The sequence below is a fragment of the Notamacropus eugenii genome, chromosome 6 (genome assembly GCF_028372415.1).
Source record: "Notamacropus eugenii isolate mMacEug1 chromosome 6, mMacEug1.pri_v2, whole genome shotgun sequence".
Classification (NCBI taxonomy): domain Eukaryota; kingdom Metazoa; phylum Chordata; class Mammalia; order Diprotodontia; family Macropodidae; genus Notamacropus; species Notamacropus eugenii.
In genome coordinates this window covers 6,482,989-6,627,167 of record NC_092877.1, presented here as the reverse complement: position 1 = coordinate 6,627,167, position 144,179 = coordinate 6,482,989, and the positions used below count along the sequence as shown (strand labels likewise).

General features: G+C 44.9%; 1 protein-coding gene across 1 annotated transcript; it reads left to right on the top strand.

Moving 5' to 3' along the window:
* Nucleotides 1-35,398: 35,398 nt before the first annotated feature.
* CD82 (CD82 molecule) lies at nt 35,399-112,842 on the top strand. Its single transcript, XM_072618223.1, has 9 exons — nt 35,399-35,662; nt 78,264-78,345; nt 87,126-87,198; nt 96,210-96,331; nt 96,747-96,821; nt 105,332-105,439; nt 109,227-109,430; nt 109,588-109,671; nt 111,512-112,842. Exons 2-9 carry the CDS (start codon nt 78,283-78,285, stop codon nt 111,587-111,589), a joined length of 807 nt encoding a protein of 268 aa, XP_072474324.1. The 5' UTR covers nt 35,399-35,662; nt 78,264-78,282; the 3' UTR covers nt 111,590-112,842.
* The last annotated feature ends 31,337 nt before the right edge of the window (nt 112,843-144,179 follow it).

The window sequence follows — 144,179 nt, the reverse complement described above, 5'->3', positions numbered from 1 at the left end:
TGCTCCTCTGCCCCCCGGACCGAGCAAAGTCAAGAAGAAGCAGAAAGGATGGGGGAGGGGGCAGGGAGGCTTGGGGGAAGGGGCTGCACCATCATCTGTCATGTCACTCAAGGGGACTTTGGTCCAAAGCCCAACCTGAGCCCCCAGAAATGGAGGGGGCTGATTCCAGGAGTGGGGGTGGGAGAGGGGACCGAAGTGGGTATGGAGGCAGCTGCTTCAGTTTTCCTAAGGGAGGGGGGAGGAGTGGGAAAGAGACAGAGGGAGGAGTGGAGCAAAATGAGAGAGACAGACAGAGAGACAGAGACAGACACAGACACAGATGGAGAGACAGAAAGAGAGAGACAGAGGCAGAGACAAGGAGACAGAGGCAGAGACAGGGAGACAGAGAGGAGAGGGGAGGGGAGGGAGGGGAGGAGAAAGCCTGTTAATCTTTCCCGAAGCTTTTTGGAGGGCATGGCTTTATAGAGAAAGAGAGTGTTGGGGATTTGGAGGGTGTCTGTGCACACCCAGGAGTCATGCAGGGAGACAGAAATGGTTGCAGCAGGACCCTGTCTGAAGGAGGTCTGTTCAACTGCCATGATTTCTGGTCCCTGGGAGGTGCCCTCACATACATGTCACTGGACTCTGCTGGTGCATCAGCCCATAGTCAGGGAGTAGGGCAGCTTAGCGAGTCAACGGTATCAGTGCCTGCCAGATGGCAGAAGGATAGGCAAGGGAGTTGGGGGGAAGTTGGTAAGTTGATCCATAGTGAAAGTACAGGTAACCCAATTGACCTTAAGATTCACTGGCCACTGCATCCCAGTGAAGACTCAACTGAGCTGTGTCCAGCTCTTAGGACACATCGTATAGAGACTCCTGAGTGAGGGAAAGAAGGCAAGGCAGTGACTGTCAATTCAACTGACCAGACTAAGGTTCAGGATGAACCATCACACCCAACGGGCATGCCAGATGGGAGGTGTGTTCTGTATATGCCAATAAAGTCTCACTGTCACCATTCTCAGGAACTTAAACACTTTAAAAGAAGATCAGATGACCTTAAAGCCTGAACGGTCCAAAGGAATAAATCTTGAATGGTAGAATTTCAGGTGTGATAAGAACCAGTGCTAGAGATGTGTTTGGCACTCTTGGGTTCTGCCTGGTGACAGCTCCCATTCCACACTGGCAGCATGCTGCTGTACCTGTAGAATATGGTGCAACCAAAGAAACCAGAGGAGAACCATGGATGATCTGAATTGTAAAGACAGAAGAGTCTTGAAGAGGAGGGGGAGGGAGAGAGAGGGACTCTAGCTGCCTGAAGGGACTAGGACTTCCTCTTCATCACACAGGGTCAGACAGCTGGAGTAGCTCTTCCTAGTTTTGTGGTTAATGGGTCTCAGTCAGGAAACCTTTAACGAATATGAAAGTGAGATGTGAATATGGTTTCACTGTTTACACATCTTCCCTCAATGGTGCTGGTTTGTTTTTTGTCTTTTTTTTTTTTAACAGAGATATCCTCCTTGTGAATATTCCTGGAAGTGAGGACCTAGGGCAGATTCCGGGGATGCCAGTTCCCAGGGACTGAGAGGGGCTTAAAGGTTTTAATTGCCTATTTCTTTTTAATCCCCGTTATCCTGTTCTGTTTTGTTTTGGTTTTTTTGCCAGTTTTGGGCTCTGAACAGGAAGCTGGTTTAGTCTCTCAGGTCTAGAATGTTGGTGGGTCAAGAGGTGAGAATCTCTTGAACTGAGAATGTCCAATACAGAGAACACATTATGAGCCTTTAGAAATGATGTAGAAAGCGGGACATGGTCTGGACCCATAAAGATCTTGAAAACTGCAAATCTTGATCCATTCATTTTCTCTGTGCCCTTCTTTCTTCTCCTTCCACCCTCACACTGCCAGGAATCACTCTGTTCTCTAACGCCTAGAGAAAAGGACATGATCAGCCAGTTAAGTGTCCACTATGTGCCAGGCATTGTACTAAACCAGACCCTATTTCAAGTTCAGCTATTACATTACGGTGTGAACTACTTCATCACTTTAGGCTTGGATCTCTCTGCACAATTAGATGCTACTTTTCTCAAAACACCCTTTAGGCATTTTATGATCTCTTCAAGATTCCATATGTGGTATGGGGGTCAGAAGATCCGAGTTTAAACCTTGCTTTTAATAGTCCTTAGATGAGTGGTCCTGAGTAAGTCACTGACTTTCTCAGAGCCTTAGTTTCCTTCTTAGTAAAATGAGCTGCATTTCTCACAGGGTTGTGATGAGGAGACCACATTGTAACATTAAAAAAAAATGAGACTTACTGATGGCTCAAGTAATAGTAGCTATGAGAATGGAGAAGTGGAGAAGGAGGAGAAGAAGGAAGAGGAAGAGATGATGGTGGCAGAGGAGAAAGAGGACTTTGACTCCATTGACTGACCTCCCCCTTTTTCTTTATTCTCCAATGACAATGACATAAGCATGAGGCAGACGTCCCCTATCACTTCTTGAGAATGGATGGACAGCCTATTTCTCACACATGGCATTCATCTCCCACCTCCGGGTCTTTGCATAAATATATCCCTCCCTCCTTTCTTTACCTTGGTCTCACAGAATCTTTAGTTTTTCCCCAAAACGCAGCTCTGGGGTCATATTTTATATCATTATTTTCTGCTTCCCACCCCACCTGACCTCAGTTATTGGCATTCATCGTATTTCTTGGCATGACTTTCTATATATCTGGTATTTGTGTGTATGTATTGCATCCCTCCAATACAAGCTTCCAAGGGGAGGAATTTTTTCATGTTTGTCTTTGTATATGCATTACTTAATAGTCTTCTTCTCCTTCTTCATTTTCACCTTCTCCTTCTCCTCCTCCTCCTTCCCATTCTTATAGTTACTTCTAGCACACTGTAGATGCTAGTAAATGTCTGTTGAATTATGATGATTACTATCATTATTTCCCACCCCCATAGAAAACACGCTGAAAGGAGGGTAGAGATGCAGGGAATGGGGGTGGGAAGGATCCCTACAGTGGGAGCAGCTGTCTCTGGTAGATTTTCCTCCTGCTAATTTTTACCTGATGCCTGGCAGGGCCCACACACTGTACTGCATGGGATGCCCACATCTGGAGTAGCTGAGCCCCACCCTGCACACATGGCCTGTCCACCAGACCTTCTATATACTCTTCTCCCCAGCTCCTCCAACACTGGTGCTTCATGGCTCTCTTTACTCCCTACCCCCGAATTTTTGCCCATATTCTGAATATTTAACAGCTTGCCACTTTTCCAAGCCAAAGCTGAAGACCTGCTCCAGCAAGAGTCCTGGGAATATTTCCCTGACTTGTGTCCAAAGCCCTGAAGACAGGCTTTCCATGGAGTCAGGCTGGAAGGGCACACAAAGAGACAAGGCTTTCAGACACTAATAATATTTATATTAATGCATATAATACTGATAATGTCTGGGTGGTACAGGGAATAGAATTTTGACCTTGGAGTTGAGAAGACCTGAGTTTGAATCCTGCCTCAGACACTTGCTAGCTGTAAAGTTATAATTACCTAACCAATCTGAGCCTCTGTCCTCATTCGTAAAATGGGGATGTATGTGCTTTATAGGGTTGTTTTGAGGACCAAATGAGATGACATGGAAAGTTCTTCATAAATTTTAAATCACTATGTGAATACATGAGAATGATGATGATGGTGATGAAGATGACAATGGTGATGGAGAGAATGATGAAGATAATGGTGGTGATCATAAGGAAGAAGGTGATGATGGTGATAGTGGTAGTGATGCTAGCAACAATCAGATCTTACATTTACAAAGCATTTATAGTCTTTTCAGAAGATTTTCTTTTTTAGATGATGCCATGAAAAGAACATGGGATTTGGAGTCAGACGACACGGGTTCAAGTTCAGACACATTGGATCATAGCTCTAGAGGTGGAGGGAAGTTGAGAGGCCATCTAGTCCAATCTCCTTATTTTAAAGTTGAGAAAATCAAGGTCCAGGGTTCTGGCTCTATAGGAGTCAATTCACTTTCCCTCTTGGGGCATCAGTTTCCTTATCTGTGACGTGATGCAATAGGATTAAATGATCATCAAAGGTCCATCCAACTCTCAGTTTTCTGTGCTCTAAATTTCTTTCACCCTCAGTTTCTTCATCTGTAAAACTGGATTACAATACTTGCACCAACTCCAAGGGTTGTCACAAGGAAACCTCTTTATAAATGCTGACATATTAGAGAAATGGCATGTTATGATCTTGTCCATCCACACAACAGCTCAGTCACCATCATCTCCATTTGTCATAGGAGACATCTGACCCTGAAGAGCATAGAAGACCCTGTCACAGGGATTAAGAGTGTTGGAGTTGGAGCCAGGCAGGTCTGAGTTGGAGCCCCACCTCAGACACTTACTAGCTACGTGATTCTGACTAAGTCATTTAAGTTTGTCTTCTAACAGCTTCTCCCGGGGTTGTCCTGAAGGTCAGATGTAATGACATTTGTAACGCTATTAGCACAGTGCCTAGCACATTGTGGGTGTTTAATAAATATTTATTCCCTCCACTCATCTAGTGGATTTTCACTTCAATTCAGTGGGTTCAGGTTGAAACTAGTTGGTCGAGAAATCTGCTTAGACAAGTTCCCACAGTGACAACCAGTACCATCCAGGTTAGTCCCAAAGATGACTGATGGTACATGCCTTTTTTAGGAGAACTAACATCCCATAGTATCGTCTGGGTGACCTCAGATAAATTGGCTTCAATTTCTGCATCTGTAAAATAAGATAGTTGTACTAAGTAATCTCGGATGTCTGCTGCACTTCTAACTCTGTGGCACAACTATGAGCCAAATATGTCCCATGTTCTTCACGATCTTCACATTCATGTTCTTCATGATCAATATGCCTGCATGCTCCAGAATTCAATTTAATTCAATAAGCATTTACTATGCACCTACTGTATGCCAGGAGCTGTCCTAGGTACAAAAACAAAACTCTGCCCGCAAAGAACTTACATTCTACTGAGGGTGAGGATGGATAACACGTACACTGGTGAAGAAATACCAAAGTTTATCCAAAGTCTCCAAGGTCTGCTCAGAAGAAATCTGTGACTTCATCCGTTTGGGAGTTCCCTCCCTCATGCAGATCGCAGTCTGCCCATCCTGCATGACTGTGGTTCATGTTCTCTCACCCAATGTGCTGGAAGCCTCCCTCACTTTCTTAGGATGTTACGAGGGCACTAGCAGAGTGCTCCGGCTAGCCTCTCACTCTTGTCACCGGATTGATGTGAGAAGTGCAGTAATAACATTAACAGTTGATAATTATTAATAAACATGATTGACAAGGATGTTAATATAGTAGTCAATATTATTATATTATTATATGTTATTATTGCAATTACAATATTATTATAATATAGTAGTCAATAGCATGTTTCATATTTATACAATATAATATAGTAATTAATGTTGATAAATTAATGATATTTACACTTATGCGTGTATATGGATGTATGCGTATATCTTTCTGTGTATCTCTCTCTCTCTCTCTCTCTCTCTCTCTCTCTCTCTCTCTCTCTCTCTCTCTCTCTCTCTCTCTCTCTCTCTCCCTCTCTCTCCCTCTCTCTCTCTCTAACCCGAAACTTCCCAAAGTGCTTTCATCACAACAACTCAGTGAGATAACAGTACAAGTATTATTACCCTGTTTTGCAAATGAGAAAACTGAGGCTCAGAATTGTTAAGAGACCTGTTCAAGTTCACATAACAAGTAAGCGGCAAAGCCAAGCTGCAAACTATGAGAGACAGCTTTTGCAGCAGATAGGATGCTGAACATAGAGTCAGGAAAATTGGAGTTCAAATCCTCCTACCTCAGATGCTTCCTAGCTGTGCAAGTAATTTGTCTTCTCCTTGTTTCAGTTTCCTTACATGTTAAACAAGGGACTTAAAGACCTCTAAGGTCCCTTCCAGCTCAGAATCTGTGATTCTGTGATCCTATGACTGCACCCCAAGTGCAGATTCCTTTTGGTTAAACTATGCCCTCCCCAGTCACAGCCTGGTCTCAGCAGAGGTGCAGAGGAAAATTGCCCACATGGCCCATCTTACAGCGTTTTGTAACCTCTTCTCAAATGCCTAACAGAATGCTTAATGAATTCTGGTGATCTTTTTTATTGTGGATGGATAGCATCAAAAAGATCTCCCTGCCCCAAAATATCATCCCTGTTCCCAGGTGTCACAGTGCTTGAAATTCTGCCTTGAGAAATTCAGCTCACCAGACTCATCTTAACAACCAAACATAGTCCCACTCAACCCTGAATGTAAATGGATTTCTTCAAGAGAAGGGGCAGCAAGGCAGCGCCCAGGTGGAGTGGAAAGATCAGAACAAGCCAGAGGAAGGCAAACTTTAACTTAATGATGGTGCCTGCAGAGCCGTAACTAAGGCTGGACAACTGAGGCTTTGTTCTTAGGTGCCTACATAAGGAAGTATGGTCTCTGAATGCTGGTCCTCTGACAGCCTTCAATATGTGGTAAGGATCTCTAGTGTTCCCTAGTTTGGTCCTATGTCTCCACTCTAACAGGGTCTCTCTCTCTCTCCCTCCCTCCCTCCCTTCCTCTGTCTCTCTGTCTCTCTGTCTCTCTCTCTCTCTCTCTCTCTCTCTCTCTCTCTCTCTCTCTCTCTCTCTCTCTCTCTCTCATTTTCCTCTATTTCATGAGCCTACCAGACCTCCCCCTTCCCCACCTTCTTACCCCCAAGGCAAATTTACTTGAATAGGGAGGAGGTATAGAGGGTTACCTGCTTCAGTAAGACAAGTATTTATTTCCTACCTACTTGAGAGGTGGAGATGAAGCTTTCTATTAGCTAGACGTCATACATAACCCTGTTCGTGTCAATGGCCAGTGTTTGACTGGGGAAGTAAATAGCGTGTTGTTTGGATTCATTTTGTGACATCCTCTGCTGGAGGGGGTACCAGCTGGTGTTTGGTTTATAAATCCTGCCCCACCTCCCCCAGCTGAGTTTACCCTTGGCCTGGGCCTAAGAATTCCTGATTATTCTGGTTGCCTGTAAGGATGGTAGGGGTGGGAGTAGGGGAAAGGGAGGGAGAACAAGCTGATGCTAGCTGAATGCCCTCATTGACCCAGACAATATGGTAGATTTGATAAAAATGAGATGAATTTATGGAGGGTTCTCCCAAGAACTTAGGTCTTCACTAAACTTCCTAGACACGCTAGGTGTTCCCCCCATCCCCTATATAATCTCTCACAGGCGGTGGGAATGGAAAGAAATTTTGTTCAAGTTGTTTTTACTGTAACCAAGGAATTAAGGAGATGGATGAAGCCAGAAACAAGTGTGACAGTCTCTTAAAAGCTCACAGCTGGTGAGCAGACCTGGGGGCCAGCTGCCCTTGGAGTAGAGCTCTCTGCAGGGCCCATCCTGATGAGCCTGCCAGCCAGCTGCCTCCCTGGCAAGAGAAGGAAGGAGCTGTCCCTGGATCACCACCTTTTGCTAAAGGTGAAGGGATATGTGCGTGTGGTGAGGAGACCAGCAGAAGAAACTGAGACCCAAGGAAAAGTGACTAGCCCAAGGTCACACAGGTAGTAAGAGTCAGAATTTGAAATCAGGTTCTCTGACCTAAAATTCCATGCTTTATAAACTGGGAGGGAGTGAAGTAGGTGTTGGGGAAAGATACACCTTTGCTCTCCCCATTCTTTCCCTCAAATATAGTTGTGGTGCTTAGGTAAGAACAAATAGAAGGATAATCTATACGAAAAAGGCTTAAAGTATATCATAAAGGAAAAATGGATCTTCAGAATAGAGATGGGCCAGTTGTATTGAAAAGGTAAAGGCTAACATATGAAACGCTGGTGCCTATCATATAGAGAAAGACAACAGAAGGCATCCCATTTGAGGAGTAAGTCATTCCTGGAGGATCCATGAACAAAGATAAAAATTGCTGATGACTAGAAGCATTGGGTTGATGACAATTTGCATTGATTCACCCACAGCGATCACAGAGGCATCTCTATGTTGAAGGTCTGAAATGATAGGCATCTAGATGGTACAGTGGAGAGAAGCTAGACCTGGAGTCAGGCAGATCGGAATTCAAATTCATCCTCACACATTTCTTAGTTGTGTGACCCTAAGCAAGTCTCTTAACCTGTCTGCCTCAGTCTCCCCTAGTGCAAAATGGAGGTAATAACAGCACCTACCTCCAAGGGTTGTTGTGAGGATCAAATGAGATTATGTAGTAGGTGCTTAATAAATGCTCGTCTCCCTCTTTTGTCTCCCAGCTCCCTAACTCCCCATCCTTTGACCAGCACAGTGTGGGAAGCTAACCAATTTGTTTCTCCATGTGCCAGATTACCCTTCTCCCACAATATTTCTTGATTAGTGGTAAGGAAATTGATATGGAGAACAAAGTTCCCACAGATTCAGTTAACATATCTCTGCAAATAACTCTCAGATCTATAAATCTAGCGTTAGTCTCTCTCCTGAGCTTCATTTACTTCTGCTTCTTGGGTGTCTCAACCCAATGTCCTGAACCCATCTTAAACTCAGTATGTTGCAACAGGACATCTTTTCTCTCATCCCTCCCCTATTCCCAACTTTCCTATTACTGTTGAAGGCACCCAGTCACCATGGTGTTGTCCTGCACCCCTCCCCTTATTCATCCAATATATACAACTCATTGTCAAATCTTGTCATTCTACCTTTGCAGCTCTCTCATGGACTCTCTTCTCACTATCACACAGCCTTTTCTCTGCCCACATAGCTACCTCTAGTTCAACTCCTCAGAGCCTGGACTGCAGTATCCCTGCCTCAAGTGTGCCCCACTCTCCTCACCATCCTCCAATCAGCTGCCAAGGTGATTCTTCTAAAGAGTAGATTGATCGTAAAATCTAATCAGTGAGCCCTAATGGACCCCTCTTACCTTTGGGATCAAATATGAGCTCTTTTATTTGACTTTTAAAGCTCTTCAGAACTGATGCCTTCTTATCTTTCCAGTCTTCTTAAATGTTATTCCTTTCCATACACTGTACCCCTCCAATACCATCTAGCTACATTGGTGTACTTGTAGTTTCTTGCACAAAAGTCTCTCTCTGGTCTTGGTGCCTTTCCATTGGCTGCCTCTCTGGAATGTTCTTTCTCTCTTCCATCCTTTAGCTTTTCTGGCTTACTCCAAGATTTGGTTCTAAACTCACCTTTTTCAGGAAAACTTTCCTGGTCTCCCTGTGCTGTTAATGCCTCCCTTCTCCCCAGATTACCTTTATCTACTCTGTATAGATTCTTTTCTTTCCTTTTTGTCAATTATATAAAAAAAATTTTAGCATTCATCTGAAAAAAAAATTGAGTTCCATATTCTCCCTTTCTCTACCTCCTCTTCCGTCTTGAGAAGGCAATTTGATACAGCTCTCTGTCTCTGTCTCTGTCTCTGTCTCTGTCTCTGTCTCTGTCTCTCTCTCTCTCTCTGTCTCTGTCTCTCTCTGTCTCTCTGTCTCTCTCTCTGTCTCTCTCTCTCTCTGTCTCTCTCTCTCTCTTTCCATATATATATATATATGTATATATGTTTCTATCTATCTATCTGTCTGTCTGTCTGTCTGTCTATCTATCTATCTATATCTTGTATGTGTGCAGTTATTTACACGCAGTCTCCCCTAGTACAATGGGAGTTTCTTAGGGTCAGGGAATGTGTTTTTGCTTTTCTTAGCATCCCCAGTACTTAGCACAGTGCCTTCTTGCTTTGAATCATAATTCAAGTTGGGGAAGACTCAAAAGATCAAGGCTCCCACCCCCCTGAGCCAAATCTCATTTCCCTGGAGAGTCATTCAAAGAGCTGTTGACCTCTTGTGGGACAAAGGCCATTCAGGGCTCTTTTGCCAATCCTTGAGTGTTTCCTGAGTATGTCGATCCTATGAAAAGGAAGTGAGAATATACTATTCTGAGGACAGCAGGCAGACTAGTCCCTGATCCAAAAGCATGCCACTCAGAGTAAATGTTTAATAATCGCTTGTTGATTAACTGAAAATTTGGAGAGAGTTCTGAGGGAGCAGGACAAAGGGTCACAGGATGGAGCCATGTTATTTTCAACTTCCCCAGGGGAATCATTAAGGCAAGGATGAGGGTGTGTTTTTCATTGGTCCTTCCCTCAAAAATCAAAGACTGTTTTGAAAATGTGATCCAGGACTGCAGTAAAGAGATGACCTAGAGAAATAATAGCCTCATCCTGTGGGTCCTTGCATGTATTTTAAAAAGGTGCATTTGGATTATGAAAATAGAAAATAAAGCTTTGAAACCAATTGTATTTAAAAAGACTCACTTGTAGTGTGGGGAGGGGTACCTCACTCCACAGGAGCACTAACTTTACATTGCACAAGCTTTACATTGGCACTATTTTCATAGATGGTATGGTGGTGGCAGATGGAGCACCTGTTAATTTTAGGCAAAGTTAGCACACGCAGCAGAGAATTGATCCATATTTTTTTGCATCTCAGCTTCAGAGATGGCACTGAGTGCATATCATCTGCAAACAGAAAATCATGCACCAATACTCCCTCCACTTTGGTCTTGGCTTGTAGCCTTTACAAATTGAAGAATGTACCATCAGTACGGTAGTTGACCTTAATACTGTGTTCATCCTCATTTGTCATCCTCATTTGACAGTTGTGAAAGCATTTGACAATGTGGCTGAAAACATCAAGCTAAAAAGCATGGGAGCAAGCACACAGCCCTGTTTCACTCCATTGGTGACTGGGAAGACTGGAGAGAATTGTCCACTATGCAGAACCCAGGCAAACATGCTGTCATGAAATTGAGGTACAATACTGATGAACTTCTCCGGACAGCCAAATTTTGGCATAATTTTCCATAAGCTCTCACAACTAACAGTGTCAAAGGCCTTGGTCAGATCTACAAACATTGTGTACAGACCTCTGTTCTGCTCCTACCATTTCTCCTGGAGTTGTCGGGCAACAAACACCATATCAACTGTTCCTCGGCCCTTTCTGAAGCCACACTGGCTCTCAGGTATATGACCATCTTCCAGGTGAAGGATCAGCCTATTAAGGAGGATTCTAGCAAGAATTTTGCCAGCAATGACTAAGAGAGAGACCCCCCTGTGATTGTTGCAGGATAATCTATTCCCTTTATCTTCGTAGAGATGGACAACGGAGGCATCCTTGGACTCCTGGGGGATTACTTCCTCTTGCCATATAACCTGAAAAATTTCAGGTTACCATTCAGGAACCATCGAATACAATAAATGGAGAAGTTTTGAGTGCTGTGGATAAGTTCACTTACCTTGGTTGTGTACTTTCCAGGGATGTACACATTGACAATGAGGTTGATACCATGCATTGCCAGAGCTAGCTCAGTGTTTGGGAGGCTCCGAAGAAAAGTTTGGGACAGAAGAGGTATCAGACTAACTATTAAACTGAAGGTCTACACAGCCGTTATGCTGACCTCATTGCTGGATGCCTGTGAAACATGGACAGTCTATCAGTGCCATGCCAGGAAACTGAATCACTTCCATTTGAACTGTCTCAGGAAGATTCTGAGGATCACCTGGCAGGATAAGGTACCAAACACTGAAGTCCTTGCTCGAGCTGAACTGCCAAGTATTCAGACTATGCTTCATGGAGCAATGGGCTGGCCACGTTGTTCAAATGTAAAATGTACACTTGCCAAAAAGACTATTTTATGGAGAACTTTCATAGGAAAGGCAATCACGTGGTGGCCAGAAGAAACAATACAAGGACATTCTCAAGGTCTCTCTCAAGAACTTTGGATTTGACTGTTTGACTTGGGAGACACTGGCACGGAACTGTGCAGCATGGCATGCCCACATCAAAAAGGGTGCTGTGCTCTCTGAGCCAGGCAGGATTGAGACAGCACAAAGTAAACATAGGATGTGCGCATTGGGAGCATCCACCCCAAATGTTCACACGGACTATCTGTTCCCCAGCTGTGGTAGAGCATTCCGAGCTTGTATTGGTCTGATCAGCCACAGTTGGACACACTGAAATTTCACTGTATCATGGTGATGTCATCTTGGTCCTCTCTGAAAACGGACAACCACCAATTTTCAGAGAGAGACAGAGACTGGAGAAGCAAGTTAAGGTGCAATCTCTGAATGAGTCACCAGATGGCACGCTGAGCTCAGGCTGCCCAAGCTCCCCTTCTGGGGTTGGGGCTGGGCCCCTCTGTGCCACGTGGATGCCCCCTGAACTTTCCTTCTCTATGTCTCAGCCCGAGGTGTATTATAGTCCAATGAATACATTGCCAAGAATAAGCAGTACTTTATGATGAATCATTTACATACATCCCACGGACATTCTAATGGCCTTCCCAAAGTCCCTTGACTTCAAAGGATAGTCATAGAATCCTTTGATTATAATATGCATATAATATATACATGTCCACATGTATATATGTGTGTATATACATACATGTGTGTATATGCTTGCATACATGTATGTACATAGCCATCCATTGGATACATAACAATATATGATCTGTGTATTGTGGATACATGCATACATACATGTATATATACATGTGTAGACATGCATACATGTGTGTATGGTATTTGTGGAATTAAATCAAAATATAGCATTCAAACTCCTCTGTGACTGAGTTCAACCATTCCTAAAAGATCTCTATGTTCATATTCCTCCCCACTTTATTTTCTATACTTGTGACCAAACTGTGCCAATACTATATATACATATACATATATATACATATACATATATATACATACATACTTTGGAAGGATTTATTATCTTTCCCTCAACTGAATAAAATTGTCCAGACAAATATGCATAGTCTAGCTAAACAAGCCCCATGTTGGCCATGTCCATAAATGCACATTTCTGCCCAGTGCTTTTTTTGAGGAAAGTGTTCTCCAGTGTCCCCTTTTAAAGTCTCATGAAAAAAGGAGAAAATCTATCTTCCCAGTATCCTGCTTTGGGTGGATAAGTCAGGAGAAAGTTCTCCACTTCCAGACCTTGTCATAATTGTTCTCAACTCCTAGCTGCCAGCTGGGAAACTATGGTGCCACCAGAGTCTTCTATTGCAGGTCTCTGGCATGTTTCTCCAGAATTCCGTCCATGTGGGATGTTACTGCCACGCAGGTAGTTTGAGCAGGGCCCTCTTGAGTTCACGGATGTCTGAAGGTCAACCAGACCCCACAGTTGGTGGTGGAAGTGGAGCAGGAAAGAAACAGAGAGATTCAGAGAGGCAGAGACAACAAAATTTGAGACAGAGATAAAGATGGAGATGGATAGGCAGAGAAAAAAAGACAGAGAATGGTCAACAGAGACAGAGAGAAGGAGAAACAGAGAGAATTCTAAATTCTCACTGGAATTCAGGATCTAGCAAACCTGACAGGTTCCCTTTAAGATAGCCAAAATTTTGAAAAACACACAGTACCTATAGCTTGGGAAGGGCTCCACAGTCAAATTTAACAGGAAAAAAAATTCCTGAAGCATCGAACTCTTAAGTGACGGCTATTTGGGTGATGTCTGGCCTGGGATGAGTAGATAATCTATTTGTGCTGTGTTCTCTGCTTATACAGGTGATGTATTCAGAGGGTCACAGTATCAGAGGGCAAAGTGACCTTCATGGTCATGTAATTCAGCCTCCTTATTGTACAGAGGAAGGAAACAAGGCCCCAGGAGAGGGAGTGAATTTGTTCAACATCACACCCGGCTTGTAAATTGGAAAGAGAGGATCCCAATGCTACCTATGAAAGCAGGGCAGGCTACAGGGACATTAACAAGAGTGTGTGATCTGGCCTCATGATGTCGAATGTGTTCAATATGTTTTTGTCATGAGCCTGTGGCCTGCCCGCCCTGGTGACAGACAAAGCCTGTCCAATCTCTCTGCAGATTTGGCTGTGTTGAGTGGATTGTCAACACTTAATGGATGAAAAATAAGGATAACCAGGCCTGTGTTACAACAGTAAAAATAAAGGCTGGTGCCCATGAGAGATGATGCCAACCTCTAGTGGGAGACCACAACAGCCAGCTTCCACTTGTAGAGGCAGCCCACCTTCTGTGTTTCATCAAACACACATCCCCAGGTCAACACAAGACCATAGTTCTTTAACAATGGGTGATTGACAGACAGGCTGCAAGAAAAAGGCCCAGGTGGGGAGAATCCCACCCTTGCTAACTGACAGAGTGTATGTGCATGCCCATGAGAGATAAGCGGAAAGTTATGATATTACAGAAAGGCCTGCTAACTTTGGAGGTCACTAGATCACTCTCTGCTTTGGTAGCTGTGCTCCAGACTTCAATGCCTGAGATCAGCTCATCTACTTATATAAGCAGAGTGACTCAAAGGCATTGATTATATGCATTCTAGGGAAGATTAGGAAGATAGTCATTAAAGAGAATGGATCCCACCAGATCCTCTTCAAAGGGTTGTCATAGACTCTGTGAATGGCAGAGCTCAAAGGGGCCATAGAACACACATTGAACATGGAATGACAAAGCTGTAAAAGCTGCAAAAGACCTTAGAACACATTGGCATCCAAGGCTCTCAGCAATCTGGTTCCAACCTATCTATAGAACATGGAATGCCAGAGCTAGAATAAGACATGGAACATAGAATTTCAGACCTAAGTCAGAACGTATACCTTATCATGGAATGTCAGGGCTGGAGGAAGCCACACTTCACTGAGGAGGAAAAGAAAGTAGGAGTGTGGGAGAGGGAGGATCAGGAATCGTAAAATCAGAGATTTAGGGCTGGAAGGGATGTAAGAGATCATTTAGTCCAGCCTCTTAATCTTACAGATGGGGGAACTGAGGTCCAAAGAAAAGAAATAACTCATCCAAGATCAGACAGCTACCTTATACTCTATGAAGGAGACAGTTGGGCTGTTTGAATAGAGGGAGGAGCGATGTGGGATAATATAAGGATGGGAATGGGCATTTCAGAGCTGGTACAATCTGGGATAAGGTTTATAGCAAGGAAAGGCCAGGCCAAGGGGAAATTGGAGCAGTTGGTTTTAGGAGGTTAGAGATGAGTTGGAGAGTAGAAGCTTGTTGGCATGCATCTCATGCCTTCACCCAACATTTATGGAGCCTCTGAGCATACTGGGCACTATGGAAGACAGAGAGAAAAGTAAGATAGACCCTTCTCAGCTGGAGTTTATAATAATGTATAATATTATATATTACACAATATAAAAAGCCAATTACACCCATACCTGTGCAGCCGGGTAAGATGGGATCAGCTCCATCAGAGGTACAGATTCCCATGACCTTCCTGAGTAAGGAAATACCATACTTGGGTTAGGAGGATTCATTAAGATATTTAAGGTGGGCACTAAAGAATAGAAAGGATTTTACCAACTCAAAATGAATGGACAAGTCACTCAAGGTATAGAAAATGGTATGAGAAAAAGGATTGAGCCCTCCAAATGTAAGAGACTTCAGAGAAGACTCGAGGAATAGAACACAGGGAGATAAAGTTAGGAAGAGAGTTTGAAAACAGAGGGCAGAGAGCCTTGAATGCCAGACTAAGTAGATTAGCGTTAATACTGCTGGCAATGGGGAGGCACTGAAGACATTTTGGTATAAGGCGCTTTTTGAGAAGAGTAATCTGGTACCCATTAGTAGGACAGATTGGACCAAGGAGAAAGGCAGCCTGGTATAGCAGGTGGATTTGGAGTCAGAGGAACTGAGTTAGACTCCTGGTCCTGCTACTCTGTGTGTGTGTGTGTGTGTGTGTGTGTGAGAGAGAGAGAGAGAGAGAGAGAGAGAGAGAGAGAGAGAGAGAGAGAGAGAGAGAGAGAGAGAGAGAGAGAGAGACAGAGACAGAGACAGAGAGACAGAGACAGAGAGAGAGAGACAGAGAGAGATAGAGAGACAGAGAGACAGAGAGACAAAGAGAGACAGAGAGAGAGAGACAGAGAGAGAGAGAGACAGAGAGAGAGAGAGAGACCTTGGGCAAATCACTTCCCATCTCTGGGCTTCAGTTTCCTTTTCTGTAAAATGAAGGGCTTAGACTGGACCATCGCTCATGCCCCATCCCAGCTCTAAATTCCACAATCCTATTACCCTATGATGTTCCCAGTTGGAGAACTCTTCTGCCTAAGTTTACCTGAATAGAGTGAGCCAATTCCTTTCAGTAGGGTTAGGTCAGGTCTTCATATCCCCTGAGAAGCTTCTGACTGGTTTGCAGGCATGGTGGGGCCAGCTGGAAACCAATGTCCGTAGGTCCAGCCACACTGAGGGGGACAGATGGAGGTTTTCACTGTGGCTTTGGAACTGCCCTGAGCTCTTAGAGACTTCTGAAGAAAGGTTGACTGCAGTGTGAACTCATTTCTCTGGGGGAGAAGGGAGAAGAGGAATAAAGGATGGACAGCTGTGGGTGGGGACAGATTGCACACCAACTCAACTCTGTGTTGGCTTGTCTTAACCCCTTAAAGATATAGTACCTTCTTTTATGGGGGAAGAGAGATGAGTCTTTAAACATGGCCTTCAATACCACTCCCCTTCTCCCATCCTCAATTCTTTCCATAAGGTTCCAAAGCTCACCCATTTTTGAGGTCCAAAAAGTTACTAGTTGGATGACTGAGAACAATCATTCTACCTTTTTGTGCCTTGGTGGATCCCTCTGGAAAACAGAGGTAATGATGACTTACATACAGCTAGGTGGTTCCATTGTGCATAGAGTAGGGTCCTGGAGTCATGAAGACTCATATCCCTGAGTTCGAATCTGGCCTCAGACACTTACTAGCTGTGTGACCCTGGGCAAGTCACTTTACCCTACTTACTTCAGTATGCTTATCTGCAAAATGAACTGGAGGAGAAAATGACTAACTACTCTAGTATCCTTACCAGAAAAACCTCAATGGGGTCACAAAGAGTCAAACATGCCTGAAGTGACTGAACAACAACAACAAGCCTGGAGGCAGGGTCTGAATCAGGTGAAATCCATCCCAGCTCTGAGATCCATAATTCAATGAAGTTGAAATCCTTCAAAGGCACCACTCAAGTCTCCCTTCTTCCCTCCCTGGGCCTCTTTCCCCATTTTCAAAACAAGATGGTGGGCTAAATGAAAGGTTCTCAATCTTTTCTGTGGTATGGGCCTTTTCTGACAGTTTGGTGAAGCTAAGAGACCCAAGGAAGAGAAGACCTCTGAGAATAACATTCTGAAATTCATGAAATACAAGAATATGATTACAAAGGAAACCAAATAAGGTGAAACACAGTTTTCATTTTTAAAAAAACAAGTTCACACACCCCAGGTTAAGAATCCTTTGACTAGATGATTAAAGAAGCCCCTCCAATTCCAGCAGTCTATATTCGAAGGTTCCTTCCATCTCTGACAATGAGTTCCCCCAACCCTCCCCTTCTAGCTCCATTTTATATTCCTTCTTCTTCATTGGAATGTAAACTTGAGGGTAGGGACTCTATCGCTGAACTTGTATTTGTATATCCAGGGTTTAGCACTGGACTTAATACCTTACGAGTTCTTAATAAATTATGTCTGTCTGTCTATCCATCTATCCTCTCACTATTTGTATTTTATCTCTTTCTGTATCTGTATGCATCTATCATCTATCTAATCAATATATCATCTATAGATCCTCCATCTATATCTATGTTATCTTCTATTTATATATCTATCTTATCTGCTGTCTATCTAATCTTACTTACATATCATCTATCTACCTAATGTTCTAAGATTCCTTCCAGCTCTCACTCTCTCGGTTCCAAGGTCCCCATCCAGCTCTGCCATTCCGTATTTGGAGGTTCTCTTTGGCTCTCGCATTATTTTCCTTTCCAACTCTTACTTTCCAGTCCCTTTTTACACTCTGTCTTCCTCATTAGAATATAGCAATTATTACTGATCAGCTTGTATCTATCTGTCTGTCTGTGTCTGTCTATCCATCTAATGTTCTAAGTTACTTCTTGGTTCTGACATTCTATATTTTAAGGTCCTTCCAGCCCTGACATTCTATTTTCTTAGGTCTCTTCCAGCTGTAACATTTCATATTCTGAGATCCTTCCCTGTTCTGACATTCTGTGCTCTAAAGTCTCTCCTAGATTTTATATTCTATGGTCTAAGGTTTTTTCCAGCTCTGATATTCCTTGGTCTAAGGTCACTTCCAGATTAAATCTGCTTTGTATTAGAAAAGACAACTAAATATACCCTAAAGTAAGAACTTAATAAATAATCTATTGATCCTGATTCCCTCTCCCTATTTCCCCCAATGGGGAAGCTTGGTGGCAGCATAGTGACCCAGAGCACCAGACTTGGAGTCAGGTAGACTCATTTCCCTGAGTTCAAATCTGGCTTCAGCCAGATTTACAGGCTATGTGACCCTGGGTGAGTCATTTAACCCTTTTTTGCCTCAGTTTTCTCATCTGTAAAATGACTTGGAGAAGGAAATGGCAAACCACTCCAGGATCTTTGCCAAGAAAACCTAAATGGCATCATGAGGAGTCAGACACAACTGAAATGACTGAACTCCTGTCTCCCCCAAGCTCTTTTTCCTATAGGATTTGTTCCCCAGGGAATGGGCCTTGTGTGTAATAGTCACTTACTGACCATGTACTGAACCAAAGGGAATTTGAACCATGAAGGCTATTTTATCTCACTAAGTTGGAGGGCACATAGTCTGGCCAATGCCCACAGATGTAAGGAACCATGGGTGTTGCCTTCTCCAACCCCTACGTGAACAAGAATCACCTTTATGGCAATTCTCAATGAGCGATCATTTGGGCTCTTGTTGAAGAAGTCCCTGCTTGAGGAATGCACCATTCCCCACGCTGCCCATTCCACTCTGAACGGCTCACATTCTTAAGAAGGTTTTCCCTAATTCAAAGTTTTGTTAGTCTCTTATAGTAGCTTCTGCCCATGGTTATTTATATACTATCTTATCAATTAGAAAGTCTTCCCCTTAGTTAGGTGTCTCTGGATAGAGCACCAGTCCTGGAGTCGAGTTCAAATCTGACCTCATACACTTACTAGATGTGTGGCCCTGGGCAAGTCACTTCACCTTGACTGCTGAGAGAAAGAGAGAGAGAGAGAGAGAGAGAGAGAGAGAGAGAGAGAGAGAGAGAGAGAGAGAGAGAGAGAGAGAGAGAGAGAGAGAGAATGCACCTAAGAAGCAGAGCAAATGTTTTTGTGTGAAACAGTGCCTGTCTTATTGACTGACCGAGACTCTTTCTTGGTGAAAGGTCTCTGCACTTCAAGGTAGTTACCATGTCCTTCATTGTCTTCTCCATTAGACTGTGTCTTAAGAGCAGGGCTTGTCTTTTGCCTTTCTTTGTATCCCCAGAACTAAACATAGTGCCTGACACACATGTAATCATGTTACATGGTTAATTGGCCTTAGTTCCTTAAATTGATCCTTCTGTGACATGAATTTAAAGCCTTAGCTGTCCCCCGATGGTCATTCGCCAGCCGATCAATGAGAATAGAAAAGGATTCCACAAAGTTCATCACAAAACTCCAGATGTGACCAGGGTAGAGAAAATTAGAACTATCTCCTCCTTTATCCTGGACACCAGATTTCTATTAATATCCTAATCACAATTTCTCTAATTTATTCTTCTTTCTGAAAGAAAATTTGGACCGTCTATCAGTCAGTCAATAAAACTTATTAAATACGTACTATGTGCCAACACTTCTCTGTCTATCCTTGTGGAAAGAAGAGCATGAGCAAATCATAGGTGGATACAGAACACAGAACTTGAAGTCTTGGAGGGTTACCATTGGCCTACCTTGCCCAACTTTGGGGAATAGAAGGAAACTAGCTCTATATTGCCAGTATACGTAGGTTGTTAAACTCCTCTTTCAGTGCCCAGGGCCAAAGTTATTCACCAGCACAACATCCTCCTTCCCAACGTAGCTCTCTTTGTGAACTTTGCTAGGGATCCCAGCAGAGTTGACCTATTCTAGGCAGAAAGGATGTAGAAAAAGGTCCCCCATCTTAGGACAAGGCTGCCACCTGGTGCTGATATGGAGGTCTAACATGTTTCAGCTCCCAGAAAAGTTGGAGACCATCGAATGACATTCTCTTACAAAGTAAGGAGCAGCAGAAGAATTGGACACTGGATCTGGCTTCCACTTATTAGTCACTCACTCTTATCTCGATCTTCAGATTTTCAGACTTCCAACTCATTCTTTGCATCCCTAGTACAACTATCAAGTCTTTGTTAACCTCATCCTCATTATACATCTAAGGCTCAGAGAAATAAAATAACTAACCTGAGATCACACAAATAGCCTAATTCTGGAGTACAGTGTTCAGTTCTAGGCACTGCCTTTTAGGGAGGACACTGACAATCTGGGGGATGTCCAGAAAATCACTTTTCTAGAGGCTTTCTAGAGCCTCAGACACCATTGTGTCCAACCCCCTTATTTTTACAGATGAGGATCTGGGTTCCAGAAAAATTAAATGACTTTCTCAGGTTCGCATGACTGGATTTGAGCCCAGATCTTCCTAACACCAAGGTCATGCTCTATCAACTGTACCAACAGCTGGCCCTCAACATGAATGATGAGGAACCTCAAGGTCATGCCATATAAGAATTGGGTGAAGAAATATTTAGACTAGAGAAGAGGATATTTAACAGGGAATATGATAACTTTTGGGCAACTTGATGGCACAGTGGATAGAACACCAAGCTTGGAGTCAGAAAGACTCATTTTCCTGAGTTTAAATCTGGCTTCAGACATTTACTAGTTGGGTGACCGTGAGTAAGTCACTTCACCCTCTTTGCCTCGTCTGTACAATGAGCTAGAGAAGGAAATGGCAAGCCACTCCAATATTTTTGTTAGCAAAACCTCAACAGAGTTGGACATGACTGAAAAACATAACAGCTATCTTCAAAGAGCTAAAAAAAAGCTAGCATATGGAAGGATCAAACTTATTCTATGTGACGCCATAGTGCAGAAATGGGACCAGTGGGTGGGAGATATTGGGGAGTTGGTAAGACAAGGGTTTGATACAAAGAACTTCCTAATAGTTAGAGTTGGTCCATTCAGGAATTGAGGGGCACAGGAGGCAGTGAGAAGACTCCTTTTGGACTTCTTAGCCTTTTGTGTATCGTAGACCCCTTTGGCCAGTCTGGTGAAGGCTATGAATCCCTTCTCAGAGTCATATTTTTAAATAATTGAAGGAAATGGTAATTTTTCAGTTAGACGTTAATGAAAATAAAGATTTTTTTCATCCAAGTTCATAGACATCCGGAAGTCTAAGAATCGGTACTTTAGAATAAAACACAATTTTCTTAGCTTGGCATTCAAAGGTCTTCACCACTCAATCTAGCTTTCCAGAAATACTTCAAATCCTCCACATTCACAAAACTGGAGTTCATCAGTTCATTTGGGGTGTGGGAGGAGATCCCTATCTGCAGCATTAGCAGGACCAGATGCCCTCTGAGGGTTCTTCCAGCCTTGGGTCCCTTGACTGTAGTCACTTCCTTTCCTTCAAGAATATTTATTCTCCTGATAACAGGGATCTCATTCAGGCTTCCTGGAGCAATATAATGTCAGAGAAGGAAGGGAATTAAACAAATTCCCCTTTGCTCCCCGCCCCATTTGTAGATGGAGAAGCAAGGGCAAAGAGGTAAAAGAATGAATTGACTTGTTAAAGATCATGCAGCTAAGTGACCGAACAAAAGCTTGAACCTAGGTATCCTGACTCCCTAGTGGACTTTCTTCATTCAGAGAGGCAGGTAGGTGGCACAGTGGATATAGAGCACTGGTCCAAGAGTCAGGAAGACTTGAGTTCAAATCCAGCCTCAGGCACTTCCAAGCTGTTGATCCTGGTCAGGTCACTTAATTTCTGTCCTTAACTATAAAATAAAGATCATAATAGCACCTACTTCCCAGGATTACTGTGAGGATCAAACGAGATAATATGTGTAAAGTGCTTTGCAAATCTCAAAGTGCCGTATAAATACAAGTCATCATCATCACTACATGTTGCCTCGTCTAAAGAAGTTCACATACAGTTCGCATTTTTAGAGGAGAAAAGGGAGGGAAAGGGACTCACCTAGGGAATATGGTCAAACCCAGGCAGCATGCCAACCTTTTAGCTCCCCAGTCAAACCCAGGATGAGAAATTCAATTGAACAGTTGTTTATTAAATGCCTATTATGTGTAGGATACTGCGGTAGGCTTTGGGGGACTCAAAGCTTTAAAAAGGGGACATTGATGCTGTCCTCGATGGAGTGACAAATAGGCAAGGATGTACACAATTACCTCTTCCGATTGGATAAATACTTTTTTGGGCACTTGTGTAAGACACTGCAGGATAGATACAAATACAAAACGAAACCTTCCTTAACTGGAAGGAGCATGTGTGCCGCTGAGGACATCCACAGATGTGCAAGGAAAGCGTAATACAAGGGAGGGACTGATGGGGCAAAGCAGAGCAGGACAAGTCCCTGACAAAACTTGGAGGGGGGAGAAAGTGCCATGATAACAATTGCGAGTTAAGTATACGTATGAATTAGTGAATGAAAAAAAATTGTTAAATTCCTACTATACACAGTGCTAGGGATACAAATATGAGAGTAAGGCAATTCTGCTCACATTCTAATGGGGGAGACAAAACACAGGATTTCTCAGTGAAGAGTCAAAAATAATAATAGCTAGTACTGAGGTTTGCAAAGCACTTTACGTTTATCATATCATTTGATCCTTACAACAAGCCTGGGAGTAGGAGCTATTATTGTTTCCATTTTAAAGATGAGAAAACTGAGGCTGGTGAGAGGTTAAGTGAGCTGCCTAGGGTTACACACCTACTAAATATCTGAGTCAGGATTCAAACACAAGGCAGGCTGACTCCAAGTCCGACTTTCTATCCATTATGCCTTCAGAGTGACCTAAGAGATCTAAGGAAGCAGGAGGGCAGAAGTGATATGCCCTTAGGGTCTAGCTAGGAGAAGGTTTTGGACATTTTCCATGGAGAATGGGATCAAGAACCAATCATAAATGGATCAAAAGACTCCAGGGCAGCAGTGGGGGTCTGGTTGAGATTAGAGAACATGGATTTGTGGTGGACCCTGTAAGATTGATTGTGAGACTTCCTTCCACAGAGTCGAACAATTTGAGATAGGATCAAAGAAGGCTGATGGTGGAAATAATCCTAGGTTGAATGCAGGCCATATGAACAGCAGACAGACAAATACGAAAGATCCAAGCATTCAAGCCCAGCCTTGTTAGAGAGTTTGGCTGGTTGTTGTCCTTCGTTCTCAAAGAGGACCAAGATGTTGTGGTCTAGGTGCAGCGTGTCCACCTATGGCTGATCAGATCGGTGCGAGCTTGGAAGTCTCTACCACGTGAAAGGCACAAGCAGTCCATATGAACATTTGGAATGGATCTTGTGTATCTTCTGAGCTGCTGGAATTCTGCTTGGCTCATTGAGCGAGCAGCGCCTTCTTTGATGTGGGCACACCACACTAGGCAGTCCTGTGCCAGTGTCTCCCATGTCTCATCATCGATTCCAGAGTTCTTCAGAGAGACCTTCAGAATGTCCCTGTAACTTTTCTTCTGACCTGTTAAAATGGTTACCTATAGTTATATTTTGTTTAAATCTTGTTCGTAGAGAACAACAAAATCCCCTGCATACCTGAGCCCTCCGCTTTTTCTATCCCTTGCAGCCCTGCAGATAACCATGGTCATCATCCCAGAGGAGCCCTGTGTTCTTTGACATGACAAACCACAAACTCTTCTCCATATATCTTCTATAGACTTTTCCTCTAGTCTACTTCCTGCACCTTACCAATTTACCACAAGAGGGCAAAGCATTCATTTTGTATCTATTGCCGGATTGAGAAGCAAAGACTCCTTTAACTCAGGAAGGAATCTTTTTGATGAACTCGTCCTTGAACTAGAAAGGTCAGCTAATCCAACATTCACATTTTACAGAGGAGAAACTGAAGTCCAGAGAGGAGAAACTGATTGTTCAAGGTCACAGAGTGAGTTAGCACCAGTTTAGTAATTGCTTATAATGATACAATGTATTATTAATTATATTAATACAATACCATAAATTGATAGTATATTATAATTTAATATAATTAGTAAATTTAAAATAAATGTGTAAAGAGTTTCTATGGCTAAAAGATGCAGCATCAGGCTGATCCCAAGGTACTGGTGTACAAGCAGGTATTCATTAAATATTTGCGTAATAAATTGATCCTTCGAGGGATCGAAAAGTACTTAGGAATGAATAGATTGATTTGGGTTCAGGGCCTCAAAATTCAGTGACGAACTGAACAAAAGATACCCATATTTAAGTGCCTACTATGCTCTAAGCACTGGGAAAAGCGCCTCCCAAATGTATCTCATCTGGTCCTCGCAACAACAGTCAGAGATAGTTACTAGTATCATCCCTATTTCGTAGCAGAGGAAAGGGAGGTAGACATAGGATAATCAACTTGTCCAGCTAGAAAGTTTCCAAGATCATGTTTAAACTCAGGTCTTCCTGACAAAGATTATGTGTTATGAGCTGAGCACTGTGTCTTTGTATCTCAAGACCTCAAGACCAAGCATGCTCCTAGCAGGTGGTAAATTCTTGGTAATGCTTGCTTAGTTGTTTAATTGGAAGACATACAAACACACACACACACACACACACACACACACACACACACACACACATCATTCCTGCCCTCAAGGAGTTTCCATTGCATAACAAGAGATGGAGATTTTGACTTAACAGAGACTTTGGACATCCAGTCCAACCTCCTCATTTTAAAGTTAAGGAGAAAGAGGCTCATCCAAGGTCACAAAGTTAATTTTGCCCTAGTATATGGAATATTCCAGTTCTATAAGGTCTGGGTTCAAACCCCAGCCATCACAGCTGCTATGTGACAGCAAGCCATCTAATCTTTCCAAGCCTCAGTTTTCTTGTCTGTTACTTGGAATGACAACTCTGGTAATCTATCTCACAAGGTCGTTGTGAGAACCAAAGGAGCTGATGAGTGTAAAGTGTTTTCAAAGACTTTAATTCACTCTAGGAATGTTAGTTACTGTTTTTATTGTGAATAAGTAGCAGATCCTGGATTTGAACCCAGTCTTTGGACTCCTAAGCCATTGTTCCTTCTCCTATACCATTGTGGGTTGGGAGGGTTTTCATACCCCTCCCTAATTAATTAATGAAAGTCTAGTACTTCCATTGAATCAATCAGAAGTGTAAACTAGGTGTGAACAAGTTTTAATTGATATGAGAAGTACTTTGATCATTAAAGGAACTCAGAAAACTTCATAAGAAACGCATTGGAATTGGTTGAAAGAATCAGAAGCTCCATTGAGCTTATGGGAACTTCAAGATGTCTCTAAAAGGGAGAAAAGGACAAGTTTGAGTCGACTTTTCCTATGAACCTTTTATGTAATTGTGAGAGAGTATAACCTAGACATTTTTTTTTTTGGTAGGGGGAAGGGGATTGTTTTTGCACCAACTCTCCCTTTTATATCTGCTTAGAAAATACCTTTTCCTAAAGGCCAAAGTTACCGACTGCTTCCTGGGCCATCTCCAGCTGTCTTGATTTTTATCTTGCCACTGGACTCTGATGATTCTGGAGGAGACAGTAAGGCTGCCAATTCTGGCCAACTCTGCCTCACTTAAACACAATTCACACACAAGTCAAGACATCAGCCAGGATATCACTGGTCTTCTTTGAAAAGGAAGGATGGACAGCAAAAACAGCCCCTTTCTAAAACCTGATTAAATCTGACTGACAATAGGAAACATATCCGATGGGGGCTTGTGAGTCACAGTGAAAGATGCAACTCCACCCCACCCCAACTCTCTTGAATTGGCCCAAAAACCCTGAGGGGAAAAGTAGTCAGCTGCCTTCCAGGGCTCCAACCTGACAGGGTAGGAGTAGGGGAAGAACTTATGGATAGGGTGCTACTTAACATTGTTGTCCATACTCTGCTATCAAAAAAGGAGAACATTTAAAATCATCACTGGGAGCCAAAACAACTTTGGAGAGAGAGAATGTGAATGCAGAAAGAAGTTTGGGCAGGGGAGGGGGGTGTTACAGAGGACAGTCCAAGCACAGTGGGAGAAGAGTTCAACCTTTGCTTCCAGAAGGATTGGGGCCAGAAGTGGTCCCAGGAGAAGAGATGCTGGGTGTGTCTGGAGCCAGTTTCATCACAGGCAGTGAACGTTTACAGAGGACTTTGAGCTAGGGTTAGGCACCAGAGGAGGGCCAGAGTTTGAGGTTAAGATTAATTCACCAGGAGGAGTCATTTTCCTTCTCCAACTTGTATGCCAATGACCAATGGAAAAGTCCCATTTTCCTCTAGCCAAGGCTCTGTCAAAACATACAATGGTGGGGGTAACATAAACAAGAAAATGAACTGATTTGTAAGGAAGAGCTGGCGTCAAAGGTTGTGGGGAGAGGGAAGCTGGAGTCGTGGTCTGCTTCCAGGTGAGGAGGCCCTGATGAGACAAGGAACGTCAAATCATGATAGATTCTTTCATTTCCCTCGAACTACTTTCTCCACTTCTCCATTTCACCACAAAAGGACATAGAGTTCATTTTGTTTCCATTGCTGAGTGAGAAGGCTAGATCCCACAGAATAGATTAGGCATCAGAAGAAGACACTCCTGCCCTGCCTTTTGAACCTTTGGAAGGTGTTTATCATACGTTGCCCTTTGTTTCCTGCTCCTCTTCTTGGTCAAACTCCACTACTATACCAACGCTGGACTACAGTTTGAGATTAGGATTCATCTCCTTTTAGAATTAGTTCAGAGACTGAAAATTAGAAGGAACCTTGGAAGTCTCCTAATCCAACTCTTTCATTTTACAGATGAGGAAATTGAGGCACATAGTCACACAGGTTAAAAAGTAGAAGAGGTAAAATTTGCCCCAGGCCCTTGGATCCAGGCATTATACTGGGCAAAGAAGGGAAATATCTTCACCCAAGTTACTCATATAGTAAATAGGTAACAGAGTTGAGATTGGAACCCAGGTATTCACCAGGGGAAGACAGTGTGGAAAGAGTCCTGGCCCTGAAGTTGAAGGACTTCAAATTCAAATCCCACCTCCAACCTGTTTGAATTTGGCCAAAGAAAGTCTTAGCTTTCTCATCAATAAAATTAGAAAGGCTGGACTAAATGACGCTTGAGCTCTCTTCCATCTCCAAATCTGGGATTCTATGATGTGATGATTTAAAAATACAGGATGCTTTGTACCTGGCCTTGAGGGCAACAGACACTGTGAGAGGTTCCTGGAAAGAAAGTAAGGGCTGTATGCCCTGCTGAGCCCCCTTCATCTGCAGGAATTCCTGTGCTTGAAGAAAAAGTAAATCAGGAAGACAGATGCCTGGATGCCTGGGGACAGTCAAATTAACTAGCTCTTTGCCATATTGTAATGACAGGCCAGGGAAGTGTAACAGAGACCAGAGGACTGTGAATTTAGAGCTGGAATGTCATCTAGAGCAATCCTTTCATTTTGTAGATGAAAAAAAACTGAGACTCAGAAAGGAAAGTGATTTGGTCAATGTCACTGAGATGGTAAGAGCTGAGCTGGGAGTCAAACCCAGCTCCTTTGACTCCAAAGTTCATTCTATCCACTGTTCTACACTGACTCTAAGAATTACTATCCAGTGGAGCAGGGTTCAGATCCTTGATTCTATCCGGGGGAACTCATAGAATGGAAACTCCTTTCACTGATCTCCATTAGTAACTTGTCTGCAGCAACTAACTGTAACGGCTAAAGTGTCCATGGGCAATGAGACTGTACTTGCTTAATAATAATGATTTAATTTAGACCAAAATCATCATTTTACAGATGAGAAAATTGAAGCCCAGAAAGGGGAGATTTGCCTCTAGTTGAACAGCACATAATATTTGAACTCAGATCCCCTCTCTATAAAGATTTTTTCCTTGGATCATAATGCCACTAATTCATTCATTTCTTCCATCCACTTTTATTGGGCACCTACTTTGTAGAAGACCCTACGCCAGAGGCTGTGAGGGACAGAGAGAGAAAGAAGGTACAGTGCTGCTCTGAAGTCATTCAAAAAGGAGAGATCAGACTTCATGCAGAATCAAGGAAGGATGGGATATGGAGAGAAAAGCCTCTTTTTATTTTTTATATTTGTATTTCCGGTACCTAACCTAGTGCCTGGCACACAGTAGATATTTGTTAATCAACTCATTGATTTAAAAAGTCCCACAGGACAGTCAAATAAAGTTGAGTGTTTTGTTGGGTTTTTGGGTTTGGGGTTTTTTTTGGCTGAAGGAGGGAGTTCACGTCCAACCTAGAGAGGGAGAAGAGAATGGGAGAGAAAGATCAGGGAAATTTCACATGTGGCATCTGAGCTGGGTCTTGAATGATGGATAGGATTTCAGTAGGCAGAGAGGATTAGAGTGGGAGTGGGGGAGGGTCTAGGCAGAGACAGCAGCCTCAGCAGAGACTTTGAAGGCAGGAACAATGACAGGGAGGTAGTGTTAGATCAGGGTGAAAAAGTAGTTTGAGGCCAGACTGTGAAAGGATTTGAAGTATAGACTGAGAATTTCAGTTTTTATCCACTTTTCTTTAGAAGGCACAATGGAGAGAACACCGGGAAGCCTACCTTACTACCTATGTGACTCCAGGTAAATCATTTAACCTACTCTGTAAAATGGACATGATAATAATACATCCCTTATAATGTTGTTCTGCATAATGTCTGTATGCAAAGTGCTTTGTAAACTTTAAAGTGCTATATAATTGTGAGCTATTATTAGAAATGACCAGGTTTTCCATGAGGTGCTGGAGTGTAATGCAGTATGTAATGGAGGAAAGAACACTGGTAAGGAAGTCTGTGGTTCAAATCCTGCCCTTTATGCTTAATATGGAAATGATCTCAGGCAAGTTACTCACTGGTACTCATTTTCAACTATCAAATGAAGGAGTTAGACTGGAATGCCTTGGAGGTCCCTTCCAACTCTAGTTCTGTGATTAATTTCTACATCCGAAAAACAGGGAGATTCTCAACTTCGCCTTCTCTTCCTGGTCCTGTTTGAAAAGAAATCAATTACTCGTTTTTGTTTACCAGATATCTGAAAGGCAGCTGAATCTCTTGCATCTTTCCCCTTCCTTCCTTCCCTGACCGCTCCAAGACTCTTGTTCAGGTCCTCATCATTCTGCCTACGTTAATGTTGTTGTCGGGTTTGTCCTTTGTTCTCAAAGAGGACCATGACATCGAGATGATGACGAGACTCGCACTTGACTTTTATTTGAGTGAGGGAGGGCTGTGCAAGGTCACCAACCTCACTTTCTTCTCCTGAGCCATCTGGGTCCAGTGGCCTGATATTCATAAGTTAATGTATCAGACTTCTAAATGATCTTGCTTCCAGTCTACCTTTCATAACATTCCCCAAGAGAGCCTTTAATCATGAGATTCCTCTGCTCAAAACCAAACCAAACCTAACCTTCAATGAATCCCCACTGCCTACTGAACAAAGTAAAAATCTTTCAGGATCATTGCAGTGACAAAAAACACTTTTTATAATAAAATTCAGTGCTAGCTAGGCTGAGAAGATACAGGCAAAGCTGGTGGGGCTGTAAATTGGTGCCCTCTTTTGAGAAAGCAATAGGTTGTTATGGCCTAACCTCACTCTAAGTGAGTACCTGAATAGGGCAAAGTCTCCCATTGCATCCTGGGCCTTCTCTATTCATCCTGATGAATATCTAGTCACTGAATCCAGATCGATCAGGAGGGGAAGGTGAGGCTGGTGACCTTGCACAACCTTCCCTCACTCAAAGTCAAGTACAAGTCATGTCATCATTTCTCTGATGTTATGGTCTTAGAAAGCAAAGGATGAACACATGTTGCTATGGAGGAAGAGCTATGAAACTGTCCCTAGTCTTTGACTAAGTGATTCTACCACCAAGAATATACCCTAAGGATGCTGTCTAAAAAATGTACAAAAATATTCATAACCAAAACTGGGCTTTTTCACATGTCTAATCCACATGTCTAAGGATTGGGCAACAGCTAAACAAACTGTGACATGCAGATGTAACAGAATATTATTGCACTATAAGAAATGTGAAATGTGAAGAATCCAAATTCTTCCAGTTGGGCTGCTTTCCATCCTCCCTTCTTGGTTTTCCTTCTTCTATCTCTGTGTCTTTGCTCAGGCCCGCTCCCATCACTGGAAGGGATTCTCCTGTCCCATTCTGTGTTCCCTAATCTTCTTAGGTTGACATCCTTCCAGGTCCAATTCAGGAGCTCCCTTTTTCATAGAGTTCCCTGAAATGCATCTCTGCTCCAACCACTGCTTTCCCCAAGTTAAAAAAGAGCTCATCTTCAATCGTTTCCTTTCTCCTCCTACTTTACCCTGGGTCTCCTCTTTACATGTATTTTGACCATCCTGTTGTTGATTGATCAATTCAAATCCTGCCTCAACATGATCCCTGTGATCTTGGGCAAGTCATATAACTGCTCGATGTCTCAGTTTCCTTAACAGTGAAATAGGAATGGTAATAAGAGACCCACCATTTAGTGTTTCTGTGAGGATGAAATGAGATAATATTTGTAAAGTGCTTAACATTGTACGTAGCACAGGGAAACTAGTGATCACTTTAATAAAAACTGGTTTCCTTCTTTCCTTGGTCATGACAGCTTGTTGAAGTAGATTGAACACTGAGACTTGACTGAGAGTTTGAAATGCTTGGGTTTAAATCCAGCTCAAGATATCACTTATGAGCTGTGTGACTCCCGGCAAAACATTTAACCTCTCTGAACCTTAGTTCTTTACCTGTAACACTGGGATAATAACAGCCCCTGCCTAATCTAGTTACTACTGTGATGATCAAATCAGCTAAGCACATGTGAAGTGCTTCAAAATATGAGTTATTATTGTGCTCTGGTCCAGTAGATGGAGAGCTGCCCTCCATCTCCGGAAGATTTGGGTTCAAATCCTGCTTTTGTCACCTGAGAACAAGTCCAGTAATCTCTCAGTGTCCCCACCAACTTTCTAAGACTAAGCAAAGCGGGGGCTGAGCTGAATTGATAATGAGCTAGTTCTAACAAGGAGATCCTTATCCAGGAAAGCACAGATCCAGCCTTTCTCTCATGCTCCTCTCCCCCACTCCCTCCACTCAGATGTTTGTCTCTTACAGCGTTAGAATGTAAATTACTTGAGAGCAAGAGTATACCATAGTTATATTTTTCTGCAGCACCTAGCACTGGTAAGGCAACAGGGGTTACATGACTTGACCAGGGTCACGCAGCTAATGTCAAATGTCTAAAGCTGGATTCAAACTCTGGTCTCCTGACTCCAGGACTGCCGGTACTCTATCCACTGAACCACCAAGACCTTAGTTTAAAAAGGCCAAGGTTTTCCACTGCATCCAGGGCCATCTCCAGTCATCCTGATCTATGTCTTGCCACTAGACCCAAATGACTCCTGAGGAGAAAGTGAGGCTGGTGACTTTGCACAGCCCTGCCTCATTTAAATCCAATTCATTTGCATATCATGGCATTACTTCTATGATGTCAGTAACGACAGCGTAACCCTGGACTAGCACAGCGTAGGTGTTTAACATGTCTTTGCTGAATAAGAGACCGAAAAAACAAAACACAATGTCTAGACTTTGGAACATGATTTTACTCATCCTGGTCCCCCTAGGGGAGAGTACATTGCTAAGGCAATAATATGACAGGGGAGTCAGTCAGAAAGAGACTCCTCTGAGGTGGCCAACCATCCCTCAAATGGACCTATCCAGGAAGGCAGACTTGTAACAAGGATGGCTAACACTTAAGCCATACTTTAAGGTTTGAAAATTGCTTTACAAATATCTTACCTGATCCTTACAATGACCTGGGAGGTGGGTATTATTATTATCCCCATATAACAAGCAAAGAAACTGAGACAGATAACATTTAAGTGACTTGCCCAGTGCCACACCATTAGTCAACATCTGAGGTTGGATTTGAATATAGGTCTCTCTGATTTTGGATTCAGAACTTCATCCACTATGTCTTACTAACTGTGAGTTACTAGCTCGCAACTAACTGAGAGAATGAATACCCTTTCCCTTAGGAGTGGGATGGTGTTGGACAGAAGCCTGGCCAGCCCATGGGTCACATAACAACCACCTCCACTCCTGCTTTGGGCAGAATGGAGAGGAGTGGGAAGTGAGGAATGTCTAGAGGCCTCTCTCTGCTGGAGAAGATTTTTATCCAATCCCACAAATCTCCATTTAAACACTTACTATCTTCCAGGCACTAAGCCTGATTTCTAAAGCCCTGCCTACCAGATCTGGGGAAGTCCTGGGTCCCAGGGTGAGAAGGAACCCTTAGAGACCACAGACCACGTGGTCATAGGAACTTCCAGCCCCTTGTGTGGTAGGGGAAGAAACTGACAAGGCCTAGAAGAGGGAAATGATTTTGCAATGGCCTTCGGAGCTCAGGTCTTCTGACTCCAAAGACACTGTTCATTCAATTCAACCCAATTTAGTTCAGTTTGATTTATTAGACGTTTCTTGTTTGTCTTTCAATTCCAAAGAGGACCAGTGAAACTACAGGTGATCATTTGTGCATGAACTGGATTTAAGTGAGGCAGACTTGTACAGTTTTCAGCCCTCACTCTCATTTGTGGAGTCATCGAAGTCCAGAGGCAAGACAAAGTCAGTACAACTGGCAATGGCCTGGGATTCAGTGGATGACCTTGGACCCATCGATGTCTGATCAAGCTCTAAGTACTCCGTACCACCTGCTTCATCCACTCATTTTACCAGGTGAAGTCTTCACATGCTTGGGGCAGACATTCCCTAACTCACCAATGGGTTTGAGGCCTGTCAGTTCTCCTCAGCGTGGTTTAGCTCATCTGCTGAGATGGTTTCATGGAATGTGGCCAATGATCAGGCTACAGACTTTTGGGGCTATGGGTGAGTTGGGTGACAAGTGGACCCCAATGGTGGATGAGCAGCCCTGAAAAGGCTAGGGTAAGCCCTCACACAGAGGTGTTAATCCTCCCTGAGTATCCTACATACTTCTATTAGACATTTATTAAGACCTTGGACGAGGATATGGTACAATCATAGATATGTAGAGTGAGACAGGTTAGACAAAGAACACTTTCATCTGGGGGAAACAGGAAGGTTTTTCAAAGGATATGGCACCAGATTAGGGGAGACTTGAGGGAAGAGTGAGATTCTGAGACCTGGGTTCTGGGCTTGGTCTTGGCTATCTGTGCTCAAGTGATATGCAAAGTCCCTGGGCCTTGGGTCCCTTGTTCTATAACAATACCATGTTGCCTTGTGCCAGGAAGGTCCCTTCAGATAAACCCTCTTTACATACCAAACAATGACCTGGCCTATTCTCTAACAAAGGAATTTCGGAGAAGTTTAGTCCAATGAACTCAACTACAATGTGCAAGGTGGTGAGGAGCAGCGCCTTAACTATTCAGAGTCTGGGTAACTTTCTAAGGCCAGCCCTCAGTCAATCAGCAACCATTTATTAAGCACTTACAATGTACCAGACATTGATACAAATGTGAAGGTGGAGGTCATTGATTCTCTCCATCAATTAAATTAAATGATTAGAGGCTTTGCCCCACATCTTAGCCAAGTTAAAATATAAATCAGTCAAATGAAATTTTGTACTAAGTGTGAAAAGTCCTAGTGCCACTGGATAAACTGGAGTGAGAGGAAGTCTGTTCCAAATGATCGTGTTCTGAATGGAGCTTGTATAAAACTAGGCAGAACCCAGGAGATTTGATATAAGTGGTAAGCCAAGAGAACATTCCAGCCAAATGTCCTGATTAGTAATAGTTTAGTGAGGGAGGAGAATGAATAAGCTTCAGCCTAGACTTCATCTCCCAACTTGGTTGGAAAGTGTGGACATTTTCACTGTCCTAGCAAGATCCTAAGGACAGAAGTGGCTTGTGGTAGGTACTGTCTACATTGGGAGCTGATGACAAGGAAGAGCAGGTTCAAGGCTTTGCAAAGAGCCCAGGAGAAGCGCTACACCATACCTAATAGGAACATCTTGAGGATTCTAGGAAAAGCACTTGCAGGAGCTGAGTAAGCCCTTTGCCTTGTGTTCCCTTTCAGTTGGAGCCCACTTTCCCCTAGACTCTGTAAATACTAGGAAGAGAATGTGTCAAAGATTTAGGGGGAGATGTTTTGTACCAGCTATCCCCTTATAATAAATACCCGTTTCTAAAGACTGAGTCTGGCTGACTGATTGATATCAACTGATAATTACGGGAAAAAGCACTCTGGTGGAGGCACATCCCTCCTCTCCCCTTCAGCCTCTTAGGAATAACCCCAGAATCCTGAGGGGAGATAGAGCCATCAGATGTAGTAGCCATCTAGAGACCTTACCTGCCAATGAGGTGACCCAAAAGTAAAAAAAGGGGAGGAGAAGGAAGGGGAAGAATTAATGACAAACAATGAGGCTTAGTGGATATAGATCTTGACTTCTGAAAAATCTTTAGATGCAGGAAACTTAGTCATGCCCTGGGTTTGAGCTTTCACTGACTGTCCCCCACATTTGGAATCCCGCCCCCCATCCCTGACTTCTTTCAAGACTCAGCTCAAAGTTACCTACTCTCCCTTCCCCCCCCCCCCCCCCCGTTTCTTTCCTTGGAGATTATCCTATTTATACTACATACCTCCATACTCATACGGACATATGCTTATCTTATGTACATGATCCTTAGCAGGTTGCCTCCCCCATAAGAATGTAAGCTCTTCTAGGACACCAGAGACGGTGATTTTTCTTTTTTTTTAAATGCCTCCAGGATTTTGCAGCCCCTGACACATTAAAAGCACTTAATAAAAGCTTGTTGATTGACTAACAGTCCCCAAGCAGACACAGTGGTCAGTGGTTCCAGGGATGATACCAGGACCCAATGGGGAGATTGGAAGTCCCCTGCCCAAGCTGCTGGACACCTAGACTCCAAATCCCCGAACGCTCCAATAACTTGGGTACTGAACTGGCCTTCTATTTTAGAGAAGACCCACATGGTCTGGCTTCAAGTTCCCTCAGGCAATCCCAGCTCACCCAGGGATTTTTCACACTTAATCATTGTAAAGTCTCTGGTTGAACAAACAGCGTTCTCACTTCATGGAGGTATGGGGCATCTTCATCACAACTTTAAGGTGGTGAGGTGACTCCACCCTTACAAGGGCAACGTGTTCTGCCTACATAATACGGACCTCACAAGCACTCTTTGAGGCAGGTAATACAGGTGTCATCATCCCTATTTTACAGACTCAAGGAGGCCAAAGTGATTTACGTGCTGGTCATCACGCAGCTAGAGGCAGGGTAGGAACTGGGGCTCCAAGGTCAGCACGCCAAATCTACGCCGCCCCCCAACCCCACCCCTAGTGGGGCTGCGGGGGGGCCCCAGGATCTTCCACGACCCTGGCCGCTCTCTGTCTCCCCCCCTCCCCTCGAGTGCCAGACCCAGAGGTGGGGCGTCTCTCCTCCTCCCCGCAGGCGAAGGGGGCGTGGCGTGGCTGCGGCAGTTGGAAGGGGCTGGACAGCGGACGCGGCTTCTTCCCAGGGCGGCCGCAGGAGGGGGCCCGGCCGATCGCAGATCGCAGATCGCAGCGCAGGGCACGGCAGTCAGGCAGAGGCGGACGGAACCGAGCCGGGTAGAGGCCAGCGGGGCAGGCAGGGACGGTGTCGGACGGGACCGGGCCGGAGCGGACTCGGATCGCGGGGAGCGGGGCGCACAGCCAGCAGCAGCAGAGCCAAGCCCACAGGTAAGCCGCGGGCTCCCTACGCAGCTGGCACTCCCGGAGCCCCCCCCCCCCCCCCAGCTGGCAGACCGCTGCGTTGGCACGGACCGAGGGCGCCGGGGAGGGGGGTCCCCGAGGCAGGGAGCCAGGCGAGAAGGACGGAAAGTTGGCCCGACCACCGGGGGGGGTTGGGGCCAACTTCCCGGGGAGCCAGGGCTGGTGGGCGCTGTGCCGGGGGTTGGAGCCGCCCGGGGTCCCCTCATTTCCTCCTTCCGGGGCGGAGTAAGGGGACTGAGCTCGCGGGGGGTGGGGGGGGCGTAGTGAGGGACCATGGCTTCCCTAGCCTCAGTTTCCCTCCCGCTCCCCAAGCCTCTGGACACGGTGCCAGCTGTGCCAGGGAGTGTGATGAGCTCCTCTGGCTCCGTGGGTTCGCCGGTCTTGAGCATCCCCCCTTCCTCCATGTGCGATTTCCCACTTTGGTCTCCCCTCTGTAGAAGACCCCCTTTCCCAGTGTCTCCACACGCTCCACCTCATACCCTCCCTATTCCACCAAAACAAACAGAACTTCCAAGGCTTAATAGACTTCCTTGTGAAGGGTTTTACTGTAAAAGTGAGAGTCATTCTGGTGGAATGGGAAAAACCAAACCAAACCCAAAACAGTGTCTCTGGGGTCACAGGACCCGGGTTCAAATGCTGACTGTCAGTAACCATGTGACTTTGGGCAGATCATTGAACTTCTCTGGGACTAAGTTTCCAAATCTATGAAAAGTTAAGGGAGTTGGACTAGATAATGTCTTAAGGTCTCAAACCCTAGATCTGGGATCCACTTTTGATGAAAAGAAAGATGGATTTGGACTCTACCTGTAGAGTACCTAAGGGGGTGGGAGATGAGTTTCTGAAGGACTTTGCCTGAATTTCAGGTGTCAGTCACATCTATCTATCTATCTATATATGTATGAGGGCTTCTGGGAGTACAATATACCTCTGTTAGGTATATTATCTTGGGGATTCCTTTGGTATGTAGGTCCCTTTTAACTCTTAAATTCTATGAAGCCTTGAGTTGAGAGATCTGAGTTCTAATCATGACCCACCTGGAATGACCTTGAACCTTCCCTAGGTAGGCACTTTACAAATACTGTTCCCATTTAATCCTGACCTTAACTCTGGGTGGTAGGGGCTATAATTATCCACATTTGACAGATGAGGAAACTTGAGGCAAACAATGACTTGGTCAGGGTCACAGAGCTAGGAAATATTAAAGGTAGAATTTGAATCAGGTCTTCTTGACTCTAGACCCAACACTCTATCCAAAGCTTCCCTTTCTTTTTCTGCTGAGTAAACCTGAGTAAAGTTCATTCTTAGCCTTCTCCCTTTGCCTGAGGCATATTAAGTTTATAGATCAGAAGCCCCAACATATTTAATTCATCCTCTTGCAATGATACCTTATAAATATGTCCTTCCCAGCTCTCACTCTGGGGAGCCCAGAAACAGCAAAGTTTCAGACATTGGAATCTGAGCAGTATCTACTACCCAGGTCCCCTCTTTTCCCTTTGGCTGTCCTGGTAAGCTTTGCTAGGTCCCCATAGGTTTCTCCCTGGAAACTCTCCCCGGTGTTTCCTGACAACCCTCCCAGGCCCTAGGGACTTTTCTGGGTGAGCACAGCCTGGAGGCCCCGGGCTAGAAAGGCAATGACAGTTTCTTATCAGATTGAAATGTGGATATACCAGTCCATCATGTGACAAAAGGAGAAGGCCTGTGAAACTGTGTCAGCATGAGTTTGGAATTTGAATGACTGGCCATCTCAGGGCCTGCCCCATGGTGCTTGTATTTTTGGAGAGATTCTGGGCACTGCACTGTGATAAACCACCCTTAGATGTCATTTTCCAAGTTTGAAAAGTGGTGCTTTTTGTGTATTCTGGAACCTGCTTGTAGCTTCTAGGGTCTAAAGAGCACTAGCTAGTTTCTGTTTGGCCTGGCAGTTGGGGACTGTTGACAACAGACATTTGGGAGGAAGACTGGGAGCTGGATGTCCTTCCTTGTCATCTGGACAAGTTAGCTGGTGGCTGGTGGCAGAACTCATGTTGAGAAACCCTTCGTTGGTGTATTCCCCTGTGTGTAGAGTGGGTGGGAATTTCTGACTCTAGGAAGGAGATAGACTCTCATTTGCTCTGAGTTTCTTCAACCTTTTGTATTTCCTTGACCCTTCTACATTTACAGAAGTAGGTGGGATTGTGGGCCAGGTATAATAGAAAATCTGGATTCCTTGGAATAAAGCATTCAGGGCTTTGGAGAGAACTAAGAGAAAAGCAGAATAGAGGAAAGAATGCTGAATTTGGAACCACAGGACTTGGGTTTGAATTCTGCCTCATCCATTTACTGCTTGTGTGACCTTGGACAATTACTTCCCCTTTGATGGGCTAGTTGCTTCAGTTGTCAAATAAGATTAGTTGCCTCAGTTGGACTAGATAAGCTCTAAGTCCACCTAAAATCCTATCAACTTTTCAGATCCCATTTTCCACTGGCTGCTGAAAGCCAGCTGCAGTCACCAAAAATTAGGATAAAAACCAGGATCAGGTGAAATACTGTTTATAAAGTGCTTAGCCCAGGGCCCTGGCATACAGTAGGCATTACACAAATGCTTGCTATTGTTAATGACATGAGTACTTTCTTGTGGTAGATCCTTTGAAGGAGGAATAGTTTGAGATGTGAATCCCTGTCCTCAAAGCCTGTTCCTTCTTAGGGAGGAAAAAGATTATTATCCCAGTATCTGGAAATAAATAGAAAAATTCACAAGACAGGCAGGATGGAATGCCACTGATACTTCTGATGATTGGGAAGAAAGCTTTGGAGAAATGAGACATCATTGAGCCCTGAAAGGGATGGCAGACTTGCCCAGCCTTGAGGCAGCTTTCCTGTGTTACAGCAAGGTTCTCAGCCCTCGTTGAGCCTTGAATTCCTTAAAAATATGGGATTCCTGTATGTGTAGAACCCATATAAGATTGCAGGCCATCCCGGGAAGGGAGGGGCAGAAAAATTGAAAACTTATGGATGTGATTGTTGAAAACTGAAAACAAATTAATTACATTTTTTTAAAAAGAGGGAAAAAAAGAATATGGGATTCCCTTCTACTGGGCCCTAAAGAGATCCAGAGAAGGGCTTAGTAGGAGCTCTGAGTGAGGCTGGGAGGGAAATGATAACAATAAGCCACCTTTGTAGCCAGGATTTTGTTAGATCCTCAAAGCTCTCCTGTGAGTCCGGTCCTAATGGTATTGGCATCCCTATTTTACAGATGAGGAGACAGGGGAAGGACTTGCCCATGGCCATGTAGCTGATAAGTGTGGTAGGGTAGGTCTTGGATCCCAGCTTATCTCCTAACTCCAAGTCTCTAGACTTTACCCAAAAGCCTGTGCCTGTCAGCACACCCCTCCCTGCTAGAAGATCCAACTCTAGCCTTGGTATCCATTGGAAGGGCTCATTTCCTTCTTGATTGTCCCCATTCCTGCTATGCTGGTAAACCTCCAATGGGGGATTCCCTTCCATTCAGGAAGGGGGCAGAGTTTTTTTTTCAGGATGTAGTCCTAGAAAGCCAGCCCATGACATTCATATGGCAAAGACACTCGAGCCACCTGTCCCAGACAGTGGCTTCAGCCTAGAGGGTGGGGCCAGCTCCAAGAGCTCTGTTCCTTCTGGCTGCCAACAAAATCTAGAGCCTATTGGTCAACTTGCTAGGAGGATTTGGAGCTGGCAGGAACATCAGCCAGTCACTTGAGGAAAAGGCCTCAAAAGAAATTCCCTTAAAAAAAACACAAAACATTTATTCTGAACTTAACAAAAATTGGTCATTTCCAGGTACAGATAACAGAACTGAAAAGGAGGATTGTATCAGAAATGACAAATGCCTATTACTTTACTTCTTGACTTCCAGTAGCTGGGCCAAGCTTAATAAATACATGTTGAATGGAAAGCACATTCTGGACCCCACCCCCCTCATTTTTACAGATGTGGAAATTGAGGCCCAGAAAAGAAAGGTGACTTCCCCAAGCTCATCCAGCCAGTTGTATGCTTCCCAGTACCACTGGGGCAGCTAGGTAGTGCAGTGGATAGAGCATCAGTGCAGAAGTCAAGAGGACCTGAGTTCAAATCTCACCTCTGACACTTGACACTCACTAGCTGTGTGACCTTGGGCAAGTCACTTAACCCCAATTACCTCATCCTGGGTCATCTCTAGTCATCCTGATGAATATCTGGTCACTGGATTCAGATGGCTCTGGAGGAGAAGTGAGGCTGGTGACCTGCACAGCCTTCCCTCACTCAGAACAAAGTCAAGTGCAAGTCATGTCATTGTTTCTCTAATGGCATGGTCTTCTTTGGCAGCAAAGGACGAACACACACCCAGTACCATGGTATGCTTTCTGCTGTTGGGACTTGAGTGGCTTGTAACAGAACGCAGGAGGAATTCTCTTCAAACCCATTCCCATCCTCCCATTCTCTTCCCCCTTACCCCCTTTACTCCTCCAGGGCCAGGTGGGAGGGGAACAGTTTCCTCCCTTCCATAGGAAGTTGCTCCCAGGGAAGGTGGGTGGTTCTGATTTAATCTGGAAAGATCCATGTCCTGGATTTGTTTCTGAGCTGGTCAGTTTGGAAGAAGTAAGATCCCTGCCTACCTGCCTCCCCACCAGGCCAGGGAGATGTTTGTATGGGGTGGGCTGGATTTAATCTTTAATGACAGCTGCTTGGCCCTGGCTTCCCCTCCTGGCAGGACTGGAGGGTCTGAGGTAGGAGGGACTGGAAACGAAATCATAAACACAGGAGAGAAGCTGCTTGCTTCTCTGCCTTCTCTCCTCTACACCCCCACCCTCCTGACAATGTTAAAAAAAAAGTTCAGTTGACCATCCTACCTGATGTCTCATACAAGAATACAGGAGGTAGATGGCTTATTGACTCAGTCTTCAGGCCTACAACCCCTGGGTTTTTTTCCCTTCCTACTGTGGTCTCCCCACTGAGCGCTGACTCACGACCTACACAATGGAGTGAGCTGATTTTTGAGGAGTAAAAAGCAGGGCAGTGTTGGGGATGGGGTGGGAAAAAACTTAAAATAAGTGTCTAACAACTGATTCAGAGTCAAAGAATTTGGGTTTGAATCCAACTCCTGATGCTTCCTGCCAGTGTGACTGTGGGCAAGTCATTTAGCTTCTCTGGGCTTCCTTAGTCAAATTGAGGATGAGGTGAATTAGATGACCTTTAAGGTTCCCTCCAGCTCAAAATCTATGATTCCAATGAAAGAGATCTGGAGAAACATGCAGATTTCTCATTCCTGGGGACCAGTTCTGGCAAGGGTTGTGGTGGTGGTGGTGGTGGTGGTGATACAGGTTGGGCTTGCTAGGAACCCCAAAGTGTCAGTATAGGGCTGAGTCTACCTGGAATGAATTCATGCACTCAAACCTTATTTTGGTCCAGAAGCAGTTTATAGCAATTCCAATGAAAGAGGGCAGAGTTCCTAATGAATCTGCAATTTAATGGGAGTTGAGACTGATTATATACAAAATGGGCAATGAAAGGATCTAGATGGGATTAAGGAGTATTAAGTCTAGAGTGGGCCTAGAGGACCATGAAAGGACTGTCAGACAGGCTAATGAGGTGATCTAGGTGGGCTGGGCTGGGCCAGTTGCCTTGGGGAGAGGCACCAGTGATCTGGGCTGCTGAAATGGATGGGAAAATTCAGGGACTAGATTGTTTTCAAAGAAGTAATCTTTTCCTTTTAGGGGTCCAGATCCCATCAACCTGTCAGTGCTGCGGTGGTGCTGGTGGTGGTGGTAACAATGGTGATGATGGTTGTGATGGTTAGACTCAACACGAGGTTTTTAACTTTACTCATCCCTTGTCTCTCCTGCTCCCCATCCCCATCCCCATCCCCATTTCAGTCAGTCCTAATCCTGTTCCTCCTTCAAGACTCACCTCTTACACCAAGCATTCCCTGTTTTCTGCAGCCCCATGGAGATTTCTTCCTTCATTGAATGACTAAACGTAACATTTATCTATGTAGCCCACCATCTGGCAAGATAGACTGTCTTCTCTGTTAGGCAGCCAGTCCTGGGGATATAAGTCAATCTATCCCTGCCTGACCAGAGTGTAAGATTCTGGAGAGCAGTAACTGTGTTTTCTGTTTCTTCTACATCTCCACATTTTTTGGAGGGTGAGCCAGAAGCTGTCATGAAAGTGAGGCAATTCAACTCAACAGACAATTGATTCTTCATTACTAGGTCTAGGTCTCTTCCTGGGTACTAGACTTTACAAAGTCTAGGATCTTAGTCTAAGAACTAGCAGGAACTTTACGGGGAGGGATTCTTGACCTTTCTTTGTGTCCTGGAGCCCTTGGGCAGTCTGATGAAACCTATGGACCCCTACTCAGAATCATGTTTCTAAAGGTATCAAATAAAATGCCTAGGATTACAAAGGAAGCCAACTGTTTTAAAATATAGTCATTGAAGTATGTGTGTGCATGCGTGTGTATTTTTTAAAAAAATAAAGCCAAGTTCATGGAATTCAGGTTAAGAACCTCTCTGTCTTAGGTCTATGCCAATCCCCTTACTTTATAGCTAAGGCAACTGAGGCCCAGAGAGATAATTTCCCCAAGATCATGGAACTGTTAAGCGGTAGAACTGGGATGTGAACAAACCCAGGTCCTCTGACTCCAAAGTTCATCGACGTTTCACTGAACTAAACTCCCCCTACACTTCCTCCACCTCCTCTGTTCTAAGCACCTGCATTGTGCTGGGGATAGGTGGCTATCAGGTGAAATGGTCTCTGTCCTCAAGGGGCTTAATTCTGCTGGAGGTCAGGCATGAAAACAAATCAAGTCACAAAGCATTTATTAAACGCCTACCGTGTTCCAGGCACCATGCTAAGCACTGGGGACAGAAAGAAAGGCAAAACTAGCCCTGTCCTCAAGGAACTTACTTTGGAATGGGGAGGCAGACAGGATAAACTGGAGACGATATCAAATAGAAGGCAGCAGCATTAGGGGAATCTGGAATAACTTCTAACAGAACAAAATATGGTATCTACACATGAATATAAATATATGGATATAGAACATGTGTATAGAGTTTTCTCAGGAGAAGTATTCTGCTCTGTGTTCTTGAGGGAAGCAGGTCTTGTGATCATTGATCTTTTTCCACCTAAGGAGCTAACGTTAGTACTTCCTCCAAACTGGAGGCCAGCAAAAGGCATTTTGGGCCTTTGGTCAAAAAGATGACCCAGCAGTCCAGCCCTGCCCAGATGGTGCCTCTTCCTGGGAGCTTTTGGCCTTTGCCCCACTGGCCACTTAGGCTGATAGAACTTTCTTTCCCAACCTGCCCTTCTGTCCCCAAGAGTTTGACTTTCTCAAGGTCACACAAAGCTGAGATTCTCACCTAGGACCTTGAACTCCTGATCCTTTGGTTTCTCCATTGCACAAAACAGACCTTTTGAAAGATCTCATGACTCATTTTGGGTTTTGCAGCCTAGCTTAGCAAATTCTTAAGAGCTGGCCTTTGGGAGACCATGATCTCTGCTAGTCTCTTTCTGTGCTGCCTGGTCACCTAAGGACTGGTCTGTAGCCCTGGGGATGCATTGGCTTACATCCCCAGTACTGACTGCCTAACAGACCGTGTACAGCTCCTGTCCTTGCCAGGAAATGGGGTTAAGAGGCTCTAGATCAAGTCTAAGTGGATTCCCAGTTGTCCATTTGCAGAGTCCTTGGGTTGGCAGTCAACTCAAATCCTTTCTTACTTGGAACTTAGAAGCACCCTGGTAGCATGGGCAGACTGGTCAGATTTTGATGTTACTTGGTCTATTTTATAGTCCCTTACCCTCTTACACATTATTTTTGTCACCAACCACCATCCCATCCCACCCCTATAGAGAGTGGAGAATTTGAGATCAAAGATTGTTGGGGGGGAACAGGTTATTTTTGTATTCTTAGTGTCAACTAAGTAATCAATTAACAAGCATTTATTAAGTACCTACTATGTGTAGCTGAGGATACAAATACAAATAATTCGACAATAGCAGATCCTTTATCAATGCTTGCTGAGTGAATGAATGAATGAATGAATGATCAGACATGGATCTGAATCCTGACTCTACCGCTTGCTACTGGTATGACCATGGGCTAGCCAATCAATTAGTTTTCAAGTGCCCAGCCCTGTGCTGGGCAATAACTCTAGAGGAAACAGACATAAAAGAGATTCCTTCCCTCAAGGATCTTACATTCTTTCACATATATCAGTAAGTACAAAATATTTTACAAAGTAAACACCTAGGGAGGAGGAGGCACTGACAGGGGGAGATGGTATCAGTTAAGGCTTCAGGATGTGGTGCCTGAGCTCAGCTTCGAAGTCACTTAATCTCTCTGGTCCTTGGTTTTCTTATCTGTCAAATGGGAGGGGAGAGTCAGCTCTGAAAATATGTTCTTAGGAACTATTTTCTGTACTTGATTTTTCTGAAGAGGTGGCTGAAAATTGGCAGGGGTTGTACTGCAAGGAATAATTCCACAGAAGAATTTTCCAAAATCTGTCCTGGTGTCAGAACGTGCTCTGCATTCTCTCATGTCTACGGTCCTGGGTAATGAGAATAAATGATCAGAGGGGTGACCTTGAGCTCTAGACAAGACGCTCATTCATCAAAGAGGCTCTGTTATGTTCTCTAGACCTGAGTCGGAAAGGGAATGGATATATTTTTATGGCAGGATGTATCAGCTGAAAAATCCTAGCCCTGGATACCCAGCACCATGTTAGGCACTGAGAGGGGATGACAAGAGACAAAAGAGTCATTTAGCCAGCCCTCCATGGACCTAATCCATCTCTTTGTAGACAGGGAATTTATATACAAAGTACTTAAGAGAGTGGTGCAAGACAGTGCATACTTAAGAGGAGAGAGGCATTGTGGGTTTCTGACAAAGGAGTGAGGGTCTTGGAGTCAGGAATGTGTTGAGTTCAAATACCACCTTTGGTACTTGATATATAACCTCGGGCAAGTCATTTTCATCCTCATCCTCATCCTCATTTTTGTTATCGCCATCATCGTCATTATTCTTATTTATATTGTCATCATCATCATCCTCATCCTCATCCAAAGATTGCTCCCCATGGAATTCTCCCTTGAGTCTATCTGCAGGGCACTGAATCAGCAACATCTTGGCTTTCAACCTCTCCCTGATAGCTGTTTAAAATTTTTTTTTTGAACTTAGCAAACATCAAAGAGAATGAACATTTCCATCTATATAATAGAACAGGAAAAGAAGGTTGTACATGAAACTGCAAGTCTCTGTTCTTTCTAAGCACACGCTCAGTTCCCGTGGATCTTTTAAAGCTGTCTTGAGGATCTGACATTTGGAAGCAGGTCTTTCCCAGGGACTTGTTGGGATCTGCCGGAAAGTTTAACTTCTGTTTCCAGGTCCCAGGGTTTCATAGTATCAATTAGCAAAGCATGCAAGGATGGAAACAGACCCTGGGAGTATGGTGTATCTCTCTGCCTTGTCTTTCAATTTTAATTGACCTTTAACCCATCTCTTCCCTACTTCTCTTTGGATGCGATGGCACCATTAAAATTGCAGTGGCTCCTGAGTGTTTAATAATACTCCTTGCCGTCCTTCCCTAGTGCCTGCCAGGAGCCAACTGATGGGAAGACAGGTGAGTGGGAATAATTCTTTCTCCAGGGTGAAGGAAGACAGGGCAGGGAACAGTAGAGTGGAGAGGAAAGGGCAGGAGGTGATGGACTTCAGTTCCACTCATTCACTCTCTCCACCATTAGGACATTACCCAGTACAGTAAGTCCCAGGTTGGGCTTTAAGGGCCTGGGAGAAAAAATGCTAGGAGTGCTGGTAGCTAAAGGTTGTCAGGCCCGAGGGTAAAAGACCCTGGAGAAGAGAAGTCAGGAGGATATACTTGTGTTCATACATTCCAAGACTTATCACATAGAACAAAATTCAATTCAGTGATGTTTAAGGAGCTCTTACCACGGGGCAGGCATCTGCCACCGAGATAAAGGATTTGACTTCTGCTTGGTCCTAGAGGCTAGAACTAGGAACAATGAGTAGTAGCTGGGGAGGGCCAGATTTTGGCCTGATGTGAGAACAAACCAAGCTGTCGCCTAATGGGGACAATGGGCTGCCTTGGGAGGGAGAGAGTCACCTCACTTGAGGTCTTCCATCAAATGTAGGATGAGAAAGGAAGCGCTGGGTATGTGCAGGAGGGAGTCTGCCACAGACTGTGGTACTGTGGTACTGTGATCCCGCAAGTCTTGTCGCAGTGGCTAGAGAGCAAATAAAGAGATCCAGAAGAGGATAACTTCTTGTCGGTGCTTGTGGAGTGTGTTGGTGATGTCTTCTTGCCACTACTGGTATTTTCCACTAACACAATCCGGGAACTGGACCGTCAGACGTACACCAACCAAACCAATTATGCACTGTGTGTGTGTGTGTGTGTGTGTGTGTGTGTGTGTGTGTGTATGTATATGTATATAAAATATGTAGCTGTTACCATGGGCAAGTTAACGTCACAGTGGCCAGACCGGGGAGGACAGTGCTTGGAAATGCCACATGCCAAAGGCTGAAGAAACTTCAGTGTTCCCTTCACCCCAGAGGAACATGAAACAAGAAATAATACTCATGATGGAAATAATATAAAAGTGATAATAAGTCCTGTTTCTGTATCGTTCTAAAGTTTTATAACTTCAAAGGAATTCAGAGGTCGTGTTGTCTAACTCCTACTTCCTTTACCACTGACTGCCCTGTCAAGATAGGCAGTATTATATTATTATCCCCACCAAGGAAGGTAAGGTGTCTTGTGCATCTCATAACTTTAAGTGCTAGAGCCAGGACTGGAAGCTAAGTTCCCTGACCTCAAAATGAGTATTTTCTTTATTATATAGTGAATAGAGAGTGCTGGGCCCAGAGTCTGAAAGATCTGAGTTGAAATGCATCTTCCACTTCCTTAATAGCTGTGTGACCCTAGGCAAGTCATTTAGCCTCTCTCATTCCTCATTTATAGAAACGGGAATAAGTAAAAACCCCTGCCTCATGGGGTTGTTATTGGAAGTACCAGATGAAGCAATCTGGGCAGAGCACTTTGGAAGCCATGAGGTGCTACACACATGTTGCCTAATAACATTATTGCTGTTATATTTGACAGGCTACCAAAGAGGCAGCAGGCAAATTAAGATCATTAGATCATCAACTGAGCACTAGAGGGGGGACCTTAGAGGTCATATAGTTCAACCTCCTCTCTCATTTTACAAAATTGGGAAACCGAAACCCTGTGAAGTGACCTATCCAAGGTCACTCAGGTACTAAGTAATGAAGTTAAGGTTCAAACCTATGTTCTCTGACTCCAAGTACAGCACTCTCTTCTCTGCGTCACTAGAGGTTGGGGGAACCTTTTAGGATATTTTGGAAAGGGGCTCACTGGATTAGGGAATATCACCCCTGCTCTGATGTTAGCTTTGGGGGAAGACATTCATTTCTGCTCTTAGTCCCACAACAAGCTGCGAGTATATTTTTACAGATGGTGGCATGTGGCAGCCGTGTAGAAGGGTATAGTTAACGCTAGACAGGGAACACCTGGGCAGAAGGCCCAGTTTTGCCATTGAGTTGTGTGAGGTTGTGTAAATCCCCTCCCCCTCTGGGCTTTCGTCTCTTTAGCTGCAGAGTTTCAGGGTTGACCTAAATCTTCCTTTCTGGTTTTAAAATTCCTATAACTAAATTGATATTAATGCCACTAAGTGCTGGAGCAGTTGGTACCCAGTGGTGTGTCCAGACACTGACCCAGAAGGCATCTGAGCATGGGGGGAGATCTGGTTCCCCAGTTGGGAGTCCAGCCCACTTTGAGTATCAGGTGGGAAGCTGGGCATGGCAGTTTGACCAGTTTTAGGCTGGCACTCTTCATTCTTTGACTTGGCAGACAAGGCTGCTGACACTCGGGAGCTGGGGTGGGGACTGCCTTCCTGTGAAATGCTCTGGGGAGTTAGAGCCACCCCAGGGAAACTTTGCCTGCTAGAGTTAACTGTCTCCCGTCTAGTGCCATGTTGATTTCTTCCAGTAGGGTAGGGAAGGCAGGTCTGCTCAGGATTTAATAATAGAACAGGAAGCATAAAGTGGTGGGGACTTGGAATTGCAGAATGTTAGGACTAGACATCACCTTCAAAATCAGCCAGGCCAAGCCCCGTAGAGTATCTGGGTCCAAATCCTGGTTCACCTACTTACTAGATGTGTGATCTTGGGAAAGTCATTTAACCACCATATTCTACATCTGTAAAATGAGAGACTTGGACCAAATAATCTTTGAGGTCACTTCTAACCCTAAATCTGTGATTCTGGGAACTCTCTTAAACTCAAGTTTTCCCATTGGTAAAATGAAGTCCTTCTTTCTAAGATCTTACACAACTCTAAAATTTATGATCAATGAAGCCTGTTTACCTCTCTGAGACTCAGTTCCCCATCTGTAAAATGAGAAGGTTGAACTAGGTGACCTCCAAGGTCCCTTCTGATTCTAAGGAAACTGAGGCACAAAAAAAGAACTGTCTTCATAGATTCATCTATTTTTAAAATTAATTTTCATTTTAAATAAATAAAAATTTTTTTCTTCTCTTCCCTTACCCACTGGGAAAAAAAGGAAAAGAGAAAAACAAAACCCTTGTAGTCAGGCAAAACAGATTCCCACTTTGGTGGTGTCCACAAATGTCTGCTTCATTCTGCATCCTGAGTCTACCATATCTCTGTCAGGAGGTGGGGAGCAGGAGGCTTTGTTGTCTGTGTTCTGAAAGAGTCACTGGTCATTATGACGATGGGAGTTTTAAAGGTTTTTTTCAAAGTTACTTGTCATCGCAAAGTTTTTGTTAGCATATCAATTGTTCTCTTGGTTCTACTGATTTCATTCCACATCGGTTCATACAAGTCTTCCTAGGCTTCTCCAACTGTCCCCGTCGTCATTTCTTATAGTGCAATAGTATGAGTTTAGCCTCAGTTGATGAGTACTAGCCATCCTTTTAATTCCCATTTCTTTGCTTCCACAGAAAGAGCTGCTACAAATATTTTAGAATATATGGATCTTGTACAATTTCCTTTTTTCTTAAAAAAAAATTGCTTTCTGGAATGGCTGGACTAATTCACACTTCCACACTTCCCAGTTTCCCAACAACCTTTGCAACACTTTCTTCTCAACTTTGCCAATCAGATGAGTATGAGATGAAATCTCAGAGTTGGGGTTTTGTTTTGTTTTTAGTAAAAGGCAAAAGATTTGTTCTGTCTGAAGAAAAGCCAGAGTGTTCTCAGGGTTCCTTAAATTTATATTTCTCTAATAATGTCTTAGATCATTTTTTTCATAAGACTATTGATAGTAGGAGTTTCTTCCTTTGAGAATGCCAAAAGCTTATATAGGCTCTTAGAGGTTATGGAGTCCGACCTTTGCATTTTACTGAGAAGGGAACTGAGGTTCAGAATGGGGGGAGTGAGTGGCCAGAGGTTGGAGTGGTTGTAAGTGGATGAGCTGTGATTCAAACCCAGCTCCCTGACTCCAAATCTAGTAGTCTTTCCATCAGGCTAGACGATGACATCAAACAAAGAAACCAGACCTAGGCTAGATTCCAGCTCTCCTTTCAGTCCAGTGCTCCTCCATTTACCATTTACTCAATAAGCATTTATTCAACATCGTGTGCCCAACACTGTGCTAAGTGTGAGAATACAAAGGCACTTTCAAAGAGCTTACCTTCTAACCAGAATCATCACTAGGCCATGTTCAGAGAAATCTCATTCCCTGTAAATCTGCCTTGGTTCTGGCTCAGTCTGGCCAGTCCTGGTATTTCTGAGTAGGAAATTAGAGTTTTCTCTAATTTAAGGCTAAGAAATCTCCCCTCTAGGGTAGGGGCAGAAGTCCGTCAACTGTGGCCAGAATGTAGTCAAGGAAACTTGATTCCCCTGGGCAAGAGAAGACAAAAAAAAATTCTAAGCCAAGATGGGCAGCTCTCTCACCTGTTTTAGGGACCAGGAAGCCCCATGAGGTGCTGTCCCTTTGTTCGGTAACTTAAGCTCAGGTAAGTGGGTAGGAGAACCCATGGAATTTCATCTGTCACCTCCAGGCAGTGCCCTGGAAGCCTTGGGTTGGGCTCTGATCGAGCTGGCTGCTTACATAACTGCGTTCCTCTCCAAAGACCAAGCTACCCAGACACTACGAATGTTGCTTCTCAGTGCTTAGCCATTTTCCTGATGGTCCACTGGTCAAGGCAATACAGAAAACAATTGAGATTTTAATTTAAATATGCTCCTCAGTTTACTGTGTGATGCTGAGGGAATCCCTTCCCCTCTCTGTGTTCCACTTTTTTCATGGGAAAAGAAGAATGAACAAATCCAAGGAAGTAAGCCTGGTGTGTGGAATGTAGCCTTGAGTGGGAAGAGCCTCTGGACTAGGTAGGAGTCACAAGGCCTGATACAAATGTCAACCATTGCTATTTCTGCTATAACTCTCTGTGGCCCAGAAAAGACATTTAATTTCTGTCAGCCTTAGTTTCCTCAACTGTAAAATGAAGATAATAATAGCCTCTGCCTCCCAGAGTTATTTCAAGGATCAGATGAAATCTCATTTGTAAACTGCTTACTTACTTAGCCCAGGACCTGGTCCATAGCAGACACTTAATAAATCTTTGTTTTTCTCCCAGCTCTTACAGTCTGTGTTCTGAGGGGCCTTCCAGGTCTGATACTCTATGTTCCAAGCTCCTTCCCAGCTCTAACATTCTAGGTTCTTGGTTCTAAGGCCCTTTCTCATTTTGACATTCTGTGTTCTAAGGGCCTTTCTGTCCTGACATTCTATGTTCTAAGTTCCCTCCCAGCTCTGACATTCTAGGTTCTCAGTTCTAAAGTCCCTTCTAACTCTGACATTCTATGTTCTAAGCTGCCTTCCAAGTCTGACACTCATTGTTCTAAGGTCTCTTCCAGCTCTGACATTCTAAGTTCTAAGAAGATTTTATGTTCTAAGGTCCCTCCTAACTCTGACAGACCATGTTCTGTGACCATTTCCAACTCTACCATTTTATGTTCTAAAATACCTCTCAGCTCTGATATCTTCCATTCTAAGGTCCTTCCAGAGCTAACATTCTGTATCCTGTGAATGCATGAATGTTTAGTGGTACAATTATCTCCATATGTGTGAAATTATTTATGAATCAGTTCCCTTACTAGACTACCTTCCCCCTCTCAACTCTCAGATTCATTTATTCAGCCATCCAACAAACTTCTCTTAAGGGCCAAGAGTGTTCATTCACAAACTCCATGTTTAATGCTGTATTTGAGTAAAAGCTTGGGGCCAGGGGCAGGGGACAGAACAGCAAGATTTAGATCATTTTTCCTGACCGTATGGAACTTAATTGCAAAGCAGGAAGATAAAGCACAGACACAGCTGTCGGGGATGTGCAGATTCCTTGGGATAAGCAATGACTTTGACATGGTTTCATTTTGTGGCAGCAGTGTTCACGCATACGTGCTCCCACTGACACTCAGCTGACTCAAAATATCCGATTTTGATCAGAGGCAACCGGATGGAGCTGGTTTCCTTATCTTTAGTTACTCTTTCATTCTGTGCGGGTGCTGGTTTTCATACCATGCACTTGGGTTTCATCACTCTATTTTATTGTGTATTTAAAGATGGATATAACTCCAGAGAAATGTGGAAAAGTTCTAGTTTTTAAAGAGCAAGCCTCAAAAATCATTAGAGACATTGTAGCAGCTGTTGGTGTTTGTGTGTGGGGGTGGGGGGGGTTGGCTTTTAGGGTCATTCAAACTCACATCGAAAAAAGATCAGTCATAGCACAGCACAAAAGAAAGGTACGGTTGGGAAAAAACAAACAAAATCCCCAAGAATCGACAAACTATTGTTTTGAAACAGCCTGATTTTCCAAAAACAGGCAAAGACCTTCACAGAGACATGGGCAGCTGGAAAGCTTATTACTGGTTCCATGACATTGTGGATGGGGTAGGCTTCTTGGAATCAGAAAAAGAGTGAGGAAGCCAATAATATACACATCTGCTAACCATTGTTATGAAGAAAAATATGCTGCTCCTGGGCAGGACAGTGCAGAGACCCAAGTACTGCAGACTGGGGAAAGGCAATTTTACCGATGACAGTCACTTCTCCATTCAAGGCTGTATCAAAACTATTAATCAGATGAAGTCTAAATGAAGCTGAGAGAACTGGACATCTTCATATGACTGTATTATATCAATCCCCCAAGACTGATACTTTGAACATTCTTAACTTTCAATGGCTCTAGATACCTGGTTGCCATGGAGGGAATGAGGAACTCTGAAATATCTCTATCTCTACCTCTGTTTCTTTCTATCTCTATCTCCATTTCTATCTTTATTTATATCTATATAATATATACTATCTATCAATAGATAGATAAAGGATAGACATGATAGATGATGACAGAAAGACAGACAGGTGATGGATAGACAGATGGATGGATGGAGAGATAGGTGGATAGAAGAAAAATAGATAGGTAAATAGGAATATTTGGATTATAGGAATTCTCAGAAATGGAGAGGGGATACTACAATGCAACTTTATATTATGCCATTTGTAGATAAGAAGTATATCCAAGAGATGCAGGTAAACATGCTTTCGTGGCCTGGGAACTCATATTAGTTAAAGATCATTGGAATACCCATAGCCTATAATTAAAGCTAGCCTTGGAAAAATGGACTGTTCATCAAAGGCATCTTTCATTTCTGATGGGGTAAAAGGATGTTTTCATAGGACCATAAATCTAGAGCCAGAAGGGACATCCAAAGTCATCTATTCCAACCACTTCAGTTTAGAACTGAGGAAAACAAGACCCAGGGAGATGAGATAATTAAGTGTCAGGGATAGGATTTGAACCCAGATCCCCTGAAGCCAAAACTAAGGGCACTCTCTACCACATGAAGAATTAAAGAACATGGGTTAAAATCTTGTGAGCTCAATGTTAAATTTTGTAAAACATCTGATTGCAAGAAAAGGAGGACATGTTGCATTTAAAAGTTTTTTTTAAAAAATGATGTAAAAAGTTGCAAAGTTAATTGTATGTCATTAATTGAATGACTTGACCTTAGCCCAGTTAATTTGCTTACCATTATACCTTGCCTTCACCTGACGCTGACACTGAGGTTCATTCATTTAGTGAATAATCATTAATTAAGTGCCTAGTGTATATAGGAACAGCATTTTGTGACAGTCTTTATGTGTGTAGGGAGTTGATGCGAACTTAAGTGCCAGGTTTAGATAAAATATATTTCCTGACCTCATGGAAGTTATGACCAAGTAAGAAAAGAAAACCTCAGCCCTGCTAAAGTGCACTTGGCCAAATTGGCTTATAAATACATTAAAGTGGTGCCAAGCCAAGAGCCCTGGGTCTGAGGGGGAGCTGTCCAGTCCTGGAGGTTATCCCCAGTCTAGGGGCAGTTTTCCATCAGAGCCCAACTGGATGACTCATTCTCAGGCTTTCTCCCCAGACACCTTCCTATCCTCAGGGTCCTCTGTCTTGCTTCCTGATTGTGTGACTCCCTAGACTGGATCATTATGACAGGAAAGGCCCCAGTTGTCATGCCTTCAGTTTTCCAGCTCCCCTGCCCATGTTCTCTTCTCCAGTGAGAATGTAAGCTCTTTCAAGGTAGGCACTGCTTTGTTATCTTACGCGTATATCCTCAGTACTTACCACAGAACTGTCATACAGTAAATGCTTAATAAATGTTCTCTCTGTTTGTCTATCTCTGTGTGACCCTTAACAGGAAGGGTGACCAATTGCTATGGTCCTTAGCACTTTGGAACGACAAGACACCGGGGACTTGGGTTCACATCCTTTGTCTGACGTTTGCTACGTGTGTGACATTAGACAACTCACTTAATTGCTCTGTCTCATTTCCCTCACTAACATGTGAGTGTTGGATTATTGAGCCTTTAAAGTAACCCTGGGCAAGTCACTTCACCATGTTTGCCTCACTTTCCTTATCTATAAAGTGAGCTAGAGAAGGAAAATGGCAAGCCAGTGCAGTATCTTTGCCAAGAAAACCCCAAATGGGGTCACAGAGAGTCGGACACAACTGAAATGACCAAACACCCCAACAACAGTCCCTTCTAGAACATGCTATCCACCTTAAGATACAGAGTTGAAGGACTCAGTATACAAATGGAAGCCTATTTTCTTCTTTCTTTCTTGGACATGGCTAATACAGAAAATTTATTTTGTATGACTTACGTATTTATAATAGGTTTTGATTTTTTTTTTGCCTCTCCATTGAGTGAAGGAGGAAGAGAATTTAGGAATAAAAAACAAAGGAATGAAAAGGTCTCTGTGCTTTGAAAAATAATAATAAAGTTCCTTGTAGCTCCTGTGATTTGGGTCCTTTTCCTTGGGGTCCCATGCTGTATGCTCCTAGTCTGAAGACTTTACAGTTTACAGCCTGTGAGACAGGTAATAAAAGCTTCTGTTTGTTGTAGTGTTTTAAGGTTTACAAAGCACTTTATATCCATTTATCTTTTTGATCCCTTAAACCAACCTTTTGAGACAGATCCTCTTTATTATTTCCATGTTTCAGATGAGATGACTGTTACTTGTCCCGGGTCCCATAGCTAGGAAGCTGGTGACTGAGATGGGAATGACTGAAACTCAAGTCATCATGATTTCAAGTCTAGCCCTCTATCCATTAAACTATATTTTTTATTGTTTTACAATTGGAGAAACTGAGGCTTAGACAAGTTGAATGACTATCATGAAATAACCAGGTTAGCAAATAGCAGAGTTAAAGTTTAAATCCTGGTCTTTGAATTCCCAAGTAAATTATTATTTGCACCATATTCAATTCATCATAAATTAGGGAGGCGGGGAAGGAAATAACTGTAGGAATCAGAATAGGAGCTAGATCTTTAATTTTGTTGGTTATCAGAAGTCCTGGATGAGTAAACTTACCCTAACTACAAATATATCTGCAATTTTTGGTCTTTGGGATTTACCTGGGGGCATTGAGAGGCTATGTCTTTCCCAGGATAGCACAGGGCAGGATTTGAGCCCAGGTCTTTTTGATTCAGAGGCAGGCTTTCTGTTACCCTAACTGTAAGGATCTAGGTGTATTTAGAGAGCTAACTTTGGCTAGAGAGCAGAGTTAGCCTGGGTTAGATTAAAAAGTCTCTGCAGAATCTCAGGCAGTAGAGAGATAATGGGACTACTTGGCAATGAGACAAGTTGTTTCTTGCGGGAAGTTTCGTGACTGGACCTCTCCTCCAGAATGTGATGGGACTGGGCCCAGATCCAGGTGGCTTCTCATCTTGGATCCCTGATGAACTGGTCCTTGTGCTATCTTCTGTCTTCATTCTGTGGGGATAAGTTGCTGACATCCCCAAGCATGTCCCCTTCCAGCTGGAAGTGCTTTCCCCAGAGATAACTCAATCCCATGGTGTTCCAGAGTTTCTGTGCTTCTCACAATGAGCAGAGACACTGCACAATAGGGTTGGGGATATCCCAAGCTCTGCCTGCCTGGTCTACGTCCTCCTTGTGCCGTATCTTGGCAGGGGCATCTGCCCCAATCGAAGCAGCACATGTTTTCAGTTTCTTGAACTGGATGTGCCTCTTTTCCAAGAGAATAATAAAGTTCTCTACCCAATTTCTCATCTGGGACTTGGATCTAGGAATGGAGCTGTCTTGGAATGTTCTGGGACTTAAAACTGGAAGGGACCCAGGAGTTTATCTGGTCCAGCAACCTTGATTTACTGATGACAGAACTGAAGCAACTAAAAGTAGAGCCTGTAAGTCAGCTAACAAGTGTGTCAGGCTCTGTGCTAAGCACTGGGGATCCAAAGAAAGGCAAAAAACCAAAACAAAACAAAAAAAAAACTGATCGCCCCTCTCAAAGAGCTTACATACTAATGGTTGAGACAATATGCAAATAACTCTGTATGTTCAAGATATATGCAGTGTAAATGGAGAGAAATCTCCAAGGGAAGGCTTTATATTTTTGAATGGGGGTAGACAAAGAATAACCCCTTCAGAAGAAGGTGAGATTTGAACTCAGCTTTAAAGGAAGACAGGGATTAGCCAGGAGATAGTGGCAAGGAGTATTCCAGATGTAGGAAATGAACCAGTGAAAAAGCACAGTCAGGATGTTGTGTTCGAAGAACTGGACTACGGGGAGGCCAGTGCCCCTGGACGCAGAGGGGAGTGAAATCAGGGAAGACTGGAAAGGTCAGAAGTGGTCAAGTTGGCAATGTCCTTAAATGCCAAACAGTTTTTAATATTTGATCTTGGGGGCAATAGGGAACCACTGAGTTAGGGGGTGGCATGGTCAAACCTATGCATTGGGAAGATCTTTGGTAACTGAGACACACATTTTGGAGTGAGGAGAGAGTTGAGGTAGGGAGATGATTTAAAAGGGGATCATCATAATCCAGGTAAGAGATAGGGTCCTTACTAGGGCTGTGGCTGTGGGAGTGGAGTAGGGACATTCAGCTTTCAAGTTTAGGTGACAAGAAGTAGAGTGGAGTTCCTAACAATAATAGGAAGGTTAGAAAGAAGAGAGGGTTTAGGGGGAAAGATAATGAGCTCCATGTGGAACTTGTTGTGCTTGGGAAGCCTATGGGACATCCAATCAGGGATGTTAAAAGACAGTTGGTGATTTTGAGACTGGCACTCAGGAGAGTGACTAGGGCTGCACATATAAATCTAGAAATTGTCTACATCAAGGTGATAATTAAATCTCCAAGACTGAGAAGAGGGGGGAAAGGAAGAAGACATAAGACAGAGGCCACTGGGAGACACCCATAGTTAGTGGTCATGATTTAGATGAAGATCTGGCAAAGTCGACAGGAATGATAGTGGTCAGCCTGGTAGGAGGGGAGCTAGGAGGAGGCAATGTCATAAAAATGTAGAGAGGAGAGATTATTCAGAAGAGGGCAATTCACTGAATCAGAAGGTTTCTGACAACAGCTATTACACCACCCTGACTTCCTGAAGGTAGAAGGATGAGGGGAGCATGGTAGAGGAGGGGCTGCCTTTTTTTTCTTTTCTCCCCCAATGACTTTGTGGTTGTCTCTTGGAAAAATCACTTTCCCTATACTGGCTGGTTTTGTCTTTTCTTCTTGGGACCCAAAGACAAAGGAGTTGTTGGGAGTTTTGCACTTTAAACAAGGCAAGAAGGTATGAGTGGAAAGAACCTTGGATTGGTAATAAAGATCTGAGTTCAAATTCTGACTCCTCAGCTTGCTGCCTGACGACTTAGCCTCTGTTGTCCTCATTTGTATAGTGGGAAGAATCAAGCCCTCATTCACCCTGTAGGGATTTTTGTTGGGTCAGATGAGATAATGCAGAGGAAGCAAGCCCTATCTGAATGTTACTGATGATGAAGAGGAGGAAGATGGAAGGATGATCAGCTGAAGGACTCGTCAGATGGAAGCTAGTGAAAGAACCAGAAAACCGGACCTTGGAAGGTGTTGAGCCCAAGGCCCTCATTCTATGGGAGAGGGGGTGGAGATCGGTTCAGAGGGGCCAGCCTTGAGCCTGGGAGCAGTGTAGGAATCTGAGCTAGAGAGAAGGGAATGGATGTTGGGGGACATCAATGGTTTCCTGGCGTTTGAGAGGTGGGAGAGGGAGACTGGAGAGAGCACTTGTGTAGCCTGAGAGCAAGGACTGAGCTCTGAAAGCAGCCCTCAGGTTGCCCCCTTTTTCCCCCCAACTCACATCAATAAAAGGAGGTTGGCTGGGCAGGAGAGTGGAGATGCTGCCGTTACCCCATCCCACTCTCAGCAGCTTTGTTGTGTGGGGTGGGGGCTCAGCTAGGGAGGAAGGATGGGAACCGTCTCACGTTTTGTTGTTAGTCTCTTCTCAGAGAGGACCAAAGACATCCATCACAGCTCAGGATCTGGAGTAGCTTTAGGGGTGCCTACTTTACATAAAGATGGAGAATCTGAGGTCCAGAGGCAGGCCAAAGGTCAGGCAGCCAAAGAGTGACATCCTGGATGGGTCATTGCCTTTCTTAGTGTCAAGATTAGTTCAGCTGTATAATAAGGCCAGACCAAATGATTCACTGAATTTGGATTCAGAAATGCAAGGCCCACTTATGATGTTCAAGACCTGTGTGACTTTAGGAAAGTCACTTTTGCTCTCTGGGCCTCAGTTTCCCCATTTGTAAAATGAGGGGGTTGGGCTCATGGCATGAAGGGTACCTTCCAGCTCTGAATTCACATTTATGATTTCCAAAGCCTCCCAATCCTTCAGGTGGTCTATTTGTGGGTGTTGAGGGTCAGGCAGTTGTTGTTAGAGGACAAGATGCAGGGACTTGGCGGGGAGGGGTGACAAGGAAAGGAGGCTCACTTGTATGTTTCTTCCATGGAAGTGTTTTTCTTCTTTGCTCAGTATTGCCTTAATCTGAGGCTGTTCCTACCTGGTTACTTTGGTTGTAGCTGCCAGCTTTCCACCCTCACATTCTATCATCAGAGTGAGAGCCTTGAATCCAGTTCCCTGAATTTCCTCTCAGCCCACTCCCCCCTTCCTTAGCCCTTAAGAATAGTCCTCAAACGTCTTCTCTCTTTTTTTTCTGCCTTTTCCCCCGAAGACTTCCCAAGCCAAAGCATTCTTTCCTAGGTCCAGAGAGGCCCTGAGGTTTTGGTTGGGGAATGAACATTGTTCACCAGGCCCCAGACTTCTCAGCTTTTCTGGAGGAAATTCTGATGAGAGAAAAGGAAAGAAGGGAAACTTTGGGGGAGTTTCTATTGCCTGGTGGAGTGAACCTTAACCAGGTTGCTCCCAAGTGGGAAACCAGCAGGCTCTTCCTCATTTGAGCAGGCTTGTTAAATCTGAGTTGTCAGTCTGGGAACCAAGGAGTTAAGTATTCCCCAGTCATTGGGTGCTGTTCAAGGCTGTAATCCCAGGCCTCTGTCTGCTCCAGGCAGTTTATTATGGAAATAAAACCTCTCCTTCACTACCCAGGGATGAAAGTACAATGCCATTAACCCCTTCCCACCTTGCTTGGGAGAGAAGAGTGCTAGTCACTCTAAAACAGAAAACACACTTGGGACCTTTTTTTTTCTCCCACGCTCATAAAAGAGCTAGGAATAGCTAAACCCACCAGTGGTCCTACTGGGCATTGAGGTACCTGGTATGTAGTAGGTACCACATAAGTGATTATTCCATGCCTTTCCCTTTCCTTTCTCTCAGACTCAGTTTCCTCATCTGAGTGTTTCTGACCCATAGAATCAGAGGGAGAAGTAGTTAGGGGAAAGTGTTTTGTCTTTCCTACAAGCAGAAGGAATCTGTCTTGGACATGGAGTTTCCCCTTATAGAACAGTTTCCCTATCTAGTCCCATGGGGGTGGGGAAAGGGAATTTTTTTCCATCTCTGTTAAAAATAGGAGAACTCTAGGGAATGTTTCCATTCTAAGCTTCAGTACTTTGAGGTTTTTTTTTTTTCTAGAAAAGCAGCTGGGTAAGGTAGACAGAGCCCTGCATCTGGAATCTTCAGGTTTAAGTTCAAACCCAGCTCTTGGACTTACTTTTGATGAGAAGCAAGAGAAAATCTCACTGATTCTGGACTCAGAGAACCTGTGTTCAAATACTGCTTCTGATGCTTACTTACCTTGGGCCAGTCATTTAATACCTGTGGGCCTCAGTTTCTTCATCTGCATCATGAGGGGATTTTACTAGATGGACTCAGAACCCCCTTCTGGCTCTAGGCCTACGATCCTCCTTGCTCTGACATTCAAGCTTCAATGTATTTTGTTTGTGTGTCTCAACTGGGTCATAACTTCTTTGAGAACTGGACCACTATTTCAGGACTCTTCCTAGGTTGGGCCTATTGTCAATATTCATGATTTATAATGGATCAGGGCCCCTTTAAAGGGTTTTTTCTCTAGAGAACAAGGGCCCTGGGTTAGACAGGATTGACAATTCAGGAGAAAATACTAGGTAGGCCTCCAAAGGCAGAGAACTGAAGAGCCCTTTCTTCTTCCAGAGAGACAGGTGGGAGAGTGTCTCTTTTTAGGAGCCATCAAGAGCTCCCAGGCCCCCAATCTTAAAAAGACCCTTGGCATATGACCTGATTAGCTTCTCTGGCCACTTCCTCAGAGCCAATTCCCATCATGAATTCTGGTGACCCCATTCCCATGTCAACATTCTCTTCAAGTTCCTCTTTTCTTCTTCCTGATCACACTTGACACATAATTCAAAATCAGAAAGTATTTATTATGGACAAGCTCAGTGGGGAATATAATAGTCAAAACTGAACAGCCCCTGCCTTCCAGGAGTTGAGATTCTACTTGGAGGGCTTTGATGTTAATTAAAGATCTTCTCCACTCATTGATAGGCCTCACCTGGAACCCATTAAGGGGAACTTGATTAGGGGAGGCTTGTTTTGTAGGAATGGCCACACCTTTTGTTACTTAATGAGGCACCGGTTCATGAGGGTAGTGCCCTCCAGCTCTGAAAAGTGTATGCATCCTCTGAGGTGAGGTTTTACTCTGGGGGCAGATGAGACTCTTGGTAGTCTTGCCCCACTGACTATGAAAGCCCAGATGTTGGTGCTTCTTTCTCTGGTAACTATGTCTGTAGGTAATGGACAATTGGATCTGTCTGTTGGTCTGTAATGGCTGTGCTGCTCATGGTCAAACAGTTAGAAGCCCTGTCTCTTTGGTCTTTATTTCTCTGCTTGTATTTTCTCTGTTGGTATATGTGATTAAAGAGGATTGTTGACTCCTCAAAAGTTGCTTTCCTTTTAGAAAAGAAGATCCACGAAATTGTCCAGCAGGCCCTCCTGTGTATGCTGGGGTCCTTGTTGCAACAAGGGGACAGGAGGGAAGAGATAAGGAAAGCCTTCATCTCAGAAATGGTACCTGAGCAGAATTCCAAGGCAGAGGAGAGGACAGTTAGGGAGCAATCTGTGTCATGGGAGGTGGAATGTCAGTCATCAATACATATTTATTAAGCACCCACTAGGTACCAGGCACTGTGCTAAGCATTGGGAATAGGAAGGAAGATAAAAGATAGTCCATGCTCTCAAGAAGTTCAAAATCTAATGGGAAAGACAACGTGCAAACAGCCATATACAATTAAGATATATACAGGATAGATGGGAAATCATCCATGGGGGGAAGGCTCTAAAACTAAGAGGCATTGGGCTTCCTCTAGAAGTTGGGATTTTATCTGGAACTCGAAGGAAACCGGGGAAGCTTGTCATATACTAGTAACCCCAAGTAGGCCAAGATGGAGTGTGGAGAGTGTCAGCAGAGGAATGTGTCATTAGCCTGGAGAGAGAGGCTGGAGCCAGACTGTGAAAACTTGACTTTTACCCATGTGAAGGAAGCAAAGGGCATAGGCAGGTAGAATGGACAAAATTTTGCCAATGCTCAGAAGTCGGTAAGAAAGAGTAAAGAAGTAGGGATGGTTTCTTGGTAGCAGATCTGGGTAACTGGAAGGATGGTGGTGCCATCAAGAGAAATTGACCGAGTAAGGAGGGTCAAATGTAGGGGGAAAGATAATGGGTTCAGTTTGGGATGTATTGAATTTGAGATGCCTCTGGACAAGTAACTGGTGATATGGGACTGGAACTCAGGAGGAAGACTGGGGTTGAATATATAGTTTTGGGAGTCATCTATATAGAGATGATCATTGAACCCATAGAAGATAATGAGCTCACCACAGAGAGAGTATAGAGAAAGAAGAGGACCAAGGATAGAGCCATGGGGTATAGCTACCCATAGGTCAAAAAGGAAGCTGAGCAGGAGTGGCTTGAGAGGTGGGAGGAGAACGAGGTCTGGGCAGTGTCATGAAAGCCCAGAGAGGAGAGAGTATACAGGTGGCTAAGAGGGTCAGAAGTTCAGTCAAGAAGGATGAGGATGAAAAAAAAATCAGTTGGCTTTAGCAATGAAAGATCCATGTTAACCTTGTCTCCATTGAGGCTGATTTGGAAACAAGGTTTAGAAGGAGTTGAGAAAGAAGTGGGAGTATCAGGGGAAGCAGCAGGAGTGAAGAAAGATAGCTATTTCTGTGGGTTTGACTGAGAGGGAGGAGAGGGATAGCAGGGTCAAGGGAAGGTTTTTCTAGCAAATAGGGAATGTCCCCACTCCTTTGCAGAGGCTGGTGGATGGTGTCCACAAACTGTTATATTGATTGGTTTAAGTGAATTGAATTAAACCAATTGAATTACTTGGTTTAATTGAATTTGTTTTCTCTTCTTCCTCTTTTTCTTTTCTTCTTAAATACTTTGTTATAAGGGATGGCTTTCTGGGAGGGAGGAGAGGGAGTGATATAGAAGGAGATTTAGGTAATATAAAACAAAAGATAGCAATAAAAATCTATTTTTAAAAAAATAGAAGGAACTTGGGAGTGCTAGGCAGCAGGGAAGAAAGCAGTGGAGGAAGAGAGATGAAAGATGGGGGGAGGCAAGAAAAGAGGTTGGATCAAGGAACAGATAAAGAGGCTTCCTTGGTCAGGAGAAAGGCCACCTCTTTCTCTGAGACTTGGTAAAAGGAGGAGAGAATTGGGGGCTGATGTCGGAGTTTGAGGTATAGAGCCATGGAAAAAGGAATGCTCGAGACACATGATTTCTCTAATTTTTTAATAAGGTGGGAGGTGAGACTCTGCTGAGAGGTGATGGAGATGGATTGTTGGAGGGAACTGGAGAAGAGAAGGTTTGGAACAGTTGCTTTGGGTGATTCTGTAGAGTCAGGGAAAACCAGTAGCCTTTCCAGGCAGCAATGCTGGGACAGGGATGGAGGGCTGAGATTAGACAACACAGATCTGTAGAGGACCAAGGCAGCCCAGTCTGACTACTTCTTCCAGCAGGTTTGAGCACAGCATGGAAGTAGGAGTAGAGAAGAAATCTGTCTGTGTTTGCCCTTGGTTTTCGAAGAAGACCTTGACATCAGAGAAACGATGACATGACTTGCACTTGACTTTGTTTCGAGTGAGGGAGGAATAGATTGAGGGGGATGACCCCTTGAAGGACAAGGAGCAGAGGACAGTGGAATGTTGAGTTCCTTCAGTTTAAGGGTAGAATTTTGAAGGGAGGAAAGTGGGAGCAGAGCAGGGAACACCATTCAGATCTGGAAGGAATCTTGGAGGCCTTTGAGTTGAACCTCCTCATTTTGCTGATGGGGCAATGTAGACATAAGAAATTATTCACTTGTCAAAGCTTCCTGATGGAGGAAATGTTAGGAGAGGGATATGATTCCATAGAGAATTTGCAGGCTGCCTCTCATTGGGGTGATGGACAGGGAGAGCAACATTTGGGGGAAAAAAGGTTCCTGGGGAGTGAGGAAGATGGTGACATGGAAAGATAAGAATCTTGTAGTCCAAGAGAGATGAATATTAGTTTTGGATCACAGAGGTATAGCAGTTATAGCTAATGATTAAAGCAAGGGTGTGGTTTTCTTGGGTTTGGCTGGGGTGGAGAAAAACTCCTGGGAGTTGAGGAGGTTGTCAAACTGGGAGACCAGAATGCTTGAGGGCATATCAACCAGTAGAGAGGAGAGGTTGGGTGGGAAAAGAACACTGAGTCAGAGCAGACCACTTTGAAAAAAGGAGAGGGAATGGCCTAGAGCCAAGGGCCAGCAGGACTTAGACAGGGAGATCTGGAGGGAAGGTGTGAACCTCCAAGGAGGGGAGGTTATTGATTGCTGGTGACTGAGGGAAGGTCTGGGAGGATCTCCAAAGAGTAGAGAAGCAAGAAGAAGGTCTCTGCCTTCTGGACTAGTTGTATCAGAGTAGGGGATGAGAGAAAGCACATCCAGTACTAGAGAGGGTAGTCTAGGATTATGTATTGTCTGGGGAGGGCTGTCAGGACTCAAGGACATGGAAATCTGTTTAAAATAGCACCAGCCTCAGTTATCCCAGGTCCCAGTTTGGAGGTAATGGCCAAATCACTATCTATTATCACCTCTTCCCCAGGGACTGTCTGAGGCAATATTACCTCATCAGAGTAATGAAGGGGTTGAGGAGAGGTAGGAACAGGAAAGGAAATGGAAAGGGTTTCTCTGGGTGTTGTAGGAGGATATCCCAGGTGCTTTCTTAGAGTAGGCCAGTAGGGTCAGAGATTTAGAACTTCAGGGGACCTTGGGGCACATGATGAAATAGGTTTAAAGTCACATAGATTCAAAGTGGTAGAACTAGGATTTTTACCCAGACCCTTAGATTCCCAATTGAGTGTTCTTCCCACTGGGCCATGCATAGTCAGAGGCCATCTAACCCACCCCATAGTCAAAAGGGAGTCATCTTTATAACATTCCTAACAAGTAATCACCCTACTCTTTGTTTGAAGCACTTCAATGAAGGGGCACCCACCATTTGAGTTTTGGGTACCTCAAGATGTTGGGAAGTATTTCGTTAAATTGAGTAGAAATCTGCACCTCTCAATTTCCACCCAGTTTTCCTTGTTCTGCCTCATGGGGCCAGGCAGAGTCCAATCCCTCCTCCTAGGACAGCTGTACAAGATCACTGTCATGTGCTTGCTGGATTACAGATTCATCACATTGTGAGAGTAGAAAGAAACTGGGGGTGAGTGGGTGGGCATCTAGTGCCACCACTATCATACAGGAATCCCTGCTTCAAGGTACCTGCCAAGTAGCCATCCAACCTCTGCCTAGAGCTTTCTGAGGAGGGAATGACCCATGACCTCTTCGAGGCCACTCATTCCACTCTGGACAGCTCCTGACATCAAGCCTGAATATGCCCTTTTGCTGCTTCCTCTATTGCTTCTAGTTCTGCCCTCTGGGGTCAGATAGACCAAGTTTAATCCTTCTTCCAATCCCTGAAGATGGCTATTGTATTCCACTCTGAACCTTCCCTCCCTATATTATTTAATCATTATTATTTTATAATAAATATTATTTAAATAGCAATTATTTCATATCAAATATTATTTAAAATGATTTCTAATTTCTAAAATGCATTCCCTTTTTTATAAAAATGAAAGCTTTAGCAGACTAGATGATCATTGAGCTTCCTTGGAGTTCTAGCTCTCAGTGATCCTGTAAAATAATCCTTGCCCTACTTAGTTCCAAAGGTTATTGTGTAGATCCAATCAATTATGTATGTATATTGCTTTGTAAACCCCAAAGTCTCTGTGTGTGGCCACTGTTGGCTACCTTAACCTTGTTGTCCCAGGACAAAAGAGGCCATTCAGCTCTGGTCCAGGAGAGAAAAGAGCAAAGCTTTTGTGATACCTTCCTACTGGCTTTTGACCAGGGACAGAGATCATTCTGGGAAGAAGGACGTTAACTACCTAGAAGAATGTTCTTATCTCCATAGTGATAAGAAACCAGTGACACAGAAAATTTAGCCCTTATTTCCTTTGATATATCTAGGTCTGGAGGTGAACTACCTTAGAGTCATTTACCATAGAGGCATGGAATTTATTGTCACAAAGAACTTCAAGAATCGTCTGAGTTTATAATTGAGGAACCTGAAGCTGAGAAGGTATCTAGTGGGGGCAGCTAGGTGGTGCAGTGGATAGAGCAATGGGCCCTAGAGTCAGAAAGATGTGAGTTCAAATCTGGCCTCAGATGCTAGCTGTGTGACCCTGGGCAAGTCACTTAACCCCATTACAAAAAGAAAAAGAGATACAGTGGGTTGCCCAAGGTCACACAAATACTCAAGACCTGAAATTCAAATCCAATCCTTTTACCTCCAAATTCAAGTGCGCTGTAGGCAGCCTCTTTTAATTTTTTTTAATCCTATGACTCTCCTTTGCCCTATGTCCCCCCAGCAAGATTGGGAAGTGGTAGGAGGCTTCTGTTGGTCCAAGATCAGAATGCCTCTGTAGGGCTGAACCACCTGCATGGGCTGACAGATAAAGTGGAAAGTTACGTCTTGTCATTCATCATCAATCAAGTGAATGCATCAGGTTCCACTCCCTAGACTTTTGCTTATTGTCCTTGGAACCTGGGCTTCCTCCTAGGGATTTCTATTGGGTAGAGGCCATACAGGGTCACATGGGGGTTTGTGGAAGACCCTGGCAGGGAGGCATCTCTACCATATATTCTCCTTCTTTCTTCTGTCCTGAAACTTGCCTGGGACATGTGGCAGGAAGGAAACAGAGCATGGTTCACTGATAGGAATCCTGAGAACCCTGGAGTTGAGGGGGTTTTTAAATTATTGTTCAGTCTTTGTCATTTGTATCTGACTCTTTGTGACGTCATTTGGGGTTTTCTTGGCAAAGATCCTGGAGTGGTTGGCTATTTCCTTCTCCACTTCATTTTACAGATGAGGAAACTGAGGCAAACAGGGTTAAATGGCTTGCCCCGGGTCACGCAGCTGGTCAGTATCTGAGGCCATATCTTAGCCAGGAGACTTTGGCCAAGTCATTTAGCTTTGCTGGGTCCTAGTTTCCTCCTGTCACATGAAGGGATCAGACTGAATCATCTTCTCTTGTTCTTTCTTATTCTTTTTCTGAGCCTGGCCCCCAGAAGCCAACTCCACAGCACACATCGACCTTAGAAGTCATGAAGTCCAGCTCTCCTGTTTTACAAAGGGAGAAACTGAGGCCCAGAGGAAGCCTGTGGTCATACAAACAACAAGTAGCAGAGTCAGGTTGAAGCAAGTTCTTTGCTGTGCCCCTTCATTATCCCCCCAAATCCAGTCATTCTCTTTAATGCCTAGGGAGGGGCTGGGGGAGCTGCTGAGCTGTGGCCTGTGGACTCTGACCTGGCCTGGTCACGTGGGCCTCTGTTTGTGTGGGCCTCTTGACAGGTGATAGACTTCCTGTGGAATCTAAAGGCCTCCCTTCCCCCTCTAGTCCCCTGGCACTTCTCCTTTGCCTTGTTTTCAGCCTTCTGGGTGGTTGTTTTTGTTTGTTTGGGTTAATCCATATTCACTTCCGGGACCAGAGGCAGCCTCAAACTTCAGCTTAATCCAACACTCATTTATTAAGCATCTACTTGTTACGTTTATAAGCCCGGTTCTAGTGGCCCCAAACCAAAACCAAACCAAAATCAGGCCCTGCCCTCAAGGTCTGAGGTCCTGTTTTTGAAACTGGACCTGTGCTTTCACCCTAGGGGTGCCTGAGTTCAGTGACTTGCCCAGGGTCTCTGCTAATCCAAGTCAGAGGGGGAATTTGAACCTCTGTCTTCCTGGCTGTGAGGCCAGCTCTTTATCTACTATGTCCCTTTGTCTCTCTGCCAGAAATGCTAAAGCCTGGTGTAGTAGAGAATGCACTGGACTTAGTCATGAAGTTCAGTTGTTCAGTCTTATCTGGCTCCATTTGAGGTTTTCTTGGCAAAGGTCCTGGAGTGGTTTGCCGTTTCCTTCTCCAGCTCATTTTACAGATGAGGAAACAGAGGCAATCAGGTTTAAGTGACTTACCCAGGGTCACACAGCTAGCAAGTGTCTGAGGTTGGATTTGAACTCAGGTTTTCCTAACTCCAGGCTAAGCGCTCTATCCACTCACTGCACCACCTAGCTGCTCTTGGATTCCATCTCTGAAGTAGCCTGGTAAATGTGAGCAGCCCCTGAGCAAGTCACTTTAACCTCTCTCTGACTCAGTTTCCTTATCTGTAAAATAAAAAGTGTTGTATTCTGGCCTTCAAGATCTCTTGAATTGTAATCTATGATTTTGTGATTCCATGATATAAACAAATGCAATATGATTTGACCCTGGGCAGATCACTTAATCCCGTTTTCCTCAGTTTCCTCATCTGTAAAATGAGCTAGAGAAGGAAATGGTAAAACACAAGAAAATCTCCAAAGAAGTCCTGGAGAGTTGGATGTGATTTGAGGAGGAGTAGACTAATGCAGTGGGTGGAAAGCTAGCAAGAGGACCCAGGGTTAAGTCCAGTTGTTGTAGAACACCAGTCAAGTTGCTTAACTTCTCCATGTCTGAGGTACCTCCCCAAGGCTCTAAGTTGTAGGAGCAAATGCTGAGAGAACTGGGAGAAGAGGTTTCCTACACTGGTGAGATCATACCTCACCCCGTTGATGTAAAGAGAGAGAATTACACACCTTGGCAAAGACTTTCCATGAAAGGTGGTACTTGAGTTGAGCTTTGAAGGAACCTGGATTTTAAAAGACTGAGCTGAGGGAGGAGTGAATTCCAGGGATGGAGGATACCCTGGGTCATGCCATGGAGCAGGGAGATAGAAGATAGAGCTCAAAGAATGACATATCCACTAGCCTGGGTTGAAAAGAAAGGGATGATCAGAGCTTGAGAATTGACAAAGCACTCTCCCTGAAAACAGCCTGTCTCCTTGTCTCTAAACTGAAAGGGTCAGCCTACATGGCTCTGCATCTATTATACTGTGAACCTATGAGGGAAATAATAAAAGTGCTATGACCTCCATTTTACAGAAGAGGAAACTTTGACTGAGAGAAGACTGGCCCTTCTGGGGTCATGTGGCTTGATGGGTTAGGGACAGGACTCAGGGCCAGTGTTTATTAGACTCCATCTGCCATGTTGCCTTTGCCAAATGGTGTTGAGTACCACTGATCTTTGTAAGAAGCATAGGACAAAGAAGGCTGTGACAGGAGTGACCTTTGTAGCTGTTTGGAGGGAAGGAGGAAAGGAATGAGGAAAGGGAAATATTTTTTCCAGGGCCAGACTTTGGGGAGATGTGTATTTCTTTGTATCAGATGATGCCTCTCTTTGGTGATTTTCTGGACCATATTGAAAATCTGAACACAGAAGTGGATGGAAATCCTTACCCTAAAGCCTTTCTAACTTTGAACAAGCTACTTGCCTGGGCTTTACTTCCCTCATCTACAAAACAAGATGTTGGACTAGGAATAGCCCTAGATATGAACTCAGAATGCCGCTTTCAGATTCCAGCTTTGAAAAGTCAGAAACTTCACTTTTCTGAGTATGAGCCTCAATTTCCTTGTCAGTAAAATGGGGACAATGCTTTGACCTTCTACGTTACAGGGTTATTGGAGAAAAAATATGTTGTCAATTTAAAGCATTTTAGAAATGAGGCTTTTAAAAAATTATCTCTGCCCTAACTTTGGGCTGGCCTGGTAATATCCAGGGACCTTCCCTTGTCTTTGTCGCTATCAAGTACAGCCACCCTGCCCATATGGCCCCTGAATCTCCAATCTCCCAGCCTTCTCTATGAGGTTTGGCTAAGGGTGGGACAGTCTTAAAGAGGTATAACTCGGCCCTCCCACCTCCTTGGAGGTGGGGAGGGTAAGATGTTAGCTGGGAGAAAGCTTTATATCTCTCTACTTCCCCCTTATCCCCTACCTTTCCCCTAGGAATAAATGGACAATTTCTATCATAGAGAAATCTTTATCACAGTCTGTCTACTCTCCTTTCTTCCTCCCCAGTAACCGTCTTCTTGTGGCTTCTCCCTTAATCAGAAAGCCAGCTGCAGCCAGCTTGGCAGACCTCATGAGCATCAGTTTGGTCTATCTTGAAAGTCTGAGGGGCCACACCCCACAGCCCTATCAAGTTCATTCCTGTTTAGGAATGAATGCCGTCCACGCTCAGATCCTGTGGCCAGCTGGGGTCCGCTGTGAACATTTTTAGCCAAGCCAGGGGAGAAAGGCGTGAGCCAGGCGTCCTGGCTGCGGAGAATTGGAGTTCATTTTTCATGCCCTGAGTCGTCTGGGCTTGTCCTCTCAAAATAATCCTGTATTTGGTATTTCGTGACTGGCTTGCCGTGTTGTAACTGCACCCTGCCTTGTTAGCATTTCTCCTTCTCTTCTAGTTAATGGGCATCTGTTTTGCATTCACTTACTCAGGTACTTCCTTCCTTCCTTCCAGTAAGCTCTTTGAGGGCAGGCACCCCCTATGTCTGTCTGTGGGTCTCTAGCCCCTGGCACAGAATCTATCAGAGCACCTAGCTCTTTTCTATGCAGCTCATGCTATCATTCTTGATCTCATAAAATCATTTTCTACATACTTTGAATTACTTTATATCCAGTTTGAATGTACTTACTCATATGTTATCTCCCATAGCATCCCCTCTCCCATAGGATATAGGCTTTCTGAGGACAGGGGCTGGCCTTGATTTTGATTTTGTATTTCCAAAACCTAGCACAGTTGGTGGCACATAGTTGACTGGCACATAATCTGTCCTATATCAATGACTCATGTCCCTCCCTTCCCTGCCTAGGTATCTAATAAGTATTTGCCAATTGACTTTATATACTGACAGTTCCAGTGGAGATGTGAACAACCATGGGGTCTCGCACTAGAAAGGGATCGTGGCCGCCATGTTACTGAGCCAGTTTATTTGACACAGATTCTCTGGCTCTCTCCTTTACCTTTTTTCTCCCCACCCCCCCCCATTCTTTGTTTTTGGGAGGAGGGAAGCACTTTTTTTTTTTTGGATAGATTTTATTTGTATTCATCCTACAACCCCTCACCCCCATGTCATGTCTCCACACAAAGTACAAGCTGAAAGGCAGGAGAGGGATAGCAATCAATAACGGCACAGCCTCAAACTTTGGCATTTTTCTATTTGTTCAGAAAAAGGATGGGCAGGAGCTTTTTATTAAGTTCAAACCAACATTGTCCATTGTTTTCATTGGCTGACTTTCTGTTGCCCTGTGTCATTGTTCTCTCAGGATGGTTGTCTTCAGCACTGGTTGACCGATCAGTCCTAGAGAGAAGAGAAAGTCACAGGCAAGGAGTCCAATAGGTACAGACAGACTGTTGGGAAATAATGTCTTCAGGGAAATCAGGCCAGACAGGCAAGTGAAGACTGAAGCCTAATGTCATGGAGCAAGGGTTCTTAATTTTGTGTGTGTGTGTGCGTGTGTGTGGGTGTGTGTATGTGTGTGGGTGTGTGTCTGTGTGTGTCTGTGTGCGTGTGTGTGCGTGTGTGTGCGTGCGTGTGTGTGGGTGTGTATGTGTGTGTGCGTGGGTGTGCGTGCGTGGGTGTGTGTGCGTGTGTGCGTGAGTGTGTGTGTGTGTGTGTGTGTGTGTGTGTGTGTGTGTGTGTGATTGTCTCTTTTGGCCATCCAATGAAGTTTATGGACCTTTTTTTTGAATCATGTTGAATATTTTAGATTTAAATTAATTTTAGATTACTTAAATTAAATTAATATTTAAAATACGTAGAAAGTTAAACTACAGAAAGAAAGCATCATGTTGAAATAGTGACTGGTGCTTCATTTTTATTTAATGGAACCACACTGAGCTGCCAGTTAGGGTGTGATAGGGTAGAAAAACATTTGACTTAGAGAGCAGAGAGGCTTGGGTTCAGAGAGGCTCGGACAGTTCCTACCTGTCTGGCCTTGAACAAGCCACTGAAGTTCCAGGCCTCAGTTCTGCCATGTGTAAAAGCAGTGGTAATGGCAATTCCACCCTCTGAAGTTTTAATAAGAGGCACCGTGATACCATAGAAAAGATGCTGGGTTTGGGAGTCATATTGGGATGCTGGCTTTTCCTCTTACAACCATTGCGACATTGAGTAGGTGACTTGACCTCTTTGAGTCTCAGTTTCCCCAATTGTAAAATGATGAATCTTAACTCATTGGCCTCAGAGGTTCCTTCCAACTCTAAATCTGTGAAAGGTTCTATGTAAACTTAAAGGCCCTGTAGAGTTTACAGGGTCACAGATTAAAAGCTCAGGATCCTTGGGGCCACCAAATCCATTTTACAGAAGAAGAAACTGAAGCAAAAATAGATGGAATAATTTGCCCAAGAAAATGGCAAAGTCAGGATTGAACTCAGGTCATCTAACTTTAAACCTCCCACTTTCCCCACTGTGTATGGTCATCAAGTCTGTGACCATCCTAATAGAAGACTTTGTGGCCAGCAACTGTTAGAAAATGGGCACTTGAGTGGCCTTGTTTATCCGTGAATTCTCTTCCCTCTATCTGCCTCAGTGGAGACATTCCCATTCACTTAATTCCACTGACCTAGAATGCCCCTCCCTTGTCTCCAGAATAAGCAGGGCCTCTACCTTGCAGGTTCTCTAGTCCCAGCACAAGAGCCCATGTTAACGCTCTCTGTGGTTCAGACAGGCTTGTCTTCCTGGCCTGTTTCTTTCACAGCTCAGTCTCTGCCTTGTCTTGGGGAGTTCACTAGTCAACTTGGTTGCCCATTCTGCACTACCCTCCCCAATTTCCACAAAGCATGGAGAATGATACTTGGCTCACTGGTGGCGTGAGATAGAAATGTCTGAACTTGTTGAGGAAAATGCATTAGACAAGCATGAATCATCTGTAACTACTTTCTGGTCCTGTCAGCATAGGGGAAGGTGTTTGCTTTGGGGCTGCCCCATGTCCTGCCCTGGTGATGAGACCTACCTCCCCAAGGCCCTAGTTTCCATGGAGGTGGTGAGGCATGATGGAGAGAACACTAGCTACCAAGAGACATGGCTGTGTCATTGACCTTGGGGAAGGATTGCCAGCCTCTAAAGGAAGGGAATTGGACTTAGCTTGTGTGGCCATAACTTTCTAGGGAAGTGACAGAGCCTATACCTCCATCCAGGCACCTCTTACTGGCTTGTTGTGAAACTTACTGCTAGGAGAAACCTCAAACAATCCAGCCCAACAGCCCTCCCCCTTCCCCCTTTTTATAGAAGAGAAACTGGGGTTCAGACACAATAAGGGGCTTGGTAGAGATTGAAAAGGGGAAAAGCTGGGATTGAATGCAAGATTCTAAATCTTCCTTCTTTACGTATACAGCTCCATGGGGCAGCTAGGTGGTGCAGTGGATAGAGCATCAGCACAGGAGTCAGGAGGACCTGAGTTCAAATCTCACCTCAGACACTTGACACTCACTAGCTGTGTGACCTTGGGCAAGTCACTTAACCCCAATTGCCTCATCCTGGCTCATCTCCAGTCATCCTGATGAATATCTGGTCACTGGATTCAGATGGCTCTGGAGGAGTGAGGCTGGTGACCTGCATAGCTCTCCCTCACTCAAAACAAAGTCAAGTCATACCATCATTTCTCTGATGGCATGGTCTTCTTCAGCAATGAAGGATGAACACACACATACAGCTCCATGAAGCTGATGAGAGGGAAGTCCAAGCTCTGTTTCAGCCCAAGAATTACTCTAGATACTGAAGGAGAGTGGGTGGGCCCAGGGAATCCACTGAAGCATCAGGCTGGCTCTGAGGTTATTGAGGTGGAAGGTGGAGGCACCTCCTCCTCCTCCTCCTCCTCCTCCTGTTTTCAGTCTCTTAGACCAAAGGCTCTGGGTTCTTTCTGTTTCCTAGACTGACTCTTCATAATTAGTCATCATGAAACCAACCCTGGGCAAAACCCGGGCTTCCTGAGTATAGCAAAATCTATTTTAACTGAGACCTGAGGGTATTATGAGGCAGTGAGGACCGAATTTGGGGTGGAGTGGAAGGGGCAAGGCAATGTGTGGAAAGACCTTGCAATCCCAGGACCTAGGTTTAAAATATGCCTCTTTGACCTTGAGTAAGTCACTGAACCGCCATAGACCTCAGTTTCTTTACCTGTAAAATGAGAGGTTGGCTCTGTGTCTTCAACCAGTGTTGTCAAATTCAAATAAAAACAAATTCCTCCAGGTCACATCTTGACTTGTTCAGTCATGTCTGTCTCTTTGTGACCCCATGGACCATAGCATGCCATTACCATCCATGGAATTTTCTTGGTGAGAATACTGGAGTGGTTTGTCATGGTCTTCTCCAGCTTATTTTACAAATGAGGAAACTGAGGCAAGCAAGGTTAAATGACTTGCCCAGGCTCATACTGCTAGTAAGTGTCTGAGGCTTCATGTGAACTCAGGTCTTCCTGATTCCAGGAATGGTGTTCTATCTCCTGTGCCGCCTAGCTACATATTGACTTAGAAAACCACAAATTAACATTATCTATGTTGTGTTGCATTTTTATTTGTTTTGTTAAACACTTCCCAATTACATGTTTTAACGTGTCTCAGCTACCCTCGGGAGTTGGGCTTTGCGTGCTCTAGGGTCCTTTCCGACTCTGGCCTGTGTTTGAATCCTGTCGCTGTCTGAAACAAAGAATGCTCCCAAAGGGTCAGAATCTAGGATCTTTCATGGAGGCAAGGAAATTGCAGTCGGGGCCACCACAAGGTACCAAAGTACTGGAGTGCCCAAGATGTGCAGCAGGGTTAAATACACTTCAACCTACGGAAGCCTTGGGAAGCTGCGGCATGAGTTGTTTTGCATAACAACTGAAAGTCCGCAGAGAAGACTAGAGGAGGCTGGGGAGTGGTACTATGTTCAGAAAGGGGGCTCCTTTCTTTTTTTTTAGTGGATTCCAGAGTTCTCCTTTTAACTGGTTTCAGTTGCCCTCAGACAATTCACAGCTCTGGGATCAGGCAAGGTCTGTTCCTAGGCAGCTGCATTGAGCATCACTACCTGGGTGACTGAGCATCTTTTCCTCTCTGAGCCTCATTTCCTCACCTGTAAAATGAAGGGATGGGACTATTTATTAATTGTTAATTAATCATTTTACTTAATTTAATAGTTAATTTATGTAATTTAAAATGATTTAATTTAATAGTTAATTATTAATCAAGCACTTAGGCATCAGACACCATGTTAAGCACAGAGATGCTAAAAAAGGTAAACATTGTTCCTGTCCTCAAGGAGCTTATATTCTAACAGGAAGAGACAATATTGCAAATAAATCAGACACTTGTGCGATGCAAGCAGTATGAATGGGAGATAATCTCAGATGGCCTTTGAGGCTCTATGATTCAAGAACTGGAGACAAACTTGACTGAGAGGTGATAGGTCAGACTGGATGTCCTCCACATCAAGCCTAGAGGGATGCTAAAGAAGTTAGCATTAGCATCAGCCTCTGTTCTAGTCCCAGTTGAGTGACCTTCCTTGGTCTACCCAAATTGATCTCTCCCTTGGTCCTTTTCTGATCCAAATGGAGCTCCTCCACACCTTCCTTTGTTCTTCCCATACTTGACCTCTTCTTGGTGGCCAACATCTCCTGACCTCCTGCAGCCTTTCTCCTTCCCAGGGAGGCAACGTTGGGAACAATGAGGGGAAGTTACAAAAAAGGCAAATTTCCACTGAAGGACATATTTTCTTGTAATTATTTATCCAGGGGTGAGTGTGCTGGTAAATGTTTAACAACTGGCTCTCAGGAAAAACAAACAAGCAAATGTCCTCAGACTAGGCTTTTAAAGTTTATTCTGAATTATTACATTTTCTCCTTCACTTTCCTATGTCTAGAAAACTGGCAAAACAATAATTCAACCCCTGATTTGTAGCATTTGCTCATTTCCTGAGGTATAAAAGCTCACACTGAAAATTTAAGGATAGACTCTAGTACATGCCTGGAGTGATCCAGAAGTGGAATGGACGGCCTTGGAGGAGACAGATTCTCTCTCACTTGACATCCTCTGTGGAGTTGTAGGATCATTTGAAGAACAATTAGCCAATCAATAAGCATTGATTAAACACCTGCTATGACTACGTGCTATGCACTATCTTAGGGACTGAATTTACAAAAATCAAATTGAATTGAATACCTTCAAGGAACTCACATTATAATGGGCTACAAATGTACATATATTTTGGGGGGAATTTTATACATAATGGGGAAAACCAACACAGGTACAATACACACACGCATACATATATAAACAAACACATGTGCCTACATATATGTTACACATCTATACACACAAACATATGAGCATATAGATGTTTGTACATATAAATATGTGCATGCATTCATACACATATGTATACAATGTACATATAAATGAACCTGTACAGATAAATATATGCATATGTTTGTGCATGCCCATGTACATGTACAAGTATAATACATACTCACATACATACACGGATCTAGTTATATATGTGTGAGCTTATAATAGACATGAAATATAAGTAAATTCATAGCAATTAAATACAAGGGAACTTGGGAGCACTGGCTGGTGAGGGCAGCAGGAAAGCTCCAAGTAGATGCTGATGCTTGAGCTGTATCTTGAAAGGAGAGAGTGTTAAGGAGCTTAAGGTGAGAATGGATGGAGCTCATTCCTGGCACAAGGGGATGGCTGATGCAAAGGCACCAAGATGAGGGATGAAGCAGGCCAGTTAGGCTGGGTCAGAGCATGCTGGAGCGGGCATGGCGTACAACGAAAGACTTAGAAGAGAGATCAGGGCCCAGGTGTTAATTTTATTTTTATTTCATCCTGGAGGCATAGGAAGCCAGTGGAGTTGACTAAAGAGGGCAGGCTTAAGGCAAACCACTTTGACTGCAGCATGGAAGGTGGGAAAGAGTGGGGACAGACTTGAAGCAGCCAAAGAGACCAACAAGGAAGTTATTGCCATGGTCCAAGGGACTGTGTGACCCTGGGCAAGTCACTTAACTTCTGAGTGTTCCCCAGGTAACTCTCCAAGACCCCAGCTTGCAGAGCTGGGGCTGGTCTGCATTGGCATAGGAAGGTTCCACTTTGGGAGTGGATAAAATAAACTTATCTAACTTATACACTGTACTGTGAACAAAACTGTGTCACAGTATTGTGAACTATACACAGTCATTAATGTAAATGCATCTTCGGACTCTCTTAGGCTGCCCAGAGGGAGCTTAGGGTTGGGGGAAGGTTAGGAAAGCTGAATTTTAATCCTGACCATGCCACTTGGTGACCTTGGATAAAGCCTCAGTCTTTCTAGGCCTCAGTTTCCCTGTCTGTGTGATAAAGGGTTGCTGGGCAACTGTGGTGCTGTGGATAGAGCAGGAGTCAGGAATACCCAAGTTCAAACCGAGTCTCAGACATTTCCTAGCAGTGACCCTGGGCATGTCACCTAACCTGTGGGTCCCTCAGTTTATTCAGTAGTAAAATGGGGATCATGATGGCCCTCATCTCCCAGGATTGTTGTGAGGATCAGGCAGTGCCAGGCTGCTTTCCACTCTAAATTGTATAAATCTGCATGTTTTATGAATGAGGAAGTTACATGGTGTGGAGCACAGTACAACATAGTAGAAAGGGCTAGATTTGGAACTAGAGGATCTGGGGCCAGTCCTACCTCTGCTTTACCCCGTGTGACCTTGAGTAAGTTATTTCCCTCGGTGGACCTCACTTTCCCCATCTACAAAATGAAGTTGACTTGGACGATCTCTACAGCCCCTTCCAGAGTGTCAGAACACCCTCCACCTTCCCCTCCTCCCCTCCAGCATATACAATAATCTGGTTCTGTTGCCAAGATCACAAGGTCCCCTTTTGTTTGATGGAAAGGAAAGTAACCCCAGCCCAAATGGGAAACCACCCATTTCCTGCAGCAGATAGAAGGTTAAGAGACTGAGACTATTGGTAAACAGAGACACTCTGGGCCTGGGACTGCTTGGGGAGCTGGGGGGTGAGAGGGGGACAAACTCCGGGTTACTGACTCTTCAGAGTTTGAGGGTGGGGTGAGAACAGCCCTGAATGGGGCTCTTCCTGTGGGCTCAGTCACCAGTCCTGGGATTCCCAAGCTGACCTCAGCACCCCACATGCCTGAGCACGATAAGTGAGGATTCCAAGCATTTCACTGAAGAGCAGGGTGGGTGGCGAAAGGGAGTCCCAGGAGGGACACATTCCCTAGAATTCTTTCTCTTTTCTCTCTTCCTGCCAAGGAAGGGCCTGCTTATCCTGGTGCCCTGGGTCATCCCGAGCCTTGACAAGGGGGTGCAGGCTGAAACCTGGGTCACTCTTCTTTTCTCTCTCACAGCAAGCAGACAGGTGTTTGGAAAGGAAATTGCTTCTGGTGCCCAGGCCATGGGCCAGGGCCCACATTCCCCTGCCCCTTCGCCTCCTCTCCCTCGCAGCTGTTCAGTGGGGACCAGGCCAGTTGGTCTGTGTCGGGGAGGCCAGCTGTTGGCTGCCACTCTCCTTTCCGGTCCCCAGACGGTCTAGTTATCCACACACCCCAGCTCTTGTGGTTTGGGTGACCTGCGATCCTTGGGAGGCAGTGAGGTATTATTGAGAAAGCCCTGCCTGTGATTCAACTCTGGGCTTCCTAACTGCGCTTGTGACTTTGGGCAAGTCTTGGTTCCTTCTCAGAAGAGAGGAGCTATTCATGCTTCCCTCCTTCCCTCACAGGGCTGCCAGAGGGCAAATACTTTCTCAACTTTAAAGTTCACCAGATAATAGCTTTAGGGCTGGAAGTGACCTTATAGATCTTTGAATCCAACTTCCTCATTTTACAGACAAAGACTCAGGGCCTAGGGAGGTTAAGTCACTTGTTCAAGGTCATATAGCTAGTGAGTATCTGAGCCAGGAAACAGACTTGGCCTTCCAGGCTCCAAGTCCAGGTCTCTATCCATCCACCAGCTCACATTGCGGGAGGAATTAATGTTTGCTAAGGACCTTTCCAATTAATAACCTTGTGAGAAAGGTAGTACTTGCTTTATTATCCCCATTTTACAGATGAGGAAACTGAGGCTCAATTGTTACAGTGACTTGGCCATGGTCCAAGTGCCTGGGATAAGATTTGAACTCATGTCTTAACTCTAAGTCTGGCATTCCTTCTGTCTACTTTGCCACATTGCTGCCACCGCAGATGAGATGCATTTGGCTGAGTGCTGGTGCTGTCTGGAACTGTCCTTCGGCCCATCCCTGGTGCAGTGGACATCATTGGCCCCAATGTCCAGAGTCCCTGATGGACCAGAGTTTCCAGCAGCCCTGTGAAAACAGAGGGAAGGACCCGACATTCTGAGAGCATCTCACTCACATCTGCCTTCTCTCCTCTCCCCAGGGCCTGTCAGTGACGAAGGATGGGGTCCGGCTGCATCAAAGTCACCAAGTACTTTCTCTTCCTCTTCAACCTGCTTTTCTTTGTGAGTATGTCAAACACACCTCCATTTCCCTCCCATGGGGCATCTTCTCCCATCTTTGAAGGCAGAAATTCCAAGAACTGGAGATTTCTTCTCTAGAAATCCCCCAGCTTTGGGGCAAAAGAAAACTTCATGCCAAGGATTGTTGAAAGTGGTGCCTTGTGGGAAAGGAGACAGTGTGAGGAGTGAAAGGGGAGGGGAGAGAAGAACACTGAAGTTGGGTTCAAACCCCACCTCTGAATCCTGCCACCTGCGTGGCTTTGAGCAAACCCTTCACCCTTCTGATGTCCTTTTCCTCACTTGCCTCCTTTTAGGTTTTTAACCCTCCTCTTCCCCCACTCCCACCTCCTCTTTCTGCCTCAAATTTTCATGTTTCAATTTCAGTTCCTTTCCCCAGTGGGGAAAGTTCTACCTCATGCATGGGGACCTCTGAGTCATTGACATACTGGGCCTAAAGCTCAAGTAAGAGGGCTCTTTTTTCACAGTTAGCCAAAACCCACGTCCCCATTATGACAATGGAGTTCAGACACTCTCCAGGGAGGGTGGTGGCTCATACAAGGGAGGACCTCACTCAAGAGCCCAGCTGGCATCTTTGGGGAAACTGAGGGAGATCTCCCTCATTCTCTGTCCTCTCACCCCCAAATGTGCCTCAGCCTTCACTGTGCCCTTAGTGGCCAGAGAGTCTGTCTAGTAGAGCAGAAGTCCAGATGTGGGCCCTGTGGCACATCTGGATCTTGTTTTCCTGGGCTTGGGTTTTTTCCCTTTCTCCAGGCAGACAGTGAATACTTCTGAAGCTATCAGAATTCCATTGGATAGTAGTCATAGGGTGGCTTTTGACATCCCTGGGATAAATTTTTAAAGGACTGTCTCTGGTGTGTGTGTGTGTGTGTGTGTGTGTGTGTGTGTGTGTGTAGAGAGGAGTTGCCCTTACCTCTGTACACTATTACTTTATGTAGGTGTGGTATACAGTAGGTACATAATAAATGCTTATTGGTTGATTGACTGGGGATACAAATACATAAGTGAAATAGACCTTATTCTCAAGAAATTTTAATTCTATTGATGTGACCATTCAACATGTTGACATAAGTAAATGCAACATCTATACAAAATCCAACCCCATCTGTGTGTGTGCGTGTGTGTGTGTGACCAACAACTGGGGAGTCAGGAAAGGCCTCTGGAAGGAGGCTGCACCCTTAAGATCCGTGGATAGGAGTCAGTCCTTGTGTGACTGCCCTGGGAAGATGAGAGATGCTTTGGTATCACGGGAAGAAAGATAGGCCTGTCATGTGGTGCCAGGGTTGGACATCAAGGCACTTGGGTTCAAATCCCTGTTCTGATGTTTTCCACATGCATGACCTTGGATAAGTCACTTATCCTCTGAGCCTCTGGCTCCTTATTTGTGAAAATGAGAGGATTGGATTTAGCCATCCTCAAGGCCCCTCCCAGCTCTTAATCTGTTATCCTATGAACCTTCATTGTTCATACATGCCTGGGCCTCTCCCAGTTGCCAAAGATTACTAATTATGCTGATTTCATGGTTGTTTCAGGGACTGGGAGAAGGGAGTGTTTGGTGGGAGTAGAGCAAGGGGAAAGGGAAAGGAGGGGGCCCCTGGCCATGTGGGAGATTATACCTAGGCTCTGGCTTGGCCAACAGAAGGTACCCAGCCCCAGGGAGAGGCAGGGAAGGCTGTGTTTGTCTCCCACACAATCACACAATGGGTATGTCGGTGCCCTGCCCTATAGTAACCCAGCTCAGACTCCCTCCCCAGAGCTAAGCTCTGGGCACTGTGCCCTCCCACTCGCCCTAGGACCAGCCTTCTGGGCCCACAAAGACTTGGGCTGGAGCTGCTAGATGGGGAGGGAGAGGACAGAATGGCTCCAGCTCCTGAGCTAAAGGATTTTTCCACATTTTGTATGGAGAAGAGAGGAGGAGGAGGAAGAGAGAGAAGGGAAAAAGTCCAGTCCTCGCTCCTTATATTCTCTCAGGGAGCTGAAGGGTGCAGAGAAGGGGGCCAGCATTGTACAACTGGCATTGCCCGGTCCAGACTGGGATGGGGGCCTCTCCTGACTCTGGGCTCTGGGCAGCAAGCACTCAGCTTCCTGGCTGACTGCTCTGGCAGAGCTGGCTGCGTTAAAGGGCTAGCAGGCTGGCACTGAGCCCTTGACCTTGGCTTGGGGGTTCTGAGTCAGGGAGGGGCCCTGCCTGAGCAACATCTGGTTGGATCCTAAGAGTGTGGGGTGGGAGGAGCCATGGTGAGGAATCATGATCACTGCTGGCATTCAGGTGGCACTTTTTAAAGTTTGCAGAATTCTTTTTCTTACCTTGCTTTGTTTATACCAGGGACCCTTGCCCCTTGGCAGACTCCTCAGGAGAATGGTTTTAAACATTTTCATAAAATGAAATGCAAAGGATGGCAAAGAGAACAATCCTATTAAAATGAAATTATTCAAAGATTATTTTAAAAGTTCACAGAGCCCAGGTGAAGAGTCCGTGTTCCTCAGTACATGGTCCGGTGGCTCTCTAAGAAAAGATAGGGTTCATTTTTGTTATATTTTGTATTACTAACCTTCAGAAAGAATATACTTAGAAAACATTATTGAAATGGTAGAATCTAGCTCATCCATTCTTGCTTGGAAGGTAGGGTATATAACACATGATGACTATCATAGCTGAATCTTTCAAGTGTTTAGAATTTCGGTCCCCACAACAGCTCTGTAAGGTAGGTGTTTTGATGATCCCCATTTTACAGATGGGGAAATAGAGGCTGCACAAGATTAAATGACTGGTCCAGAGTTACACAGATAATAAATATCTGGAACAGGAGTACAACTCTGAGGGTTGCTAGGTGGCAGAGTGGATAGAGTGCTGAGCCTGGAGTCAAGAGTTCAAATCTAGCCTCCGACTCTTACCAGCTGTGTGACCCTGGGCAAGTCACTTAGCCCTGTTTGCTTTAGTTTCCTCATCTGTCAAATGACTTGGAGAAAGAAATGGCAAATCCAGTATCTTTGCCAAGAAAATCCCAAATGGGGTCACAGAGAGTCAGACATGACTGAAATGACTGAGCAAGATTCAAACTCAAGTTGTTCTGATTGTTTGCAGTCTAATAACTCCATGTATAGTGCTACTTAACTGCCTCATCAACAATGTAGAAATAGGAGGTTTTGACAGCCAATTATGGGATACTAGGCCTTGAATTGGAAGGGACCTTTGAAGCGGAGTACTGGCAGAGGTCTCGGGGGTCATCCAGGTACCCCTCCCCCATTTTATAGAACAAGACTTTGGTGCCCACAAAGGAACAATATCTTGGCCCAGCATGCACAGGGAGGGCTGGGATTTGAATCTTCATCCTCTGCCTCAAGGTCAGTGTGCTTGCCTTAGTGCCGCCATATTGGGAAGGTCCTGGCCTTTGATAGAAGGGGTGGTCAAACATTCTTCTTGTCACCTTTTCTTGCAAAAGTGAGGGATTCCCTGGGCTTTGCCAAGAAGATTGGTCAGAGAGGGGGCACTGATTGTAAATAAGTACTTGGGAAATAAAAAAGGTTCAGACTTAAAGAAATGCAAATTAGATCAACTCCAATGTGACCACTCACATCCATCAAATTGTCAAAATAGGGAAAAATGATCTTGTTCTAGGGAGCTACTTGGCAGTGCGCTATCAGAAGGAAGAAAATCATCACGGCCTTATTAAAAGAATCCCTTTACTGGAACAGAGAGGAATGTAGTGCAGAAAGGATGGTCAAGTCAATCATGTGTTGAGAGATTACTATATGCCAGGCCCTGTGCTGAGGCCCTAGGGTACAAGTATGAGCAGAAAGAAAGGCAGTCCCTCTCCTTAAGGAGCTTATATTCTAATGGCAGGAGCTTTGACAGTCATAGGATGATAGGACAATTCTCCTGAGAGTATTTTCAAAGGGAGGGAGTTATATGTATACACATCTCTGGGCATCAGTTTCCTCATCTGTTAAATGAGGGGACTGGATGAGATGAGCTCTAAGACCCTTTCCAACTTGATCACAATCCCTGTCAATCCTTGTGGAGCACAAGGAAAAGGGGGAAGTCCGTCTTTGGTGCTGGCCTCTTGGGGAGTATCTCTGTTCAAAAGATTAGACACACCAAAGACTAGAGTATTGGGTCCTTTCTCTCCTGTGGGCCTACATGGGCCTTGATTCTTCTGCTTAGGTTCTCCATTCTCTGTCTCTCCTTCTCTCTCTCTCTCTCTCTCTCTCTCTCTCTCTCTCTCTCTCTCTCTCTCTCTCTCTCCTCCTTTTCCCCCTCCCCCCCACTCTCTGTGTCTGTCTGCCTCTGTCTCTCCCTCCTCCTCCTCTCCCCCCCCACTCTCTCTGTGTCTGTCTCTGTCTCTCCCTCCTCTCCCTCTCTCTTTTTGTCTGTCTTTCAGTTTCACCACTTATTCTGTTTTCGAGATCCCCTGTGAGGAATGATCTGGTATCTGGTCTGCAAAAGAAGAATGGAGGCTCCTATGGAAGGGTTGCTTAGGGAAGGAGAGAGGAAAAGAAGGAGAGGTGCTGAGCTGGTTGGTGAGTCCTCCTCTCATCCAAGTCCAGTTACCTCCTACCTCTGTTTGTGATGGAGAATCAGGTGGCAGTGGGTGCTCACATATGCCTGGGGGAGGGAGGTCAAGGAGATTGTGTCTTCTGGGGCATGCCCAGTGAGTGACCTTCTCTCCCGGGCCACGGCCCTATCTCTTGTTATCTGACCAGGGAGACCGCCCAGACTGAAGGCAGAACCTGGGATCGGACTGACATGGAGCTCCTCACCTCCCTCAGTCTCTGAATCCTTTATCCCCATAGTAAACTGTAAACTTCTCAGTTTGACACTCAGAGCTCTGCACAACCTGACTTTGGCCTCCCTCCATGAGCCCTCAGGTCCAGCCCAACCAGCTGACACTCCATCTTCCATCTCCTTCCAGCACCTTGCATGATCTGTCTCCCATTCTTGAAAGCTCTCCTCCTTCAAAGACTCAGCTGCAGCATTACCTTCTGCAGAAGGCCTAGTCTGGTTCCACCAGTTACTAGCACTTTCTCAACTTCTCCAAGCCTATCCTCTGTCTTTCTGGCACGTATTCTCTCTCTCTCTCTCTCTGACTCTGTTTCTGTCTGTCTCTGGCCCTCTCTTTCTCTCTCTCCTTCTCTCTATCTCTGTCTCCCTCTCTCTCTCTCTTCCCTATGTGTACACATGCATACATACACATGTGTTTATGTGTGTATGTGTATATGGACATGTTATTATACATTATGTATGTGTGTATGTAGTAACTAAACTTTGCACCTCTCTTAATGCTGTGCATGTGGTAAATACTAAGTAAATGATGAAGAATGATGATATTGTTCTAGTAAAGCCCAAGGAACAGAGCTGTCCCCCTGGGCCTTGTTCTCACTGCTCACCTTGCGGAGGCTCTCAAATTAGGAGCAGGTGGGACCTCAAAGGGGTCTGAACCCGAACCTTGAGACACAGAAGGACTTGCCCCGTCCCAATGTCCCCAGGCCTCCTAATAAGCTCACTGGCTTGGCATTGACTTGAGCCTGGACCCAGCCCTGGCTGACCTAGGGTGGGCTTGTTGGACCTGGAGATACCCTTCCTGTTAGTTGTTAACTAGGCTGTTACCACACAGCAGGAGCTGCCTGGGAAGGTTGGTTGTTGGGGACATTTCCTGACTGTGGCTCCCAATCGCCCCAGCCATGGAGTCTGGAGAGTATGGGCTTAGCTTTTTCATGATTTTTTTTCTGCCCCCACCCCTTTTTGTGTTTGTCTGTGTATTTTTGGGGGGGAGGGAGTGTTATCCTTCCTTGTTGTCTGTTGGAGCCACGGTGCCCATTTCCCTTTCATAATCTCTCAAGTTCCTGCTAGAGACAATGTCCTGCAAAATTTCAAGGCTCTGTCTGATCCAAAGCTCATCTGGTTCACACAGTTAGCATCTGGAGGTCTCACTTGGCCTGTCCCCAAACGGGAGCTCTTCTCAAACAAGAAGTTAAGTTTGTTATCTAACCCGGGCCCTTTTAAACCCTCCACGTACTTCCTACCAATTGTGTTGTGGAGACACAGGGTGACCTCATCTCATACCCCCAATACCCCTCCTCTTTCCCCTCTTGATCTCTCTAACTGGAGATCCAAGTGTACTGCCCCACAGCTGGCGTCTACAAGAGCTCCCCTGATGACGCAGCATAGATGAGTCAGAAAAGCATTAGATGTAGGGTTCGAGAGCCAGAGGTGGAATCCCAGCTCTGCTGCCGTGACCTGGAGTGCATCCTCAGCTTCCCCCTCTCTAAAATGAGGGGTTTGGAACAGACTACCTCAGGTGGCTCCCCATCCTGATGACAGAGCGGATGACAGCATCAGGGTGCTAGTGACCTTGGACAGGTCAATTCCCTTTGATAAGCTTCAGAGCTTTCATCTGTGACACACAAATAGCATCTACCTCAACGACCTCTCACAATGTTATTGCAAAGATCAAACAGATTAATAGATATGACATACTTTGGAAAATAACAGTAATCACTGGACGCTTCTCTAACCCTGGAGAGTGTGCCAAGTACTTTACAGAAATCATCTCATTTGAACCTCACAAGCCTCAACAACCCTGGGCGGCAGGAGCTATTTTTATTCCCATTTAATAGATGAGGAAACTGAGACTCAGCTGATAGAGCTCTGGGCCTGGAGTCTGGAAGATCTGAGTTCAAATCCAGCCTCATGCACTTAAGTGTGTGACCCTCCTGATCAAGTCACTTGACCTGTTGGTCTTAGTTTTCTCAACTAAACTGAGTCCACCATCTTGCTTCTCCTTGGCTCTACATCTGGGATCCTATTTAATTCTTAATTCTGAATGTGGGGGAGAAGATCATTACCCAATCTACCCCTTCCCTCAGCCCTCTCTAGGCCATGAGAGTCCATTTGTTGGCCTTTGGGTCCTAATGTACATCAATTTGACTCTCAAGGAATCAGTGTAGATTAGTGTCAGGAAGACTGACTCCTACCTTAGACCTTTAATAGATTGTTGACCTTTTTTGGTCTCAGTTTCCTCACCTGTAAATAGGGCTGGTAGTAACATCTACTTCGCAGGCTGGTGTTGAATGAGATGATGTATGTAAAGAATTTCTTAATCCTTAAGAGGACTTGAGTTCAAATCCAGACTTTGCCACTTCCTGAGTAGAAAAGTCACCGAAATTCTCTGGGCTTCAGTTTCCTCATCTGTAAAAAGAAATGATTTAATTAGATTACTCCAAAGGTCACTTCCAAGCTCTAAAACCCTATGAGTCTGGTAAGTGGTTAAATAACTGGAATCCTGGAAGAGAACTCAGAGGCCAGCAAGGTCAACCCTCTCATGTTACAAGGGGGGGAAACTGCTTTTCTTCTCATTGCAGCCACTATTATCCAGAAGGATGGATTGAGGGTCAGCCTTCAAGTCCCAGGTTCAAAGCCCACCTCTGACACATTATAGCCTCTTAGTACCCACGCAGCTCTCTGGGCCTATATGTCACTGAGCAGTCACCAATGCCATGGTGAAAGGCATTTCCTGGCTGGGAGTTCTCTGCCCTGAAGTTACAAGTTTGAGACTGCCCTCCCCCCGAAAAATGTGTGTGCATACTATTACTGGTGTTTAATATTACATAATGTATGTGCGTATATATTTGTGTATCTATGTGTATATATAATTTTGGTGTTTAATTTTATATACATATGCAAATGTGTATGTACACATACACATGCATATATACACACACACTAGATACATATATGTATATATGTGTATAATACATGCATGCATACATACATATATACAAGCACACCTCAGAGATATTGTGCTTGGTTCCAAACCACCCCAATAAAATGAATATTGCCATAAAACAAGTCACAATTTTCCTGTTTCCCAGTGCATATAAAAGTTGTGTCTACACTAGACAGAAGTCTATTGTGTGTATGAAAGTATTATATCTTAAAAAAAGGTGCAGACCTTAATTAAAAGTATTTTATTGTTAATAAGTGCTCTCCATCACCTGAGCCTTCGTGGGTTGTGCTCACCTTGCCTTGATGCTGCTGACTGCTCAGGGTGGGGGCCGCTGAAGGTTGGGGGCCCCTGAAGGTTGGGTGGCAGCTGGAGGTTGGTGGCTGAGGCAATTTCTTTAAATAAGACAACGATGAAGTCTGTCCCGTCATTTGAGTCCTCCTCTCACTTGAACACTGAGAAGCCACTGTAGGGTTATTAACTGGCCTATTTCTTGTGTCTCAGGGAGGAATCGGGAGGGATGGAGGCTGGCAGTGGACCCTGAGAGCACTCATATTAATCAATTAAGTTTACCATCATACCTGGGAGTGGTTCGTGACCCCCACAACAGTTACAAATCACTATCATCGATATAATAATGACAAAGTTTGAAATATCGGGAAAATGACCAAAATGTGACACAGAGACACGATGTGAGCATGTGCTGTTGGAAAAATGGCACCACTCGACTTGTTTGACCCCGGTTTGCCACAACTTTCAATTTGTAAACATCACAGTATCTGCAGAATGCAATGAAGCAAAGCACGATGAAAACGGCTGTGTGTGTGTGTGTGTGTATGTGTGTGTGTGTAGGTGTGTGAATTGTGGGGTTTGATATTACATATACATAAACGCACATATGCTTAGACATATGCATACGTACACGTGTGTGTATCATAGATCCAGTCTCTAGTCATATACATTGATCCAGAGAAAGGTGCTTCCGCTGTTACAGGACACTGCCTCCCCTCACGCCCTGACTCAGCTCTAATCTTGTTCTAGATCTTAGGAGCCATGATTCTCGGGTTTGGAATCTGGATTCTGGCCGACAGAAACAGCTTCATCTCTATTCTCCGTGAGTTTCCCCCTGGGCTTGTCCTGCTGTGCTTGACTGGGTTAAGGGGGGCGCCCTGGGACGGAGGGAGGGAGATGCCTGAGGCCCCTAATCATCATGAGCCAGCCTCCTTCCTCTGGGAAGTAAGCAGGAGGAAAGGATGGGGGTTGGAGGCTCAGTTGGTCCAGGTCCTTCCTCCAGCTCTTGGGTCCCAGATGTTGGATGTGTATGAAATCTATTACTGTGAATGCTTTGACTCCTCACCAACCCCCGGAGGCTTGGCAAGCACTGGACGTGTGGCTAAGAGACAGGCCGTGGGTGTTTTTTTTTCTTTTTGATAGAGCCAGTCCAGCCCTATGGGTGCAGTGCTCAGACTGGGCTGAGAGAGCCCTGAATGTGAAGCCAGATCCCACCTCTGACAATAAATGCCTTAGACAAATCCCTTAGCCTACTTGGGCGTTTTCTTCTTCCATCAGGTGATGACTTGGACAAGGTGATCTCTTAGTTTCCTTCCAGCTCTTAAACCTAGGGAGCCTATGAGTCAGAAAGATCTGAGTTCAAATCCTGCCTGTCACTTCCAGCTGTAGTATATTTGTCAAGGCACTTAACCCACTCTTGTCTCAAGCAAATCCCAAGGATTTATCTACTAAATCATAGATGGATTTCAGAAGATTTCCCGTAAGAACAAAATCACAGATCCTTCTCATATTTGAGTGTGGGCATAGCACAGTCCTGAAAACATTGGGATAGGAGTGAGAAAACCTGAGTTCTGAGCTTAGCTTGTCTCCTGGCCTGCTGTGGGATCTTAGGAAAGTCATCTAAATTTCTCTCCTTTGTAAAAGGAATAGAATGCTTTCTACTCTTTCCATGTTCGAGCAATGTTTGTTGTTTATTGTGTGCCCACCATGATGAATCTGGGTTACAGTTCATGGGTAGGAATATCGTAGGTTTTTGACTTTTTGATGTAGATCTGATTTCACTTCCAGTGCAGAAACTCTCCACTGGTGCAGATTGGAAACTCATCTGTAATCAATCGTTCAAGAAAGGCCTGTTTAGGGCACTGTCCTTGGTACGAACACTGAGACTCCAAAAGTTAAGTGATGTGCACATGAACCCTGGTCTTCCTGCCTCCAGAGCCTGCCCTCTTTCTGCTATATTAGGATACCCCAGGCAGAGTAAGCCTGGCAAGTATCTAAGTCTGACTTCCTTTTTAAACAATAGATTTTATTGGTATCTTTTATGTTCCAATCTCTTAGGTTTCCCCCAGATTCCTTCTCATCTCTTCTCCCAGAAAGCCATCCCTTAGAACAAAGAATCTCTGAATTTTTAAGGTCATTGAGCCCAGAGTATTTTAAACACATAATTATTTGAAAGAGCAGAGTGACTTTTTCAGGAGAAAGGCACTGAACTGGAAGACTGAATCCTGCCTCTGACACTAACTTACTACATGGCCTTAGGGCAAGTCTTGTCACCATTCTGGGCCCCAGTTTCTTTATCTGTACAAATGAGTAATTTAGATGAAAACCTATCAATTTCCAACCACCTTCTGGCTGTCTCCAGTTGGAATTCTCCAGGAGCAACTCAACCCATTGTGTCCAAAATTAAATTCCCATCCCCTCCTCCACTCTTCATTCCCGACCTCTCAATTTCCACTGATGGGGCCACCATCCTCTCTGTCACCAAGACTTAAGACCCTGGAATCCTCTTTGGCTCTTCCCTCTCTCTCCCTGTCTCTACCCGATCCATTCTCAATGCTGTCACTTTCCCCCTCTTAAATCCATCTTTTCTCCACTTACACAAATATTTCTTTTGTCTACATGGACATCCTAAATGAAATCCTGTACTCAGTCTACTTTTCTCTAATTCATCCTGCACACAGCTACCAAGATCTTATTCCAGATAGACAGTTCAGGACAAGTTACTGTCCTATTCAAAAACCTTCAAGGGCTACCAGTTGCCTATGGGCTAAAATCTGAATCCTCAGTTCTTGCAGTCTGTCCCCAGTCTCTATTTCCAATCTCATTCCTCATGATTCTCCTCGATGTCCTCTATATTCCAGACAAATTGAACTGTTGGTTGTTCATAGATCTTGTCTAGCCATCTTTGCCTCAGTGCACTTGTGAAGGCGGTCCACCCCTTTGCTTGAAAGCATCCCATGACAGGGAACGCATGGCCTCTCAAGGCAACTCCTCCTATTTTGGACAGCTCCCATCGTGAACATGCTTTTCCTGACACTGAGCCCAAATGTGCCTCTTTGCTTCATTTCCCTCTTGCCTCTAATCCTGTCCTCTGGGACTGTTCAATAGGATTTTTATTCAAGTATTTGAATACTGCCACTGTGACCTCCCCTCTTCTTACCCAGGCGGAACATCCTGAGTTCCTTCAGCTGTTCCTCATTTCGCGGGGATGGCTGGTCAGAGAATGACTAGTGCTGGAAGGGACTTTGGAAGGCATTTTTCCAACTTTCTCATTGTACACTCAAGGAAAATAAGGCCCAGGAAAGTTAAATGACTTTCCAAGGTCAAAAGAATATTCAGTTCCAGAAGCAAGATTTGAAGTCAGGTCCCCTGGCTCTAGAACCAGTGCCCTTCCCAAGGGTCCATGGCCCACTTCCCCTGGAGAGAGGCAGGACTCCACATAACCTCCTGCATCTGGATGCAGACTGTTCTTGATCCCAGGCCTTTGCTCTAGTCTAGCCCACCCCTTCTCCCAGGCCATAGAGAGTTGTGCTTTTACTTCTCTCCTACCCCAACAGCTGCAGGACAGGTTCAGGCCAGGGAAGCACTGACAGCTGTTATATTTGCATAACGTGAAAGCCCCACTGAACCTGGGGTGGGGAGTAGCCCACACCTGTCACCGCATCTCCTGAAAGAGCGGACTACGAAGCAGGGCCATCCTGTGCCAGCTGCACCAATTCTCCCCTGGGAGGAGGCTGGCCCCATTCTGGTCAAGCCCAAGCTTCTCAAGGCTTAGCTGTCTCCTTCCTTCCGGGGGGCTGGGGAGGGACAGAGATTTCCTGCTTCAGCCTAGGATCCCTCTCACACAGCTGTGTTCGCTTGGTCTCCTCCACCCCTCCAGTAATCTGAGCGTCTTTGCAAGGGACACTCCTACTTGGGGCCCGCCATGGTGAAAGGTGGCAGGAGAATACAGAACTCCCTGGTCTTTGCCCCTAGCCTGCGCTTCTCAGGCATAGACCAGAGCAAGGTCCAATGAGCCCTCCCATGTTCCTGTCTCTGAGCTCATGTTCCGATGGGCTCAGCTGACTCTGTGGGGATGGGACACTCTCACTGCCTTTCTGGCCCCCTCTTGCCTTTCCAACTTTCTTACACCTCACTCCTGGATACTGGTCTCCTCCCTCTGGACATTTTCCTCTGGCTATCCCCGGTGCCTGGAATGCTCTCCCTTCTCCACTCCCACTGCTGACCTCCCCGGCTTCCTTTAAACCCATTCTTCTATAGGAAACCTGCCCTAACCCTTCTTAATCCCGCTGTTTTCTTTTCCCTCTTTTATACATTTTTGCTTTCTATATATTTGCTTGCATGTTGTCTCTAAGCTCCTTGAAGACAGGGACTGTCTTCAGCCTCCTTTGGTACCCCCAGGGCTTATTATGGTGCTTGGCGCATAGTAGGCACTTTGCGGTTTTTGATTAGAGTGTTAACTGCTGACTTCTGACTCAGAAGATCAAAGTTCCAGTCAGCTCATTTGATTACTAGCCATGTGACTCTGAGCGACTCATCTAGAGCCTTAGCCTATCAGATCTGGATGATGACTGAGGAGATCTAATGATAAGAACTGACATTTAGAGTTACTTATATTAAAATGAACACTTTTAAGGTTTGTGGAGCACTGGACACATGGTTTTCATTTAATCCTCACAACAATCTTGGGAGGTAGGTATTTTTATCCCCATTTCACGGATGAGGAAACTAAGGCAAACAGAGGTTAAGTGACTTGCCCAGGGTCACACAGCTAGTAAGTGTCTGAGATCACATTGAACACAGGTCTTTGTAATTCTGAACTTGGTCCTCTATCCACCCAGTCAACTAATTCTCTGCTTAAGCCTGTCCCTTAATGAGGATCCTTGTATAGTATGTCCTCACAAGTGTGCTTTGCTTGGACAGTTCTCATGACAGAGGACTCACTATCTTTAAAGCAACTTGACCCACTTTTGGAAAGCTTTCATGTTTATTGGAAGTTTTCCCAAGGAAAGGGGCTCAGGCATTGCTTGTCCTCTGGCTGCACAGTGGACCTGGTTTTTCACACCCATTGCCATCTGTACTGCCCCTGCGCCCTCCAAGGACCCCTGTGCCTTGGTGCCTTCCCTGCCACTGCATTCTCCAGGAAGTAGTCTCTCTCTCAGTTAAGAGCATGAGCTCTGGGAAAGCAGGAATAGCTCTTGTTTTGCTTTGTATCCCCAGTACCAAACACAGAGCTTGGCCTACAGTAAGGGCTTAAAAGCATTTAACTTCCATTCTGTTTTTACATTAAGCTAAAATCTTTCTCTGTGAAACACCCACTCCATTACAGCTGCTTCTGCCCAGTGGGTCTGAGCGGAAACGTCCAGCTGTTCTTCTATAGAGCAGACCTGCAGAGACTTGAAAACTGCTACTAAGGTGTGTGTGTGTTCAGAATTACATCCTCTTAGGCTAAGCGGTCTGTCTGCTTTAACTGATGCTCTTATAGCAGAGTCCAGCTTTAAGCACCAACTCTGTGAAAGCACCAGGGGGTACAGAGAGGAAAATGAAATAGCCCCAAGCCTCCAAGGAATTTTCTTTCTCCTGGACGGACGGGCACAGTCCCAACTTGAGAGCTGGTCAGGTTCTGAGTGAGTGATCATCTGGATGTCTTGGAGAGATGGGTGAAGTCACTTACAAAAGGCAGTCAGTGGCTGAGGCAGGATCTGAACCCAAGGCTTCTGGCTCCAAATCCAGCACTCTTTCAAGACAGCAAGCATTTATTAAGCACTGACTGTGGGGCTGCTGAGCATTGGCGATCAAAGAAATATGAAAAGACAGTCCCTGTCTTCAAGGAGTGTGTGCATTGGAACGAGGCAGGCAACATGAGCAGATCCATGCAGAATGCTTGAAAAGTAGTCTGAGAGGGTAGGCCATCAGCAGCTAGGGGACCCGCAGAGGCCTCCTGAAATGGAGCTGAGTCTTGAAAAAAGGAAGATAAACTAAGAAAGGGAGCATTCTGAGCGTTGTGACAGCCTGTGCTGAATGCTTGGTAAATATTACCTCATTGATTTTCATAATAACCCTGGTGCTATTATTATCCTCATTTTACAGTTGAGAAAACTGAGGCAGACAGAGGTTAAGTGACTTATCCAGAGTCAACAACCTTGGATGAAGATGCTATTACTGTCCTCACTTTTCAGTTGAGGAAGGCAGGGGTTCAGTGCTTTGCCCAGGGTCACACAGCTAGTGTCTGAGGTCAGATTTCAGCTTGGGCTCTTCCTGACTCTAGACCCAGTACTCTATCCATTGTACCATCTAGCTGCCACTAATACAAGGCAGGGGAGGGAGAATCAAGTTTGGGGAGAGGAAAGTAGGTCAGTGTTGCTGAAACATCAATTACATAGAGGAGAATAGGACATAAAAAGACTGGAGGGGGGGAAGGGACCTAGTCATGAAGAGCTTTAAATGTCAAACACTCCTAGAGTTAATAGGGAGTCACTGGAGTTGTGGGTAGGTGGGGGAGGGAAAGAGCTATGGTCACCCCTTTATTGCAGCAAAATCTCAGTCCTACCACTGTCTTGTGCAAGTGATTTCAGCATCTGTTGGGTTCTTTTCATCTGTTGGGATACAGGGAGGGATAAGAGAAGAGAGACCTGAGGAAAGGAGACCAACCAGAGCCCAGTGTGATAGTTCAGGTGTGACTTGATGAGTTGCTTCTGAAGGACCCTAAGTCCCAGCCAAGGCCTTTCCCCTGGGGATTCCTGGGAATTATTCTTTGGGCCCATAGGAGTCTGAGCATGTCTGTAGAGAGCAAGGAGATCAGTGATTTCTTGCAATGAGTCTTTCCCAGTCAGTAAACTCTGACTCACTCTAGACATAGTAGCTGGGGTTTTTTCTTTTCTTTTTAAAGAAAATTTTAAATAGACTTTGTTGGTATTAATTATTTTTGCATCATTTTGGTTTCTCCCATGCATCACTCTCCTTCTCCCTTCCAGAGATCCATCCCTTTAAACAATATGATATTTTCAAAGAGAAGTAATTGAGTCTGACAACATTCCATCTGCTGAAGGCTGAGGTGACCAGTTTGTATCTCCTCTGTACATTTCCTCTTCTGGTTTGCCTCTCCCCTTCCTGAGCTGCCCATTTGGGATGGGAAAGCCTGTCATCATCATTAATGTCACTAAGGTCTTTCATCTGGTCCTTGTACCTGCTAATTAACCCTTCACCTGGGGCAAAAGGTTTAAAGCATTAAAAGACTCTTCTCCCATGACCTACAACTAGGGAAACTGAGGTATATCTCTTCAGCTTCCTGTCTCCTCACAGTCTCTCTAGCCTCTTTCATTTGATGAGCCCTGCATCTCAAACAAGTACTTACCTCATGAATCTTCCCTGGGAGCCATGTGGGTGGCAGACAAGCAGCTTGTCATCCCCAGCTAAACAGACAAGCCTGGGGCAGAGTTGATGAGTGAATATAGAGAAGCATCTTCATCGTGGGGTGGGCAGACTGGAGCTAGTTTTTTCGGGCCACCAATGGGGATTGGCTCCATTCCGGATTGGGGGAACGTAGTGATGGCATCATTTGCCCCAAGGGTGTCCTGCGACTACACCAGCATTCTTGGGGCAGTTGGCCAAGAGGAGCCCTCTCTCTCACCTCCCTCATCATCAGTTGCCAAGTCCTGCTGATTCCATCTCTAAACCAGCTCTCAGACTCATCCCTCCTCTCCATTCCCACTGGAACTCTTGGAGTACAAGCCCATGACCAATTACAAATACATTCTTTCACCCTTCTCCCCTTCTTTCTTAGAAGTAAATAGGTTTCACAGTAGATAAGGGCACTGGACCTGGAGTAGGAAAGACTTGAATTCAAACCTGACCTCAGACATTTACTAGCTATGTGACCCTGAATAAGTCACTTGAACCTCAGTCTGCCTCAGTTTCCTCATCTGTAAAATGGGGATTATAATAGCACCTACCTCCCAGGGTTGTTGTGAGCACCAAATGACATTTGTAAAGAATTTCACAAATTTTAAAGTGATATATAGATGCTAGCAGTTATTATGATCATTACATACAGGTCAAAATCCTCAGTGGTTCCCTATTGCCTTTGGAATAAAGTTCAGACTTTTCTGCCTGATATTCAAAACCCTCAACAGCCTGAGGTGCCGCCCTATCTTTCCAATCTTAACTCATAGTATTCCCCTCTCTGGTCCAGCTAAATTGGTCTGTGGAACATCTACTTCCCTCTCCATCCTTGATGTCTCAGCTCATGCTGCTTCCTGTGCCCTCTCTCCCTCCCTTCCTACCCCAGTCCATTAAGTTTCTACCCATCTTATAGATTCCACTTAGATGTTGCCTGCTGCTGAAAGCCTTCCCTGACTTCACCCCATACCCCAAATCCAAGAATGACCTTCCCTTCTGATCTCACGTCCTTCTTTGTCTTGAATTTTTCTGCATGTTTTGATCATGTTCTAAAACATTGGTGTCTTATTTTCCTGAGTGGAAAACATCCTGCGCTCAGAGTCTGAAATCCTGGGTTCACATCCTGCCTCTGTCATTTACCAGCTTTGTGACATTGGCTGCCACGTAACCCTTCTGGGTCTCAGATTCTTAATCTACAAAATGAGCAAATTGAGCTTGGTGACCTCTGGTGTCGCTTCCAGCTCCAAATCTATGATCCTTATGGTCATTTGAGGGCATTGCCTAGTGCCCAGCACAGGGCTCTGCCCACAGTAGATGCTTAATGGGAGAAATAACATGCAGAGCAGATAGAAGTTGCCCTTAGAAGGGAAGGCATCAGCATCTGGGGAGGTGTGAAGGGCATGGGGAACAGCTTCTTGAAGAGGATGGAATTTGAGTTGAGTCTTCAAAGACACCAGGGAAACTTGAGAGGTGAGGTGGAGGAGAGAGAACATTCTAGGAATAGGGGGCTGTCACTGATACTGGATGGGTAGGAGATAAAAGTTCCTAAGTGTAAAACCCATATTATAGCCAGTGAATGCCCCTCCCCCAACTAATTAATCAAAGCACCTGACTGTGGCAGGAAAAGCCAGCTTTTAAAGAAATAAATGAAGCATGCGTGCTGTCCAATGGCAGAATGGACTGCCTCCCAAATGTTGATTTCAATCAAAATCTAGCTCACCCCTTATTTGGAATGTTGTGGATGAAATCATTGGTCATGAATAAGTTGACCTGGATGCTATAGGAGGTCCTGATTTCACTGGGGTAGGAAATTCCCCAGTGAGAAAACTCCCTCCTCCCATTCAGACAGACAACTATTTTGTAACTTGGCATCTTAGTTGTCTAGGCCACTGAAAAGGGAAAGGACTTGGCCGGTGTCATACAGTGAGGATGCGTCAGAGGTGAGACTTGGACCCAGGTCTTCCTAACTTTGAGGCCAGCTCTATCCACTAGGTCAGTTTGCCTTTCATTGTTTTCACAGGACCATGGAATCTCAGATATGTTGGGTCCTGACCTCCCTATGAAGTTGGGAGACCTGGAGTCAACTACCATCTTTGTTATTGTACTCTTGGGCAAATCACTTTGATTGATGGATTCTTTCATTCTATAATCATCTATTAAGTACCCATACTATGTTCCAGTTCTTCATCCAAGTCTCAGTTTCCTCCCCTGTGAACTGGAGATAAAAATCCTTGACGTGCTGTCCTGAAGGATTGCAAAGACCAAACATACTAACATCCACATAGGGGCTATGTGAAGAGGGCTCACTCTGCAAGTGAAAGCATTTGATTTTTCTTATGGATCTTTTCTCTGATCCTCATTTCTTGATTCTGGAGTAACTTGAGTTTAGGGGAAAACTGGGGAAGAAATAATCATATCCTCTTCTTCTTTCCCCAGAGACCTCAAGCAACCTGAAGATTGGGGCATATGTCTTCATCGGGATTGGGGCCATGACCATGATCATGGGCTTCCTGGGTTGTATTGGTGCAGTCAATGAGATTCGATGCCTCTTGGGGCTGGTGAGTGATAACTCTAATGAGGACCCTTCCCCTGTAAGCCTAGATGTCCATCTTGTCTTCCTCCTTTGTCTTCTACCACATTGCAATATGGAGGGTCTGGATGCTGATATTAGCAGGACTAGCCCTTGTCCGTTGTCTTGTGCTCAGTGCTGACCCCTATGAGAGAGACTCCTTGTGCATTTAGCTTGACTTGTCTCATGAGACCTGGTGGTCTCATCAATGGCATGGTTAGGCCAGCCCTGTTGTTTTGAACCTAACTTCCCTTGGCTTTAGTTTCCTCACTTGTAAAGTGAAGAGGAGGTTCCTTCTAGCCCAAGATCTTCATAGACACTATATACTATGACTTTGACACGTGTTAACTGGGGTATCCTTTGTTGATCTCCCACATCTCACATTCATTACTTTACTTTTCCAGTACTTTACTGTCCTCCTTCTGATCCTTGTGGCCCAAGTGACAGCTGGAGTCCTTGTCTATGTCCACTCAGATGAGGTAAGTACTCTTTTACTGGCTAGAATGATGGACCTTCCTGAGGGTGAACAGGAACAGTCAGTGACCAAGCCAACAATAGCCCTTTTCCTTCCATTCCTCAGGGGAGGGATCTAAAGTTGTCTATGCCAATCTCAACAAACTTTTTGGTCTCAGGATCCCTTTAAACTTTTTAAATCATTGAGAACCCTGCCTCCCGAGAGCTTTTGTTTATATGGGTTATAACTAACAATAGTTACTATATTAGAATTTAACATATCTTAGTGTTATAAAATTGTTTTGACTTCATGAACCCCTTAAAAGAGTCTTGGAGATTCCCATGACCCCTTGGAACATACTTTGAGAATTGCTGGTCTAAAGCCTCTACCCATAGCCAAATCAGTTATAGAGTGTTGGAGCTGGATAGGATCTTGTCTTTGGTATAGGAGAAGCACAGTATATTTTGAATGAGTGTTCACCTGGATTTGAAGCTGGTTATGACCTTGAAGGGCAATGGACCTTGGATTTTCTTTCATAAAATGAGGGACTTGGATTAGATGTGGCTGATGCCCCTTCCAGCCAAAGATCTATTTTTTTAACTACATCATTGGAGGCTGCTGTTTGGTCCTGTGTTCAACTCAGCCATCACTGTTCTTATCTGTGTTCCTGCCCAGAGATCAGTCAATGATAGTTTTATCAGTCCATTCAGGGTGATAAAAGCATCTATCCAAGCAGGAATATCAGGTGGTCAGAGGAACCAGGCACTGAGAATGTAAAGAAAGAGCATAGGATTGTGCATCAGGAGGCCTGAATTCACCCATAACATCTGCTACCAACTAGTTGTGCCCCTCTGGACAAGTTACAACCTCTCTGGGCTTCAGTTCCTCAGCTGAGCTATAAAATGAGGGGCTGGGCTGGATGAACTCTAAGGTCTCTCCCAACTCTAACACTTGCATGTTCCAAGATTTCTCCCAACCCTGGAACTCTCTGAGCTAGGTCCCTTCCCATTCTGACACTGAGTTTTCAGAACTCTTCTCACTCTAATATTCTATGTTCTAAGGCCTCTTCTAGCTCTGACATACTATACTCCAAAGTTCCAAATTTCTTCCATCTCTCATATTTTATGAGTCTGCCAGTCATCCCAATGTATGTGGAAGTAGTAGATGACCTAGAACCTAAAGTCTATAGACTCATGAAACAAGCATGACTTCACCTAGCCTAAACTGCCTCATCTAGGCCATCCTACTTCACTGAATCACAGAATTCTGGAGCTAGAAGGGACCTCTAACCCACACCTAAAGAAGAGTCACCTCGCCAACTTAACTCAAAAGTGATCCACTTCTAACTGAAGACATCCAGTGAGGAAGAAGCACTTGGTACCAAGGTAGCCTGATTGCACTAAGGGATCACAGTATTAATTAGGAAGTTTTTCCTGACATCAAGTCTATGTGTGCCACAGTTGCTTCTAGTTCTGCCCTCTGGGTGAACCAAACCAGTTGAATTTCTCCTTCAAGTGTTTGAAGACACTTTCCATAGACCTCTATGAAGAAGAGAAGTCTGGGGCACCAATCTATCACCCAAGACTTCAAACCCTCACTCTTACTTTCCTCAACCTCTCCTCATGTGGCATGATCTCAGGGAAATTCATCATCCCAGCTGCCTGCCATCTTATCTGTGTCCTTCCTAAAGTATGGGGCCCTGAAGTGCCCACAAGGCATGCCCTGGTCCACTCATTAGCCAATAGTTTGGTTTTCCCTTCTTGCCCTCTTAGAGGACAGAAAGAAAACAAGACGTTGCCTCCTGCCCCTCTTATTGATGCCACGGGTTTCTAGTGATATTGCTTTATCTGAGAAGAAACAAATGAATTTTCTTTCTCTTCCAACCCATCCTAATTTCCCCATGGAAGAACAAACACCTCTGTTACTCTCTTTGTCCCAAAGGTCAAATTGATTCAGGAACTGGGACAAATTCCAGGCTGGTTAAGGTTTTCCGAAAGGAAGACAAAGGAGATGTCTTGTTACCCTTTCCCTCCTTCCTGCTCCTCTGCTGCTCTCTTTGATCCAGGACACCACCTCAGTGGCATCCATGATTTCTTATGTTCTGTCTTTCATCCCATGTATCATAATCTATTGGCCTAGTCTTGTGGTTTCCATGTTTACAACATATCTCAGGTACGTTGGCTTTTCTCTACTCCTATATCCCAAGTCCAGACTTTTATCACCTCTGTCCTGGACAAGTGCAATAGCCTTCAGGTTGGTCTCTGCCTGCTGCAATCCACTGTCTGCTCAAGTGCCCAAGTGATCTTCCTAAAACTCAAGTCTGGCCATGTCAGCCCTTCCCCATTCAATCAACTCCACTGGCTTCCTGTTCCCTCTAGAATAAAGTATAGAATCCTGTTTTGTAAGCCTTTATAAATGTTGATTCTTCCTATCTTTCCAGGCTACTTGTACCTAACTCCCCCCTCCATACTCTGTGACCCAGTGACAACAGCCTCCTCACACACAAAAACACTTCACCTCCAGACTCCATGCATTTTCCCTGGAACTGAAATTTCCATCACAACTGGAATTCTGTTCCTCTTCATCCTCACCTCTTACTTAGCTCCACTGGCTTGCTTCAACTCAGATCAAATCCCCCCACCTTCTATGAGAAACCTTTCCTGATCCCTCTCAAAGGCTGCCTCCCATTTGTCCTGAAGATATCGTCTATGTATGATTTTCCCCCCACTAGAATGTGACCTCCTTGAAGGGAGGGGCTGGATTTTGGGGGGTTTTTTTTGTATCCTTAGTACTTGGCACAATGACTGATTGTTGCTCTTTGGGAATGAGTCCCTGCCTGCCAGTTCCCATGCTACCATCAGGAACAGTCCAGACTGGGATACAGGAGGAAAGAAGCTCATCAGTGTCTTGTTTCCCCAACTGTTCCCAGTTGTCTTTGTTGGAATGGTCCAGTCGCCCTAGGAAGAGGGCCGAGCATGGGAACTGAGTCCCTTCCAAGAGGGGAGGGTGCATGGGGTGTTGGCTGACTGCAGGTCGCCCAGGCTCCAACTTAGACTGGGCTCTGGTCCAGCCTCTAAATCCCCTAAAGACTCTTTCCATTCCTCTTTCGTACATCCATCTCTTTTCCTCCATGCAGTGGAAAATAAGAGGAGTCTCTGGGAATGGGGTCAGGAAATTTGGTGGTCGGAAAGAATCTGAGTTGAAGCAAAGCCCGGTAAAGAAAAGGGTAAGAAGATGCTCCCAGCCTGGCCTCTGCTGGCCTCTGCCAGGGCTCAGGCCCACGCATGGCTGCCAGAGGGCAGACAAAGCCCCAGAGCTGGGAGAGTGGCTGAGGTCAGGGGAAGGGTAGATAGAGGAGAAATGGTGTGCCTTCTTTCCATAATTCTCTGTCTTGTGGGAGCTACTTTGTCTCACTTTCTAGGCAGAAAGAGAAGAAAAAGCTGCATTATACGATGAAAAACAAAAATGAAAATCCCCTGCAGAACAGTGGTGTTGAAGTCAGGGTCCTTGGCTCGAGTCTATCCTTGACTCTCTCCCTCCTTGGCCCTCAGTTTCCTCATCTGTAAACTGAGTTGGATTAATTGGCCTCTGAAGTCCCTTACTTCTCTAACTCTTATGATTCTATGACCCTGGGAAAGTCAGTTTAAATCTCTTTGGGCCTCAGTTTCCCCATCTGTAAAATGAGGGGTTTGGATTTACTGCCTGTGTGACACAGAGCAAGTCCTTTCATCCCCCCAGGACTCAGTTTTCCCATCTGTAAAATGCAGGCATTGGTCTCTAGATGGCCTCTGAGGCCTTTTCCAGCTCTAAATCTCTGACCCTGTGAGGCTAAGACCTTGCTCTAGCTCCTGGAATTACTCTGGACTTTCTTGCATCAAAGAGAACACAAAAAGCCCCATTAAACACACACACACACACACACACACACACACACACACACACACACACACACACACACACACACACACACACACACACACCCCTCATAATACCACAGGTGGTGAAACGGGTTTTCTCTTGTACAAAGCAACCCTCTGTGGGAGTCTTAGGGGAAAGTCTGTCACCTCTGCCCCCCACCCCCACCCTCAGCTCAGGTTTCTGCAGCAGCACTGCTAGGGAGTGGGGGGGAACAATGAGAGTGAACCAAAGGAAGAAGCAGGGTCTTTTCTGTTCCCCTTTGTGGAGAGAGAAGGAAACCACGGGCTGAGACCAGTGAATAATAATAGCCCGTTTGGGCGGCAGGCCTGGGAGGCCGCTTGCGCTTGCGTGGGTCTTATTCATCTCTTATACATCTAAGGAAACAAGTTCAGAGAAGCGCTCGTTACCCACTGTCCCAGAGCTAGGAGTGTTGTGGGCAAGATTTGAACTTGGGTCTCTCAGTCCAAACCCAGAGTGTTTTCCTCTATGCCATGTGTATGACTTTGACAGCTGGGATAGAATCGATTGTGTGTGTGTGTGTGTGTGTGTGTGCGTGCGCACGTGCGTGTAGGGGCAGATGTCAGCAGGGCAAGGAGAGGCCTATTCTTAATGCTTTGAATAGGACAGGTCTTTGCTCTCAATCAATCAAACCAGTAGTAAGCACCTACTGTGTGCCATCCACTAGGTCATGAAAATACAAAGACAGAAGTGAGCCATTCCCTGACCTGGAGGATTTTTTTGGGGAAACAGCAACTCCCCTATAAGAAATGTAAACTCTTGAGTTCAGGGAAATAAAGATATAAATGTACACCCCCACATGTGGACATGCATGTATATGTACAGAATGTGTAGTCGGTCAACAATGAGCGTTTATTAAGCACTTACTGTGTGCCAGGCGCTGTGCCAAATGCTGTAGACACAAAGAAAGAAGACATGGTTCTTGACTCCAAGGAGGTTAGTCTGCTGGGTAGGGGTGGGGTAGGAAGGACAATGCGTGGTGGATGATTCACATCTGAGACTTCTAACGATCCTCTTGGAAGGTGATCGCAACGGGGAGGGGCTGCCTCCCCAAGGTGCGATTTGAGGAGGGTCTTGAAGGAAGCTTGGGAAGTTAGGCTGGGGAGATCCAGAAATGCCTCCTCCAGCAGGTGAGCAGTGAAGGAAACCAGCGATTCTGAGAGGTGGAGCTGGGGACAGACACAGGGACGGCCAATGCAGACACAGAGATGGCAAGCAGAGCATCGTGGGGGCTGGATGATAGAGCACATGGAGGGAGAGAGACCATCAAGGGGAAAAGGAGCTTACAGTCTTAATTGTGAGCTAAGCTATATCCCTAAATGAACCGATGATGAATGGTATACAGACCAAGCTCTAGTTCAGGAGTCAGGGAGACCTGGGTTCAGATCCTGGCTCGGCTACTTTAAAGCTATTTAACTGTATGCAGCTCCTGAGCTCCTCATCTGTAAAATGGGAATAACTACGTTTACACTAGCTCCTTCACAGGGTTATTGAACCTCCAATAGTACAGGAATGTGGAAGGGGAAGAAGGAGAAGAAGAAGGAGCTTGAGGAAGAGGAGGAGAATTTCTTTCTCTTTTTTTAGAGCCAGCTAGGTGACAGCATGAATTGCATGCTGGATCTGCAATGAGGAACACACGAGTTCAAATCCGGACCCAGATACTGTTGTGTGACCCTTGACAAGGCACTTAACCCCCATGTGCTCCAGTTTCCTCATCTATAAAATGGAGATGATAATAATAGAATCTATCACCAAGGGATAAAATGAAATAATATTTGTAAAGTGCTTTGCAAACCTTAAAGCACCCTCTAAATGCTAGTCTGTTATTATAGCTACTAAGTGCTTTTAGAAGGCAGAGGAGAGAGGAGTCTCCATGAGTTAGGCTGGGTCAGTCAGCGAAGGTCATAGCAAGGTGGAGGTAGCATTTGGGCCCTGATGGAGACTATCTCTTCTCACTTCATGGATAGAGCCAGGGATCCCTTCAGTTTGTTTGTGTGCCTTCTCAGCCCCTTCCTATTGCAGTACTCCCACCTATGTATGGTCCCCTTGCCTACTGCCTGGTTTCCTGGGGAGCCTGACAGGCCCAATGTGGCCAGTGGTGGTGGCAGAGAGGCTTGACCCCCTCCCCTCCTGTAGGCTAAGGCTGCTCCACTACAACCCCCTGTGTTGTTTCTGGGTCTCTGGGGATGTGAAATGAGGAAGCTGAGGTTCACCCTGTGCTCATACCTGAGATATAAATAGAGAACTGAATCAAGAACATCAGGGTTAAAGGCCTGAAAGGTATTTAGACTATGGGAGGGAAGGGTGAACAGAAAAGGTAGGAAGGACGCCCATCGCTGGGGAGAGGCACCCTACTATGTGCCAGCCAGAGGGGGTAAAGAGCAGGCCGGGAATCAGGAGGAGTTACATCGAAGTCCTGCCTCTGACAAGCCCTAAGTGACCTTGGGAGGTGGTTCATTCTCTTGGTGCTCCCAGGCCTCTCTAAAACTGAGCTTGAGAGCAAGTGCTGATTCCCATTGGCAGGGGAGTTTCCTCATTGGAGGAGATCCTTATATCAGTGAGTGAGGTACTGGGCTAAAAGCCAGGGATAGAAAGACAAAATGAAATGATCTTATCCTCAAGGGCCTTGCATATTACTGGGACGGAGAGCTTAAACAAAGATAAGGAAATACAAATGAATTTTAGTGCCATGGGAGAGTGACAAGAGGAAGGAGGAGACTCCTTTAATGTAGGAAGGTTCATGGAACTGGACCTTGAAGGAGTAGGGAGTCTGAGAGTCTGGGAGGCAGGTGAAGGCCGAGGGAGCTGTCCACCCTTGTCCAGACCCTAGGAATGAAAGATAGGTTGACTTGAACTGATCCACTCTCTGTGGCTGCTTCCTCTTCAACAAGTGGGAGTGGGCTGAGCCCGAGTGAGGGGCCCCCAGTCCATTGGGCTCCACTTTATCAGTGTCTAATATGACCATGAGAAAGAAAAGCAGAAATCTTCTTTCAGTACCCTGGCTCCAGAACCGGAAAGTGTAGACACTTTTTCTGTGTAGGGCCCTGAAATCTCCCATCCAGGAGCCTCCGCTTCTTCTCTTGCTCCCTTGTGTTTCTCAAGAAGGAAAGGGACCTATGGAGTTGTTCTGCATCCTGCCAGTTTCGACTATAAACAAGGAGACCAGACCAGGTACTCACTCAGAGGAGTCCTCAGACAGGAGGGGCACCAAAACACCAGGGGAAGCCTGCTTTCTTGCAAAGCTGTGGTTCTGGAGATGGTGACCTGTCTCCCTCCCTCCCTCCTTCCCTGCAGCTTGCCTCTCAGTGACACCCATTTGCATACAGGTCTGATGCTCTTTACACGGATACATTCCTGAAAAGCTGCATATAAGTCTGGTCCTTCTTTAAATGTGATTGGAGAGCTCCCTGAATTAAATTCTTTTGGGAGGAAAATATTCACCCTCTGATTTATCATTTTAAAAAAGTAGTATTTTCATTAATCAGATTTTCTAAAAAAAAAAAAAAATGTCGTTGGGGTAGGGCTGAGGAAATCAGTCAGTCCTCTCTGCATAGCTTACTGTTTTTCATCCAGGCCTGTGATTTCCTTGATATGGGGAACTCCCAGTGTGGAAACTCCCTCCCTCCAGTTGGAAACTCATCAAATGTCCTAGGGAACATTGTCCTAGAACGTTGAAAAAGTTAAATGAATTGCCCATGATGACCCAACCCCAGAGTATCATACAGCTGTAGCCAGCAGGATGGGGAAGAAGAGATGGTACAGCCACAATTTCTGTGTGAAGATGAGTTAAAGGCATTGGAGATGTTAAGCCTGAGGAAGAGAAAATGTAAGGAGGTGATAACCATGTTGGAAAAGTCCTGGTGTGAAAGAGGGCTTAGCTTTGGTCTGCTTGGCCCCTGACGGCAGAACCGGGTGCAGTGGGTACAGGTAGAGTGAGGCAGGAAACATTTGCCAACAATTAGAGAAGACATGGGCTCCCCTGGGAGCTGGCAGCTTTTCCTTTCCTGAAACTCTTCAAAGAGGCCACATGAGTGCCTCTCAGGTACATTAGAGAAAGAGCTCTGGGAGCTCCAGAGGGGTCAGACTAGAAGGCTTCTGAAGCTTCTTCAAACTCTAGATACCCTTTAATTCTGATGTTCTAGATTAAATTCTCTTTCTATCCCCGATATGGGCATAGAGGGGGCCCCAACCCTAATTCCATGATTCTAAAATTCCATTTGGGTGACTTGTCCCCTCATGTCAGTGCTATCGTTGGTCCTTTCGCATAGATTTGAGAGTTTCGGGGCAGCGCTGTATGATGCCCGAGGGGTAAAGGCCATTCCAAGTGAGAGTCTGAGGAAGGATTTCCTGGGAGAGGAGATAATTCATCGTTTGGTGGAAAGGGATGTCTCATCTCACCTGGTGACCCTTTGTCAGTGTACATTTGGAAAGGAAGGGGCCACCTCTTTATAGCAGTGACATTTCTTCCCTCTGTATCTGAAAGTCTCCTGTGATGTCTGCTATAGTACCCACCATGAGCATTTAGGGAGGAAAAGACTTGAAGCAAGGCCTGGATTTCAGCTGATCTGACTCTCATGGCTCCTTGCCCCATCTCTCTAGGTGAAGGAGGAGATGAGCACCATGGTGAACGAACTGATTGAAACCTACGATCCTTACAACACCGAACAGAAAGTTATTCAGGACGCCTGGGATTATGTACAATCACAGGTACAGCATTAAGGGAGATGGACCAAGAACTGGGGCATCTGAACTTCATGTGCCATCTGGGCCTTTTTGATAGAGGGAACTGGGTCGTGGATGACTTGCTGTCTTGAGCCTGGGGCATGGCAGGAGATTTCCCTGGCTTCAGCAAGGGTGTCCTGGCCCTCATCTTCAGTCAACCTGAGCTGAGGAAAGCAAATGCCAGGGCAAGTCTTAAGGAAATGCATGAAATACCTTGGGTCTTGGTGGGCACTGTTGGGACCCTGTGTACTTCCCTTTACATCATGGTAGTCTACAGGTGAGTCTGTGTGCCAGCATGGGAACATAAGGACCCATGGACCTCTCCCCTTAAAAAGGAGGCAAAGACTGGAAAGAAAAGAGACATGGGGGTGAGACAAGGGGTCAGGTCCAGCTGCAGAATGAAACATATGATGTTGGGGTTTCCTAGAGTGGAAGCTGGGTTTGGTAGTTGGGTGGTGAAGATCCAATTCAGTCACTGTGTGACCCTGGGCAAGTCACTTAACCTCTCTGGCTCAGTTTCCTCAGCTAAAAAATGGGAATGATTACAGCAGCTACTCCACAGGGTTGTTGTGAGAATCAGCTGAAATTAGGTTTATAAAGTACTTTGCGAAACTTAAGGTTTTCGAGAAATTCCAATTTCTCCTACCCTGGTCCTGCCACTGATCATCTGCTTGGCTGTGGACAAATCACTTTCTCTCTCCTCTCTATTAAAATAGTGGCATTAGGTTATAGGACTCTAAGGCTGACCTTTAAATGTCTGATTCTAGAATTATCTCAGATTAGGAGTTTGCGGAGAATACTGAAGTCAGAGGATCTGGATTTGAATTCTGGCTCCCCTCTCTGTGAGACCTTGATCACAGAGCCAAAGCTAGAAGGGACCTCAGAGGCTGTCTGGTCATACTTCCCCCTCACTTGACAGATGTGAAACTAAAGCCCTTCTTTATCCTATAGATGAGGAAACTAAGACCCTCTCCTCTTATTGACGAGGAAACTAAGGCCGCTCTTTATCCTATAGATAAGGAAACGCTTATAGATGAGAAAACTGAGGGCCCCCCCTTATTTTACAGATGAGGAACCCTAAGGGCAGGAAATTTAGCAACTTCTCCCAGGTTACATAGACAGTGAATGCCCAAGGTAGGCATTGACCCCTGCCATCAATGGATTTTTTCATTGTGCCTCAGTTCATCTCTGGGCCTCAGTTTTCTCATCTAAAATGAGAAGTTTGGGTTAAATGATCTCTCCGTTCTCTCCCAGCTCTAAATCTGGAGACAGGCTGCTGTGGATTCCTTCTGTGGCTTTGGGGGAGTCTGGCAGCCTGGACCACATTTAATAGCCTTAGGGCACCCCCTGCTGGCTCCATGAGCTAATACATGCACCTCAAATGAATATCGGAATGTCTGATTGAACGAATTCTGTAGCTGACTGATCTTAGGGACTGTGTAGTCCAGTCCCTTTATTTTTACAAATGATGAAACTGGTGCCCAGAGTAGCAATGTCCAAGGTCACCCAGTGAATTAGCAGTAAACCAGTTGACAGGAACTAGCTGTCAATTGAACCTGACTTAGAAATCCAGATTTGTAAAGGGCCAGGGAGTTCATCCCTTACAGGAAACACAAATCCCCTCTACTACATGTAGCATCCTTGAAAAGTGATCATGCAGCTTTTACCTGAAATCTCCAAGTGATGGGGAGCTCACTACCGCCTGAAGCAGACGTTTAGGGAGCAGCACAGGATTTGAGAACGGTAGAGTTTGTTCCTGAAATGATGTGTGAGTGTGCAAAGTGCTTGTTTGGTCCTCACAGTGACCCTGGGTGTGTGTGTGGTCATTATCCCCATTTTAGAGATGAGGAAACCGAGGCTCAGATAAATTTCTTGATTTGTACATGTTAATAAGGATCAAGTCCAATGAAGTCCAGCCGACATCTATTCCCCTTGGCTTCCCAAAAAGCTGTTTGTAAATAGAATAGATCAGCACTGTCGTGGCTGACACAGTCATCTGCATTAATGTCCCTTCTACTCCAATCACGTTCTCTTTGGTTTCCTTCCCCAAAACATTCTTCCCAAATAAAAATGTAAGGTCGTTGAGAGAAAGGACTCATGTCCTCGGGACTTGGCACATACTAAGTGCTTAACATGTGATTTTTCATTAATTCCTCCATTCATCCATCCATTCCCTCATTTATTTAATTCATTCATTCATTCACTCATTTCATTCATTGTTCATTTATTCAAAGGTATGAGAGGACCTTGAAGTGTAAGGGAATTTATATGGTAAAATCCTGTCAAGGCAATAATGACACTTTAATTTATATTTTAAAGAATCAACCTTAAGTTGTTCAGATATCAGGTTTGCTTTCAATCTAAGTGTGCCAGTTACATAAAATTCCTTTAAAAGAAGAGGTGACGACAAAAAAGGGATAAGAAAAACTTATTATTCTTTTGTCCTTTAAATAAACTTTCTTCCATCTGTTTTGGTGGTAAATAGAACTCATCTGTACGTATCATGATAAACATTTCTTAAGTGCTTGCTGTAGGCCAGGCATCATGAGCAGCTGGGGTAGTTAGTCCTGCTGGCCTCTCTGTCAGAGTTTAGGCAAAGGTCTCTTGCCTTTGCTCCCTGTTTATAAGGCCCGGGCCTTCTCTGTGACCAGGGGTTCTTTCCAGTGTGGGAAATCCTCCCTCCCAGGGAAACTGGCTATACTTCTTCTCCTGGTGAAAGAAAGGAGATAGAGTAAGGGTTGCTGGGTGCTCACTCTTTGATTCAAAGCAAACCACAGAATCTCAGGGTTACAGCCTTAGGGGTCATCTAGTGAGGCAGTGTTATATAATTGAGAGAGAACTGGAATTAGGACCAGGGAGCTGGACCACTCATGGCTCTGTTACTACTTTTTTTCTGGGCCTCAGTTTCCTTACCTGTAAAATGAAGGAGCCGGGTTAGATCATGTCTGGGCTCCCTTCCCACTCTAGATTTTGTGACTCATCTGACAGTACCCCTAAGCTGCAAAGGTATCCTGTCCTCATGGAGTCCTCAAGGGTTGGCATTCCTTTGGTTGGCAAAGGTGCTGCCCACAGCTCTCTATGGTTGTGGAACCAACCTCCAAAATGAAATGAGCCACCATGGCGTCAGTCCCTGGGGACTGTGTTTTCCAGAGACATGTCCATAGCTCCTCACTGGAGTGGGTGGAGTTGTTACTCCTAGCCCAAGCAGAAAACTCCTCCTTTTCCCTGGGAGAGGACTCCCCTTCCCCTAAAGGATGTGATTGATGCGGTCCTGACTCTATCTTTGATGTTTGACATCATACTCACAGAAACATAGAATGGTGGAACTGGAAGGAAGGGCCTGTAGACAGAAGCGTGTCCAAGCTGGGAGGGAGCTTAGAACAGGGAATGTCAGAGTTGGGAGGGAGCCTAGAACAGGGAATGTCAGAACTAGAAAGGGACTGAGAACAGAGGATGTCAGACATAGAAGGCATCTTAGAACCGTGTCATAGCTGAGAGGAACCGTAAAACAGAATTTTAGAACTGGGAAAGGCCTGTCAGAACTAGAAGAGACCTTAGAATTAGAGCTGAGAGGTACAGGGGAACACAGAATGTCAGAGTTTGGAGGGACAGGAGAACGTAACATCAGAGAACCTCAGAATTAGAATGGAGATTGTGAGCTGGAGGGGATACGTGCCTGGCCCGAGGTCGCACAGCTTGTACATTGCAGAACCAACCTCCACTGCAGAGCCCTGGCCTCACCACGTTCCTTCTTTGTGTGTGTTGGTGACAGGTGAAATGCTGTGGCTGGACCAGCTACCTTAACTGGACAGCTAACGTCAACCTCATGAACAGCACGACAATCACCTACCCTTGTTCCTGTGGCAACGAGTCGTCCCCTGATGTGGAGGAGGAGGATTTGATCCGAAGTGGCTTCTGTACTCTCTCCAATGCTACCCAGATAAATAATGCTGGGAAATGGCCTGTTTACTCGAAGGTGGGTATAGTGTTTGAGAGTGGAGCCCTGGCGGCCTCCTCTCTGCCCTCATTCCATGCCCAAAGGGGGGGAGGGATTGAACTTTTCCAGTGTGATGGGGCTTCTTCTCCCCTTCCTCTTCCTCATCCACTGTGATGTGGCTATTTTCATCACGCAGGGTTGCATGGACAGAGTTCAGAAGTGGCTGCAGGATAATCTTGGCATCATTCTCGGAGCCTGCATTGGAGTGGCTGTCATTGAGGTTCGTTTCTCATGCCCTGACCTCCTTCAGGGATGCCCACTTGAGAGAATGTGATGGGTGGCAGAAGAAGGAGGTGGAAGTGGAATTCATGGAATCGTTCTCTGGTGTGGCCCAGGGGAAAGAACACCGCCTTTGGTGTTGCAGGTCAGAAGACCTGTTCCTACCTGTGGCACCTCCACCAAGCCCCTTCCTTTCTCTGTGGGGATTGGCCAATGGCCTCTACGGCCTCTTTTGAGTCTCTGACCCTAAAATCCTCCCTTTTGCCACTGTGGTCTGTGAGCTGTCTGCATTCACCCAGTGCCTCTGTTCTTGCTGTCCTTGGCCATTCTGACCCTGGCCCATTCCTGGGATTCCTGACTCGTTCCCACATTCCTGCTTGGCAGAGATTCTGGAGCTCACTCCTCCATGAAGAGCATGTGGCAGCAATAGGGGAAAGAATTTTGGGGTCAGAGGACCAGGGTTCAGATCCCAGCTCTCCTGTTGATTAGCTGTGTGACCTTGGGCAAATCCTTATTCCTCTCTGGGCACCATTTTCTCCTCTGTAAAATGAATGGAGAGCAGACTAAAGCCCCTCCTAGCTTGAACTCCTACACTGTCCCCACTCCCCACCACACATAGGCCCTTAATCAGCCAGTACAGCCAGTCTAAATTCATCTTGGGATAAGGTCCTGGTAGATAGCTGTGATGGGAAAGCCTCCTATGGCATCTCTGGGAAGAGCTCCTGATTGGTAGTCAGAAACCCTGAAGCCACATCCAGTTTTGTCACCAATGAATCTGATAATAGCCTTAGGAAAGTCTCTGTGAGCCTCAGTTTCCTCCTCTGTGAATTTTGAGATAATAAACCCAGCCCTGCCCTGCCTCACATATTCAGCGGGATGGCACTGATGGTAAGAAGTCTGTATGGAGGACAGGATGCAATCAGGAATTTGAATCAAATTCTGACCCTTAGGCCCAAACCAGCTTGACTGACACAGACACATTAAAAAAAAGAAACTTAGGAAAATTCCATTTCTCCCTCCAAAGCAATTTTGAATTAGAATGAAATTGATGATGCCTTACTAACTTTCAGTTGGATTTCCCTGTTGATTTCCCCTGGCTCATCATGCCAGGGAAGTGGCCCCTCCTCCCATGCCAGGGAGGTAGCCCCCCTCCCCCCAGGCTCTCTGAGGCTGCCCCAGAGGAGAGTAAGCTCCCAGCCAATCAGGAAAGCTTCGGGAATTGGGCTGGTAATGGTGAGGACCAGTCCGGCTACATTCTGAAGACTCATCAGGCTGCCCACAGGGGAGAGATTTTTGAGTGAATTCCTGGAGAAGAGAGCCTGCTTTTTATCTTTGTTTGAATCCCAAATGCTTAGCCCAATGCCAGGCATGTAGTAGGTGCTTATTCACTGACTGATGAAATTTTTGACACCTAGAACCTCCTAATTCAATTCCAAGGATCATGGGATCTTAGATCTGGAACTGGGGAAGGCTTTTGAGGCCATTGAATCCAAGCCCCTTATTTTACAGGTGAGAAAACTGAGGCCCAGGTGAAATGACTTGCTTAAGGTCCTGCAGCTTGGTAGAAAGTGTCACTAGCAGGGTTCAAAGCCAGGTCCTATGAGTCCAGATCCCTTTGCCAGATACTTGAGTCTAAACAGGGCACACATACCCTACCCCCCCAAAAGAAAAGTTAAGCTGTCAGGGGGTTGCCCTCCGTGTGGGTGAAGACCACAAATCCTTGCAGTTTTAAGGATGAACTGGAGCTGCTGCACCTTCTCAGCCAATATTTGAATGGATTTGAGTTCCAGAGGTGCTGAAATCTCCCCATGTGGTCTGACCTTGTGCTTCTGTTTCTCCAGCTCCTAGGGATGACGCTGTCCATCTGCCTGTGCCGGCATGTTCACTCAGAAGAGTACAGCAAAGTCCCCAAGTACTGAGGTGGCCCTGACTGCCTCCTGCCCCGCCCTCCTGCTGTGCAGGGATCTGGACATTCTTGCTTTCTTGGGAGCCCCCGCAGCTCCCAGCAAATCATATCCCATTCCCCTCCCTCGTTTGGTCTTCCCCCAAGTCTGGAGGCTCCAGACCCCGTCTTCTCCCTTTGTCTGGGACCCTTGGGCCCCCTGGCCTGATCCCTTCCTGTTCGGTCTGTTTTCAGAACTCTTAGACGAGTGCTTAGAAAGGTTTTGTCTTCCTGTTCTGGATGGAGATGAAGAGTCTACTTGCATCTTTTATCCCTCTGTCCCCCTTTGACCCTCAGCTCTGTCCTTTCCCATGTGCCCTTTCTCCCTTACTGCCTTTCAGGATTTTCTTATTGATTCGAAGAAATGACTTCCTTCACACTCCTAACCAGCCACAGTTTGGCATGGGCTCATCAGAAGAATGGGCAGCCCTTTCTCCTTTCCACAGGCTAGACTAGAGTCTTTTTTCCCTGGGGGGACCATAAAATAGGACTTGTGTCTAGGGGCTGCCAAAGGGCCATCTCCAGCTATCTCAGGTGTCATTCTTGGAAGGATGGGCTGACCTTTTCTCCAATATAACCCTGTTGTTAAGTTCCTGCCTGGAGGCCCAGGTTACCACCCAACACCACCTGAGTGTCCCCATAGTGCTAACTCAGCTGGAAGATGTGTCATTGGCCAAGACCCAGTAGAAATCTAATGGGAGTCCCAGCTGTGTGATCAGGGATAGGCCTTGGCAGCCAAAAAGGGTTTACCCCCCTGGTGCTGCTAAATAACAGGTCTCACCAACCTAGCATCCCAACCACAAGAATAGGAGGGAGAGGGGCCTGGCTTCAGGGAGAAATCTGCATTTCTTATATGGTCTCCAAATGCTACTATTTAGGGGGCACCTGGGAAGACAGCAATGACTGGCTATGAGTGTATACATATGTGTATGTGTGTATGGGGAGAGGGATGATGGGAGGGAGGGCAGGGTGGGAGCTGGATCCCCAAAGTAGTATGGAAACAAAATTAGCCTGAAGTTTCTATAAGTAGTAGCTTCCTGGGGAAGCAGGAAATAAATTGGCTTACTTCTCTAAGAAGCTAGGTCCCTTTTTCAGGTGGCAGCTTCCCAGAGAGGAGGCCCAGTGCCTTGAGGTGGAGGTAGGGATGGAGAAGTTCCGCCTGTACAGACCTGAGAAACTTAGAACTAGAAAAAGGTAGAGTGTTCAGAAATAAAGTGGATTTGTAACAAAGCTGATCTCAGTGGCAATGTTGTGGCATGCCCTGGAGCTTGGCCTGTAGTTTTGGATGATCCTGGAGGATCCACCCCATTGGAATTGGGTGGAATGAAGGAGTGGCTAGCTTCCTTGGAGCTTCCTTGAAGCCAGGAGATTTCTTGGATAAATGTCATTCAGCTATAACATGACAGCTTCTACCTGGGAAATGTGGAGCATGATGGAGGACCCGTACAATGGTGTAATTCCTAGAATTCCTTTGGCTCAGAACCACTGGGGGTCAGGGATGGAAGATCAGGGCCGGCCCTAGCAGCCAAAAGGCTTGTCCACATGGAGCTGCTGAAAGACAGGTAAGATGGGAGCAAATCTGGAGAGCCACCTGGCAAGGTCCCTGTAGCTTGACACAAAGGACTAGAGAGAGTCTAGAGAACCAGGCTCACTTCAGAGACTCTCTGTTTTTGTCATTTTGTAAGTCACTTACCACCTCACCCCACAATGAGCCATTTTCTCCTTAGTCACAGAAGGATTTGGGCCTAATTTCTTTAGGTCTCTCTCTTCTAGCTCAAACACTCTATGATTCTGCTACAGGCAGAAGATACTGTTGGGGGTAAGAAAGTGGGTAGGATTTGAAATGGAAAAGCTAACACCAGTGGCGAGAGCCTGGCTGAACCAGCGTTAGGCTCCCTTGGATGGCTGGCCTTTGTCAGAGTTTTAGAGTTGTCTCTATGTTTTTTATGGACCATTAGGCAACTGCTTTTGGATCTCCCCTGAAATATGACAGTTCTGTCTCATAAACTGGTCAGGGAATTTATTGGCTACTCAGAAAATCCTTAGAAAGAATATTCTTCTCTTCTACTCAGAAGAAGAGTAACCAGAAAGCAAGTAACTCTCCTCTACTCAGATTCCAACTGTCACGGCACCAAAAGGGAGTCCATTGGATTCCTAGATTGGAAGATGCCTCAGGCAATGTGTGATCCAGCCTATACCAGAGCAGGGATTGCCCTCGGCAATAGCCCAAGGCAGTTGTACAGTGAAAAGGGGGCAGACTCGAAGACTGACACCTAACACCACCACTTACTTGTGTGACCTTGGAGGCTGCTAGGTGGTGCACTGGACCCGGAGTCAAGCAGAGTTCAAATCCAGCCTTAAGATACTAGCTGTGTGACCCTGGGCTAGTCACTGTCTTCCTTAGTTTCCTTGGCTCTAAGGTGAGGATATTAATAGCACCTAGCTCCCATGGTTGTTGTGAGGATAGAATGAGATAATTTTTGTAAAGTGGTTTGTAAGCCTTAAAGCGTTATACAAATTCTATTATTAATAATGATTTATTATTATTTTATTATCTTTAGGCTTTAGTTTCTTCACCTGTAAAATAAGGGACTTGGTCTTGATGACCACTAAGTTCTTTTCTAGCTCCAGATCCTATGGCCCCCAACAACAAGAGGAGATTCTTGCTTCAGAACAACTACACTGGATGTGTTCTAGGGTCCCTGCCAGTCTTGATTACCTCATTCATAAAATGGTGACAGTAATCTCTGTGCTGTCTACCTCACAAATGTTGTTCTGAAAAAAGCACTTAGTAAAATTTAGAGAAGGGATTGAGAAAACTCATTGCCCTCTCTCCCTTGCAGAGGGAGGAGGTGGATGGGCAAGCATTTCATACCCTGTAAAACTCAGCTGATCTGTTGGTTTATCTTGCTGACCCACTTGCTCCCTTTCATTATCTTTGGAGGATGGCTTTCTGGGTAGGAGAAGATGAGGGATATACAGGATGTCCTCAAAGTCTTAGTGCATTTTGAAGCTATTAGACCAACTTCTATCTGGAAATGAAGGTGATCCAAGAACGGAAGAAAAGGATAATTTTTTCCCTCAAGAAACGTGATCTTACGATGGTGTTAAAATAGCAACAGCTTCCTTCTGCTCGGTTCAGCCATGAGATGACTGGGCTTCTAATAGAGTCAGGGAATGGAAGGTGGAGGAGGCTTGGGGATTGAACAAGAGGTTGACAGGGGAAATGATGGGGGTTGGGGGAGGGGGGAGAAATTGAGTTTCATTCAGATAAAAACTTTATTTGGCAATGCATAGAGCTGCAAAATAAACTGGAACCAAGGCTCTCGGTAGCCAAGGACCCAGAGGCTTGGTTTCTCACAGTTAATATACAGTTTGGAAGGATTGAAAAACAGGAAATACAGGCTTATAGGGATTGAGACATCTGGTCTCACTGGAGGTTGGGAGACCTTGAAGTTAGAGAGAGAGAGGTTAGTTTTGTGACATTCCCATAAACTTAAGATCAGGTGACTTCCAGGCCGCTGAAGCTTAGCTTCACAAAATGGTGGATAGAAACATAATAGTTACTCATGCTGATTTTGAATGTAACATGAGGGAAGAGTAGCCAGCAGGTCAGGGGAGAAGAGGATGAAGCTGGACATAAGATTGCACCCGCTTCTTCAGTCTGGTATAATGGAAAGAGCACTGGATTTGGGATTCAGGGAAGTCTGGGATCTAGCTCTAGCTTTGTGTCACCTTGGCTAAGTCTCTTCCTCTCTCTCTGGACAGCATCTGTAAAATGAGACGGTCAACTAGATGATCTCTTAGCTCCTCAAACTCTAGGATCCTATTCTCATTTTAAAGGGATGGAAATATTCCAGTTTGATATTATGTCAGATCCCAGGACAAACTTGAGCCAATGGAATTGGGTACATTGGGTTCTTAAATACTCTTATCCCTGTTTTGTGCCTGGACCAAGTTCTGTGCCTTACTTTCTCCAGCTAACCAGGGGAAAAACCAACAAAACTGAGCTGTGACTTCATTTGACAAATGGATTTAGACAGGAAAGGGGATCTATCTTGCCTGGGTCCATCCCTCACCACTTGGGGCTCTCTAGACTCTGAGGGGGAGTGAAATGGGGTAGGCTTCTCTCTGCTTCATAGACTGATCTCATGCCTTGGATCTCTGCCTGGGACTAGCATGGCTGGACTGCAAAGGAACAGAGCCAGGAAATAAAAAACCCTCCTCCCCAGGAAGACTTCCAACAAACATATTTTCTTCACAGCCAGAGAGGAGTGTGTGCTGGCTTCCAGAGACTATCCTCTGAATTATTCAGGATCTGCATCTACCTCAAACTCCTTTCACTACAGGAAGGAACACTTCCCTCTTGATCCTAAGGAGATGAGGTTTTTGAGGGTTGGGATGAGAGTACAGTAGGAACCTTCATTTACCACTTTAAGCCCTTGCTTAGTCAAGTCGGATATAGCCAAGCCCACTCTATATTCCTGAGGTCTGGAGAAGGCAGCAGAGTGCCCTGTACAGCACGTAAGAGATCTAGCTTTGAGTTTTAGTTCTACTGCTTACTAGCTATGTGGCCTTATAAAGGGCAACTAGGAGGCCAAGTGGATAAAGTACTGGGCCTGGAGTCAGGAAGACTCATTTCCCTGAGTTCCAATCCACTCTCGGACACTTATTAGCTATGTTGGCATAACCACTTAAGCCTGTTTGCCTCAGTTTTCTCATCTGTTAAATGAACTGGAGAAGAAAATGACAAACTACACTAGTATCTCTGCCAGGAAAACCCCAAATAGGGTCACGAAGAGTCCGATATAACTGAAAAATGATTGAACAACCGGTCTTACAAAAACTTTCCTCTCTGGGCCTTTTAGCTTCCTCGTCTAGAAAATGGGGGTAAGAATGCTTTCACTGCCTCCCTCACAGGATTGGAAAGCATGTGCTTTGTAAAACCTGAGTAAGTAATCTAACAGTAATCACTGCTATGTCCAGAGTGCTGGAACACTTTACCCACTTCCTTTCCTCTGAGTGGCTGATTTGCTCTGGACGCACACGCACACGCACACATACTCTGTCACACACTGTCACTCTCACACACTCTGTCACTCACACTCTCACACACACACTCTCACACTCACACTGTCTGGATTTAGTTCTGGGGAAACTCATTTTTCTAGTAAGAGTTGTGAGTCTCCTTTTTCTCAAATTCTGACTTATTATGTCCATACCCTGCTGTTCCAGGATGATTTACTTAAAACTCAGATATTGGCTCATGTCTAGGGTTTCTTCAAAAGGAGACTTAGTGCACAATGTGAATCAGATATGGGACAGGCATTTGTTTCCTTCACATAAAGGAAGTGATAAACACAAAACACAGAACAGACCAACTTAAACCAGATTAAAAATAAACCTAAGCAAACAGAAGCTCCCATTATAGTCTCTCAAGATGTCGCCATTTCAACTTTATCTGAACAGAAAAGACTTTTAAGGACTATTTCAGCAGGCATTTTACATTTCACTCCTGCTCTGCACTGCCCCCCTCACAGCAGATGTCTTCTCACAGGCTCTGCTAGGGTATGACTTCATCTTTTTGGTGGTAGACATATGCTCCAAGATTACTAGACTAGGAAGTTGCCAGTAAGCTCTGACCAAAGAGTCCAGAATCATGGAACATGTGGAACTCACAAGTAGTCCCCAGACATGGACGTGTTCTCTGGGGTTGGATGCTAAGATCAAGAAAGAATCAACATGTTAGAGAGTCCCAGACTCAGGATTCTTCAGCTGCTGGTAACAACACTTTTTATTTAAATAGTTTGGCAGTTAGGGCCTAGGCTAGTGAAGGCAACGTCAGAATTTGATTACCATCATTTGTCTCTCCTCCCCTTTCCCCACATATAATTTTGAGATAAGCTGGATCACCTGGATAACACGATGTGAATCCATGTCATATAATAAATAGAAGGAACTGGGGATGCTTTGCCAAAAGAGACGAGTGGAGGGGAGTGTATTATAACTGTTTTCTAGTATTTGAAGAAATGTCAAGAGAAGAGAAATTAGGTTTGTTCTACCTGGGTCCAAAGGGAGGAACCAGGAGAAATGGCTGGAAGCTTTAGGAAGTTAGATTTAGCCTGAGAGGTCCCCAGTCTAAAATGGGTCGATGTGGGCGGTAATGGAGGTCTGGGGAGAAGGGGGGTAATAGCCAAACATTGAGCATCTGGTGTGATAATCTATGGGGTACAAAAAGAAGCAGAAGACATTTCTTAGCTTCAAGGAGCTCACAATCTCATGAGGGAAACAAGGAGCACAAATATGTACAAACTATACAAGAGAAAGTTAAATTAAGAGAGTGAATTTTTTTAAAGTGCTGTGCTAAGAAAAAGAAGGCACTAGAATTAAGAGAGACTGGGAAAGTTCCCATAGAAGATGGGACTTTAAGTAGTAAACAAAAGAAACCAGGGAAACCAGTAGGTAGCGATAAGGAGGCAGAGCATGCCAAACATAGAGGATGATCTAAGAAAAATGCGGGCAGTCAAGACATGGAGTGTTTTGTTTGAGGAACAGCAAGGATGGTACTTCCACTGGATGAAAGAGCACGTGATGTAAGTAAGTAAGGTGTGAGAAGACTAGAAAGGTAGGAAAGAGGTTACGAAGGGCTTTGAATTGCCAAATAGAGGGACTCAGATCTGATGCAGAGGTGATAGGAAGCCAATGGAACTTTTTGAGTAGGGGGGGTGATATGGTCAAATCTGCTTTTAGGGCATTAGAGTGGGAAGAGACTTGAACTGGTAGAACCTCCCAGCAGTGGATTGCAATAGTCCAGGGGCAAAAGGAGTGAGGGTAGGGGCAGGGGCAGAGGAGAAAAAAGGACCAATTCAAGAGATGCTGCAAAGATGAAATGGACAGGCCTTGGCCACAGCTTAGATATGGGGAGTGAGAGATAGTGAGAAATCCAGGACTCCTAGGTTTCGAGCCTGAGGGACTGGAAGGATGATGTAATAGGGCAGGTAGGATTTGGGGGAAAGATAATGAGTTCTGTTTTGGACATAATGAGTTCCAGCCGTCTACTGGACATCCAGTTCAAGATGTCTGAAAGGCAGTTTGAAATGGAAGGTTGAAGGTCAGCAAAGATTAGAGAGGGTAGATCTGAGAAACCCCAGCAGGAAGATAATTAAATCCATGGAAGCTAATGAGATCATTAAGTGAAGTAGTGTAACACTCATTTCTTCTAATTTGGAGTTCCATATTCTCTCTCACCCTCCAGCCCCTCCCCCACATTGAGAAGGCAGGCAATATGTTGTACATGTGAAGTCATGCAAAACATTTCCACGTTAACCATGATGCAAAACAGGCAGGAAAAATAAAGTGGAAAAGTATGCTTCCATCTGGCCTCAGGTTCATCAGTTCTCTCTCTGGAGGTTGCGAGCATATTTTAATCATGGCTCCTTTGGAATTATCTTGGATTTTGGAGTTCTTGAACATTGAGATGGTTGCTTTCTGGGTGACTGTAAGATCATTATGGATACAACCATCTTTATGTTTTGCTGAGGAAGGATGAAGAGGCAAGTCAAGACAAGGGAGGAGGCTGAAGAACTGAGTGGTTGGTGTATCTGAGGGAGAGGATATGTCTATTGAAGTCTCCTGGTATGGGGGCAGGAATTGGGGAGGAGAGAAAGATGGTGACTAGGTACCACATTTAAAGAGGAAGGAATGGGATTGGCCAGGAAGTTTATAGCTACCAAGATTTTGATTGGATAGTTGAGATAAACCATGTGAACCTCAAAAATACCTATCAGGATTGTTGTACAGGGGATTCCTCTTCAGGTTCAAATTGAACCAGATGGTTTTGGAGGTCCCTTCTATCCCTACGATTCTAGGATTTGTTCTATGATGCCAAAGCCACACTATTGATCCTGGATGGCCAGCCACATCTTGACTTTTTCCTGTTGGTTACAAGAGATTGATTGTGGGAAAATATGGATGGATCCATCAAAACCTCTCTCTTTTCCTGGAAAAGCCCAACATGGAGCCTGATTAGAGAGGCAGTGGAATGTGGGTATGGATTTCAGTCCTGCCTTCTACCTTTATTAGATAACATGGGTGTGGGCAAGTCACTTTATGTCTCTGGCTTTAGTTTCTTACTCTGTAAAATGGTGAAAATAATACAGACATCTTGGCATTGTTCTGAGGATCAAATAATACCCCAAAGGTTGTGAAACATTCATTACAGGATCATAGGATTTAGAGTCGAAAAAGATCAAAGAATTGATCTCTTCCAACCTCAGTAATTCATTTCAGTGATGGAGAAACTAAGGTCAAGAGAGAAGAAATCATTTCCCCAAGGCTTCATATTTAGAAAATGAATGAGCTCAGATGTGAATCCTGGTCTTTAGATTCTAAGTTCTGTGTTCATTCCCCTATAACAGAATCATAGAATTTCAGAGTTGGAAAGGACTTCAAATAGCCATCTAGCTCATCCCAATTAATGAGTGGTCATTCATGTTTGTTGAAAGGTTCAATGAGGGAGAACCCTCTACCCCTCAATTGTCTCCATTCTTCTTTTGGAGACCTCTATTTCTTGGGGAGTTTTTCGTTACATCAAGCTAAAATTCATCCCTTTGCAATTTCTACCCCTTACTCCTAATTCTGCTTCTGGATCCAAATGGAATAAATTTAATCCCTCTCCAAGCTTTTGGTATTGTGCTTTCTGCCTTTCTCCCATAAACCCTAAACCTTCTCCAGGCTCAACCTCCCTAGTCTCTTCATTTTGAAATGGCTTCATATGAACTAAAGACCCTTTCCCATTCTGGCCTTCCTCCTCTGGACACTCTCTAGCTTGTCAGTGTTCTGTCAGTGACATCCAGAAATGAACACTGTGTGCTACATGGATTCTGACTAGGTCAGAGTGCAGAGGTCCTATCACTACCTTATTTTTGGAGGCTGCATTACTTTTAATGCAGCCAGCCTTTAATAAGCTTTACTCCTTTCAATTATGGGCAGCAGAGTAGTAATATTATGATTCAGATAGGGACTAAGCCATCCTATGCTTATCCTACAGATGAACTCGAAGTTGTGTTCTGTCCTAAGATTCTAGAACGGTATTGTTCTGCCATAAATTCTTGGACATCCATCCCCAAAGGTACACCGTTTGAGCTACTTAATACCCAAGTGGCTGAAAGAAATACTGATCCTAGAGTGGTGGGAAAAGCACTGGATTTGAAGTTGGAAGACTGGAGCTTGAAATCTGACCCAGAGACATATACATACATATGTATCTATATCTATGTATCTATCTATGTATCTGTATCTATGTATCTATGTATCTATGTATCTATCTATCTGGCCCTCAATTGGCTCCTCTGCAAAATGGAGACGATAACACTTGCATTATCTACTAAGGAGCCAGAATCTAGAGTCAGAAGGAACTTTGGAGGCCAACTATCTCATTTTCCAGATAGGGAAACTCCGAGCCAGGGAGATGAAATGAATTACTCAAGGCCAAACAAGCAGTAAACATCAATACCAGGGATTTGAACGAAAGCACTGAGATTCTAGAGAAAACATTCTTCTCACTGTCCCATTCATCATGAAAATATTTTGAGGAAAGCTCTTTGTAACCTTTTAGGTATTAGAGACATGAACTACGAAGGATAGTTCAGCAACGTGGTAATTAGAGTACTGGACCTGGAGTTGAGGAGACCCGAGTTCGAATCTGGCCTCAGATATTTCCTATAGGTGTGATCCTATAACCTCTGTCTCAGTCTCCTCATCTGTGAAATAGGAATACTAATAGCCCTACCTCCCATGGTTTTGGGAGTATCCAATGATGTAAGTACTGTAAAGTGCTTGGCATGGTACCTGACACATAGTCAGTGCTATGTAAGTGTTACTTACAATAATTATCCTTGTTATTGAAATAGTAATATTATTACATGGTGTTCACATTCCAGGCCAGTAAATGTATAGAGGGTGCTAGGATGAGGGGAGAAGATAGAACTGGGCTTAGGCCACACTGTCTTTTCTCAGTTAAATCCAGGCCTGCCCCTGCTTCTTTCACACAACTTCTTTTGGGTCCAGTTGTAGCCCTGGGGTCCAGCTCCATAGGGGCCACAAGTGTTTCATTATAGTCTCCCCACCCTGAGGCCAGCAGCTAGGGTCACACACCTGATCGGCCCTCTCTTCTCTGTACCGCTGAGAGAGGGCAAGCGTGTCTCTTGATCCCAGATAGCTAGGGACCACCCAGCCAAGTCTGTCCTTCATTGAAATCTCTCATCCCTGGAGCCAGGAGGGAGAGGTCAGGTTGGTGCACGGAAGGCTGAGCCACAGGTGGAAGGGGCTCATAACTGATATCAGCCACACTTCCTCTCCTCTCCAGGATGAAAGGCAGGCAGGTAAACTAGTTCCCAGGCAACCACTGTTGCCCAGACCCAGGAGAGACTCTGGTCACCTGATGGGGAGGAGGAAACAAATGTCAGGACCAAGGGAGTAGAGAGAGGGTCTGTCACTGGCTTCCTTCCCCAGGGCAGCCCTGGTCAGAGGTCAGCGCTCTCCTGGCCCAGCTCCCCCTCCCATCCAGCCCCAAAGAAGCTTCCCCACCACCATCCCTGTTCCTATGTCACACTGGACAATGGTTTGAGCATCCACAAGATTATAGGACTTAGATCAAATACAGACAGCCAAAATAAGTCCCATTAAAGAGGCATTATCGTCTGCTTTGCTGCTATAACCCCTAGACCAGGAGATTTTTTTCATCTGACTTACCCTGTAACCGTCTATATGTGCACCCCTCTTCAATTAGAGCATGAGCTCCTTGAGAGCAGGGATTGGCCTGCTTTTCTATTTGTATCCTCAATGGTTAGCACAGTGCTAGGCACATGATAAGCCCTTAGTACATGCTTCCTTCCTTCATTCATTTGAACAACTGCCCACTCTAAGCAGAAAAAAAACCCCAGGGATTGCAGACCTAGAGTACATACAAAGACACAGGTCATTCTACGACTGACCAAATGTTTGGCTTGTCCTATTTCCCAGCCTGGCCTAGTCATGAGCGCATGGCAGTTAAAGCAAATGTTTTTCCCAGACTTGGCCCTGGGTTTGGGCCTTCTCCCTCTGTGTTCCTCCTTTCCTGATCTTAGGTGAATGAGTTTCTTGAGTTAAACACGTCCAGGTTTTGAAGAGACCTGGTGAGTCAGAGAGGTCTGGGGGTCCAGGATCCTTGCTCAGAGCTGACCTGCCCTAAAAGGAGGCATTCCTGCTAACTACACCGGCACTGTTAGAGAAGATGGAAAGATTTTGAACCAGAGAATGGGCACAAAACTGGCCCGTTTTGCTGGAAGACAAGGAATGGAAGTTGTTTGGAACCATGAAGAACCAAAATGAAATATAGCAAAGACCGTTTTCAGTCTCTTTGTGTCTGTTTTGAGTCTCACAGCCCACTGCAATTAAAATCTTTTAGCATTTTGTGTGTGTAGGAAATAAATAACTGTCCCATACCTGATTTACCTTGTATATTAAGCACCCTTTTTTCCCCGCCTTTGAGAGACCTAGACATGAACTCTTAAAGTTTAAATGTTATATCCCTGGGATACTGAGATGAGAGACCTAATGAAAAGAACTGATAAAATAAAGGCTAATCCCTCTCCGATTAGAAATTGGACTTATCCAGGACTCTAGACTGAGCAGAAAGGTCACTTACTGGAGAAGGGAGTAGGCACAATGCTTCAGCCCCCTGGGCCCATTGGTGGTTCTTAATGTTAGAGGAGTAAATACAAAATAAGGTAAACATAATGTAACTTAGGGCTGGGGAAGGCAGTAGTTACTGAGGAGATCAGGGGAGTTTTCACATAAGTGGCAGAGCTTGAACTGAGCTTTGAAGGAAGGTAGGCATTCTAAAAGACAATGGACCACTGAGTCAGTGGAGGGGCCTGGAAAGGCAGTTTGGTAGGTTGTGAAAAGCCTTAAATATCCATTGGAGAAGTTTGCATTTGATTCTAGAGGCAGCAAGAAGCCACTGACGCTTCTTGAGTAACACAGTGACGTGGTAAGACTAATACTTTGGGAAGATTACTTCAACAGCTGAGTAGAGTGTCAACTAAAGATGTCCTTCTCTGAGCTTCAGTTTCCTCAGGTGTATGATGAAGGGGGTTGACTAGGTGATGTCCATACTTTCTTTTGACCCTATGAGTCTCTAGGCTCACTTTTTCTGTGCTTGAAATAAGGTTGTTAGGTACACATTCACCCTACTTCCTGCCAAATGCTTCTTTTCTCTGAAAATGCCCAGCTCCCACAGCTACAGAGTTCCAATCTAGGTCCTGGGGAAGCCACTGGTACAAGATGGATGTTTCCTCTAACCTCTTGGTCACCCCCACACTTGTCTGAGGACCTCTGAGATCCATCTTATGGTCCCATTTGGTTGGTCTTCCTTGGTACTGCTCTCCCGTTCCCCTCTCCCCACCTAGAACCCTGTTCACAGAACAGCACCTTGAAGAAAGCAACATTACTTCTCCCATTCTAGGCTTAACTGTTGGTATTATTTTCTCAGTATCCTCCTCCCCTGCTCCCCAAATACGGGAACATATGAATTGAAGTCCCACTGACCTACTGTGGTTCCTGGAACTGTATTCTCTCCTTTGGGTAAAGATATTGTCTCCAGAAGGTCCTTGATAGAATGCACATACCCAGGAGGGGTGATAGATGACTGAATCATAGAATGGTGAAGGATGAAAATCCCTAAAGACCATCTAATCCACCCCCAAGCCCTCATCTTACATATAGGTAATCTGAAGATTAAAGAAGGAAAATGAGCTACTCACAGTCCCAAAGATCCTAAGTTCAGGGGATCAGAGATGTAGAAGGAAGTTCAGGCAGCTAGATGCCACAAAGAATAGAGTGTTGGGCTGGAAGCCCTGAGTTCAAATCAAGTTTTAGACCTCAATTTCCTCCTCTGAACAGTAGGGATAATAAAGCCCCTACCTCCCAAGTTTATTGTAAGAATAAAATGAGATAATATTTTTAAATTTGTAAAAAACCTGCTTTGTAAACCCCAAGTGCTATATGAAAGCTATAATATTATATTTGTTATAATAATATCATTATAATTGGTATAACAGTATAATATAATTGCTATAATGGTATAATATAGTTGGTATAATATTATTATAATAGTATAATAGTGTTATGCTATTACAATTGCTATAATATTAATTAATAATAATAATTATTATTATTAAAATCCTGCTTCAGACTAATTAGCTGGGTGATCCAAGGCAAGTCAGCCTCAGTTTCCTCATCTTCAAAATGAGGAAATGGTATTAGATTGAACCTGAGATCCATTCCATATCTACACTGATGATCCTGTGGCTAGCTTTCTGTGATTCCTTTCTGAAGAGAAATCCAAGGTGTAGCATCACAGAGATTCTTAGCTGAACTTTTTAGTCTGCAGCAGCTCCATGTCAGGTCCTGTTTAAGCTGTACAAAGCACAAGTAAGAATGGACACAAGGCAGAATGGGAAGGTCATCGGACCCACTCATCACCAGTGAGTGCTGCTGTAGGCCAAGTGGGATAAGAAAACTGCAGAGAACAGTCATTTTACTCTCAGCTAGAGGTTTAACTAGGGTAAGGCAATCAGCGTTTGTTCCAGGGCATCAAATTCCGAGGGTACCGATAACATTTGCAGTCCCTCAGCAGTACCAAAACAATAGACTAGTGAACAGTTTGCAAGAATAATTAGCTAAAATAGAACACTACCAGGTGGCAGTGTGGGGTAAGCTCTTATGTCTGCCCCACTGCGCTCCACCCTCTCCACCCAATGATGTCTCTCCCTTTCTCAAGTGAGGAGATGCTCCCAGCTGCTTGCTCTGGGTGCTATCAGAGGCCCCTGCCTTCAACACAAAGATTCCTAGTTACAGTCTGCTTCTTATGTGTCCTCCATGGAGGGAAATAGGCCCAGAAGAAGCGAAGCTGAGGTGCCAAACCCTTCGTCCTTGTCTGTAAGGCTCTCTGCATTACTGCTGCATCCCTGGTAAGCACTACCTGGCTGAACTCCGTGAGCCGACGGGCAAGGAAAATGACTCTCAGGAGCTCCAGGGCAAGGCGAAGAGAAACCATGCCTGGCCACAGCTTCATTCAGTGGGATTCTTCCATGAGTTTGTTGAACAATTCTTTCTGGTTTTCTACAGCTTAGTAGCTTTACCTGGGGGACCATGGGCTGGTCCTTAGTTTCTTCCTCTGCAAAATGGGGATGATGATGCTTGAACTAGCCACCTCAGAGAGTTGTTTCAAGGCAAGTGCTTTGTAGGTCTTAACAGTCTCTCTCCTCTCTCTCTCCTCTCTCTCTCCTCTCTCTCTCTCTCTCTCTCTCTCTCTCTCTCTCTCTCTCTCTCTCTCTCTCTCTCTCTCTCTCTCTATATATATATATATATATATATATATATATATATATATATATATATACACATATATATGTGTTTCAATTGTTCTGAAAAGACACCCAAACTTATAGACCAAGCAAAGATGCCCAACACACATATTCACACAGAAATACACATCCTAGGCATAGACTGAGAGATACTCGAAGGCTCGAAGGTTTCTGGTCTGTCCCCTCTGCTATCCCATATCCTGAGGAAGGAAGCATTAGAAGAAAACACGGGAAATGGGACAAATAGGAAAAGAATTAGAATAATTCATCACTCAGTTTCTCTTTTCCTCCCACATTGACCCAGACTTCCCATCTCCCAAAATGGGGTCTCAGCTCTGGCTCGCAGTGATCCCTGCCCCAGTCGAATATGTGACTCAAAGCAAATCAACACATTTTTGCCCTATATTAATCAGAATATGGGGGGTGAGGGAAGGGGGAGGGGTAAGTTCAGACTCCACACCAAAAAGAAGATATGGTCTCTCTTCTCAAGTGCTGGTCACCTTTGGGAACCACGATACACACACGTGAAATGTTTAAAAACATTACAAGACTAGCCAGCAAAAGACATGTCCAAACTCTGTCCCTAACTAGTCTTGTGGCTTTGGAAAAGTCCCTCCCCTTCTGGACTTCAATTCCATGAAACTGGTTGAACTGTCTCTTTAAGGTTCATTCCTCCTTCAATATTCTATGGTCTCAGGTCCCTCCAGCTCTGATATTCTGTGTTCTAAATTCTAAGATCTTTTTTGTCTCTGACACTCTATGTTCTGTGTTCTAAGGTCCCTTCTGTCTCTGACATTCTATGTTCCATGTTCTAAGGTCTCTTCTGTTTTTGATGTGCCCTGTGCTATGTTCTAAGGTCCCCTTTGGCTCTAACATTCTATGTTCTAAGTTCTAAGTTCTCTTCCGGCTCTGATGTGCCATGTGCTATGTTCTAAGGTCCTTTCTGGCTCTGGCATTTTATGTTCTAAGGCTCTTCCCAGTTCTGATGGTCTTCATTTCTATGAAATGTGCCTTTGCCAAAGAAGCTTCATGCACTCCTCTCGTCTTGGTCATTTCTGCAGTGCTCTCTTCCCTCCTTTCCCTTATCATCTCCTTGTCTTCAAGCTTCTTTCCAGACCCAGTGGCCCTTGGGTGACCATGAGAGTTGGCCTGCAGCAGACCACAGGACAACAGGTTGACTCTTTGATTAGAACCTGCAGTCAGTCATTGATCAGAAGGATTTGGAGTGCACTGTTCTGAGTTGCAGTCTCATTGATCTAACAGAGATACTTAAAATCAGTCTGGAAGGAAAAGGTAGGGGCTCAAGTCCATGGAAGTTTTCAGACTGAGAGCAGCTGCAGTTACTGGACTCTGTCTTCCCCCCAACCCATACCTCTTATTTCTTGGAGTACAGGGAGGTTCCTCTTGACTCCAAAATGCAATGGAATTTGGTGAAGAGAGAGCTTAAATGTCCTGATCCCAAACCAAGCATTAACTTTACCTTGCTTTGTGACATGGGCCCCTGTGGCTGTCAGTGTGGTGAAGCCTTAGGATCTTCTCCCAGGACATGGTTTTTAATACATAAAATAACATACGATGGATTACCAAGGAAATCAATTATATTGAAATGAATATACTTTTTTTTCTTATTCAAGTTCCCAGACTCCCTGACATCTGTCCATGGACCCCAGGTTAAGAATCCCTGCCTTAGACAGAGAGAACTGATGACTGAGAAAATAAACTTAGGTAGGAATCTAGGTTAAGTCCATATGAACTTATACTTAACCACTTTGTTGATGTTCAACATATATTAACCATGAATTCATGACCTAGCTATCACCTTGTCTTATTCCCCCATTTTACAGATAAGGAGATTGAGTCTCCAAGGGGGTGACTGCAGAATCACACAGCTTCAGAGAAGGAAGGGACTTCAGGAGAATCTAATCCCATTCCTAACTGAACAAGAAATCCCTCTGTAACTTATCCAACAAATGATAATCCAATAATAGAGAATCTCCAGTGTTCTGAAGGATTGATCAATCCACAATCATCCATTCACCATTTACTATGTACCAGGCAGCTCGGTGGCACAGTAAATAGAGAGCCTGGCCTGGAGTCAGGAAGATCTGAGTTCAGATCTGGGCTCAATAACTCACTAGCTGTGTGACCCTGAGCAAGTCCCTTAACCCTGTTTGCCTCAGTTTCCTCATATGTAAAGTGAACTGGAAAAGGAAATGGCAAGCCACTCCAGTGTCTGTGTTAAGAAAACCTCAAATGGGGTCACAAAGAGTTGGACATGACTAACAATAATGTGTACCAGGCATTGAGTCACTGACCTTAAGGTGAAGAACTCCTGATTTAGAAGTTATGACTCACTTTTTGAATAGTTCTAATTGTCAGCAAGTTTTCTTTAAATCAAGAGGCCACATAATCCTAGGATCGAAGTGAGCTCAGAAGCCACTCAGTCCAGCCCCTCATTTTACAGGTGAGGAAACTGAGACTTGTAGGGATTGAGTGATGGAATCAGAATTTGAGACCCAAGGCTGTTTCCTTTAGGGTTGTGAAGGTGCCTCTTTGTTGTATCACTGAGGAAAAAGCTTTGATTAAACCCAGTGTGTGTGTGTGTGTGTGTGTGTGTGTGTGTGTGTGTGTGTGTGTGTGTGTGTATGGGGGGTTAGGGTGGGGAGAGGGGGATGTGAATGGAATCGAAAGGACTCCAGTCCAGGGGAAGTCTGCCTCTAGTACTGGGAGGGAAAACAGTAGAGGAAGCACTGCCTGAGGCCAGATGACTGGGCTGGGGAAAAACCACTTTTACAGCCTCTGCCCCTTGCTTCCTGAGGTCATATCCCCAGCACCTGCCTCCTCATCCAGAAAAGTGTCAATGAACAACCAAACCTCCGGCTCTGCCTCAGCTGCCTCTAATGGGGGACCCCGGGGAAGGCCGTTTCCTCTCTGGCTGCAGGAGGCTGGACGGGGCAGGCAGCAACAGCTGGAGGGAGAGAGGGAGTGCGGGGACCTGGAAATTGATGGACGGAAACTCATTGCTAACAGAGGCCCACACTTTGGGGAAGGGGGCGTTAAAGGTTTGCTGTCCAGCCTTTCCACCTTCCAAAAGAGGGGGTGGGGGTGATGAACACTCAGGGGTTTAATTCAAGAAGGAAAACCTGGGCCAGGCTATATGAGCAGGAAGAGAGACTGGAGGGAAGAGAAAAGAAAGAGCATTTATAGAGTGCCTACTACATGCCATATATTACACTAAGCCCTTTACAAATGTCATCTTATCTCATTTTCCTCACGACAGCTAGGAGGTGCTATTATTACCATTTGACGCATGAGGAAACTGAGGTTAAGTGACTTGCTCAGGGTCACAAAGCCACAAGCATCTGAAGGAGGATTAGAACTCATGTCTTTCTGACTCAGGAACACTAGCCACTGCATCACCCAGACTAGAAGTCACTTAAGAGTGCATGTGATCAGTTCTTGGGCCCTGCGTTCCCACTGGCATCATAACTAGGATTTTTTTTTTCACATAGATAAAAGCAGTTGAGGGCATGGGGCTGGCCCCACAGTTTCCGTTCCATTCGGGTCAATTCAACAGGAATTTGTTGAGTGATTACAAGATGCCAGGCACCATGCTAGGGGTTAGAAATACAAAGATTGAAAAAGGAAGCTGTCCCTGCCTTCAAGGGGCTTACATTCTACCAGATTGTCCAGTTGCACTCTATCAGGAGGGTGGGGAGTCTGGCCCTAGTCTCCTAGTGGGGTTATGAGAAGGTGGGGAATTGCGAGGACACTCTAGACAGTGGTTGTGGAGGAGGAGGTGAAACATGCTGAGGTAGGGGAAGAGATCCTCTCCCCCACCCTAAAAGGAAGCTTGGCTGTCTTGGCACAAAGCCCCATCGACCCCACACCAGCCAGAGCCCTGGGCTACACCCTTGTATGGACACTTCCATGTGCCACGGGCTGCCCTGAATGTTCCTCAAAAGTCACTCTTCATCTTGCTTCCAAAGGGCCTATAGGCTGGTCCCAGCTTCAGGACAAGGCTCCCAGTCACTGGACTTGCCAAGGCAGACAATTCCTACTGAGTGTCTGGGCAAAGGCAGAGTAGCCAATGTGGTCCTCCCCTGAATGCCCTCCATTTTAATTCCTTTCCTCTTCTCAGACTACCAGGTGGCAGGTACCCTGGGGATAATCATATAAAATGAAAGATAGCCTGCATCCTCAAGAAGCTTACCTTCTAATAGGGTGAGACCACACACATAGGGTAAAATTAGCCAGAGAGGGGCTTTTGTTTTAGAAGTCACACTCAGATGGAGAAGAGGGGCCATGAACCCACACAAAAGTATCCTTGCAGCCACACAGTGACTTAGAAAACCACATATCCTTATCTATACTCCACTGAATTCATTTAATATTTCCCAGTTATATTATGATCTGATTTCAGCATACTCCAGAGTGCTGACACGTTTTGATACCTCTGCTCTGGGGTGGATGGAATGAGAATCAGCCTCACTTTACAGCTGAGGAATCACGTACTCCAGGTAGAGATGTGACTTGCTCAAGAGGGCACCGAGAGTCAGTGACATGAGCTGCTGGTCTTCAGCCCCCGAGCCCGATGCTCTTTGCCCCATTTCCCAGCTCAGACATGGGTGAGATCATCGCCTCCTTGAAGTCTGAGGGCTTCCATTCATCACTGCTACACACTTCATCACTGTGTCACTGCTAAATCGTTGGAACAGCAGTTTTTAGCAAGAGTGAGAAAGAACATATCTCTTCTTCCAAGGCGTAAGAGAGATCACGTCTCCAGAAAGAGGGAAGTCATTGCCTCACTGTCCTTGGTCCTGGTCAGTCTGGAGGACTGAACTTCACTCTGGGCACTGCCTTTTAGCAAGAGCCTGGACAAATAGGAGATCATCCAAGGAGGGTGAGGGGAACCAGGCTGGCAAAGGTCTCCTGCACTCATGTCCACAAGGATCAGGTGAATGAGCCGAGGACATTCAGCCAATACAAGGTTTCCAGAGCTGTCTTCAAGGATTTGAAAGATTGTCAGAAAAGAAGGATTAAATGTGTCCTGCCCCAGAGGATAGAATTAGGTAGAAGCTTATATACAGAGCCAGAATTCAGCTAGATACAAGGGGATAGAAAATGTGCAAACTTCTGATTTTATCCATATGGGGAACTCCCAAAATTAGAACTTCCTTCACCAATAGATGGGCAGCCTGTTTTTAACTTACAGTCTTAGAGGGCAGCCTGGGGAAATTGAGGTTGTCAGTCAATAAATGTTTATTAAGTCCCTACTGTGTGCAAACACTGTGCTAAGCACTGGGGATATGAAGAAAGGTAAAAAATAGTCCCTGTTCTCAAAGAGTTCACAGTTGCAAACAACTGTGTACAAACAAACTATCTACAGGAAAACATGGGAAGAAATACACTTGAATTAAGACTGGATAGGAAAGTCTTCCAGAAGAAAGGGAGATTTTAGCTGGGACTTGCTCACTATATGAGTGTTTTAAAAATATTTTATAATTTTACAATTATCTCATTTGATCCTTGCAACAACCCTGTAATTATTTTCCCCATTTGAGGCAGACAGAGGTTAGGGACTTGCCTAGAGTCACACAGCTAGTATATATCTGAGCATATATCCATGTCTTTTTTGCCCTCGCTCCAATCTGCCAGCCCCTTTATCCATTCCTGATTCTCACCCATTAAACAGGGATCTAAGAGTAGGATGTGATGTCTCCAAGTATGGGGATTTCCCTCACACTAGAGCTTTTAAAACAAAGGATGTCATCCTGAGGAGTGGTAAAGAGGACTCTTGTTTAACTCTGACAGAGCAGACTATATAGATGGACTCTCACATCCCTCTTTCATTCCTAGTTCTGTGACTGCAGTTTAGAACCTGTCTGTAGGACGTGTGGAGAGTATATTTTGCCGCTAGATGGAGCTGTCGGCCGGGCTCATGCATTCTCTTTAAAGCAAATGGGTACAAATAATTTACATTATGTGAGGGTAAATTGTAATCTTGGGTTCCAGCCCTTGCGTCCCACTGCATTGTTGGCTCTGGAAAGAGTTCTGGCCAGATTTCCAAATGCATGAAGATTTAAAATGGGCTCCCTGGTCACCCAGCTTGGGATGGAGAGCCAGGATCTAGCTCATTCTGCATCACTGGCTAAGGGGCAGGGCTCAAGTGGTGAGAAGGGAAGTGGCCTAGTACCCAAGCACTGCTAATGGCCCACTTCACTGTATGACCTTGGGCAAGTTCCTGGACTTTACTGAGTCTCAGTTTCCCCACGTATAAAGTGAAAATGGCCATATCTCATCAAAAAAGTGTTCAAACAAGTAATGTTCAGAAAAGTCCTTTGAAAATTGTAAAGTGCAAGGGCAGCTAAGTGACAGTGGATAGAGTACTGGCCCTAGAGTCAGGAGGACCTGAGTTCAAATTCTACTTCAGACATTCACTAGCTGTGTGACCCTAGATAAGTCATTATCCCAATGCCTTCGAAAGTTAAAAAACAAGGTAAGGTACTGTATAGATTTTCTGCCCATCAGAGAATGTTAGAACTGAAATCACATGGCATAGTGCGATGGGATCTGGGGTTGGAGTCAGAGGACCTGGGCTCAAATCCTGCTTCTGATGCCCACTACCTGTGTGGTTTATAGTAGTCTGGAGCCTCAGGGCACAGACTGATGATTAACACTCATGATTACACTGTCTTCTCTGCCTCCCCAAATATTTTTGTCATCAATAAGAGGTAAAGAATTCCTAATGATGGCTCTGCTTGATTACTCCCCCCACCCCACCCAGCAGGGGCCATCAACAAATGCTTTGGAAACCTTCCCTGAGCGTCTAAGTATGTTTGTGGGGACCAGGGAAATGGGCATCAAAGGGAGAGGAGGAAGCAGCCTGGGATGATAACCTCTACTCATCTATAGAATCTCCGAGGCCAGCTCCTGTGGCACTGAGCTACCGAGCAAAGCTTTCCAAGGCAATGGGCCAAGGAGGGAACAGAGAGTGACTCAGGGCTTGTGATGTATTCAAATACTCGGGGAATCTAAAACATGACCCTCTGTTCCATTGTAAGAGGGGCTCTCCAACAAAGCCACCTCCCCGCCCCTCCACTTAGCTGCTGGGAAGATGCCACCCAGGGTGACCAGAGGGCCAGTCCCTCCTCAGTCCCAACAGCCCCACGACCACTGTCTGTCCCCAGTCGTTCACAAATGGGGAACCCAGTTAAAAGACACGTACAGTCTCCTTTTCTCCTCACTCCTGGGCACAGCCCACATGCAGCAAAACTGCCTGTGGCTAAATCTCTGAGAAAGGGAAGACATGGTCCTGTCTTCCTGCCAACAGTTGCTTACCATTATTTGCTTTGAATAACCTCAGGCACTGGTCCAGAGGACAAATGCTGGAAGAGACCAATGGCAAGTGCCATTGACCCAGATAGGGCCAGCAAGGGCCAGATGAGCCCAGGATCCCTGAACAAGAAGGATTGTGAAGCTGAAAGGACTCTGAGCTTCCCTTTCCTGGTCTGGAAATACATGCATTTCAAGGACCTTCCCAGTTATTTCTGTGCTCTGATAAAAATGGCTAGACCTTGGACTATACAATGGCCAAGCTGGGAGTAGCCTTCAAACATACAAAGTCAGAGCCGGAAGGGACCTTAGAACAGACAATATGAAAACTCAAAAATATCAGACGAGTGGGGGGCTTATAAAATGAAAAATAGAAAAGTGGGGCAAGAAGGTATTTTGGAGGTCATCTGGTCCCAATTCCCTCGTTTTACAGATAAGAGCACTGAGGCGCAGAGAGGGTTTCCTCAACACATTACATACCTACGTATGCTATCTTGTTTGACCTCAACAATCATCTTGCTAGATAAGGGATGCTAACATTGTTATTTGCATATGGGGAAACTGAGACTTCAAACATTTAGTCATATTCATAAGCTAATACCCAGATGTGAGATTCAAACCCATATCAGTCAGCCCAACAATCTTCAAAGGTTCCTGTATACATATATGTGCACACATGCATTCATGTATGGTACATATATGTATATACATACATATATGCATAAGCATACACATAAAATAATTCAGGCACAGGTTGAGAAATGAATTAGCCCGTGGACTACCTGGTCTTTTCCTGACCCGACTCTTGTGTGTTGAAAGGGAGAATGGAAGCCATGTGTTTCTGATGCCCCTGCATGGAGCTCATCCCCGTGTGTGCAGCAGGCACTTTGGAGGGGATGCATCTTTTTGGAGGAGAGGCCTTTGGGAGCTTTTCTGCCTCCTCCTCTTCCTCTCATCTACCCCTCCTCACTTTACTTTTGTTTTAGAACATTTTTATGAGACTATTGACTCTCATTTCTTTCTCTTCTCCCCTGACAAACCACAGTTTTTGATTCTTTCAAAATCCACACCTCCTGTATGAATTTATAGTTACTGAATACAAGATGACTTCTGTTTACAGACCCCACTACCATTAAAGTGGGGGGGGGTATACAGGGTTTGGCCCAATTATATACGTATAGCAGAGAAGGGATGTGGGGCTATTTGTCACAAATTTGATCTAATTTCTGTATAAACTTGAACAAATCACTTCCCTCAGTTTCCTCATCTGTAATATGAGCTCCCTTCCAGAAAGCTTGCTTTGCTCTAAGGTCATATCCAGTGTTGAGATTTTATGTTGTAAGGTTCCTCCAAGCTCCCAATTCAATGTTCTAAGGAACCTCCCAGCTCTGACATTCTGAATTCTATGTTCTAAGGGACCTTCTAGTTTGACATTCTATGCTATAATGTCCCTTCCATGCCAGTTCTGGCACATTATGTTCTGTGCCCTGAAGGTCCTTCAGCTTTACTATGTTCAGTCAATTTTCAGTTGATCCAGCACCTACCCATCTGGGAGAAATATTTCATACCATTACCAGGATGCCCATGCTCTCATATGAACACAGCAATGTTATTCTCTCCTGGGATCCACACAGCTTCACTTCTGACTCTCAGGACTTTCCCATCATGCCTTACACTGGGACCTCCCTTTCTCCCTTGGCTTTTATATGTTGACTTTCTGAATTAGAGTGGTATAGCTAGCCTGGTATACTATAAGCACTTAATAAATGTTTGTTGATGTGACTTGATTCCCCCTCTGTAAAGGAGTCATAGGAATCATTATTGCTCCCTCATGCACACTGAAGAAAACATTAAGACTCACATGGCCAAGTTCATGCAAATGCATCAGAAAGACTATTGTCAAACCTGATACTCCCTCCCTGGAGTCCAGAGGTCCTCAGGGGGAGAGAGGTATGTGAAGGACAACAATATGTTCTCTATATAAATCCATGAGTTAGGTTAGAATGCAATAGGAAGACCTCCAGAGGATATCCCAAGAGGGCTGCGGCTGGGTTCAAATTCTGGCTCAGCAAAGCAGGATTTTTGTTGTTTTCTTTTCAGTTCAGTTTCCTAGGCTCAGGCTAAATTGAGAACATCTGAAGGCTCAGTTTCCTTTGAACCCCGGTAGTTCACAGCTGTGCTGAGTTACATGGGTTGTGATGCCTTCTAGATCTGAGTCTATTAGTTGAGAACTCCATATATACTGGGAGGCTGGTATTTTGCTTTGGGGATTTCACTTACGAGAAGAACCTTTGGATTCCCTGGATGGGACTCTGAGTAACTGTTTGTTAAGAGCCCCTCCCCGGGGCCCCTACCTCGTACGCAGAGGTTATTGGTGTTCTCCCATCTGGTGGTGTACGAAGGTGGTTGTACGAGTTTATTGGAAAGCTGGAGCTCTGTCTGTTGATCTTTGCGCAGTAATTTCTCTGTTTGTATTTTCTATACTCACTTCTTTATAATTGAAGTAAAATTATTGCAAACTCCTTGAAAGTTCTTTTTCTTTAGCAAAGCAGATCAAAGAACTTGTGCTAGCAAGCCATTCTGGGTGTGCTAGGGGGCTTGCTGTTACACTCTGGGACTTGCTGCCCAGGTGGTCTTGTACAAGTGTCTCTTCTTGAGGAGTCTGTTTCCTTACCCATCAAAAGGGACAAGTTGGCTAAATAATCTCCATGATATAGTCCAGCTCCAAATCCCGTGCTTGAGAGTCTGTACTGCAGCTTCCATAAACCTAGTGATGATCAACAAATTTGAGGAAAAAGAATGAAACCCTTTTCATGGTGATAGCAGAAGCAGAGTTCTTAGAAGACCAATCTCCTAATCTGAAGTGGGAAGACGACAGTCCGCGAGCAACCATTCCTGCAGAGAACTCTGACTCTTCCATCATTCCAGTCCCTCCGCCCAATAGACACAACTTAGCTGCTTCCTCTTTGCCCATCTGCCCCGGTCTGGTGTAAGGAGAATAGGGCACTAGACTTGGGATCAGGAAGACTTTCCATCTGTGTGACCCTAGATAAGTCACTTAACTCTTCATCTGTACAATCAAGGGGTTAAACTAGATGGTTTCTCAGGTCCCTTTCAGTTCCAAATCTATGATCTTTTGACATCATTTAACCTCCCTGGGTTTCTGAATCTTTCTCACTTGGCCTAATGAATGCTCATGGTCCTTTCTAGCTCTTGATGTAGGATCTCCTCATCCTGGCTCTCAAGTCAGCTTCTACTTGACTTTTACTCCTGCTTTGCAAATATTTATCTGTGTAGAAGCCATACCCTTTCCACCAACCCCAAGTATAAGCTCCCTGAGAGCAGGGATTCCATTTTTTTGCATGTATTTATATCAATGGGACACTGCCTGAGCCATAATACCTATTTAATAAGTACTTGTTTGAATCTAACTGAACTGAATCTGCATAGGGTGAGCTTTCTCTTATCAGAACACTGCGCCGATCAGAGGGGCCTCACTAGGGAGCAGTACTGGGACAAACTTCTCTTTGATTCCAACCATGTCCCCATACTTTTTAACCAGTATTTCTAACCAAACATTGAATGATTAAGTAAGTGCCCAACTGCCAAGAGCAGCAGGCTGGCTGCTAGGGAGGTTGGCAGGGCCAGGGCTGGGAAGCCAACAGAAGCCAAGGAGAGATCCCAGATCAGCTTCTCACCTCCTCCCAAGGACCAGAAATAGAAGAGAAATGGTTTGCATTGGACAAAAGGCAAGTGGCCACAGGCACTGAACATGGCTGGCTGGTCCTGCTGGAGTGTAATGGAAACTGGGCATCCCTTAGTCACAGTGCTGAGTGAGCATCCATTTGGGTTGGTATGATGGCCCAGGGGGGCATTCTCTCTGCCCACAAGTGCTATCAGGAGAAAGCTGTTGTCTACAGAAATAGTCTTTCCTGAAAAGAATAAGGAATGGCCAAGCTGGGGAGCCCCTGGAGCCAGCTCTTTCTTCAAGACTCCCCCCCACAAGAAGGTTCCATGTAATGTAGGGAGTGTGGGAGGAGGATGGGGAAAGGGCCTCATTATAAATGAGGAAACTGAGGAACAGAAGGAGTGAAGTTTTGGGGATTAGAATCATAGGACTTTAGAGGTGGAAATGATCTTAGACAACAGACTAAGCACCCTGAGGTCAGAGCATCCTCGTTTTTTTTATCTTTGTATCCCTCAGTGCCTACCCAGAACAGCGTCTGGGCTTGGCTCAAAGATTAATGCCAAGGGGTTGTGAGGAACTCCACCAAAGATTAGCCATAAACAGCACAGAGGGAAAAGGACTCTGTCCCAGGTTACCAGAGCAGATGGCATACATTTCCTCCCCATAACCTCATTTGTCAGTCCTCTGTGAGCACCTAAGCAAGCTCCCAGGCCCAAGCTTAGGGTACTGCTACCTCTCCCTGGCTCTTTCTCCCTGCCCCAACCCCAAACAGGAGCAATGATTGAACTCTCTGCCGACAAATAGTGCCCTAGGCCACTGCCCTGCCTGCCAACTCCCCAACGTTCAGCTGAATTTGCCTTGACAGCCTTTGAAGCTGGTTATGGCTCTTCTGAAGACCTAAGTCTGACTGGTAGACTTAACAAATTGCTTATGGCTCTGACAGATTAAGTGACTTGCCCAGTTAGTCTTTGTCAACAGCAAGAACCCAGGTCATCATGACTCTCAATATAGCCCTTTTGTGTTTTTTCTCACTCTGTACACATTAGGGGTTTAATAAAAATTTCTCCCACTTCATTGTATTTTTTTCCAATTACATGTAAAAATAGTTTTCAACATTCACTTATACAATTTTTAAGTTCCAAATTTTTTCTCCTCCCTCTCTCCTCTCCCTTTTCCCCAAGATGGCAAGTAATCTGATATAGGCTCTACACGTACAATAATGGTTTATTAAATTTTTGTTTTATTGAATTGAGAGTAAGGGCTAGGAGGGGACTTAGAACATAGAATGTCAGAGCAGGGAGGGACCTTAGAACAGATAATGTTGGAGCTGGAACACATTTTTGAGCATGCAGTGCTAATAATTGGAAGGGAAGGAGACATTAGAGATTATTTAGTTCAATCTTCTTTATTTATGGGGAAACTGAGGCCTAGAGATGGAAAGTGGAGTCCATAGAAAAGTGACTCTGGATTGGTCAAAGGCTCAAACTGCTGGCTTTAGACTGGAAGGGACCTTAGGAAAGATGCAGTCATATTTTCATTTTGCAGATTAGCCAATGAAGAGTCAGAAGAGTTAAACTGCTTGCCCAAAGTCTATTTGTCTTGTCTCTCTCTCTGTCTCTCTCTCACACACACATGCATGCACACATAAGCACACACATGTATGCATGCATACATGCACACACAATGCATGCACATATATGTGCACATGCATACATGCACACGCACACACACAGCAATTAAGTGGACAAGTTGAGATTTGAACTCAAGTCCCTCAACTCCAAATCACACACCATTTCCATTATACAACAATTGAAATGATTCACCTTTTGGGGCCTCAGTTTCTTCATCTGTAAAATGAAGGAGTTTGGGTTAGGTGATCTCTAAGTCTCCTTCAAACTTGAAGAGTCTCCAGTTCCATGCTCCCGAGGCCCAGGTGAATGCTGCAGTACAAGGGATGGTAACTTGAGGTCAGGACTATGGGTTTCCCATTCCCCTCCCACTGCCCTGGTCAGGAGTTGGTGTATTCTAGTGCCAGATTCCCTGTGAGCCCCTTGAAGCTCTCAGTGCATCCTCCCTCCCTGGACCTTGGCCTTTTCTTGATGCTCCACTTCTTTGTGCCCAGGAACAAGACTACTCTTCCCATATTAATAACAATTTCATTGGATCTGCTGCCTCATAATTCTTTTCCTCTCCCTTCCTAAAGTGGGATCAGTAAGACCAGCCAAAACATTACTTCAGAGCAGAGTGGTATGATGTCATCGTCGCTGGGGCTATAAGGTCATCACTGGCTGGAACATCTTGGGCAGACCCTCCCCCAGGCTCCCAGCCCCTCCCTAAGTGTCTGGTACTCTCCCTTCACTCTTGGCCACTCTCAAGAATGTGAAGGGGTCAGAGTGGGACAGTGGGAGAAGGTGGCTGAGCTGGGGTTGGGACTTGTCCTTCCCACTAGCTCTCAATCTGGAGCTCTTTCCACCCTATCATGCGGCCACTCTAATTGGACATATCATACTTTTCTGGTCCCTTCTGCCTATTGAGCAGGAACAAACCTTCCTTGGAGAATGGATGCCAGATTTTCAGAGAGGATCATTTGAGCCTCTGAGGCAATCTATCTGTCAAAGATGCTGAGACAGCCCAAGATCCATAGTCCAAGATCCAGAGATTCAGAGAAAGACAAGGAGTGATCAGTGCCAAAAGGAGAATCCGTGTTCTTTCCTCATTACTGTGGTATTCCTTGGCTTTCTGGGACAAAGCCTTTCCAGCCCAACCTTCAAGGCTCCACTCAATTCCTTCCTAAATAAGGAAGCCTTTCCATTCCTTATGGACCACTCCAGGCCATAATGATCTTTCCTGCCACTAAAAGAATAAGATTGTTTACCCTAATTATGGCCTAACTTGGGTCGTTCCCATCATCATCGTGATTATTATTAATCACAAGAGAGAGGGGTTCCCTATATCAGTGAAATCACAGGTGCTAAAAAAAATGGAATTATACTTTGGAGAACTTCAAGGTGAAAGTTAGAGGGAGGATGAGGAAAGGACAGTTCAGATTGGGGTACATCTGAGTAAGTGTGGTTAGATTTGAACTCAAGTCTTCCTGACTCTAAGTTTGGTACTCTATACTCTGCACCACCTAGAAGTTTGGTAGAAAGTATCAGAAGAGGCAGGGAAATCAGAGGCATAAATACCCAGACATAGGAAACTAAGGTGCAGATTCATAGAAAGAAAAGGATGTCTTGGCTCTCCCTCAGACTTGGGCCCTCCCTCCTCATTTTCACCTTGCAGAATCTCTAGTTTTCTTCAGTGTTCCACTCAACGAAACCGCCACCTTCTAGATGACACCTTTTCTGATTTTCCCTGACGCTGGTGTTCCTCAAGATGTCGCCTTACTTTTAAATACATGTTGATACATTTAAATGTGATCTCCCCCATATCAGGTGTTAGTAACATTTTTTTAGGTCCAGTCTCTTTGGCTGTCCCTTTTTTCAGAATAATTTGAAAATGCTTAAAATAAAATATATACCATTACAAAGAAAGCCCATGAAACTGAAATATTTATTATCAATTATCTTATTAGTTATCAAATTTAATCTAGTAACCAGTTTTATTGATTATCAAGTTCATTAGTTCTCAATTTTTTTAAAAAAGAAACAAAGTTTATGAACTCCAGGTTAACAACCTTTGCCTCTAGAGGATGTGCAGACCTTGAGCTCAAGGCTGGTTCTTTTTTGTCTTTGTATTCTAAGACCTAGCAAAGTGCCTGGTATAGAGGAGATGTTCAAGAAATGCTTGACTAACTAATTGGTAGAAACCTAGTTGTAAGGGACCTCGGAAATCACTATTTCCAACTTATCCTTGAATACGAATTCCCTCTTAAAGCATCCCTGTCCAATGGCCGTCAAAGTCTTCCAGTGACTGAGAGTCCACCCTCCTCTGAGGCAGTCAGCACTCTCCATTTTGGGACAAATCTTATTGTTAGTAGGGTTCTCCTTGTATTTTGGTTGTTCGGTTTTTTCCATCATAGTGGACCTTTTGTGATCCCGTTTGGGGTTTTCTTGGCAAAGACACTGCAGTGGTTTGCAATTTCCTTCTCCTCATTTTACGGATGAGGGAACTGAGGCAAATCTGGGGAAGTGACTTGCCCAGGGTCACGCAGCTAGTGTCTGAGGCTGGATTTGAACTCTAGTCTTCTTGCCTCCAGGCCCTGTCCTCTAAATTGGCTTCTCTTTCCCTTGCATCCATTGTTCCTAGTTTTGCTTGCTTGGCCCAAGAAAAATTAATTCCTAATTCCCTTTCCATATGATAATTAATAATAATAACTCACATTTATATAGTGTTTACCATGTGCCAGACCCTGTGTTAAGCACTTTAAAAATTATTATTTTTTCTGTCACTCATGACAATCTTGGGAGGTAAATGCTATTATTATCCACATTTTACAGATGAGGGAAACTGAGGCAGGCAGCCATTAAGCTGCCCAGGGTCACACGACTAGTAGGCGTCTGAGGCTGGATTTCAGCTCTGGTCTTCCTGACTCCAGGCCCCGAGCTCTATCCTCTGTACCATCTTATTGCAACACTGATGCAGATTGTCTTCTTGCCTAGAAAAGAACCTTCACTAGGACTGATCCTTGAGTATAAATTGGATAACTTACAACACTCCTCCCTCTTGTAACTAGGATATTCACCCCTCAACCTGGAATAATGTAGCTCCAACGTCCCCCCTCCCCATGATGGCCATGTGCCTGTGTTTCTGTGTCTGAATATTTCCACGTCTACAGCCACAAAGCTTCTCCCAGAAGCCCCCATCAGGGGGACCATCAGCCCGACTTTTCCCTTCTTTCTACAGCAATGCTCTTATACTTTTGAGGCTCAGGACCTCTTTGCACCCTTAAAAATGATGGAGGGCTCCAGAGAATTTTTGCTTATCAGGGTTATGTCTATCACTAATTATTATATTAGAAATTAAAATGTTCTAGTATTATTATGAAAAGTTTTGACTTTATAGACTCCCCCCAAAAGGGAAGGCAAGAGGCGGGGGAAGGAATAAACATTTTAATAGCATTTACTATGTGCCAGGCACTGTGCTCAGCACTTTACAAATATTACCTCATTTCCGTCCCCTCCTCCCCAGTCCCTAGACTTCACTTTGAGAAGCTCTGCTCCAGAGGAACCCATTTTACAGGGCTTAGCCAGGCCTGTTCTCCTCAGGGCCAGGAAGTGAGGAGGATACGGTGATGTAAATGGCCTCCAGAACAGTAGCTATTTTCCTCCAGACTAAATTCTCCTCTGTCTGTCCCTGACAGTTGGGAGGTGCTCTTAGGTACTTTTGAGTCCCTTTGAAAGTCTGATCCATTAGCACCTTTCCTTCCCCTACAAGATTTTGGGCTCACATGAATAGGTTTGATCTTGAGGGACTGATCCTCACAGCAGGAGAAGTTTCTACCCTAAGTTATTTCAGGAAAATTTCCTCTTCCTACAGTGTTCCCACTGTGACTTATGTCAAGGTTTCTCTCAAATACAGGTACGAGGAGAAACCCAGTAGTAAATAAATGTCAGCTACTGAATAGCCTTTACTTACCCCACCAAAAAAAATCAGATCAAAAAACTCTCAGGACAGTATAAACAGACCCAGGAGGACATAATGACTCAGATAACCCCAGCTCCCAGTCCTACAAAAGGAAATTGTTTTGGAGACTGCTCTTGGGATTAGAATGTAGCTAGGTGGTTCAATGGATAGAGTGCTGGGCCTGAAGTCAGGAAGACCTGAGTTCAGATCTAGCCTCAGACGCTTATTAGCTGTGTGATCTTGGACAAGTCACCTAATCTCTGGTCTCCTAGGAGGCTGCTAGGTGGCTCAGTGGTTAGGTCCTGGAGTCAAAAAGACCTTGTTTCAGACACTTACTAGCTATGTGACCCTGGGTAAGTCACTTAAATCTCTTTCTGCCTTAATCCACTGGAGATGGAAATGGCAAATCACTCCAGTATCTTTGCCAAGGAAACCCCATGGACAGCATTGGTGGGCTACAATCCAGAGTTAGGACAAGTTAGACACAACTGAACAACAGTAACCATTGAGACTGCCCTCTGGCACCTCTTTCCCACAGGGTCCTACACAGTCCAGACTCACTCTGGAGAGTCAATATACTCTGGGGCACTACTGAAAAAAAAAACAACAGAACCGCCCCCTTTCTATTGGACATACACCGTCCAAGTTCCCCATTGACTTTGTCCCGTGTCAAATGTGCTACATCAAGAATTTCCTTTCTCTTGACATGATCTGATCCTTGAACTCTCAAACTTGGGCACTTGGGAAAGAGACAGTTTTTGAGCTTGGGCTGAGTGTCTGCCTCTGTCGTGTACTTTTCCAAGAACTCTATTTTTGCTCCATCTGTTGCCTTATCTTGGGCCAGAGAAAGGCCACTTGCTTTTCTGCCAAGCTAAATGAATATAAGCACATGCCAGCCTCTGCCATGTGCTTCTGCAGCAAATCTCCATCATTCACTCCTGGAGGAAGGAAATTGTGCATGGGAACGGATTATATCCCACCTTCCAGAATTTGGGTCTTCTCTGTTGCATGCTAGTCTGAGAGTAAGAGAGAGATAGAGAAAGGGACCAAGACAGAGACAGAGACTGACAGAGAGAGAGACAGAGAGATGAAGGGAGAGAGAGAGGAAAGGAGATAAAGAGGAAGGGAGGAAGAAAGAGAGATGGGAACAGAAAGACAGAGACAGAAAGACACACACACACACAGAGGGAGAGACAGGGATGAGGAGGGAGAGAGAGACAGAGAGAAACAAAGAAAGAGAGAGATGGAGGGAGAGAGAAAGAGAGAGAGAGAGATGGGGACAGAAGAACAGAGAGAGATAGAAGTGGAGAGAGAGGGATAGAAAGAAATAGGGAGAGAGGCAGACAGACACACAGATAGAGACAGAGAGCTGATCTCACAACTCATTTTTATAGACCATGAAGGTGATTCCCCTCAGTCTTAATCAGCCATCCATCTTAAGAGGTAGCCTCAAGGGATGAGGAACAATCTGTGTTCCTGGAATTACATCTTGGGTTTTACTAACAGATAAGAAAGGTCCTGCGTCCAAACTCTGACAGTCTATACCTCACAGTCTTGGAGTTTTATGAGGC

What these genes read in the sequence shown, in the direction of transcription:
- CD82 (XM_072618223.1), top strand. Translation starts at nt 78,283, where the DNA reads ATGGGGTCCGGCTGCATCAAAGTCACCAAGTACTTTCTCTTCCTCTTC. An exon ending in TTCGATGCCTCTTGGGGCTG is followed by an intron (nt 96,332 to 96,746) that starts GTGAGTGATAAC and finishes TTACTTTTCCAG; the next exon opens with TACTTTACTGTCCTCCTTCT. An exon ending in TTGGAGTGGCTGTCATTGAG is followed by an intron (nt 109,672 to 111,511) that starts GTTCGTTTCTCA and finishes CTGTTTCTCCAG; the next exon opens with CTCCTAGGGATGACGCTGTC.